General features: G+C 40.2%; 4 protein-coding genes across 7 annotated transcripts; 2 read left to right on the forward strand and 2 right to left on the reverse strand.

Moving 5' to 3' along the window:
- Positions 1–1,839: 1,839 nt before the first annotated feature.
- CUTC (cutC copper transporter) lies at positions 1,840–26,789 on the reverse strand. Of its 4 annotated transcripts, XM_041744147.1 has the most exons (10): positions 26,579–26,789; positions 23,048–23,119; positions 20,268–20,327; positions 16,011–16,220; positions 15,264–15,299; positions 12,565–12,698; positions 4,882–4,909; positions 3,181–3,286; positions 2,289–2,343; positions 1,840–2,132 (listed from the first exon to the last, which is right to left on the reverse strand). In XM_041744147.1, exons 1-10 carry the CDS (start codon positions 26,637–26,639, stop codon positions 2,115–2,117), a joined length of 780 nt encoding a protein of 259 aa, XP_041600081.1. In that variant the 5' UTR covers positions 26,640–26,789; the 3' UTR covers positions 1,840–2,114. The 4 variants fall into 4 exon arrangements, with proteins under 4 accessions (XP_041600081.1, XP_041600080.1, XP_041600082.1 ...); XM_041744146.1 differs by having other exon boundaries at positions 1,840–2,343; XM_041744148.1 differs by lacking the exon at positions 23,048–23,119 and having other exon boundaries at positions 1,840–2,343.
- A 64-nt stretch (positions 26,790–26,853) lies between these two features.
- On the forward strand, positions 26,854–41,528 carry LOC121484660 (cytochrome c oxidase assembly protein COX15 homolog). The gene is made up of 9 exons (XM_041744144.1): positions 26,854–27,031; positions 28,208–28,398; positions 30,051–30,173; positions 30,681–30,867; positions 33,035–33,202; positions 35,393–35,474; positions 37,286–37,440; positions 39,080–39,193; positions 40,410–41,528. The coding sequence occupies exons 1-9, from the start codon at positions 26,942–26,944 to the stop codon at positions 40,539–40,541; spliced, it is 1,242 nt and encodes a 413-aa protein (XP_041600078.1). The 5' UTR covers positions 26,854–26,941; the 3' UTR covers positions 40,542–41,528.
- Positions 41,529–47,281: 5,753 nt separating this feature from the next.
- On the reverse strand, positions 47,282–88,935 carry ENTPD7 (ectonucleoside triphosphate diphosphohydrolase 7). Its single transcript, XM_041745494.1, has 13 exons — positions 88,788–88,935; positions 88,437–88,539; positions 87,153–87,335; positions 73,064–73,269; positions 72,662–72,812; positions 68,408–68,511; positions 66,268–66,324; positions 63,564–63,697; positions 60,995–61,161; positions 58,591–58,915; positions 54,579–54,664; positions 52,844–53,005; positions 47,282–51,266 (listed from the first exon to the last, which is right to left on the reverse strand). Exons 2-13 carry the CDS (start codon positions 88,442–88,444, stop codon positions 51,035–51,037), a joined length of 1,815 nt encoding a protein of 604 aa, XP_041601428.1. The 5' UTR covers positions 88,445–88,539; positions 88,788–88,935; the 3' UTR covers positions 47,282–51,034.
- A 21,662-nt stretch (positions 88,936–110,597) lies between these two features.
- On the forward strand, positions 110,598–120,269 carry SLC25A28 (solute carrier family 25 member 28). Its single transcript, XM_041745189.1, has 4 exons — positions 110,598–110,990; positions 116,656–116,884; positions 118,002–118,058; positions 119,419–120,269. The coding sequence occupies exons 1-4, from the start codon at positions 110,700–110,702 to the stop codon at positions 119,934–119,936; spliced, it is 1,095 nt and encodes a 364-aa protein (XP_041601123.1). The 5' UTR covers positions 110,598–110,699; the 3' UTR covers positions 119,937–120,269.
- The last annotated feature ends 23,910 nt before the right edge of the window (positions 120,270–144,179 follow it).

A 144,179-nucleotide genomic window follows, 5' to 3' on the forward strand; every position in this document is an offset into this window, starting at 1 on the left:
TCAGCGCTTTAGAGCCTGCTTCTCCCTGTGCCTGTGTCTCTGCCTCTCTCTGTGTCTCTCATGCACAAGTGAATGAAATCTTTAAAAAAAAAAAAAAGAGATGATAACATGGCCTGCTGTTGTCTTTGGAAGATCATATAGTGAAGTCTAAGCATGGGGGAGGGTGGGCCAAAACACTAAATATGATTATATGTGTGTGTATGTGATACTTGCATATCTATATCTATATTTAAAGTCAGTAACTTTTTGAAATATTTATTTCTTTACTAATAGTCTGAACAAGTAAGAAAAGAAACAACTGAGGTTATTGTTGGTTTTTAAATAGTTTGCCTCTCATTTTTCATAAATTATTCAGCAAATATTCTACACTGAAATTATACCTGAAAAAGTTGGGAAATAATCTAAAATTTAAAGATGAGGTAAGGGACTCATTTATTTTTATTTTACTTTATTTATTTATTTAATTTTTTTTAAGGGATTCATTTAAATAAAGGCAAAGTTCTTGCTACACACATTCATTAGTACCCAAATCTGTGCACACTATTCACAGAAGCTACACTAACTAGCTTTCTGACCAAGGGCAAGCTCTTTATATTATATTTCAGTTGCTCTCTTAAAATAGAAACAACAGTTCTAATACAAGCTATTAATATAAAATGAGGTTATAAATATGAAAGTGTCAGATAAAGCTAATGATAAATTTTACCATTTGGGAACTGCTCATAGGAAAATAATCTTTTATCCCTAGAATCCATTCTCTCTATGTGTGGCCTCAGTTGAGAGAATCAGCCATTTTTGCTAACATCTATAATCTCCCCAATTTTTACTATAGGTCTTCATAAATTTGTTAGATGAACCTTATGGCTAAGTCATTTCTCTATATGGGAACAGAGGTAGAAGTAACCTGGTAAACATTGGATCACTTCTGCTTTTTTAAGTCTGGAAACTTTTATATCCTGCTTCCCACTTGTGGAAATTTTTATGTTGTACTTAGTATCATGCCCATCTAATGAGTATAATAAAAAGAAAAAATGAAAGAAAAAAATAATCTTCCTTTTTATATTTGACTACAGACTGGGATTCAACAATGTCCACAATAGCCAAAATATGCAGAGCCTAGATGTCCATTGACAGATGATGGATAAAGATGTGGGATATATATATATCACTCAGCCATCAAAAAGTATGAAATCTTGCCATTTGCAATGACGTAGATAGAACTAGAGGATATTATGCTAAATGAAATAAGTCAGTCAGAGAAAGACAAATATCATATAATTTCACTCATATGCGGAATTTAAGAAACAAAACAGATGAACATATAGGAAGAGAAGGAAAAATTAAATAAGACAAGAACAGAGAAGAAGACAAACCATAAGAGACTCTTAACTATAGGTGGGTGCCTGGGTGGCTCAGTCGGTTAAGTGTCTGCCTTCAGCTCAGGTCATGATCCCAGGGTCCTAGAATCAAGCCCTACATTGGGCTCCCTGCTCAGCATGAACCCTGCTTCTCTCTCTCCCTCTGCTTACCGCTCCCCCTGCTTGTGCTTGCTCTCTCTCTCTCTGTTAAATAAATAAATAAATAAATAAATAAATAAATAAATAAATAATCAATCTTTAAAAAAAATAGAGACTCTTAACTATAGGAAACAAACAGGATTGCCAGAGGAGAGGTGGGTGGAGGGATGGGGAAACTGAGTAATGGATATTAAGGAGGGTACTTGATGGAATGAGTACTGGGTGTTATATGCAACTGATGAACCACTATATTCTACTTCTGAAACTAATAATACACTACATGTTAATTAAATTTAATTTAAATTAAAAAAAGACTCTACCATAACAGAATGGAAATTTTTATTTTATAAATAGAAAAGCAAAATACTGTTATTAAATTGATGCTGAAGTCACACCTGAATTCATACCTTACAGTTCAGTTTTCCCAGTTCATCAATTAATTCTGCAAAACAGACTAAACCTCTGTCTGTCAAATAAGCATAGACCACATTAAACCATGATAACAGAGATGGCTGGCAAGATTAAGCAAAGGAAGTGATTGTAGCTTTGTTCGACTTCTTTGTCTTCTTGGAAACATTCTCCATGGCCATGTGAGACTTAAAGACTGTGACTGTCCTGGCCAGAGAAGAAGGTTAAAGCTATATCAGAGAGAATTACAGACTACTCTTCTACCTTCATCTTGTGATATCCATGTTTCTTAGAGAGGTCTGGCTAAACCAGAATATTCTTTGCAATAGCATTCAAAGTCCTTACTTGTGCCACATCTGTTACCTTTAGAGAATATTCTGAGCTAGAAAGAGAGGCTCCCATGGCAACAGAGGAATTTCTGCAACAGAAATAATAAAAAATCAGATAGTTAGTTTTATATTAGCCCTCCTCCTCGCACTTCATTTTATATGCTATTTAATGGTTCAAGAATACAGGTAGGTCAAGGATCCTGGATTCCCATATTTAATAATTTTTATTAATTACTTGAAGTATCTAGTAGTCAAATATACCTGACAATATACTTGATTTTATATCTAGAAATGCAGCTCTAAGGCTCCTCTTTTACATGTCATTTTTCCCAATTCTAAATAGAAATAATAAACTACTAACTAAAAAAAATAAAAAATAAAAAAAAATAAACTACTAACTATTAAATTATAGGAGTCTTCTAAAGTATAATAAAAAAACTCAATGGTTTAAATTTCTTAATGGTGGTATAATTTCAAAATAACTAAAAATGAGAGCAAAGACGAGAGAAGACGAAGTATTAAAGGTGGGAGTGGATAATAATGACTAGACTCTTCCATTCTTATACCACAGTTATTAACTCAGGTAAAGGAAATCACAGTTGAATGGGCATACATACACATCTGACTCATTTGAAGTTTACCTACTGAGATATAGTTTATTATTAACTGGTCTAAGTTCAGCAATAACTTAAAAATATAAAGGTTCACCTAAGTTCAGAAAAGCCTGCTATGTGAGGCAAGATAAAACCATTTTGCAGTTGAAAACATTCAAAACAAAAAAAAAAAATTCAAAACTGACTGCAATACTTACATATTAATCACAACATACCATTCACTAATCACACCATCACGACTAAAGTTTTCCTTTATCAGGATATAAAGATTAACCTGTCCCTTCTTGTATGAATCAAAGAATACATTTTTACCGAAACTTCATTCCTGAATCTCTAGCTGACCGAGCAGAACAGTGAAATTCTGTAGCACCCGAACCCTCAAGGATCCTTTGTAGATTTCTGTCTGTTATGCCACCCCCTGTAGGAAGAATAAGTAATACATTAAGTAGAAGAGAATTCTGTAGAAAATTTAATGAAAATAGTGACTGCTTGCTCTACCTGAAATTCCCATATCAAAATTTTTCATTGCTCAAGAGTTACTCTCTCCCTACTAAGCTAGAATGAGATTAGAAAGAAATGACAGAAGACATAGGCTACAGACTCTGGAGAACAACTAATAAGGTCATAGAACCTGTATGATGGAATCTTACACATCCATTGGTTTGAATAGCAATCCCATATGATACTGACTTTAAAAAGATTGTTCTAGGGCAAGGAAAAATGACTGAGTGCTCTCTCTGCTCCCCCTCAATTTAAGCAAAATCAAAAAGTAAGGATATGTTTGAGGATGAAGCTACAAAGCACAGCCTCAGAGATGTGTCAGAATGACACAAGTTCTCTCTTTAACCCAGGATTCAAAGAACACACTGACCTCACTGGAAATGAAGTTACACAGTTTATTCATTACAGTATCAACTTCCTGTTTTTCACAGAAGAATCTGATTCTACTCTAGTAAATGCACAAGTACTTTGTAATGACTCATTTGTTTCGCTGAACAATCTTTTAGTTAAATATTTGTATATAAATTATATTTTGAACTGATACCAGATTAAAAATAAAAAATTACTCTTTATAGCCTTCTTTCTTAATATATAGGATGTAGTCAATAAAGATTTTTGAATTACTGATAAAATACATACTTGGTATTTCAAACTATTCAAGTTGAAGTAATTTTACATATACTCTTTTGGACTCACTAACTTGTTTTCTTTTCTCAGTGATATCACTGAGCCCTAAGAAGCTGAAAAAACACTCTTTTTTTAGACATGTGTAAAGATAAAACGTCATGAAGCTTTTCACTTTAAAATACCTAAGGGTAAAAAAAGATAACAAATGCGGCAAAATGTTAAATCTAGGGAATGAATATATGAGTATTCATTATGCTATTTTCTACTTTTTTATATGTTTGAGAAAATTAATATGAAAAAATTAAGATATTTGTCCCTGATTCTAGATTCTCTTATTAATTCTTTAAAAATTGTTCATCTCTAATGAGCCAGAATGTACCTAATTGATCTTTTGATTATCATCAGGAGCATATGCTCCAATTGTTCTAGCTATAAGACAGAATTTGGTGACCAGAGATTTTCAAGAACCAAGAGAGTATTATATTTCTCCACAGATATTGCCTAAACATTTGCATGCACCTGTTAGCAATGAGGACATTTGGCCCTAACTCAGTACAGCAGCATCAAATTTGGTGTGCCTCACCAGAGATGAACATCCATATTCACAATATTCTATACTATGGGAGAGCAAACAGAAAGAAACCTCAATCCCAATCAATTTACTTCTTTATTAATTCTCTGAGCTAATTCCTGCTTGAATGTTCTCTGTATCTGAAGTTTTAAATTCCAGCACAGATCTCCCAATCTTAAACTTTTAATCAAATTATGTATTTTTCTCTCTGAATACCATGTATTAATATTTTCTCTCATGTTGTCCTGCCTTTTTTGTTCTTCCTCTACTACACTTCAGTGTTATACTAACAAATGGATAGATAATTTAAATACCTGGCATTACCACAATCCTCCCTTTTGCCTGGAAAAAGAAAAAAAAACAAATTTTAATATCGTTCTCTCAAATGGGATAATAAGGCAGTGAGAACAGAAGCATGAGTGAAAGTATATTAAATTTTAAAAACTACTACTAGTCTCTAACTTTCAATAGTCATCTCTATTTCTTTGGGATCTTGGGTAAAGAAGATGTCTAGCATAGTAACTCTATTCAGAAAGGTTATTTTATTGTACTGCTTTGAAGACTTGTGCTGTGATGAACACAAAGAATAGGGGACTACAGTATAAATACTGAATAATCACATCACCTTAATAAAAGCCATTATTGAAAAATAACACTAATTTTGAATTCTTGATATGCAGTGGAATGGAAATAGTTGAATTTAAATAAGATTCCAGCAGAAAAGAAAGAGCACAACATAATAGTATATTACTGGGAAGAAAACAACCTACTCAAATCTTGTATACTCCACTAAATTCCCTAGCTTATTTTATAAGTTAAACAAAACTACAAGTCCACTTAGCTGGATTTTAAGTAATAAAATTAGACTATATGAATTAATTTCTGTAAATTCTGGATGATAGGTATTGAAACTTCCTTACTTGTATTCACATTTTCATTACATTTCCTAAGTAAGTTTTGGGGATATACTGAGTATCACTGAAAGTCAATTATTGCCCAAACGCAAATTTAGTGGAACTACTGGTAGCAGGTAGGTAGCAATGACAGAATAAAAATTACATATTATGCACTAGCATTTTTCACAGAGCCAGAACAACCAATCCTAAAATGTCTATGGAACCACAAAAGACCCCAAACAGCCAAAGCAATTCTGAAAAAGAAAAACAAAACTGGAGGCATCACAAATCCAGATTTCAAGCTCTATTATAAAGCTGTAGTCATCAACACAGTATGGTACTGGCACAAAAACACATAGATCAGTGAAACAGAATAGGAAACCCAGAAATGGACCCAAAACTCTATGGTCAACTAATATGCAACATAGGAAATTATATCCAGTGGAAAAAAGACAGTCTCTTCAAGAAATGATGTTGGGAAAACTGTTCAGCAACATGAAGAATGAAACTGAACCACTTTCTTACACCACACACAAAAATAAACTCAAAATGGATGAAAGACCTAAATATAAGACAGGAAACCATCAAAATCCTAGAGAACACAGGCAGAAGCCTCTTTGATGTTAGCTGTAGCAACTTCTTACTAGACTCATCACTGGAGGCAAAGTAAACAAAAGCAAAAATGAACTACTGGGACTTCATCAAGATAAAAAGCTTTTGCACAGCGAAGGAAACAATCAACAGAACTAAAAGGCAGCCTATGGAATGGGAGAAGATATTTGCAAATGACATTATCTGATGAAGGATTAGTATCCAAAATCTACTTGGCAATAACTTAGCAAACTCAACATCCAAAAACCAAACAACCCAGTTAAGAAACAGGCAGAGAAGACATGATTAGACACTTTTCCAAAGAAAACATCCAGATGGCTAACAGACACATGAAACGATGCTCAGCATTATTCATCATCAGGGAAATACAAATCAACACCATGATGAGATACCACCTCATACTTGTCAGAATGACTAAAATTAACAACACAAGAAACAACAGGTGCTGGCAAGGATGCATAGAAAGGGGAACCTTGCACTATTGGTTGTAATGTGAACTGGTGCAGCCACTCTGGAGAACAGTTTGGAGATCCCTCAAAAGTTAAAAATAGAACTACCCAACAATCCAGCAACTGCACTACTATTTACATAAAGGATACAAAAATACAGATTTGAAGGGGTACATGCACCTCAATGTTTGTAGCAGCATTATTAGCAATAGGTAAACTATGGAGAGAGCCCAAATGGCCATCAATGGTGAATGGATAAAGAAGAAGATGTGGTTTATATATACAATGGAATGTTACTCAGCCATCAAAAAAAAAAAAAAAAAAAGAAAGAAAAAGAAAAAAAGAAATCTTGACATTTGCAATAACATGGATGGAGCTAGAGTATATTATGCTAAGTGAAATAGTCAGAGAAAGACAAAACCATATGATCTCACTCAGATGTGTAATTTAAGAAAGGATGCAGAGGAGCATATGTGAAAGGGTAAAAGAAAAAAAGAAGAGAGGGGAAACAAGCCATAAGAGACTCTTGGAGTTCTCAATAGAGAACAAACTAACAGTTGATAGAGGGAGGTGGGTGAGGAATGGGCTAGATGAGTGATGGGCATTAAGGAGGGCACTTGTGATGAGCACTGGGTGTTTTATGTAAGCAATGAATCACTTTGGACTTCTACTCCAGAAACCAATATTGCACTGTATGTTCACTATCTAAACTTAAAATTTTTAATTTAAATTTTAAAAATTACATATGTATGTATGTAATGTATTATATATGTATTATATATATATATAATGTATTAATGTATATATGTATTATAAGCTTATGTCAAGCTTATAATTTTTGGAATAAAATGATTTAAGTTGTATGGAGTTAGAATTTTTTCTATTTTTTTTTTGGACCAGCCAATTTTGCCACTCAAAATAATTTCAAGTCATTTGCCTCAACTGTGCAGCTCTCAAGGTTGGATACCTAACCTTTCTTCTATTGGGTGTTAGTGAACTATGAAAAAATTCAATAAAGAACCGCATATAGCTTAGTTTATTTTTCCATAGAAAAAAAAGAAACAATTGACTAATATATTCAATAAATACAATTAATGTTGAGAATACTTTGTTCTATATCATGTCCAGTTAGGACAAATAAAACAAAAAAAATGGCTTAGTGTAGGGAGGGTAAAATGGGGAAAAGAGAAAAAGAGGTAGCATGTTCAATGTAAGCAGAGGTGCAGAAAAGGAAAGGAAACAGAGGATAAGAGAGGACAGAAGAGAATAGAAACCAAAAGAATGGAGTAAAGTAAAAATTAGTTAACACCAGGAATAACAGTGCAAAGAAGGAAAGAGAAGCAGAAACTCTCCAAAGCAGTGACAGCATAAGGACAATAAAGAAGGAAGATAATAAAAGTAAGGAAGATGATAGAGATGGTTGTGAGTAGAGGGAAAAACAGCTTTCTCCTTACTTTTAAGACAAGTTACAAATACTTTAATGGGTTCTAAGTAACTAGCAGTGTAAAGTTAACATGAGCAGTCATGATGATTGTTGAAGCTCTTTATGTAATAGCAACAAACTCTAAAACAGCTCCAATAAGCTAGATATATTATAAAAGCTGTCCTGTGAAAAGCATTCCAAATTTTTTTAGTTAAAAAATGATATGCTGATGCAAAAAGGGAAATAGAGACTGATAAATCAGTTGCATATTACAATATCATAAGGTGTAAAAAAACAAAAACAAAAACAAAAAAACCTCTTTTGCAGATCTGAGTCAACAAAAACCTGTACTCTATAATGAGGACCTTAGAACACCCAGACTAGTATTTAAGTAAAAGGGACTCAGTTAAATAATCAAAAGTGACCTCAAAGTCCAACTTCTTCTGGCACATCTGTCACTGAAAAAACACACACTTTTTCATGACAGCTGAATTATATGTCATTTTGGAAAGATAGCTCCAAAGTTACCAAAAAAGGTTAGTTTCTTTTTCCAGAGAAAAAAAATCTGTTGACTACCATTTTGTAGATTTTTCAGATAATTTCCTTCTGATCAATTTTTAAAACTCCAATCAAACTGATCTATCATGAAAGTGTTTATCAATGTCACTTTACTCACCCATCCATTCATCCAACAAATATTTATTAAGTGCCTACCATGTTATCAATATTTTCTGTATTGCAGTTGAAAGGACCCAGAATATGCCACTGTGGCATAAAAATTATTTTGAGCTGAAAGCAGTTGAGTTCCTGAAATTCCTTATCTGCCCTAAAAGCAGAGCCTCCCACGAAAATTCAAAAAAGAACTCAATTGTCAAAAATCCTCTCTCTGGGAATAACTCATTAGCACCACATCCAAATAGACATTGTCACAAAACTATTTTATCTTCAATTTATTCTCATTAGGATCCATTTATTTATTTTTCAAAAAATATCTTTCCCCCACTCCACAAATGCTCTGTCTCCTTCCTCTTTTAAATTCCTAAGCACCCTTCTCCTCCTTCCTCTTCATTTATTAAAATGATAGTTTACGTAAGATTAATCCTACAAATCCTAAGCACCTCTTTGAGTCACATTTCTTTGTGAACTCTAATACATATTCATATGATTAAAATCTGTTTTTCCTCTCACTAACCTGTGTTTTGTCAGTTTAATTCACAGGCCCTCAAACATAAAACCTAAGAAAGCAGAGAAATATTCTTTCCTCTCTGACATGATAAATGAGAATATTACTACTGCAATGGAGCTTACATGTTTATGGAAGATAGACAGCAGATAGGTAATATTTATATAATAAAATTTCAGGTAGCAATTATGTATAATGAAAAAACAATAAAGCAGGCTGCTGCCTGAGTGTCTCAGTCAGGTAAGTGTCTGCCTTTGGCTCAGGTCATGATCTCAGGTTCCTGGGATGGAGCCCCGTGCCAGGCTCCTTGCTCAGCAGGGAGTCTGTTGCTCCCTCTCCCTTTGCTTGCTTCCCCTGCTCATTCTTTCATTCTATTTCTCTCAAATAAATAAATTAAATCCTTTAAAAAAAATCAATAAAGTAAGGTAGTGAAATAGAGTAAAAGGGGAAATGGGCTATCTCATAGAATTTAATAGTTGTTCAGAGCATTAAGTGGAACAAGGCCACTTAGTATTCTCAAATATGCTAAAGTAAAGCAATCATAATACAAAATATTATATCTAGAAAGCTGAAATGATTTTAGGAGAAAAAAAAGTCACATTTAACTGTTTCTTCCAAGTGAGAGCTTTCCAAAATATGGACAAATTAAACTAACTCTACAACTTTTGGGAGGAAGCTGGTTTCCATAAAAGATTATTGAGAACTATATGCTTACCTAAAGCCATCAAAGTGATTTAACAATATAAAGCATTTATAAAGCATTTACTAAGTATCAAATTTTGTGCTATTATCTGAAATAATCCATAACTACTCTAGGAGGTAGGCACTATAAATATATTAAGTTGGTAGATGAAGAAACTGAAGTTTAGAATGGTTAGGTAATTTGCCGAGTTACTGTCAATAAATGGCAAAGCCAGGATTTAAACACAGACCTTTCTAATTCCAAAACCTATGCTTTATCCAGTGTATTACACTGCTAGGTAATTACTTCAAAAAATAAAGTTAGCATGATCTCACATGTGGAATCTAAAAAAGTCAAATACATAGAAACAGAGAATAAAACACTGGTGGTATCAAGGGTGAGAAGGTGGGGTATATGGGTAGATATTAGTCAAAGGATACAAAGTTGCAATTATGCAAGATGAATAAAACTACAGATCTAAAATACAACATGACTATACTGCACTGAACACTGAAAATTTGCTAAGAGAATAATATTTCAGATGCTCTCATCTTCCCCCCGCCAACATTTCCCAAACAGTGACTAGATGAGGAGATGGATATATTAATTAGCCTCACTGTAACCATCTCACTATGTATGTTAATGTCAAAATACCATGTACACCCTAAATACAATTTTTATTTTATAAAAAAGAAGTAAAGTTAATGTATGAGAATATTTAACCTAGTGCTTCCTGCCAACCAATGATTAAACAAACTACAGATCACATAAGCAATACAGTGATTATGAAATCTAAGACATGACTATGGCAATTATATCTACCTTATTCTCTCCTCCATAGTGACTAACAATTTTAAAATGAAAACCTGATTCATCAACTCTTCTATTTTAAAACCCTTCAGACTTCCCCACTGCCCCAAGGATAAAATACAAACTCTTCAACAATTTTCAAGGCTTTGGACAGCATTTTTCTCTTTACATTCAGCATTCTGGTTTCTTCAATATCTTGGCAAGTTATGATTACTTTTGTTTCCAGGCCTTTTTGTATACTATTTTTTCTGCATGAAGCATTCACCTACTTAATTATCACTCAAATGAGTAAGACACTGCAGTGCGTGTGATGTCTCTTCTTCTGGGGAGCTAACTAGAACCCCGTGCTTACATCTAGGGTTAGTTCCTCTCAAATGTGCCCCTTTAGTACCTAACTTTTTTTTTTAATTAAGTAAACTCTATCCCCCAATGTGGGACTTGAACTCACAACCCAGGGATCAAGAGTCATATGCTCTACCATCTGAGCCAGCCAGGTGCCACTTAGTATCTTCCTTTTATTATAGCACTCTGTTAGAAATGCCTGTTCTATTAAAAGTGCCAATTGTGCACCAAACTGGAAGAGCAGTGACTACACACACACACACACACACACACACACACACACACACTGTGGTCACTACCATAGTACAAATGCCCTGCAGTTAGTATATACTTAATAAATATTTGTAAAATCAGTAAGTTCTAGACTAGAAAACTCACATCAATCCTTAGATGAAATTTCTGAAAATTATTTTCACTGCTATAGGAAAGTGAACATAATCAGATTTCAACACAGGAACACTAAAAAACATCAGTAATAGCAGTAGTAGTAATAATAGAAACTAACTTGTAATAAGATCTATTATACATCACACATGATGCTAAGGCTCTTACATATCTTATCAATTATCAGAACCCTATAGAGAAAGTTTAAACTTATCTCAATTGCACATATAAGGAAATAGAAGCTTAGTCATCTATTCAACACTACCCAGCAAATAAGTGTCTGAGTCTTAAAGCAGAATTCTCTTGTCTTAAGGTCCACACTCACTAATTTAGAATGGCTCTGGACTGGTGTCAGAAAAAGTCAAACCACAAAGTCATTTTTTGACTGATCTACAAATGATGCTAACTCATCATGGAAATTCATACAAGAGAAAATCATAGGAATGCCTGGGTGTCTGCCTTTGGCTCAGGGCATGATTTCGGAGTCCCGGGATTGAGTCCCACATTGGGCTTCCTGCATGGAGCCTGTTTCTCCCTCTCCCTATGTATCTGCCTCTCTCATGAATAAATAAATAAAATCTTTTAAAAAAAGAGAGAGAAAAAAATATATTTTCTCCTATCTTGATAGATAGGGAGATATGAAGAAAAATATAATTTTGTTTTAGAATTCACTTCCAACTGATAATTATTTCAAATTTTATATGGGATCCCCTGACTATACACAGGCTGACAGTGAGATGACATGGCTTAAAACCATGAAATACTGATGGCTGAGAAAAGGTAAAATTTGCTATGGTTATCCAAGTTAGAGTAAATCCTTAAGCAATGTCTATAATTTGACCTCAAGAGCCTTAACTACTAAAAACACTCATGGGAAAGAGAGGCACCTGGGTGGTGCAGTAGGTTAAACATTTGGCTCAGGTTCTGTCTCGGTCTTGAGATCAAGCTTATGTTGGGCTCTGGGCTGAGTGCAGAGTCTGCTTAAGACTCTCTCTCCCTCTCCCCCCTCCCCTGCTCTCTCTCTAAAATAAATAAATAAATCTTTAAAAAACTAGAAACATTCATGTGAAAGAAATATATATACATATTACAACCTGCTTTTCTGTAGAGAGTAAACATTAAATCAGTAATATTTAGTTTCATAACCTAGCTGAACAACAGAGTATCAGGAGCAACCACAACAGAGTTAGGAAGAAAGGAAAGAAATTATGTATACCTGATCTATGAGTCGCTTTATTAAAGGCAGCCCTTCTAGTGCTGAACTGTCACAGCCACTGGTCAATACTCGTTCAAATCCCAAGGTTAAGAGGGTCTCTAGAGCTGCCATTGGATCATGAACCATGTCAAAGGCTGAAATGAATAAAATGTATTTGAATTTTGAACAGATATTCTCTAAAACAGTGCTTTCCAAAATGTAGTATACACACAGTGGTGTGCTGGACCTAGCTCATACTGGCAAGCCAAAGCCAACTGTTAAATATTCAGGAGTTTTGCAAGCATCATTGTTAATCCATTGACAGCTTGAAATCAGTCAAGGTGGGAGAAGTTAAACCACAGAAATCAACAAATACTATATATCAGAGCTCTTTTAGTCCAAGAACAAGTTTACTAGCATACCACAGTGACATGCATAAACATTTTAGATGGTACTCATTTGAATAGATTTACTTAAACACAGATTAGAAGTGAAACATTTCTATTTTTCATGATTTATAAAAATTTCTCTTTAAAATAAGCTCTCTTAAAAAAATAAACTCACTTAAGGTTTTATTTAAAGAAAATTATTAAATAAATTTACACAGGTAACACTCCAATATGGTAAACTGTAAATATGATAGGCCAAGTAACTCGATTTTGGAAAACTCTGCTCTAAAGTTTCAGACAAACTAGACAAACTGGACTTCAGACAAACAGTATAGTCACCAGTTCTAAAAACAACCTAGGGGCAACTGGGTGGCTCAGTGGTTAAGTGTCAGCCTTTGGCTCAGGTCATGATCCTGGGGTCCTGGGATTGAGTCCCGCATTGGACTCCCTGTGGGGAGCCTGCTTCTCCCTCTACCTGTGTCTTTGTGTCTCTCTCTGTGTCTCTCATGAATGAATTAATGAATAAATAAATGAAATTAAATCTTTAAAAATGGCCTTGACTCACATTATTATTGACTAATACTTTCTGCTATTCCATTTACTTCAAATACTTAAGGCTCATAGTATAAGGACAGTTGTTTACAACAGACTATCTAAACTTACAGTTCCATTCTATTTTCCAAGAGACTTTTCTCCCCCTTAGAGAGGAAAGTGGCAGTAGGAACCTCAAAAGACTACTTCTGCTTTGGTTCTCAGCACTGCTACATCATTTGGAAGTTCTAATCTATGGTGGATTAGGCACTTGACCCCTTTACTTTACCCTTTAGTGTATGCAGACAGCTAAATGTACCACGGAGGCTTTTCCTTTTTTGTAACAGTGCCTCACCAGTGATTAAATTATCATACTATCTCATTAAATACACGAGTGAAAAAAATATGGAACCCACAACAATGCAAAATTTGGAAAATATGAAAATATTTTTGTTAAATATATTGAAGGAAAAGAAATTTGAATGATTTTCTTAGTTTAAGAACAGAGAAAAATACATTCTATATGACATGTTTACTTTTTAAATTATTTAGCATGCCAAAGTTTAAACTATATATTTTTTAGATAAATGTTTACTAATTTAAATCACTTTTCATATTAAAAAAAATTTTTGGCCAGTCTCAAGGTGCTGAATTTTAAACACTCTAACATCCTTTAGTTATTACTAGTTTATGAGAAGCATTGCTAATCAGTGAGCCAAGAAAACAGTTTTCTGGTGGTATTCGTCTCAAAAAGAAACAAGAATAACAAATGTTTTATCTCTAATTTCTATAAATAGATGCAAATACTGGTGCCCGCTCTTATCCTAATCTTTGAATGCTTATTCAAAAGGACACATTCAACAATCTCTCAAGCATATATCATCAGTAAAAAAAAAAACAAAAAAGACTTAAGACTTCTTTCTTTTCATGTATTAACAGAGTGCCCTCTTCAGGCAAAATTGACACTTGTTCCTACATTTTACTAAGATTTGACAAAAGTGTACAGAAATTATAACTACCTAATTTATAGATAAGAGGTATTGTTTACATAAAGTTATCAGATACTTTTTAGAAATCATTCTGATGTAGACAAACTATCAATAACGTAGTTTTGTGTATGACAGTGGATATTTCTTCATTTACTATCCACCGTCTATTCCTTCTTTCCTCCTTCCCAATAGCAACCAATTCTTATGTAGATATCCACCTCCATCTCTGCTCATGAATTTTATATTCATCTGGGAATGCTGGTCGCACCACTAGCTCCTAAATGGTCTTGTCTGGCTTAAGCCAGGCAGTACGTTTCATTTCACTGGTCACAGTGGTATATTCTTTTGGGGATTACCCAGGATCTAAGGTAATCTAATAAAAATGAATTATCAGCGGGTGCTTGACTGGTTCTGCTGGAAAGCATGTGACTCTTGATCTTGGAGGTGTGAGTTCAAACCCCACATTGGGTGTAGAGATTACTTAAAAATAATCTTTGAAAAAAGTGAATCTCAGAATTCTTGCTTGGAATGCTGTGATAAGTATATACACATGTAGGCAATTCCTATTCTCTCACTCTTAGATATAATAGTATTATATCCCACTACCACCACCAGTACTTTTAACTACTTTTCACAACTAAGCTTCAAATTGTGCTTCTCCAAATTTATAACAGTCCTGAGGTCAATGTAAAGAAACCAACTGGTATCACTGTAACACTCTAGTATTGTGATCCATAAAAAGGTTATGGCATTTGGTGAAATAAGAAAACTGACACCATTCAATAGAACTTTTAAAATGGAAATGACTCACCTCGGTGGAAAGTGACTGGTAGAGGACGGCATATAGCTATAAAAAGAAAGCCAAATAATATAAATGAAGAGATCATCACTGACTACTACACATAGATTTTTCCATGTTAGAAGAGCCTTTTTCATACTTTTCTCTCCTAAGAAGTAAGGACAATGAACTAAAATAATAAAATGGTAGCCTTCCAATTTCAGAATTCCTATGTACCCAGTAATCTCTGACTTTCATACCAAAAAAAAGATCATTCACTCCTTAGCTAGACCAAACAAAAATTATGCTATCTGGTTACTATAAAGGCAGCATTACATCTATTACTTTTACCCCTCCAAGAATCTTCAAGAAAATACTTTGGCCTACTAATAGAAGTAGTATGTGTCTGCCATCTCCAGATCTCCCCATCCTCACCAACTGCAATAGCTTTTGAAGTTTTTGGTGTAGTGATTAAAGGAATCAAGGTAAACTTCCCTTAAAACCTTCCAGGAACAGTAGCTGAACTTGATCTATATCAACTTAGAAGTCAGTAGGACTAGAATACATATGCCCTCTGCCCCAAATATCTAGATAACTACAGCTTAAAATAGGTTAGCAGAAGTGCCTGCAAGATGTTACTGAAAAGCCAGTTTTCAGAAAAATTTGCGTTTTTCTTTTTTTAAAATTTGGGGTGACACACAATATTATGTTAGTTTCAACATCAGGAGTATTAAGTGCAATAATCGCAGAGGCTTTTTGGTCTCAGGTACAAATTCTTACCCACAAGGGACATGCACAGCTCTTTGTCAATGTTCCCATCTTCAGTCAATGCTCCAAATACCAAACCATCAGCACCATAAAGCTTGGCAAGACGAATGTCAGCCTTCATCACCTCAACTTCGCGATCTGAATATAAAAAGTCACCTCCACGTGGCCGAATCATCACAAAAACTGGGATCTGAACACACTGCTTCACTACTTGAAGGACACCTAAAAGAATAGAGAACAGACTAATTGAAATTCAAATGTGGACTAACAGCTCAAGGAAGTTAATAAAATTTATTGGCCTTTTACATTTGCTCTTGTATATTATGCCTACAAGAAAAGGAAGCAATGACTGAGGAAACCAGAGAAAGGTGGATCTGAAGGAATGACAACATTAATTAAAAAAAAAAGTGCATGTAATAGAAATTAAGTAATAGAATCAAGGGTAAAAAAGAGCAATTTAGAAAACAAAAGGATTTTACTGCATTTTTAAAAGCACTTGTCAGTTGACTAAAGTAAAATCCTTTTACTGGATATGACATTTGAAAGTGTAATAACTAACAGGCTCAATATTCTGCCAGTGTATTCCGTAAGATCCGATTTTTCCTCTGATTGATTATAGTTCTAGTTAGAAACTACTATAGAGATGTTTACATAAGTCTAAAGTTTATGACTCTTTAATGAACAAAGAAATTTATCAAAACCTGTTTTTGAAAGTTATGTAAAAGAGAGCAAAGTTATATTTATTTGTGATTTTATGTAGAGATCTGGGAATAAAAATACCTAAATGACACAATTCATTGCTAGCTCAGAAACTCTCAATAGTACAGATCTTCCATGATTTACACTGTGGTTACATCTCAATAAACCCATCTTAAGCTGAAAAAATCCTAAGCCAAAATGCCTTTAATATACCCAACCTATTGAACATTACAGCTTAGCCTGGCCTCCATAAACACGCACAGAACACTTACATTAGCCTATAGTTGGGCAAAATCACCCAAAGGGAATCCTATATTATAATATGGTGTTGAGGGACACCTGGGTGGCTCAGCGGTTGAGCTTCTGCCTTTCGCTCAGGGCGTGATCACGGAGTTCCTGGATCGAGTCCCACATCGGGCTTTCTGGATGGAGCCTGTTTCTCCCTCCGCCTATGTCTCTGCCTCTCTCTCTCTCTCTCTCTCATGAATAATAAAATATTTTTTTAAAAAATACAGTGTTGAATATCCCAAATAATTTATTGAATACAATACTTAAAGTGAAAAACAGAATGGCTATATGGGTACAGAATGTTTGCAAGTGTTTATTCTTGTGATCACATGGCTGACTGGGAGCTGTGGCTGCCCAATATCACAAGAGTACCATACTACAAGTGGCTTAGCCTAGGAAAAGATCAGAAGTCAAAATTCAAAGTACAACTTCTACTGATGCATATTACTTTTGAACCATCTTAAACTCAAAAAATCATAAGCCAAATAATTATATATCAGTAACTATGTATAAGTTCTGTAACAAGCACAATGGATTTACTTCTTTTTCCCTGCTAAAAGAACTCAAATTTTGCATAGGATTGCAATATGCCCAATAGCAAGCAATGAATCATGATTGCTGTTGCAAAAAAAAGACTGCAATCAAATTTAGATATGTTCTAGAAATTTCACAGAATGGCCAGGGAATGCCCTCCTTTAATGAGAAGATTCCAAAGCACTATTGCATATATAAACCTTTTATACTACATACTGCTATTATCAACCTCAGAGTAACATAAAAGAGTCAAAAATTCACACAGGGACTTCTGCTTTTGACAGGGATTTGATTTACCCTCTCACCTACAATAACCAAAAACCACATATGAATATATAAAATACATGAAATGATGGTTTATAAGACATTGCGTGTCAAGTAACAAAGAACTGTGATGCCTGAAAGATGGGAAACAAATGAAATAAGCTCTATAATTGACCCAAATTACTACCTTGAGGGTTTTCTAGGTTGCAGCATAGAAAGGGGGAACCCAGGTGAAGGCCAGAGAATTCTGAGTTGAAGAGACAAAGCTGAGAGTCCAAGGGAGACCAAGTGACTAGAGTTCCCAGAAAAGAGCACCAGGAAGGAGAGGAAGAGAACTTTGGAGATTTGCAGAGAATCTCCATCCAATATTCAGCTCAGTACTGATTGCACATATGCAAGGAAACCATGCAAGACCAGGGAAAAATCCATTGAAAAGAATTAGAAAGAAATAATGCCTGTCATTCACACATGTCAGGCCAAAAATAATGCCTATTCCAAAAAGGAAGATAGGAAAAGTTGAAGATTTATGGGTAGAGTACACAGAAGGGTATTGCTTCAATAGTGGAAAATAATTAACTCTAGACTGACCACTATTCCAGGACCGCTTAACAAATTTTAAAGGCAAGACCCAAAAGGAACAAACTTTCCAAATAACCCAACCGTTCGAAAATATTTATAGTGATACAAACGTATTCAGGACCCAACAAAGCAAAATTCATGTCTGGCAACCAGTAAAATTATCAGGCAGGAAAATAAGATGCATAATGAGGTGATTAATCAATCAAATGAAACCAACCTAGACCTGATATAGATATTAAAATTAACAGCCAAGTTATTAAAATGCCTATTATAACTTTATTTAAAATCTTCAAGAATTCAGAAACTATGAGATATAACAGACTCAAATTAAACTTCTAAAGATCAAAATGACAATGTTCGAGATGAAAAATATACTAGGCAGGTTTAATAGATTAGACATTGTACAGAAAAGATTAATACATTTGGAAACAAATCAATAGGATCCATGCAAAATGAAACAGAGAAAAAGGTGATTAAAATAAAAAGGGGATGCCTAGATGGCTCAGTCAGTTAAACATCCAACTCTTGATCTCAGCTCAAGTGTTCATCTCACCATGCTGAGTTTAAGCCTTGCATTGGGCTCCACGCTGGGTGTGGAACCCACTTAAAAAGGGGAGGAGCAGTGAATTGTAGGACAACTTCAAGCAGTCTAAAACAAGTATAACTGAAGTCTCTGAAGGAGGGAGTGTAATACGTTGAATGCTGAAAATTTTCCAAATGTGATGAAAACTATACATCTATAAAACTATACAGGTCTAAGAAACATGAAGAAAATCATAATCAGGTATTTGGTTTTCACATCATTCAAAGCCAGGAATAAAGAAAAAACTTTTAAAGCAACCACAGAAAAAAGACATTACATAGAAAAAAACAAACAAACAAACAAAAAACCCCAAAGGTATGGATGATACCAGATTTCATTTGAGAAATAACACCAACAAGAAGACAATGAAGAAAACACCTTTAAAGTACTGAAAGAAGAAAAAAATTGTCAAACTACAATTCCAAACCCAGCAAAAAATAGCTTTCATAAATAGGGGAAGATGTTTTGAGACATACAAAAGCTGAAAGAATTCATCCCCAGCATACTTGCACTACAAAAAAAAAAAAAGTTAAAAGAATTACTTCAGACCAGAAGGAAAATGAAATCTGATGGAAATACAGATCCACACAAAGAAATGAAGAACACCAGAAATACTTACTACACATAGGTAAATACATGACTGTTTTCTTATTATTCTAATCTATTATCTATTCTTATCTTATTATTCTTAATCTATTATTAAGAAATAACAGATTCTGTTAAGATTTATTTAAGAGAGTACAAGTGGCGGGGGGGGGGGCAGAGGAAGAGGGAAAGAGTATTAAGCAGACTCCCCACTGAGTGCAGAGCCCTATGTGGGGCTCAATCTCAAGACCCTGAGATCATGACTTGAGTTGAAATCAACCAACTGAGGCACCCAGGAGCCCCTAATTGACTTTTTAAACAAAAATAATAATGTAGTGTGGAGTGTATGTATTTTTAACATATACTGAAGTAAAATGTATGACAACAGCACAAAGACCAGGATGGGAGAAATGAAGACAATATGCTGAGGGTGCTGGGACGAAAATATAAAAGAAAAAATCCTGTTAATATTACTGCAGTAATATTAATATTAATCCAGTTAATATTACTGCAGAGCAACTGAACCAACATTAACTATCTATGTCTCAACTTTTTGATGTATAAGGATCTCATCTTTGATAGACAGGTTTGTTTGTAACCATAAGCACTTCTAACTGATTCAATATCCACAGAATAGTTAACATATTAGTAACATTAGTAAAAGATCTCAGTGAAACATATTTTCCATTGTCTCTAGGCTCTATAAACTCCTATTAGAAAATAGGAAAAACACTTACCCATGCTGGGTGTGGTTCCTCCTTCCAATAAACCAGAACATAATTCAATCCGACCAGCACCTATGATAAAAAAAAAAAAAAAAGCATTTCTCAACAAATAAACGTTTAAAAATTAAAAATTTTAAGAAGCATTAATCAAAAATGATTGTCCAAAATACTTATGAAACAGTAAACTTAACATTTTTTCCCAAATAGAGCAGAATCTTACAAACTGAGAGAAAATCAAATTATAAAACTAGAGTAAAACTCTATTTTTAATCCCAACTATATTCTGCAACCCACACTGTGTTACTGATAGTCAAGAGTTAATTCAAGTTAAGCTAGGTCTCTTGAAATTTTGTATTACAGAGTTGCCTCCCCACAAAGAAGGATGTGATTCAGAATAAGTATGGTCTGGATTGACCATATAGTGTAACACTGACCCTTCACAGATAATAATCTTTTCCAAGAAACTTTGTATAACAGTGTTGCCTTTCCATGTATAAGGAAGGATATGACTCAGAATAAGTATGGTCTGGATTGACCATAGTGGAAAGCTGACCCTTCATGGATAATAACAATCTTTTCCAAGAGTCTTCCTTTTTCTAAGCTTTATAAAATTACAAGGTAATTTAAGTCAATAAATTTTGAAATTTATTATTTCAAGAATAAGAGAATGTTGAAAGCAGATTAACTATCAGATTACAGGGTCCTGTCAAGAGTCTCAGGATCCAGCCTTAAGAGGCTTGTACCAGCCAAACATGGGATACTTTGAGCTTTAATAACTATAGTGTAATAAACCATATCAAATATGTCTAAATCCAGGTTCATAATGATAAAATGATTCACTGAGGGATAGAGAATAAATTCATTATCCAAAATCAGCAAACAGAGGAAAAGGAGGAAATATTTATCCTGCCTTTCTTATAGTAACTGAACCTCAATAGAACCAAACAGTTGATGAAGGAAAGTTCTTTTAGAAGAAGCACACTGCTAATAAGTGAAAAGTAAATGTTAGTCCTAGTATAGCACAATTTTTCAAACCCCACTAAAATATGCACTGCTAAAATTATTAGGTGAAAAGATGAAAGAAGACCTTATAAAGGATGGATCAGGCTGACAATGTCTTAATCCACTGCAGGCCAAAGGCCACAGGTTTGTTTGTTTTTTGTTATGGCCTATAAATCAAAAAAATTTATTTTTAAAAAATAAAAATCTTCATTGATATATAATTCACATACCATACAACTCATCCATTTAAAGTGTACAAGTCAAAAGACTTGTACCCCAAAAAGAAACCTCATACCATTTAGCAATCACCTTCCCTTCTCCCATGACCCTCAACCCTAGGCAACCACTAATCTACTTCCTGTCTCTAAAATTTGCCTAATGTGGACATTTCATACAGTTGGAATCATACAGCATGTGGTATTTTGTGACTGTTTTTTTCTACTTAGAATAAATTTCAGGATTCATCTATGTTGTAGCATGTATTAGCACTTCACTCTTTTTATTGCCAAATTAAGAATGGCTTTTACATTTTTAGAGGATTATTTTAAAAACACAAATATTCCACAAAGAACAAATGCTACCAGGAAAGCTGAAAATATATACTATGTTGCTCTTTTTTTAAAAAAGATTTATTTATTTATTTAGAGAAAGTGAGTACAGAAGTGAGCAGGGGGAGGGGCAAAAGGAGGAAAGGGGAAGAATCTCAAGCAGACTCCCTGATGACTCTGAGATTATGACCTGACCTGAAATCAAGAGTTGGACACTTAACCAACTGAGCCACCCAGATGCCCCTATACTATGTTGCTCTTTAGAAAAAGTGTCCTGATTCCCTGATATAGATGAAAACTTGGCCACGTGCTTAAACTAGGAGATGCTGAGTGATGGGGATTCATTATACTATTTTCTCTACTTTGTATATATTTGAAATTCTCTAAAATAAAAAGTTTTAAAAAATATCTGATCCTGAGATGATGGGAATTTCTATACTTCCCATTAAAGCAGGTTCAAAATGCAAAACAAATCTTGAGGTAAAAATAATGTTTAAAAAAAAAAAAGATAATGGGAGCATGTGGGTGGCTCAGTCGGTTAAGCATCTACTTTCATCTCAAATCATGATCTCAGAGTTCTGGGATGGAGCCCTGTGTCTGGCTCCTCAGCAGGGAGCCTGCTTCTCCCTCTCCCTCTGCTTCTCCACCCACTTGTGCTCTCCCTCTCAAACAAATAAAATCTTTAAAAAAAAGATAAAAGTCCTGATGATGAAAATGGCAGCAAAATTGTTAAATCATCTTTAAACCAAGTTTGAAAAAAATGAACTCTTTGCTAAGCTCGATTTAAAAAAAATGAAGTTGGTGGGGAAGCACTACTATTGTGGACACTTGACTCAAAATGTGATCTGGAGGAATAAGATTAGAAGATGATAAAGATGGTAACTTGCCAGTATGTTTTCCAGTTGGTTGGCTGCTTTCAAAAAGATCACTAGGATCCCTAGAGATCACAAGGGCTCCCAAGATCAGTTCATGGGATTCCTTTCAGACTCCTTTTTTTTTTTTTTTTAGAGGGAGAGAGAGGGTTGGGGGAGGGGTATGAGGAGAGAAGGAGAGAGAGAGAATCCCAAGCAGGCTCCACACACAGCACAGAGCCCCCACCTGGGGCTTGATCATACAACCCTGAGATCATGACCTGAGCTGAAATCAAGAGTTGGATGCTTAACTGACTGAGCCACCCAGGGTGCCCCCATTTTCAGACTCTTAAAAGGACTGCCAACTGTCATTCATTCTCTTTTGTCTTACCTCCTCTTTCTGCATTTACAGCTGACTCTACTGAATCAACACACACTTCCATGAGAAATCCATTTGCCGTTCCTAAAATACATGGAGAACAATGCAATTTCATGATGGTACTATCCATCCAAACCAATCTACCACCACTATTTTACATTTTGCTGCCCAAATCCAATGTCCAATAATAGGCAAGTAGGTAAGTACACTAGAGACTATGAATGCAGTAAAATACCATACTGATGGGGATCCCTAGGTGGCGCAGCGGTTTGGCGCCTGCCTTTGGCCCAGGGCGCGATCCTGGAGACCCGGGATCGAATCCCACATCAGGCTCCCGGTGCATGGAGCCTGCTTCTCCCTCCGCCTGTGTCTCTGCCTCTCTCTCTCTCTCTGTGACTATCATAAATAAAAAAAAAAAAAAAAAAAATTAAAAAAAAATACCATACTGATTATTAAATTGATGTCTCTGAACTGTGAAATAAGTACACAGACACATGTATAAGAAATTATACTGAGGAAAATATATGCTGAATGCCAAATTAATCTTCCTAAAACACAGTCTTCATCATCACATTCTAAGTCAGATTTTTTTCAATGTTTTCAGAATATGGTTACATGTCTTTATAAAGATCATATGTTTAAGAACAAGGATGGACTTCAAATCTTTGCCCCACCACTTATTTGTGTGATCCTAGACAAGTTACTTAGCCTACGTTTTCTATAAAACAGAGTAGGCTTTAGCACCTACTCGGAATTATTTAGTCCTCACTACACTTCAGACTAAGTAACTCATGTAAAGTGGAGAGTACCTACAGTGTATACAAAGTTATTACTGATATATTATTTTCTCTATATACCTCCAGTTTCCCCTCAGTTCCCATCGCTGCTCTTGCTTATGCCATCTCCTCAACCCACAACGTCCTGCCAGCTCCATCTTTTTTTTTTTAATTTTTAATTTTTATTTATTTATGATAGTCACAGAGAGAGAGAGAGGCAGAGACATAGGTAGAGGGAGAAGCAGGCTCCATGCACCGGGAGCCCGACGTGGGATTCGATCCTGGGTCTCCAGGATCGTGCCCTGGGCCAAAGGCAGGCGCTAAAAGCCACCCAGGGATCCCCAGCTCCATCTCTGAATGGTAAAATTTTCCAAGGCTCACAATCATATTTCCATATCTCCTCTCTCCCAAAGTAGGAATCTCCTTCTTTTGAATTCATGTAACTTTTCATAAATTATATGTTCTTCTTTAAAACATTAGTTTTAGTATTTTTTTGTTTTTAGTTTTTTTTTTTTTTTTTTTTAAGATTCTGTTTATTCATGAAAGACAGAGAAAGAGGCAGAGACACAACACAGGCAGAGGGAGAAGCAGGCTCCCCACAGGGAGCCTGATGCAGGACTTAATCCTGGCATTCCAAGATCAGCCCTGAGCCAAAGGCAGATGTTCAATGTTCAACCATTCAACCGCTGAGCCACCCAGATGTCCCTAATTGTTTCTTTTTAAAACACTAATTACTTTCTATTTCTTCTTATTATGTATGTAAATAATGTCTATTCACTTTTATTTGACCTAAAGTTCCTAAGTAAGGTCTCTTTCTATGAGAAATCTTTATCATCACCCATAGCAAGCACAGTGTCTACCTTGGTACAGAATAGTCATACAAAGATTTACTAAAGGCTGAGTAATTACAAATTCACAAATTTCATTCATGTATTGACTCTAAAAGTATGATGAAAATAAAGTTTTGAGCTTTTCTGTAAATTAAGCACATAAGTGCTTTTTTTTTTTTTTTTACAATTAAGAATATTAAATGTATACTTCATGCAATAATACCTGAAAGAATTACCACATACTGATAATAGTTAACTACTAGGTGATAGGATCTGGAATTACTTTTACCTTCCTCTTTTCTTTCTTTCTTTCGTTTTTTTCTTTTTCTTTCTTTCTTTCTTTCTTTCTTTCTTTCTTTCTTTCTCTCTCTCTCTCTCTCTCTCTCTCTTTTTTTTTTTTTTTAAGAAGGCTCTACTTAAACCCCAGCGTGGAACCCAGAGTGGAGCCCAAGGTATAAGGGCACTGAGATCAAGGGTCCCGTGCTTCATGGACTGAGCCACCCAGGGACGCCTCCCCTTTTTACTTTTCTAAGTTGCTTTTCTCTATCCAATATTGCTTTTATCATTTTTAAAAAGGCTATTTTTGATTTGAAAAACAAACACCTATCATTTGCTTACATCAAATTACAACTGTCTCACTTATTTAAAAGAAGATTTTCAGTCTCAAACTGTGAAGAGTTAAGGGCCACTCTATGTTCGTAGCCAGCAGCACTCTATTCATTCCGAGTTTCTGCAGAGCCGCCCACACCAGCTGCCACGTCAATCCAACTGGACAGTGCTGCAGAGGTACCCTTTGCCTCACGGGAGAATGGACCAGCAGAGGGTGGCGGTGCACACACAGAGCACGCAAGGCTATCACAGAAGGCAGAGCAAGACAGTTGTCGGGGAAGCCAGGTTATCTGTAGGAATCAGACATTTGTTCGGAGCAGTTCTCAGTGTGGTAGTTCCGTTAGCTCCCGGGGCCTTTAAGACCTTTCCAGGGTCTGTGCAGTGAAAAGTATTTTCATAATAATACTAAGGCTTCGTTTGCCTTGTTCACTCTCCTTCTCTCACGAGTGGAGTGGAATTTTCAAGAGGCTACCTGACATAGCAGATCGAATGCAGAAGCAGGTATGACAATTCTATTAATCCAGATCTTAAAGGGATTTGCAAAAATATAAAACGCTGGCATTCTATTTGTTTAGGAAGATAGTTATTTTTCACACACACACACACACACACACGTTAGTTGTGTTAATATGTTTCTAGTTAATAAATATTTTTAAATTTCGGTTTTAACTTCGAATACGGTCAACACCAATAGACGTAGCCGATATAAACAAACGGTAGCTGAGGTTCTCGATAGGAAAGGGGAGGGGGCCCTGAGACCAAAAAGCTTGAGAACCACTGGCCTGGAGGACTCAAGAGTTCTCGGGGCGGTGGCGGGGCGGGGGGGGGGGTGGGTGTAGCACCCGCCACGCCGTCCCACCTGGCACAGCAGCAAGCCCTTGGGACTTGGGGCAGCTGTGCAGCTTGGGGACAGCCCTCACCCCCGGCGCAGCAGCTACAGGTTCCCAAGCGGTCGCCGGGGGACGGCACAGTGCTCAGCGCTCGGCATCTAACTGCTCCAGAGACGCCACGGGGCGGGGACTGGCGGCCTCGCGTGGCGGTGCGGACGTAAGGCCGGGAGAAGTGAACCAACTTGAACACCGTCGCACACTAGACGCGGTGGCGCCGGGATTCGAACGCACACACCGGGTCACTCTCGCTACAAGCTCCTTCTCAGGCCCTCAGCTTCCACACGCTTAGTCAGGACGACAGAACGCGCCCGCGCGCGGGGGGCGGGGCGTGAGGAGGTGGGCGAAGCACTCCGCCACCACACCGCTGGCCAGAACCCCCGCAGGCCCGCCCCCGACCGCCAAGTCGGCCGACCGCCCCCTCCCCGCCCCCTTCCGCACCGGCCTTCCCGGACGGTATACGCGCCCGTTTCCGCTCCGAGGGGGCCCCCTGCCTCTTCATGCTCCACGCGTTCCTTCCTCGCGCGTCTCCGGTTTCTACGAGGATGCCGGGTTCCCGCGCGCGCGAGCAAAGAAGCGCGGCCTCACGGCTGCGCGCTCCCCTGCGCGTCCCCGACACCCGGACCCAGCAGCCCCCGCGGAAGCGGAGTCGCTGGCGCAGGCGCAGTCACTACTTGCCCTTGCCCTCTGAGAAGGAGGGGCTCGGGCGGCATAACCCGGAAGTGCTTCTCCGTTCGGTGGTGGAGGAGGGAGGCCGCCGAGAGCGGGGCGGTGGAGGTGGCTTTTTTCTGCACTGTCTTCAGGATGCAGCGGTTGCTCTTTCCGCCCCTGAAAGCCTTCATGGGGAGCCCGTGTCTCCGGCTCCTGGTTCCTAGGGCGGCGCCTAGGGCACAGGTACTGCACCGCAGTGGACTTAGTCGCGGAATCGGACATGGGGCGAAAGAGTCAGGAGAAAAATAATAGATAACCCCACATCACATTGCAGTAGTTCCTTAGAATTCACGACGGATTTCTTTGTGCCCAGAGCCTCTGAGGTAGGATCCAAACCTGCCATATACTGGCTGTGTGATGCTAGCCAAGTTAAGAAACCTTTCTGTGCCTTAGTCTTCATCTGTAAAATGGGAATAGCAATACCTACTTCAGAAGTTGTGTTAGGATTAAATCTCATATACAGCAAGCGTCTGGCACATAATAAAAGTTCAGTCATTTTTACCTACCTATTTGATTTTTGCTAAAAGCCCGCAGGTAGTCGGGTAAGGAACCATAACCTGATTCTACAGAGAAGGAAACTGAGGCTTGAGTTGTTTAAAGTTAGGAAACAAAGCACGAATCTTTAGACTCGGGGACAGAGCCAGAAGAGAACTTGTATTCGCTCAACAATTAATTACTGAGTGGTTATTGTGTGTTAGGAACTGGGAAGGAAAAAGATAAGTACCAAAAGGCTCCTGCCCTGGAGGAAGGCACAGTTAATTCATTTGTCAAATCTCTATTAAGGTGTTGTTATGTAAGGGAACTGTGTTAGAAACGAAAGTGGCCAGAGAGAAAGCCAGACTGACCAGACACTGCTGTCCATAGCTTTGTGAGGGATGGAGACAAATGAACCTGAAGTACGTTGTGATGTGTGAAGGGCTGACATGGGGAAGGTACAGTGTGCTGTGGGAGTGACCTGTTGCAGACCCGGGAGAGTCTAGAAATATTTCCCAGAGGAGGTGACATCTAAACAGATCTATAGTAGAAATTCTCAATCAGGGGCAAGGAGCATCCCAGTCAGAGAGAAAGAAAATAATCCATATCTAGGTGTAGAGTTAAGTCTGGGGGAAGTATGCAGAGACTAGAAGGTTCATGTAGCTTGGGGATGGATTGGAGTGAGGCCAAACTAGAGATAGGAAAACCAGTTGTGGGGTGGATGAAGTAATCCAGATGGGAGATGATGGTCTACTAGGGCAGAAGCAGTGGAGATGTGGCCATACGGGGGACTCCACTCTAGGCAGAGTGGGATTGTATGTGAGAGCAGTGGACTGAGGCCTTTCCATGCGTCTCCAGTTATAATTTGTCTGTCTTGATCCTTAGTGTGGTTGCAGCTGTGGGATCAGGCGCCCCTTGAGGCCAGGGCAATACAGCACCATCTCTGAAGTAGCTTTGCAGTCTGGAAGGGGTACAGTGTCCCTTCCCTCAAAAGCTGCTGAGCGGGTGGTGGGCCGATGGCTCCTGGTCTGCAGTGGAACAGTGGCTGGAGCAGTTATTCTTGGTGGAGTGACTAGGTGAGTAATTCATCCGTAGCGAATCAGTGCTTCAGGTCATCAGTAGAAGCACAGGATGACCAGGGGGGAAGGGACCTTAGGAATTATCTAGTCTAGCTCCCTCATTTTATATAAGTAGAAATTGAGGCTTAAAGAAGGACACGTCTGGTGGCTTGCCTGCCATACAAAAGTTTAAAGTTTTATTATTGGGAGCCCTTTATAAAGCCTTTTTTAGGTCCTGTTTGCTATGCGTGATTTTCCCTCTACAAATAGTTAGCAAGTTTGTCTCAAAAATGTTTGTACAGTTTGTTTGTTTGAATTAAATCCACACAAGTATATCACAATTGACTTGTATGCCTCTTAGATCTCTTTAAATCTGTAAAGAAACTTTATAGATTTAGATTTTTCTCCCTCCCTCCCCCATTTTTTGTAGTTTTTTTTTTTTTTTTTCCTAATTAGGAAACCCAACTGATTTGTCCTGTGGAGTTTACCAGTCTGGATTTTGCTAACTGCATACTTGTGGTGGTGTCTAACATGTCCCATTATCCCCGGTATTTCCTGTAAACTGGTTGTCGCTTAATCAGACTCAGGTTGGTAACAGGGGGCCAAATACTTCACAGGTGATTACAACATTCATAAATATCTGGTGTCCATTAGAGATGCCAGTAGCCATTGGTGATCATTGCTTAGGTCCATGATTTCATTAGAGTTGCAAAACCATATTTTATTAGTTCAAGGCTAAAGAGAAACTGGCCCTCGTCAACAATTTAATTATCCTAAGATATAGTTTGTAGAAGAAAGGCAGGATAAATACTTGAATCTTTCTCTTTCTTTACCAACTTTGAAAATCATAAATTGGTTCCCAAACGTCCTCCAAAGGTGATCAGTAGGGAGTTTGGGTTTTTAAGTATTATGAACAGGTTTAACTGTATGTGATGTTTCAGTCCATTGCACTGATGATTTGCTCAGATTGTTCTATCTTCAGTCAATGGGAGCCTCTTCAAACTGGCTCCAGGGTCATTTTGATAGGATCCTAGTAACCTTTAATTCTTTACTTGTTGGATAAAATGTTCCAGGTTCATTTTATACATTTCCTGCCTCTGAGGTACCATTAGCCGTTGATTGTAGGAACCCTCACTCCTTTTGGCGAAAATACTGTCTGGTGTTAATACAGTATCTGTTCCTCAAATTCCCCCCATATTCCTTGTGCTCTTATTTCAAAATACCATATGTTATATAGGCTGCTGTGGGAAACTGCAACAAATGTAAGTTTTATTAGCTTAACTTTGCTGAAGAATCTAAACTATTTTATATCTGTAACAAATTTCTTTTCCTTGTGTAAATAATGTTGCTTATTCATTTAGGGCACGTTTCTTTGCTGTAAGGGTAGATTTTACCTGTTGAGGAATGCTAGTGAAAGAAAGAAGCAAAGAGTTCAATGAAAGGATCTAGAGAACAATAAAGAAATTTGTACGTGATGGCAGCTGTTTCTGGAGAAATTTTAAGCAGTAAGAAGAAAGCAAGGTGTCAGAAAAGGATACCATGAAATGATGTGTTTACCTTTAGAGGGGTTGAGTTCACATCCATTTGTTTCTATAAACATTTATGAAAGATCCAGCACTGTGTGTATGCGTGTGTGCACACGCACACACACACATCTTTCCTATCTTAAGGTTGACAGAGTCTGGCCTCTCAATGGTAGACTGGCATTTAATAAAGGAGATGAAGCCACCTACAAGTCAAGAGGAATGGGAAACAGAATTCCAAAAATATCAACAATTTCCGGAATTTAAAATGTAAGTATGGGGTGCCTGGGTGGCTTAGTCAGTGAAGTGTCTGCCTTCAGCTCAGGTCATGATCCTGCCTAGAGCCCCGGGATTGAGCCCCATATTGGGCTCCCTGCTCTTCAGGGGAATCTGCTGCTCCCTCTCCCTCTGCCTTCCCCCTCACACCCCCACTGATGTTTCTCTCTTACTCTCTCAAATAAATAAAATCTTAAAAAAAAAAAAAAGTAAGTATAATAGAAAAATCAGGTAAACATCCTACTAGGCCCTTCCAATCTTTTGCTTATTTAAACATTTCAGAATGATTAGATTCCAGTATTTCTTGATGCTTGCTTCACTTATGTTTAGTGAGCTCCGTACTCTAAACCTCCAATTCCAAAGTGATCCTGATGTCATTGATGAGGAAGAAGGCAGATCTTTCATTTCAAGCTTCAAGAACTGAGAATGCTTCTATATTCTGTCTGGAAATAAAAATCAGTTGAATGTTTCCTTTGTTTTTTGACTTCCTTTTTCACCCAGCTTAAATCATGATATGACATTGGCTGAATTCAAGTTCATCTGGTACATGGAGTACTCACACCGAATGTGGGGTCGCCTCGTGGGTCTCGCATATATCCTGCCTGCTGTCTACTTTTGGAGAAAGGGCTGGCTCAGTCGTGGCATGAAAGGACGTGTTCTTGCCCTTTGTGGGTTAGTCTGCTTCCAGGTAAGAAATTCAAGTTTGGGAAACCAGAGATGCTTTCAAGAGCTTCCTAGTTGGGATTGTTTTTAAGGAAGGAATCTGGGTCTGTATAACAAAATGGGAAAGAGGGTGAATTTTAGTGTTACAGGCCTGGCCCAACCCTCCCACTTAGTAGGGCAAGTTGACTACCTTATAGACAGTATGCTTTCCTTACCTTTCAATAGGGATAATAATAGGCCTACTGGTTAGGTTGTGTGACTATTAGATGAGATAGATCATGCATATAAAGTACTTTAGTGCCTGGAATTAGTAAGTCCTCAGTAAATATATATATATTTTTTTAATTTTTTTTTTCATTTATTCATGATAGACATAGAGAGAGAGAAAGGCAGAGACACAGGCAGAGGGAGAAGCAGGCTCCATGCCGGGAGCCTGACGCGGGACTCGATCCCAGGACTCCAGGATCGATCGTGCCCTGGGCCAAAGGCAGGCGCTAAACCGCCGAGCCACCCAGGGATCCCCAGTAAATATATTTTTGTGTCACAAGAGTTTCTTTGCTCTCGTGGCTCTCTTCCTGGGTTCTTGTTTCCTCCCCTTTTCTGACTTGTCTGCTAGATGAGGAATGGGATCCCTGTTCTAGAATGGTTAAGGAAGCAAATTTGAGGAGTCTCAAATTGAAGGGTTCGTGTGAGACTGAGAGTCAAGAAAAGGAATACGAGAGAAGGTACATGCGAGTATTTGGGTCATGATTATAGGCTCTCAGAGAGAGTCTTAGACTATCAAAGAAACGTCAGAATTTGATCAGGAAGATGCTAATTGGTTAATTAAACTCAGAAGTAGTAAGAATAAGAACCAATTAGAAGGAATTAAAGGGGGAAATGGAAGAGACAAAAGAGAGGTAATAGAAACATTAATAAATAATAATAACTAGGGGAGGGTTGGTGAAACAAAGTGAAAGTTTATTTTGGAATGGAAAAAAAAAACCCACTACAGACAGACTCCCAGGGAAGTAGCAACTTGAAGATGGCAAATAGGATTATGGAAAGAAGAAAGTGGGGCTGGTAAATCACGCTATATACTCCTTTGTCTTCCAGTATCCTTTGCAGATTAAATCAAGATAATTAGAACATCGGGGTAATCACTAAAGGGGCAAGACATGCCCCAAAATATTTTCTGAGGAGATGTATGTAGAAGAGGTGGGACGTGCTTCTGTTGACTTGGGAGGGTGGGGTTGAAAGAGCTGTATCTTACCTGATAGAAGTATAACTGACAGTTGTTTGGTTAATTAAAAAAATTAAAGCAAGGAATCAGAATAATACATACCTTGAACTTTTAAGCTTAAACTTGTACTTTTATTACTTCTTTTTTTTTTTTTTTTTTTTTTTTTAATGAAGAGCTAAGGCCTGTTCTTTGAGTTCTCTGATTGGAGTTTAACTTCAGATCTCTTGCATCCCTATAAACATTTCATTTCATTTTCCTTAAAGAGGGTAGAAACTTAGACATTTGCAAAGCAATCTGCCAGCAAAGCCTTAAAAATTTTTATGATTCCCCTCCACTGAAATCTTTTATAATTGTCTATTTGTACTAACTTGAGCAGTTATCGTTATCAAAGTGCTTCTAAAACATTCAATCTAGTTGTTTGTTTGTTTGTTTGTTTTTTGAGATTTTATTTATTTACTTGATAGAAAGAGCACAAGCAGGGAGAGCAGCAGAGGGAGAAGGAGAAGTAGACTCCCCACTCAGCAGGGATTCCCAATGTGGGGCTTGATCCCAGGACCCTGGGATCACAACCTAAGCTGAAGGCAGATTCTTACCCAGCTGAGCCGCCCAGCACCCCTCAATTTAGTTTTCATAGAAAAAACTTCCCTTTTATTATTAATTTCACTGGCTTACATAAGGTTAAATTATATCAAGTATTTTTAAGTTTCTGTGTACTTTTCTACGTTTGGCATATACTTCAATAAAATGGTAATCTAAGCAGTGGTTAAGCATTTATTGTGCTATCTGTGAAAATGTGGGTAGGGTGTGACTCCTGGGATACTGGGGATATGGGAAAGTATGGAAAAGGAGAGGGCAGGCAGGGGGTACTCCTGATGTACTCTTGATAACTGACAACTCACTTTCTCACATAGTGAAGTTGAATGGACAGATGCAGCCCTTTTTTTTTTGCCTCTTCTGTTTTTGCTCCCAGGGTCTGTTGGGATGGTATATGGTGAAAAGTGGATTAGAAGAAAAACCAGACTCCCATGACATCCCCCGGGTCAGTCAGTACCGCCTTGCCGCCCACCTGGGGTCAGCCCTTGTTCTCTATTGTGCCAGCTTGTGGACTGCGCTCTCACTGCTGCTCCCTCAGCACAAGGTAAAAGTTAGTCTGTATTGTTAGTGTATCTGCACAGATGCTGACAGGGTCAGAGAACAGAAATTTTGCTTCTAATGGGAAGTTATAAATCAAAATGCACGTATTCCCTTAGTAACATCTACCAATTTACCAGAAATTAGATATAGCTGAAGATGACAAACATTGACCTTTGAGACTCTGGAAAGCTTTGGAACTGCAAAGTAAAATGTGCCATTATTCTTTTGAGCTGGAGCAACTCATTCAAAGGCAAATTAGTACGGGAGCCAAATATTCTGTCAGTATTGCCTTTTGGGAAAAGTGAAAACACAAATTGTAGAAAAGGTGGGAAGGGGTGTAACAAGAAAGAGCTATCCCAGCTACTTCTGACCCTCAGGGGGATGGTGGCTGGCCAGGTGAGGAAGACCAGAATGAGAGCTGTTTCTGGACCTTTGATGGTATAAAAGAGCCATGGGGGTTGTTTGTTCTTTAGATGGGGACCTACCATTCATCAGGTCTGACAGGTCTGATCTTGTGATCGTAATGATCTTGCCTAAAAGTATTTTCCTGCATGTCAATTAAAGGAAAATAATGATTTTCCTAAAGATGAGTGTTATTTTAGGTTTGGAAGTCATGGTTGATCTGGATAACCTGTTGATGGAAAGAAGTTTGAGATGACAGTAGGACTTTTAAGTAGAATTATCCAGTAGGTACTTGGAACCAATAAGGAAAAGCATTGTGGACTTGGTAGTCATCTCCACAGGGAAGCCAGATGGGGTTGAAACATTGGTATAGTAGATCATCTACATCAGAATAATTTTTGTTCTCTTCACAAAGCCAAACTTCTCAAATGAATTGGCTACATGTTTAACTGTACTTGCTGAAAACCCACTCTTTCTTTTTATTCTTGTCATCTGGCACCCCTGTCCACCTGCATATCAATGCATTCACCCACATACCTACACATATAGCCACACACTCCTAAGCACTCTGTTGGAAATGGTACTCTGAAAGGTACCATTTCCTGTTTTCCTCCTTTTATTTATTTATATCCCATTAATTACAGGAAGGATTTGAGATGATAGTCAAACATATAGTACTATGCTGTCCAACACAATATCTACATGTGGCTATTTAAATTTTAATTAGGTTTAAATAAAATTAAGTTTGCCTTTAAAAAGTGATTATTAAAGTTTAAATAAAAGTAACTTTTTATTTTATTTAAATTTCGTGTGCTGTGGCCTCATTTTAGGTCCCCATTAGCCACACATTGACCAGTGCAGATAATAGAACATTTACATCATTACAGACAGTTCTGTTGGACAGCACTAGTAAACTGGTATCTTAGTAATGATGCCTCACTCTTCATATACTATAGACCATTTAAGGGCAGCACTCTGACTTAACTCCTTTGTATCCTTATGGTAATCTGCTTATAAAATTCTTAGTACATGTTTGTTGATTCACTGATTAGTATCAGAAATTGCTATAGTAAAAACCAAATTTTGATTTTACCAAAACTATAAATGCAAGAGTCTCTACTTTAGGGATTTTTTTTTTAAAGATTTACTTATTTGAGAGAGAGCGAGAGAGAGAGTGAGCAAGTGGTGCAGGCACACACACAGTGGGGAGGGGCAGAGGGAGAGAGTGAGTCTCAAGCAGCCTCCCTGCTCATGCTGGATCTCATGATCCTGAGATCAGGACCTGGGCTGAAACCAAGAGTTGGATGCTTAATAGACCACCCCCCCCCCCAGGCACCCCCTAGTTTAGGGATTTTACACAGTTTTGGTTCTGACTATATTTGCCAAACACGAAATATCACAAACAACTGAAAATCTAGTCCTATATCTTAAACCACATCATTTCAACCATGGTGAAGCATTTTTCCCTTGAACAATGCAAATCATTATTGAACAGATATGTATTGAGTAGTTACGTACAAAGCACTGGGCTAGGATTACTTCACCATGAAAGGCAGATGGCAGTTCCTCCCTTCACAAAACTTGTGGGATAGCAGGGAAGACAAATAGTACATGTATAAATGTAGTACAATATGATGCATGTTAGAACAGAATATCTGCTGGGAGTGTTTAACCTATTTAGGAGTCAGAAAAGATCGGACCTGAGATTGTCACTGGCTTTGGCCTTTGAGATCTTGGCTGCCTCCCTTAGTTTCTACAGTACAGAAAACCTGAATGGTTTTCTTTTCTTTAGTTGCCTGAAACTCGTCAGCTCCTGTGGTTGAGACGATGCGCTCATGGAACAGCAGGCCTGGTGTTTCTTACTGCTCTCTCAGGTAGGACTCTTCTCATCCAGCATGCTCTATTTTTGTCCCACCCTCGTGGGGGGTGGGGGGTTTAGGGGTGGGGAGGGGCCTCTTGCTGAATGCTTTGTCCTTTTCACACCTGCCTCTCATACTCCCTATCTTCACCCTCTGTTTTCTAGTCCTTCCTCACTTCCAAAAACCCTGCTTTCCAGTCAGTTGAACAAAAACATTGAGGATTTATCTGGATCCAGACTGCCTAGGTCGAATCCTGGCTTTACCATCTAAGAACTCTCTGACCTTGGGCAAGCTATATAACCTCTCTGGGCCTCAATGACTTCATTTGTAAAAGTATGGTAAAAGTATGAGTGATACATGTGAAGTGCTTAGAATGGTACCTGGCATGTAGCAAAGGCTAGATGCCAGTGTTAGCTGTTACTATTCTGTAACCATTGCCTGTTTGCTACTATTCTGTAACCATTATTGTTACTGTTATTACATTATATCAAAGTGGATCAGAGAAAAATCCTTTTCTCAAAGATGGTCTAAGACTAGTTCATTGGGGCAAAGAGACTTTTTCATTCTTTAAACCACACCTCTACCCTATCACTGTCCAGTACATTAATCCTAGCCTCATGTGACTATTAAACTTAAATTAATTAAAACTAAGTAAAATTTGGGATCCCTGGGTGGTGCAGCGGTTTAGCGCCTGCCTTTGGCCCAGGGCGCGATCCTGGAGACCCAGGATCGAATCCCACGTCGGGCTCCCGGTGCATGGAGCCTGCTTCTCCCTCTGCCTGTGTCTCTGCCTCTCTCTCTCTCTGTGTGTGTGACTATCATAAATAAATTTTTAAAAAATTAAAAAAAAAATAAAACTAAGTAAAATTTAAAATTTCATTCCTTAGTCACACTAGCCACAAGTGCTCAATAGACACATGTTACTAGCAGCTATCGCATTGGCTGTCAGATACAGCCATCACAAATTTCCACAGAATATTTCCATCACAAATATCTGTTGAGTGGCACTGCTCTAAAGAAAACCATCAAACCAGTGATTCACATCCCCTCTTTTTTGGTGGAAGAACATGAATTTTGACTTTATAAATGCTATTTATAAAAACAAGGAATGTGATCTAAATATCTCTGAGTCATCTTTGATCATAAATAATGAATTAGTCATCCATTAATTCATGGATACTTTATGTGTTTATCCAGGATTTAGTTTATACATTTTTTCACTTTTGTGTTCACTCAACAAACATTTTTTTGAGCACTTGGGGAAGACAGATAATAAACAATGAAAACATATGGCAGATGGTGTTCAGTACTGTGAAAAAATAAAGCAGGATAAGGAGATAGAGGTGAGTTTGAGGAAGTGCTGTCTTAACATAGGATCATTGGGGAGATCTCTTTGATAAGGTGACTTTGAGTGGAGACCTGAGGAAATGAAGGAGTAAATTATGCAGATATCTGGGGGAAGAGCATTTCCAGGATAGATCGAGTTCATTGTGGGATAGGGAGGGTATCAAAGTCACTTAAGGCAGTGTTTCCATCCAATATGCCTTGTTCTAGAGCTTCTAGTTCACTCCTTTACGAGAGACGTGCCAGGATCTTGGGGTGGGAGAAGGTGAGGATGCAGTTGTGTTGTTTTTTTTTTTTTTAAGTTCCCATGGTGATGATGATGTATATTCTCTGTTTGAGAACTCCTTCTGTAGACTATTACATTTGTCTAACTCTGACTATTCCATTTGTCTAACTCTGGGATATTAGACTTTTTCTATGTCAGAACTAGTATTTGATCTCTTTATTTCACTTTAATAAATGCCATTTACCTTGGAATATAGGGGCTTTTGTGGCAGGGCTGGATGCTGGACTTGTTTACAACTCTTTCCCGAAGATGGGAGAATCTTGGATCCCAGAGGATCTTTTTACCTTCTCCCCCATCCTGAGGAATGTTTTTGAGAATCCCACCATGGTGCAGTTTGATCACCGGATTCTGGTAAGTCTGGCTGGTGGTTACTGGTTGCTGAGCCCAGGGAGCCTCTCACAGGCTTTGGGGTGTCTGAAGCACTGATGGCAGTACTAGAGAGGGTAGAGTAGAGTGGGCATTAGATTTCCTTTTCTTTTTAAAAGAAATTTAGCACCAGTTCTCTGATGTGATGTTTTGTCCTAATTACCCACACCCGTTCCAGCCATATTCTGGCTTTCAGGAACTGCCATCTTCTTGAAGTTCAAATATGCCTTCAATCGTGTAGCAAAGGATAACTTCCTTGTGTCCTACACACACATAAGAGAGTCATTTTAGTGGAAATGAGGCTGAGTAGAGAGGAGGGCAAAGACAGTGGTTGCTGAAGCAAAACCCCAGGCAGCTAAGAGCATCATAAATATTTATTATCTTCTCTAAGCTGATATTTATTAAGGGCCTGCTGTGGGTCATGTTAAGATTGGCCTGGTAGCCTGGGCATGATAAGTTGGATCAGGGAAAGACTGGCAGCAAGGGGGCAGCAGGAAGCAAAGGTGTTGTTGTAGTAATGCAGGTGATAGTGAGAGGGCTCTAGGCTGCATAGGCGAGTGAGACTTGAAGAGAATGGTGGACCACAGAGATACTCTAAGTAGTAGAAGATCGGCTGTAGGAATGAAGGTGAGGATCCCAAAGTTTGTTCTGTGGCATGTTTAAAACACACCCAAGAGGGACGCCTGGGTGGCTTAGTGGTTAAGCGTCTGCCTTTGGTTCAGTGTGTGATCCCGGAGTCCGGGATAGAGTCCCACATCAGGCTCCCTGCATGGAGCCTGCTTCTCCCTCTGCCTGTGTCTCTGCCTCTCATTCTCTCTCTCTCTCTCTCTCTCTCTCTCTCTCTCTCTCTCTCCCTCTCATGAATAAATAAATAAATAAATCTAAGAAAACACACACACACACACACACACACACACACACACACACACACCCAGGAATGGGACTTTTGCAATGAGTATTGTGCTGGAGATGGAGGATGCCATCAGATTGAAGTGTGTTGGGTGTGAGATGGACCAAAGAGAGAGGTCCAGAGGACTCAGATCCCCAAAGGTAGCACTGGGGCTTGGTCCAGTTACCTTAAAAGCTGAGGAAGTGCTGTCGTACATAGCACTGATTCTCCTTGAGATCATGGAAGCAGGGAGGAGATCCTGTTGCCAGTGGGGAGAAATGAAAATGAGACTTTAGGTTGTTTTTAGCACTAGCGGCCAGCACCACTACATCCTCTACTCACAGCCCAGGAAAATAACCCTCATGTGCTGGGCTTAGCCCTGCTTTTAAAATATAGGATTAGAGAGGAGATAAAATTAGGCCTTAGGATGCAAAGAGTGATTTTAAAAAGTAAGGGTAGGCACCCATGTGAGGAGAGAGTGAGAGTGTGTGGAGTGATAGGTGCAGAAGCTGCAGGTCAAGCCTTGGAGAACATGAGTGTTTAAGTGGGAAGCAGAAGATTGTGGAGGAGATTGAGGAGTAATCATAGGAAGAGCCACAGATGGTTCTCTGTGCCTGGGACAAGAAACCTTAGTGGTTACTCACTGGTTCTGGAGGAGAGATGTGAAGATGAGCAGAAACCAGGAGGGTGAAACATTTCTTCCTGGCACTTGATGAAATGCCTTCCTCCCTGCAGGGAATCACTTCAGTTACAGCCGTGACAGCACTCTACTTCTTCTCCCGGAGAATTCCCCTTCCTCGAAGGACCAGGGTGGCAGCAGCCACTCTGCTAGCTTTGGCATATACACAGGTATAAACCCCTTCTTTTTGGTCTGAGGGTGTCTCCAAAACTAAGTTTAAAAAAGAAAGGTGACAGGCTAGGGGAAAATATTTTCAATATTTATAATATTGATTATCTCTTTATATAAATAAATTTTATTATTTGATTTATTTAAGATTTTCTCTTAGTATGAATTAATAATCAGAAAATAAAATGAGGCTATCAATATACACAGTTCTCACCAGAGGAACAATGAAAGGAAAAGGTCTTTAACCTCACTTATTATCAAAGAGAAGCAGATTAAAATAGTGCATGTCATTTTGTGCCTGTCAGATTGGGGGGAGAATTTTTTTTAGAAGATAAGCAGGTATTGGCATGGGCATAGGAAAATGGTGAGAGCATGAGTTGGTATAGTTTTTTCAGAGGGCAGTTTGGCAATAGCTTTTAAAATGTTAAATGTAGGGGCACCTGGGTGGCTCAGTTGGTTAAGCATCTGCCTTCACTCAGGTCATGATCCCTGGGTCCTGGGATGGAGCCCCAGGTCGGGCTCCCTGCTTAGCAGGGAGTTTGCTTCTCCTTCTCCCTCTGCCTGCCACTCCCCCTGCTTGTGTTCTTTCTGTCAGATAAATAAATAAAATCTAAATAAAATAAAATGTTAAGTATATAATCCTTTGGTTCAGCAAGTTAACTTCTTAGTGCCTGCCCTAGAAGTAGTTTAATGTACAAGGAGCTGTGTACAAAGTAATCTGTGGCAGAATTGCCGTGATAGTAAAACAAGAAAACTGGAAACAACCTAAATAAACAACTATGGTACACCCATACTGTGTAATACTGTGTAGCAGTTTGAAATAATAAGATCTCAAGACATAAATGAAATGGAAAAAAAGCAAGTGACAGAACAATCCCATTTTTAAAAAATACAAACATATGATCTGCTAACATACATACAAAAGTACAAGTGTATAGAAACTGGTAACTATCTTTGGGGAGGGGAGCTGGGCTAGGAGGAAGGAGAATTAAGGAAAATTTCAGGTTTATCTATTTTGTTTGAATTTCCTCTGTTGTGAGTATGTTTACTTGTGGGAATTTTAAAATAATACTTTTTAGGGTTTTGCTAGGACTGCGTGGAGGTTATGTGTCTGATTGTTCGTGCTCAGTCATTTATGTTTAGAATTTGTGGTTCCTACCTTTTCTTTTTTCTTTTTTTCCTTTTTTTTTTTAACTGCATTCTTTTCCTTTCTAACAGGTGGGCTTAGGTATTAGCACTTTGCTGATGTACGTTCCGACTCCTTTGGCTGCCACTCACCAGTCGGGCTCCCTGGCTCTGCTCAGTGTTGCCCTTTGGCTCATGAATGAACTCCGAAGAGTCCCAAAATAATTCTCAGAAGATCAGCTTCCTAGGACCCAAAGTGCTCATCAGAGAGCACAAGAACTTGAAGTTTTCTAATAGGATGACTTTGGCATACCATGGGGTTTCCAAATTGGTCAAGTTATTTAAAATTCTTTGTTTTTGACAAAGTCGCTGGATCAAGAGTGTCATTAAGTATGTTTAAAGAGTCCTTTTCTAAATATTTATAAATTTAGTTTTCTTTTTGAAAATCATGTTTAATGTAGAGAAAGAAACGTCTGCTTTTGCTTAGTAGGCTGTCTCAGATTTCTTTTTTTTTTTTTTTAATATTTATGTATTTATTCATGAGAGACATGCAGAGAGAGAGAGAGAGGCAGAGACATAGGCAGAGGGAGAAGCAGGCTCCCTCACAGAGGGCCCGATGCAGGGCTCGATCCCAGATCCCGGGATCACAACCTGAGCCAAAGGCAGGTGCCTAACCACTGAGAAACCCAGGTGTCCCTGTCTCAGATTTCTTAATGTTGGCAAGCTCTTGATACTCTACATTCATGATCTCTTGTCTCCTTGACCTCCTGAGTCCTGAATTATGCCTAAGTAGAAATTCTTTATGATCTCAACTCCACTTCCATCAGGTGAAGATTCAAAGGGAAGGACTAGCACACCCTGAGGCAGCCAGAGAGCTTTCAGTGAAAAATAGTGTCTTCTGGTATCAATTTTCAAAATGAGGAAAGGGTAGAGTTTGACAAGCTTAATGTCTATATGTAGCACAATGTCTTATAAGTACTTAGAAAAGGAGATAATCACTGGTAACCCACTTGGATTCATCAGGCACTGACCTAGTTCTTCTTTTGATTGTGCTGTTCATCACTAGGTCAGATGAATGGAAGGGAATCAGTTCCTGAAAGGGTTTCCTAAAAGCCTCCTGGATAATTAAAGTATGGCCTTGATGGTATATGTAGTGCATGGACATCTATTCAGATACATTAAAAAAAAAATTTGTTTAATGAATTGTTGTAATTTTGGTCTCTGTGGATATTTCACAAGGCTCTTATTCAACTTAATTTTTTAAATTGGTGATTTGGATGAAGGCATCACAAAGATCAGATTTGAGGATAGAACAACCCAACATTTCTAATATAATATAGATGATAGTCACAACTCAGTGGTTCCAGAGTGGCACCATCAAGATGAAATTAAACATATTTTAAATATAACATCCTTGGGCAGCCTGGGTGGCTCAGCAGTTTAGCGCCGCCTTCATCCCAGGCCCTGATCCTGGAGTCCCGGGATTGGGTCCTGCATTGGGCTTCCTGCATGGAGCCTGCTTCTCCCTCTGCCTCTCCCTCTTTCTCTCTGTGTCTCTCATGAATAAATAAATAAAATCTTTTTTTTTTTTTTTAATAAATAAAATCTTAAAAAAATATATAACATCCTCATTTTAATTAAATAGGTTGTATAAATTTGAGGTGGAGAAAGCTGGCATCATTACCATTTCATATTTAAAAAGACAGGGATTTCAGTTGGCCACAGGCTCAACACACACCAACAGTGTGATGACACTGATAAAAAAATTAGTGGTGTTTCAGATTTCATCAATAGAAGTGTCACAGCCACACTCAGAATACTTCAGTGTAAGTGCTGTGTTTCACCATGGGTACCACATTTAAGGAGGATATTGAGCACTAAGTACATATCCAGAGGAAGGGATATCAGGATGGGGGGGAGTCCTCACCCCACACCCCACAGGGAGTACTTGAAGGAACTAGGGAGAACATTTGGAGAGAGCAAGATTGCTGCCCTTCAGAAGTTGAAGCCCTCTCATGCAGAAGGAATGAGCTTATGCTGCAGAGTTGGGAGCAATGGGTAAAAAGAAATGCAGAAAGCTAGTATTTAGTTTTGTAGAAGGCAAGAGTTGGAGCAAAACAAATGCCTACTAGAGAATGGCTGGTGAAGACAGTGGCAAAATGGAGAGCAGGGGCCCCAGCTAAGGGCTTACACCATTGCTGAGCTCTGGCCTGTTGCTCAGATTGGATTTATGTAGGTCCAGAGTTGTCAGATTGGATTTATTAAAGAAACAAAACATCTAGATTTTTATGTGAAAGCTCTCAAAGGTTGGCAGATTTCAGGTTTTTTAGAACATGATGCAGGCTGAACACATCTGGAAGCCATAAATGGCCTAAGGTTCGCCCATTTACAATCTGAGTTAGATGATCTTGTTCCTTTTCAACTCCAATATTCTGTGAGTTTCATTGTGACCTACAGTTACTTTGCTCAAGTGGTTCTTAGCAAAACAAAAGAAATAGTTTGTCTTTGATTAAAAAAAAAAAAAAAATCCTGACCCTGGGGCTTATGCTATTGTTATTAATAGTTTCTAACTTTTTTCACCTTAGAATTTTAAAAAATCTTAAGCCCCAAGGTTCACCCAAGACCAATTAAATCATGATCTCTGGAAGCAGTAGTGGTAATATTTTAAGTACCCTATATCATTTCAGTGTGCAGACAATTGGGCACCACTGGCCTAGGACCTGACAGCCTAGTCACCTTAGAAAGTTTTGACCAGCTTATTCCCATCCCCTCTGAATTTCTAGCCAACCCCATCTCATTTAATCTGAACTTATGTGTTCACCGTAATCACCTCTTCTAGATAGAATTCTTTAAAGAAAGTAAACTGGTCACTGGGGTAGGTTCCTATTGATCATCTCATGATCCCTAAACTGAGGTGGTCTTGGTTAATAATTGAGCCAGCAGAGGGCAGTCTGACCCAACCCCAAAAGCCATTATGCTTGTGCCTTACAGTTCCCTCCAACAAAGTAGCAAAGAATAAGTTCAAGTTCCAGATGTTTTATTTCATTTTTCTTTTATTACAGATGAATTCAAGTTTGGAAAAACAGATTCTGGTTGCATTTAGCTATGTAACCCTTGTGCCTCCCTATGAGTTCTTGGTGAATGGAGGTTATCTGAATTATTTTTATGTTTGCATTATTCCCAGCTTCAGACATATACCAAATATTGCATGAATGAATGGAAAATTGACAATTACAGACGAGTCCCAGACACTTCCTTCAAAATAAGTCATCATACCTAGAAAATCAAGTGAATTCCCTTAATATTTTTAAAATATCTAAATATTAATATTCCCTTAATATTCCTTAATATTTTTAAAAGCCTGTCCATAATTCTGTCAGTTGTTTTTAGATCAAAGGAAATTAAAACACCTGGCTTTGTTATCAATCCAGAATTTTTTGTCTTTAATTTACATTAACAGATGTCCATGGTAGAAGAGGTAATGATTAGCTACTGCCTAAAGTGATGATTATGACATTAGGATAACCAGTTGATTTGTAGCACTTTCCAGTTCTGGAATGATTGGTGGGTTATGTATCGGCAGGTGTAACACATATACCCATGTCCCTGCCTAGGGGACAATGTATCTCTCTCTAATATGCATTACACTTTTTTTCAACACTGATTTAAAAGTTTTTTTTTTTTTTAATTTTTATTTATTTATGATAGTCACAGAGAGAGAGAGAGAGAGAGGCAGAGACACAGGCAGAGGGAGAAGCAGGCTCCATGCACCGGGAGCCCGACGTGGGATTCGATCCTGGGTCTCCAGGATCGCGCCCTGGGCCAAAGGCAGGCGCCAAACCGCTGCGCCACCCAGGGATCCCTGATTTAACAGTATTTAACAATTTAAGAACTGTTGAGTGAAATGAAATAGTTTAATTTTAAAAAACATACAGTCTTAGCATTTCCCAAAAGTGATGCAATATAGGTAACCTTTGGTTTTTTAAAGCAAGAAGGGAGTGTCTGGCTGTGGGTCTTAATAGAAAGATGCCATTCAACACTGTGGAGTTCATTGTTAAAGACAGAAGTAATGGAGGAGACAAGGCATACACTTCAGGGCTTCAACAAAAGGGGAACTGTGGAATGAGAATTTCAAATACAACATAGTGACAGCATTACCAAAAATAAAGGTATTTGTCTTGGATCCTTGCTCACAGAGAGAGTCGTGAAGCTCATCAGGTGTAGAGCCTTCCCCAGTAGCAGTCTGAAAAGGCCAGACTTGGGCAAGTCCTCTGCAGAAGGGGCTCCTGAGGAGAGCACCAGGTCTACCTTAATACCGGAGAAGCAGCGTGGGAGGCTGCCAGTGGGGCTGTGAGTGGCAGCACTGCTTAAAAAGGAAAGGCTCAGAAGCAGACGTGTCCTCAGGCTCGCCTGCAGTCATACATGCGTGGCTATAAACATCCTGTGATTCAGAAATTTGTTTGAACTTTGGTTTTTATAGAAATGGCAGGCCATGATTGAATACACTTTAAAAGTAAAAAGCCCTTACAGTATGAGTAATGACTCAATTTTACAAATAAAAGGATTTTCATAATGCTCAGACTTCCAGAGAAAACGGTCAACAGATGTTGACCTCCTCTGTCCCTCTAATGATGGTACTAACAAACTGGAAATAATGAATTAGAGTAAAAGGGAAATATGTAATAATACAAGGGAAGTCTATTAGTACATAATAAAAGAGTCCTTTTTTTTTAACAAGTATTTTTTGTTCACACCAACCAAATCCTTTCAAGTTTGATGGAGTGTATGACCCTAGTGGCAGGACTCTGAAACTAAGCATGACCTAAAAGGCTGCCATGGGAGAATCTGAAGTATCTCTTGCTACTTCTACTTTAATTTTTTATCTCAAATGAAGTTCCATCACATAACAGCACACAGGGCAATTAGATACTAGTTCTGAATTAGTATGAAAAGTTTAAAGACAGCAAAAACAAACAGCATTTTATTCTGTAAGGGAGTGTCTGAGAACTGCCCGAGAATTATGGCCAAGTTCATTAATGAGGTAGATCTAATAGGTATTTATACCTTAAATAATTTCAATTATAACTATCAAATGAATTGCTTAGATGCTGCAGTTAAGAAAATCGTACAAAACAAATTGTTTAAAAGAAACATCTAGAATTTAAAAGTATTAAAAGAAATATAGAAGGTAGAATAGATGTACTAACAACTTGGTGCTATTTCTGACAAAGTATTTCTTTTATAGTTTATTCCTAAATGTGAGCAAAGCAATCACAAATGAGTATCAGAAGCAGTTACAAAAATTGGGCATGGTTACTTGTAGTCAGTTCTATTATAAAGAATAGATTCTATTGAAATACATAATCTTGCAGGAAGATTCTGTCAATGAGATTTTGTTGCAGCTGTCAAAGGTATGTATTTATAGTTTAGAGAACAGAGGAAATGGAATCCTAGAGGCCACTCACTGTGACTTTGCACATATTAATTACCACTGCTCTCAGCCTCGATTTCATCATCCATGAAACCAAGGAGGTTAACAGAAGACAGACCTCTAACATCCCAGCTGTAAAAATCTCTTCTGAAATTTATGTATTAATGATTGCTATTGGAAACTCCATTCCCATCAACCTTAATGTCAGGGACAATGAATAAAGTAGGAGATGACCACCGGCTCTCCTTTGGGCAACCTGGTCTTTTGAACCAAAGACCAAAATCCTCTTCCTGAATCTATCACTTTCCTATTGTTCTCTCACCATTAGTTCTTCAGGCCAATGGTTCTCCCTTTGGAACTAGGTCAGAGCATCTTATCCAGCCACCTTGTTTTGCAAATGAGAAATGCACCAGAGAGGGCAAGTGACCTGCCTGGAGTACCAGAGCTAGTCAATGACATAGCCAGGACGAGAATCCAAGTCTGCTGTTTGTGACACCAGTGTTCTTTCCCCTATATCATACCACCCACTTGTCTCACTCCTGACAGAAAGCAAAACAAAAGCATGGGAAAAGGATTAGAAAGAGCCATCTATTTAGATAATACCAGTGAGAAGTTATTTTATTTCAAAAATGTAAATATGGATGTGAAGGCATCATGCTCCCTGATTTCAAACTATATTACAAAGCTATAGTAATCAACAGTATGGTATTGGCATAAAAACAGACACACAGATCAATAGAACAGAAGAGAGCCCAGAAATAAACCCTTGCATATATGATTGACTCAATTTACAACAAAGGAGGCAGGAATACACAATGGGGAAAGGACGGTCTCTTCAATAAATGGTGTTGGAAAAATTGAACAGCCACATGGAAAAGAATGAAACTGGACCATTATCTTATACCATACACAAAAATTAACTCAAAATGGATTAAAGACTTGAATATAAGACCAGAAACCATAAAGCTCCTAGAAGAGAACATATGCAATAAGCTTCTTGACATCACTCTTGGCTGTATTTTTTTAGATCTGACTCCAAAGGCAATGGCAATAAAAACCAAAATAAACAATGAAACTATATCAAACTAAAAAGCTTCTGCATAGCAAAGGAATCCATTAACAAAAAGGCAACATACTGAATGGGAAAATATATTGCAAATCATAAATCTGGTAAGGGGTTAACATCCAAATTATAAAAAGAACTCCTACAACTCAATAACAAAACACAAGCAATCTGATTTTAAAGTGAGCAGAGGACCTCAACAGACATTTTTCCAAAGAAGACATACAGATGGCCAACAGGCACATGAAAAGATGCTGAGCATCAGGAATCACCAGAGAAATACAACTCAAAACCATGAGATATATCGTCTTGCATTTGTCAGGATGGCTATTATCAAAAAGAAGTGTTGATGAGGATATAGAGAAAAGGGAACTATTGTGCACTATTGGGAATGTAAATTGGTGTAGCCATAATGGAAAACAGTATGAAGGTTCCTCAAAAAACTAAAAATGGAACTACCATGTAAGTATTTAGCTGAAGAAAATGAAAGCATTAATTTAAAAAGATATATGCCATGTTCACTGCAGCATTCACAATAGCCAAAATAAGAAAACAACCAAAGTGTCCACTGATGGATGAATGGATAAAGATGTACACCCCTCACAAACACACATAGAGAAATACTACTCAGCCATAAAAAAAGAATGAAATCTTGCCATTTGTGGTGTGGACGGACCCTGTGGGTATTATGCTAAATGAACTAGAGAAAGACAACCATATGGTTTCATTTATATGTGGAATCTAAAACAAAAGGAAAAAAAACTCATAGATGCAGAGAACAAATAGGTGGTTGCCAGAATGGGGGTAGCAGGGTGGTTGAGCAAGACAGAAGAAGGGTCAAGAGGTATAAACTCCAGTCATAAATAAGTCATGTCATGGGATGTAATGTTCAGCATGGTGACTAGAGTCAATAACACCACACTGCATGTTACATAACTTTATATGGTGACGGGGAAACTAGACTCACTGTGGTGATCATTTTGCAGTGTACACAAATATCAAGTCATTGTGTTGTACACCTGAAACTAATATGATATTATATGTCAACTATACCTCAACAATGACAACAAATATGCATGTGATACTAAATGGTAATATCTGAAAAGATTAGCTGAGCAAGTGCATGACAGACTCAATAACCACATTTTAATAATCATTGCCCAATGCCTATGAAGTTAAAGCTGTCAGGCTGAGGGGAGGGAGGAGAGGTGGAATACTTTGGATAACATGAAAGATTAAGATAAGGTTGTTGGAAAGTGACTAAATTCCCTAAAGCAACGAAAATCAATCCAAGGAGTTAAGGTACAGAAACAAAGATGGTATAATTTGGCCTAGAGTTAACTGCAACTTAAGTCAATGTAATGCCATAATGGGGATATACATATTTTCATTATGTTCTGGTAACAAGAATTCAGAGAAAAGTGATGAGTTGTGCCATCGTAAGACTAATAAAGCATTATCCCCTATCAGCCACTGACTCTGATTTTGACATTTGCAGCTTGTCTCACTAAGGATAAGAAGTACTAAAACCACTCAGATTTATTATTCATAGAAGACTAGTTGGTAAGACTCAGAGGAACTTCTGGGATGTGACTTTAATGAAACTGTAATTATCTTCACAGGAAAACCACTGAAAATGCAGAAATACAAACACAGATCTTAAGAAATCTTTAAAGACTAAGGGCTAAAAGACAAGATGGATCAATTCTATTCACAGGATGATCATGAGAAAGCAATACATATAAGTAATTGGCCTTCAAAGAATAAGTGGCTTCTGTTTCCACCTAATGAGATTTCATTTAAAATGATTAATTGCGAACAATGAAAGAGGCACAGGAACCAATACCAATAGCAAATACTCAGTTTTTCTGAGGGGTATGATAAAAACATGTCCTTCTTATGTTTATACCATAGAACTCTGAAAAGTCATACTCGTGGTAACAAAGACAAGCCTAGGTCCTATAATACGAAAATAATAAATAGGATATAATACACTAAACAAAAAGTTAAAAGCTAATTAAAATAAATTAAGAATAATACATTTACATTGAAAAAAAGGATAAGCGTATGATATCCTGGGTTTCTCAATTATAAAAACACAAAAAGTAATATTCATCTGAAAAAGGCTGTCATAATGATTAAATAATATACATAAAATTCTGAAGAGTGTATGGCACACAATAAATGCTTAATAGATGGCAGCTACTATTTTTAGAACCAGGAGGAAGAATAACTTCATTAATAAAGAGTTTTCAAACTGGACTCCTCACCACCTCCCTGCTGCAACTTCATTTCCAGCACACAAATGTCATCACTATTAGCTAATTAGGTAGCTTTTGACCAGATCACTGAGAAGATCTCATGAGAAAACCAAGATGAGGGAAAAAGAGTACCTGGGGAGGCACTGGCTAGCAAAACATGTTCTGACATTATTTCTAAGCAGCACTCAAGGTGAGGGCTCACTCATAGGGACCCAAAGAGAAGAAGTCAAAATCAAGGCAATTTAGAAGTCTTAAAGATGAAAGGAAACTGCTGTGACACAAAGCCCTAATGAAAGTAAAAATAGTTCCAAAGAAAACTATAAGACTCTTTGTTAGATCCATTTTTATCTGTTTTGAAAACAATTTAGACCCATCATCTTTTCACCTACCAACTAAGAGAGAGTTTTCATCTCAGTTTATTTCCAGGAGGATCTTGATTTATTTTTGTTTTATGAAGCATTTAATTTCTTTCTGCTCACACTATGTTATTTATGGTTTAAGAATTCTACTTTTCTCCCCCATTAAAGTCAGGGATCATTTACTGTATTCATCTAACCCTAAAAATAAAGTGACAAAAAAGAAAAGAAAGCTACTTCAAATCTGGAAGCAATTATTGGGAAGGACATCGGAGGCTACATGTAGGACAGGATAAAGTGAAAAAGATCCCATGGGGGAAGGTGCAATTTAAAGGCTACATGTAGAGGAGGAACAAAGCTCCTGCAAGGTAGTGGATGAAAATGTAATCATATGGCTTTTCTTCTCTCCTCATTAATGGGAATGCTGTCTGTGATGGAGCAATCTCTTAATAAAAGTTCTGAAATTTGCCAGGTGGCTTGTTAGCAGATTTATCTATTCCTAAATTTAGAATTTGCTTCTTTTCAGACATTCCATGGGTCAAATTGAGAAAATTTCTATTTCTCAGAAAAAGTAAGAGCTTGGATTTTATTGCCTTTGCCCACTCTCCTGATGCTGTTCTTTCCTTCTTTTAAAAACAATCCGAATACACCCCTTTCTGAACTATATATTGATCTTAGTGAAATAAATGAACTCCTTTTGAATTTTGCTGTAAAGAGGCTCATTGAAATAGGCCTACAGACAGTAACTTTTTTTTTTTTTTCAGACAGTAACTTAAAACCAGACAAATCCAGATCTCCAATCTCATCAGTTTCTCCACCCACAAGTACATTTAAGGCTCAAAAAGAAAAATTAATGCCCAAACAGCCAGTGAAGCATAGACACAGAAACATTTTCTATCCTGGGCATACCAGGTATCACATAAGATACCATTAGTCTTTGACCATTCATTTAGAAGGGTTTCTAACCTTTTAAAATCACATACTAATTAATTAACATCAGCAACACATCAGGGATCTTGGGCCACACACTCATAATGGCTTGTCAAGTAAGCAAAGAAACTATGTTATTTTGGTTGCCTGGAAGTTCCTATATGTTCCACTGAAATGCAAATATCTTGGATTCCCTACTAAAGGGTGTGGATCTCCATGTAAATGATTATCTCTGTTACAGAGAAAGAAGGGGCTGCTGCACTTGCTGGAATGTCTTCAGCTTTGTATCAGATGCTCCAAGTTTGGTTATAACCAAGCTTCCAGTTTACCCAATGCCAAATTTCATGCTTTAGCAAGGGGAGAAAAGTCTAGATGCCAGGAACACACTAGACCTCTCAGATAAAGGAGTAGAAGCATGCTTCAACTGGACTAAGGTTGGTCCTCTTTGTTAGCACCAAACTCTCATTATTTAGTTCTTCACAGACTAAATTACAGCTTCTCTCAGAGAAGAGGACCTGGATATTGAAAAGGAATTAAAGTAGATATTAAGGTAGAAATTCCAAGGCCAAATATCCTAAGGTCAGGCAAAGCAGCATCTGAGGCCAGTACAAGAAAATGGTGGAATTCAATGGGCAGCAACTGCGGGGTACAGGAGCTTCCCAAGTCCTTGTCTGGCCTCAAGGCCCCACCTGTACCCCAATCATGGGTACCACCTCCTCGATCCATAGCAAGTCTAACGGAGCTGAGGTTCGAGTTTGTCGGTGGTGAATTCGGCGTAGCCGCAGAAGATACAGTATGATGGCCAGTAGCACCACCAGGATACAGGCGAAGAAGAGATAGTGGTTGTAGACAAAGGAGAGACGGAACCAGCTACCATGGGCCTGCCGGACACCTTCTTGCCGTAGATCCCTAGGGAAGAGTTTGAAGGTATAAAGTAATGTTAATTTCAAAGAGAAATAGGCTGATTTAAAAGGCCAGTGGGGGCAGCCCAGGTGGCTCAGCAGTTTAGCGCCTGTCTTCAGCCCAGGGTGTGATCCTGGAGACCCGGGATCAAGTCCCATGTCAGGCTCCCTGCATGGAGCTTCATGGAGCCTGCTCCTCCCTCTGCCTATGTCTGTACCTTTCTCTCTCACTCTATATCTCTCAATAATAAATGAATAAAATTAAAAACAAAAAGGCCAGTGCTGTTATACCATTCATTCTATTCATGCAAATGTACTAGGATACCATCTTCACAGGGCAAGCAAAGCTAAAGAATGTCTCCAGCCCTAGGACTGCTATGTGATTCATCCTGTATTTTCTTTGCCAGGGCCTACAGAGGGAGCATCACAGGCCTACATTCTCCAGAATCTGGGGACAAAATCAGAAGGCAAAAAAATGAATAGTAAGATAAGGCTGATCATCTATAACCTTAGTCTTAACAGTGACCCCATACCTTTCTGTAAATACATACATACAATTTGTAAATACAGTACTAACAAGAATAGAGTGATCTCTAAATCCAAACAAGAAATCAGACTGTATCTGAATCTTTTAAAAAATTGACTGTGCTTCCTAAGGATTTAGGATATATGGAGAGAAAGCTGTCACCTGATCAACAGGATTGTAATCTGGAAAAAAATGAGATCTGTAAGCCAAAGAGCAGTAGACTGCCTGCTCAGAACAGAAGCTGCTCTTTGCTCCAGATACCAGATTCATCTTTGTTTTGTTTGACCTGCAGTATTTTCTTAAAATGTGAATCTCCAAATTGAAAGACTGCCTATAAAATATGGATTTCTGGCTTGTCCTGACAAATGAGAACTGGCAGATGCTGGAACAGCATTTCTACACAGTAGTCAGCTTCATCTGGAGCGCATACTCTGTAGCTCCCCACTTCTTTCACTTCTATCAGCTGCCTGTCTTCTGAGTTTATGGAAACAGGCAGCAAAGATTAAAAATTCGTTTTAGTTTATCTGAAATAATCCAGGGTAGAAAGAACCTAAAAATTATTCCAACTATCTTATGGTCCATAGAGCAAGACATCAGGCTATCACAGCTTGATGACGATACCCCCCTAAGTGCATTTCATGTGCTTTGTTCTAATTCTGCCCCCCAAAAAGCCTTCTAAATCAATTATATGATCTCTAGAATGACTATAACACAGCCTATCCCATTTCTCTAGTCAGATGCTTTCTACAGTAACCTAAGAATGACATTTTAGTTTATCACTCAGTATCTTAGAACTGGTTAAGTAAAGACTGATTTATTATGGGTGAACAAATAAAACTGAATTCCTGAAATTGCAAAGCTAAAGAACAGACTCCTGATTAAATTCTCAAGCCTTCTTTCTGTTTTAACATGCCTGGGTAGAAATAATATTTCATGAGGTAGTAATAAAGGGACTTAGTTTGGATGCTTTGTTGACGGAGAGAGGTCACTTAAGAAACCTATTCTGAGACACCAACCTACATCCTCTGATCTCAAGATGCCAGTTCAGTCCACTTTACCTGAGTGGTAAGAATCGTGTTTTATACAGAATGGCTCCCAGTGTCCACTGAACCTCTCGGTCATATACCAGCTGGGCTGTCTGCAGGTGTGGGTAGTCATAGGGAAAGTGGAATCCTTCATGCAGGACTTGGTACATCCAAGCCGATTTAAAACACTGATATCTGTGTGATAAAATAATATTTTTTTAAAGAAGAAGAAGGAAAAAAAGAGAATTCTAATGCTAATTTTTTCTATTTTTTTTGATATACCAACGTAATAAATGCAGTTTATGACTTAAATTTACATAGTACTTCAACATATTAATACCCTGTGAACCGCAAAAAAAAACCCACATAAATTTACAGTAGTATTATTGGTCACCAAGATGGAGAGGGAAAGGAAACTTTACAATTGTGAGAATGCACAAATGTTCTCATTAAGGCAGTATTGACCCAGATGACCATTAGGATCTATCTCCTCAGTTGCCTCATAATTCTGGAATGTCCTTCATGAAACGTGTCAGCACACAAAATTTGCTAAATTCTCACACGTTCTTCACTTTCTGATTCATCTGGTGAACTGGGAGTAGGAAGATGGTCATAGACAATGTGCCCTCCCTCCCTTGTCTATTATATTCCCACTGGAGGTCAACATTTCTCTTTACACTTCACCTTCCTCCCCTCTAGGTGGAGCCAAACCTGAGCCTACTTTATCTTGATGTTTACCACAAAAGTGAAGAACACCTTCATGCAGTAATGATATTGTGACCGTGTTTTCTTTTTCTTTTTTTTTAAGAGGGCAGGGGTAGAGGCAGATGGAAAGGAAGAGAATCTCAAGCAGGGTCCATGCCCAGCGCAGAGCCCGATGTGGGGCTCAATCTCACAACCCTGAGATCATGACCTGAGCCAAAATCAAGAGCTGCTTAACCAACTAAGCCACCAGGTGCCCCCTTTTTCTTTACTTGAGTCCTTATCTTCTAGGACCCTGCTGAGATACCTACAAGTGTATGTACATGATGTCTGGGATTTGCTTCAAAATAACCCAGCTGCAGTAGGAGGGGAATAGAAGGGTGGGAAAATCAATGCAACAAGATTGGGCAGAAATTGATAACCATTGGTAGAGAAGCAGAGTAACAGGTACACGGGAGCTCACGATACTGTTTTATTTTTATGTTTAAAATATTTTACAAATGGGGATCCCTGGGTGGCTCAGCAGTTTAGCACCTGCCTTCGGCCCCGGGTGTGATCCTGGAGTCCTGGGATCAAGTCCCACATCAGGCTCCCTGCATGGAGCCTGCTTCTCCCTCTGCCTGTGTCTCTGCCTCTCTCTTTCTGTGTGTCTCTCATGAATAAATAAATAAAATCATTTAAAAAAAAATAAAATATTTTACAAATGTTTACAAAAATGGGAGGACTAATGAACCAAACTGGCAAAATATTGGCATCTGCTGAAGCTTGGGTGAGGTTTGTGTTACTTTTCTTTCTACTTTTTTGCATGTTCTATATTTTAATTAAGAAAGCCCACCACTTTTGATTTCAAGCCACTCATATCTTTTGGTAACTCTGGTTTTCCTTGGCTTTGTTAAACTAGGCTTGCTATTTTGGCCCCTATTGCTCAGAAAGCCAAAATCTAAAATAATCAAATTCTCTTTCAATATAAGATCCCACCTGTACTCTTACTTGCGCTCTCTCCCTCATTATAATCTGCCATCTACGTTTTCAGGCCACATCCAGGGGAGAAAAGGAAGTCACTTACTTGAGTCGATGCTCATCTGCATGTGATGAAAAGAGGCCATTCTTGAATCTCTGAGTTAGTACTGGCCAAGCCATGCCACAGTAATCCTGGAACAATTGCACAGAAATGGTGCAACACAAAATGAAAGCCAAACTCTGTAACTTCCCTACTATCACAGCTGCTCCCTGTCTAAAGTTAACTTGTGGGGCTACTAGTTGACAAAGGAAAATGGGAGCGCCATATTCATTCACTGGACACTCTGCAACCAAGTGCCAAAATCCAGGCTGCTAAGGGTCTCCTTTTTATTCCCATCAACTCAAGTCCAATACAAAGCCAGCCTAGTATGGCTCCTGAGCCTCTTTGGCTTCAGACGGAGATAAGGTTAGAACCAGGAATAGCAACACCAAAGCCAAAGGGAGCCTCATTCTGCTCTATGTAAGACTAACATGAGCAGGTAACGCAGATGGTACAGAGTGGTCAAACTTCTACTACTGGCTAGTCTCCATATTGTCGTTCTCCCTAGAGGAATCATTCCTTTTGGTTTGATCAGTAAACTAGCATTTCCTGAATGTCTGCTTTGTGCCAGGTACCACTCTAGGTGCCAGGGAGATCTAGCAGTGAACAAAACAGACCAAACTTTCTGCCCTCATGAAGCTCACATTCTCGTGGTGAGACAGACAATAACCAGATACATATACATGCACGTGTACATACATGTACATACATAAATACATACATATACACATACATAGAGTGTGTTAGATGACATAAATGCTCACAGGAAAATTGAATTAGGGGAGGGAAACAGGTAAATTGGGAAGGACTGCAGTTTTGGATTTGGTTGCTAATGAAGGTATAACTGGAAAAGTAACAGTTGAGTCAAAGTAAAAAAAAAAAGAGAGAGAACAAAATTATCTTTTACTTGGGAAAGAGAACATATTAAGCCACTAGAAACTTGGGGGAAGCAATAACTTGAGCCCATTGATGTTCAAGGGAATAGAATGAGAAGAAGCTTTAAAATGAGAGAAAGATGTAGGCTGTGGACAGTTAGGGAGACCTAGATGCTGGAATATGAGTGTATTCCTGGATGCTGGAGAAGAAAGAACAAATATAAACCAGGTTTTCCTCAATCTTTCTTTTTCTTTCTTTTCTTTTTCCCGTTTTTTTTTTCTAGATTTTATTTATTTACTTGAGAGAGAGAGAGAGAGAGTACAAATGGGGCTGGGGGAAGGTCAGAGGGTGAGAGACAAGCAGACCTCTTGATAAGCAGGGAGCCTGTTGCAGGGCTCAATCCCAGGATCCTAGCCCCTGAGCCGAAAGCAGATGCTTAAGTGCAGATGCTTAACCGAGCTACCCAGGCACCCCCCTCAGTATTTCTTAGGGACTGCCTTTAGGGAACAGAATAGTACACATAATACAGATACATTCTTTTTTTAAGATTTATTTATTTATTTCAGAGAGAGAGTGAACACACAAGTAGGAGGGATGGAGGGAGAGGGAAAGAGAATCTCATGACTCGTGCTGAGCACAGATTCCCACTCAGGGCTGAGATCAGGACGTGAGCCAAAACCAAGAGTTGGACACTTAACTATGCTACCCAAGCACCCCATAGATATAAAATTGCAAGTCTTCTATCCAGAGAACCCTAGAGAACTGCAACAAAGCATAAAGAATTTAAAATTTTAAGAAAGGACAGATTCTTCCCATAAGTTTCTCTGCTAAAAGAAGAGATCAGAAAGATAGGCAAAAAAAAAAAAAAAAGAAAAGAAAGAAAGATAGGTAAAACTTCAGACATGCATCTATATTAAAGAAGGAGATGGGGTGCCTGGGTGGCTGTCACTGAGCATCCCACTCCTGGTTTCGGCTCAGGTCATAATCTCTAGTGGTGGGATCCTGCCCCAAGTTGGGCACCCTGCTCAATGTGGAGTCTGCTTGATATTCTCTCCCTCTTCCTCCCCCTATACACCTCCCCCAACTCATGTGCAAATGTGCACTCTTCCTCAAATAAATAAAATCTTTTAAAAAAATAATAAAAGAGCTATACGCTCCTTTCTCTCTGCCTTGAATTAGGGGAGGGAAACAGGTAAATTGGGAAGGACTGCAGTTTTGGATTTGGTTGCTAATGAAGGTATAACTGGAAAAGTAACAGTTGAGTCAAAGTAAAAAAAAAAAGAGAGAGAACAAAATTATCTTTTACTTGGGAAAGAGAACATATTAAGCCACTAGAAACTTGGGGGAAGCAATAACTTGAGCCCATTGATGTTCAAGGGAATAGAATGAGAAGAAGCTTTAAAATGAGAGAAAGATGTAGGCTGTGGACAGTTAGGGAGACCTAGATGCTGGAATATGAGTGTATTCCTGGATGCTGGAGAAGAAAGAACAAATATAACCAGGTTCCTCAATCTTTTTCTTTCTTTTCTTTTTCCCGTTTTTTTTTTCTAGATTTTATTTATTTACTTGAGAGAGAGAGAGAGAGAGTACAAATGGGGCTGGGGGAAGGTCAGAGGGTGAGAGACAAGCAGACCTCTTGATAAGCAGGGAGCCTGTTGCAGGGCTCAATCCCAGGATCCTAGCCCCTGAGCCGAAAGCAGATGCTTAAGTGCAGATGCTTAACCGAGCTACCCAGGCACCCCCCTCAGTATTTCTTAGGGACTGCCTTTAGGGAACAGAATAGTACACATAATACAGATACATTCTTTTTTTAAGATTTATTTATTTATTTCAGAGAGAGAGTGAACACACAAGTAGGAGGGATGGAGGGAGAGGGAAAGAGAATCTCATGACTCGTGCTGAGCACAGATTCCCACTCAGGGCTGAGATCAGGACGTGAGCCAAAACCAAGAGTTGGACACTTAACTATGCTACCCAAGCACCCCATAGATATAAAATTGCAAGTCTTCTATCCAGAGAACCCTAGAGAACTGCAACAAAGCATAAAGAATTTAAAATTTTAAGAAAGGACAGATTCTTCCCATAAGTTTCTCTGCTAAAAGAAGAGATCAGAAAGATAGGCAAAAAAAAAAAAAAGAAAAGAAAGAAAGATAGGTAAAACTTCAGACATGCATCTATATTAAAGAAGGAGATGGGGTGCCTGGGTGGCTGTCACTGAGCATCCCACTCCTGGTTTCGGCTCAGGTCATAATCTCTAGTGGTGGGATCCTGCCCCAAGTTGGGCACCCTGCTCAATGTGGAGTCTGCTTGATATTCTCTCCCTCTTCCTCCCCCTATACACCTCCCCCAACTCATGTGCAAATGTGCACTCTTCCTCAAATAAATAAAATCTTTTAAAAAAATAATAAAAGAGCTATACGCTCCCTTTCTCTCTGCCCCTCCCTCTGCTTACCTGCTCTCTCTCTCTCTCTCTCTAAAACAAATAAATAAATCTTTTTTTTTTTTTAAAGGAGGAGGTATAGAAAGCTAGCTAAACTTTACTTGTTCAGGTAACTAATGATTTAAGCCCATAAGCTATTAATGTTGTATATATGCTCTAAATGAATTTTTATCTCTTCTGTATTTTGGTCTTAATACTTCCATTCACATTGCTTTTCCCAACATCTTTCTAATACTCCAAGTGACCCTATACACCATTCTGGCCTCCTAATAACCCAAACCAAGAAAATGAAAGTACACTTGCCCACCTGTGAGACATCATCTCCAAAAGCACAATACAATTGAGAATACTCAGTAAGGGGAAAAATATCTAGGGATGACACTCTTGGCCACAAACATTAAACATGATTATGGGAAAACTAGAGGAAAAACCATTAGCTAACACAACAATTTTGGACTTGAGTGATAATTTGGGTGATCAGGACGTGCATGGAAACCTAAGCTTAATGAATTTAAAGACAGTATGGCACAGCAGTTTCCTTAACTTCTGAGTCCACTTTTTCATCTATAAAATGAGGGCTCATGGGGCCTCTGTGAAGAATCCAGTGAGATCAGGCATGCAAAGCTCTTTGCACAGCATCTGGCACAAAGACATCCAATAAATGGCTGCTGGCATGAGGTATCTTTATTATAAACAATTTACCTGAGCAGCTTTGGCAAATGTTGGCCCATGATATCGGCCACCGATGCGTAACACATCCTCTGTACAGTAAAAAAATTCAGAGAAACCGTAGAACTCGCTGTTGTTGAAGTCAATTGGCGACTGGTAGATGCCATTCAGCGAAGCCTGGCTGGTATTGGAGCGAGCTAGTAGGGGGCTAAGCATTGCCCCGCAAGATGCCCAGTCTCCTTTTCCTCGCACATGTAGCACCTGGCTGTTCCTCTCTACCACATCTGTGAGGCCCACAGGCAGGCAGGGATCCAGAAATGGATTGTCCGGACTCAGACCCGTCTTTTGGCCCAGCAACCTGTCACAATGACAAAAACAAACAAAACACATCACTAATGTATTCAACCTCTTCTAAGAAACACCTAGCTTAAGAAGCTGACCCAAGAATGCACTTCACAGATACCTTGTTTTACATGGCATCCCTAGAAACAAGACTGGAGTTTTATCATGTAGTCATAACGCATCAACATTTACCTTAAGCAAATCCAGTTTAGTTGAAAGAAAGAAGAAAAGGGGGGGGGGGGAGATATGGCAATGATCAACTTTTGTTCAACCTTTTAGTCCACGTGTATATCGCCCAATGTAGAGTGAAACTGGAAATGTTAATCTGCTGTCTCCATCTAGTCTTCATTCCCACTGGCCTCTTTAAAGTACCAAGATATCACCACACTGAGTACAGTTCTAATGTTTAACAAAACACCTGGGAGGAGGTAAAGAGGGAAGGCCCAGGGGAAGCTCCTGAAGAGGGGACCATGTCAGTGGTTCAGTGACAACTTCTGGCAACAGGAGGGAAGACATGCCTGCCCCTTCCTGGGGATGGGAGGGACAGCGCAGATTTTCATCCCCACTGTGGCCACCACATGGTTCTGGCTGTTTCAAGTCAGCACGTGCCCAGCAACAATATTCCCATTCCTAAAGAGATGAAATACAGACCTGGCCAAGAATAGACATTAAGTGAAGACCACAAATGTTGCCAACCACAGGTTATTATTCACCAGTTCCTAAAGACACATACGTTGAAGAGGACTTCCTGGGATGAAGTCCCCATGAGGGTAAAAACTGAAGGGTGGAGTAGAAATGTGGCAACACCACAAAATGCTTTGAAATGACTGGAACCTATTTTAAGGATGTGATATCAACTATTTAAAAAAGAACACCTCAGAAAATATTAAGATGAAAGAACCAGGGGCACCTGGATGGCTCAGTTGGTTGAGCATCCGACTGTTGATTTCAGCTCAGGTCATGATCTCAGGGTCATAGAATCAAGCCCTGCAACAGGCTCTGCACTGAGCATGGAGCCTGCTTGAGATTCTCTCTCTCCCTCTACTCCTACCCAACCCCTGCTCACTCTCTCTTAAAAAAAAAAAAAGGAAGAAGAAGAAGAGGAAGAAAGGAAAGGAAGAAGAAGAGAGAGGGAAGGAAGGAGAGAGAGGGAAGGAAGAGGAAGAGGAAGAAGAGGAAGAAGGAAGGAGGAAGAAGGAGGGAGAAGGAAGAAGAAGGAAGAAGAAGGAAGAAGAAGGAAGAGGAGGAGGAGGAGGAGGAGGAACCATTACATTTTGACATCCCAGAAAGCACAGGTTTCTCTAGATTAGCAGCTATATGAGATGAAGAATAAGTCTTCTGAATTAGGAATTTGGGTACATGGCAAGAAAATACCAATACATGAGAGGATGATGATGCAGTCTGGCAAGTTCTGAGGCAGAAAATGGCAGACAAAGAGAAAAGGGTAGCAGAACAACAAAGGAAGGAAATGGGAAAAGAAGCACAGCAGCTAACAAAATTGATGTGAAACTCTCATAACTGTTCTTCAGATGCTGCAGTGCCCACAGCCTGAACAACAGGAGTACAGATGTAAGAGTATTTTCCCAATGCAAACACACTGATTTTAACGCATTCATTAATCATCTGGGATAACAAGATTCTCCCAAAATACTGTGAACTTTTCGTAGTTGAGACTCATAAAAACTCCCTTAGCAGCGAGGAGCTTGCTTCTCCCTCCCCCTCTGCTGCCACTCCCCCTGCTTGTGCTCTCTCTATCAAATAAATTAAAAACAAAAACCAAAACAAAACAAAAACTTAAAAAAACAAAAAAGAATTTAATCTTACTTACCCTATGATACCATTTCTGAAACAGGACACTATAAGAGGTCCCAACAAGCTGCTGTACTTTTTAGAGTCTGAACTGCAAAGACGAGAATGTACCCTCATGTAGATCAAGTGGACCTACCAGCAGAGGGTCTCTAAGCAACACTATTGCATTGACAGGGGTGGTTAGGAAGGAGGAAGAAGCAAGGACCTATCTATCTTAGTAGGATATGAGTATCTGCATCCCAACAACATCTGTTTCAGAGGCATGGATGTCCAGGCCAAAAAGTACCTATTTTTGGTAAGAGTTTCATTCAGCACAAGGTCTTCATAGCGCTGCCGGGCAAAGTTGCCCCCAAAACCCAGGAAGGTCGTGACATAAACCCTATACACATGTTCAGTATGTTGCACATCACAGCCCAGGTTGAATTCAGCCAGCAGGATCTTTGCTTCTTCTTCCTATAATACAATGTAAAGAGAAAAAAGGGAATTTTAGTTTTGGCTGATTGACATAAAGCTATGACATCACTACTACACCAGTCTCTGTGCACTGGAGCTACTCTTGAAGGTATCTTATAACGTTCTAATTTTCATAGCATTATTTCAACAAAGACACAAAATAACAAGCCTACATCAAACAGTACAGAGACTAAATACCAAATTAAGGACTACAACACTATATATAGTTCTAAAAGGCAGAATCGTTATAACAGATGATGTCATTTTCTTGCATATACTTCCCTGATTTTCCAATTTTCCAAAATGAGAATGTACTATTTTTATCATCAGAAAAAAAAATATTTTATTTATTCATGAAAGACACAGAGAGAGAGGCAGAGACATAGACACAATCAGGGAGAAGCAGGGTCTTTGCAGGGAGCCCTACATGGGACCCAATCCCTGGACCCCAGAATCACGAACTGAGCCAAAGGGAGACATTCAACCGCTGAGCCACTCAGGCATCCTGATTACTTATATTTTGTAAAGTGCTATTGTGTTATGTCTCATTGTTCTTTTTCTTCTCTATCAAGCACTAAGATCCATCTTTAAGACCATTATATAGCTATGAATACATCTAATTTGTTGCTTGCAAGTATACTTTCTATACCAGCATTGCTTTCTAAACCTGCACAAACACAAAAGTCATTTGTTTAAGACTTTAAGGATCAGTACCACTTACTGGAACCATGACTTCAGTTTACTTGCTAACAACATACTAACAAATATAGACTAAAATGTCTTACAACTTAGTTCCCCAAATTTCCAACCTTGCACAGACACCTGCTGATTGTCAAAATCACATTTCCAACAATCTTGCTGGGTATTTAGACACATGTGTTCCTCAGATATTTCAAATTCAACATACTCAAAACTGAGCCCACTGGTTGCAGGACTTGGGCTAGAGACCAGAAAATCACTCTCACCCAAACCACCTCGACCATACTGATTTGCTTACCATCAATCCATACTTTACCATGAGGTCTCTCTCAGTAACTGGGCTCCTTACCCTACCAAGTACCCAGGGAGGAACCTCAGTATCACTGGCCATCCCTCTCCACCCCACCCACAGCACTATACTACATGGCTTTTTTTATTTCAAAATATCCCTGAAATCTGTCCCCTCCATTCCGTTTCCACTTATATTTCCTCATTTAGCCCTTATTACTTCTTACCTAATGTTCCCTGACCTACATTTCTTTCTCCTACTGACACCAAAATTATTTTCCTAAAAAATCATTTAGATCACAGCCACATAATACAGAGCTGGGAAGGACCTTCAGAGTTTAATTATTTCACAGATGAAACTGAGGCCCATCTGTATGCACTATTCAAAAACTTTTGTTGATTCTCCTCCATCTATAGATATAAAAGTGAAATTCCCTAGCATGACACCCAAGACTCCTCACCATCTAACTTCATCTTATCTTCCTAGACTTAGCTACACAACACTGGAAAATCCTACACTACAACAGGCTATTCACCATTCCCTGGACATTTTGGGCTCTTTGCTGTTTCTTTTGTGTCCTTGTGCATACCATTCCCTCCACACAGGTGGTCTTCTCCACCCCATTATGCAAAAGCCTGCTATCATCCAAGACCCAGGTAACAAGCCAGCATGATTCCCATTCATGGAGCAGGGCTGGGACATTACTGACATCTGGTAGAGGCCAGGGATGAAGCTATTTTGCATGGGACAGCCCTCTACAACAAAATTGATCTAGCCCAAGATGTCAATACTGCCAATGATGAGAAACCCTGGTTTAGATCAAATGATAGCACTGTCATCGTCTGCTTGTTATCACATGCGGTCTTCATTGATAGATTATAACCTTTGAGGGGCAGTAGGTCTTATTCTTTGCACATAATAGGTATTTAAAAACTGTCTGCATTTCTCTTTCCTATGATAAAACTTCAAGATACATTCCTTACATTCTAGTCAGGTAAGGAATATTAGAACCACAAGAATGAATGGAATCATAAGTCAGGGAAAGGAAACAACATCTTGGATTTATATGTATTATCATGTTTAATCTTCAGGCAGCCCTAGGAGATAGGGAGTATAATTATAATTGCTAGAATATATTAAACATCCATCACATGCCAGGAAGTTTGTTAAGTGCTTTACATACATGGTATCATTTCAACCTCCCAACTGTATGAAATAGATACTATTATTATTCTCTTTTTATATATGAGGAAATTAAGGCTCAGAAAGGTAACCTACCCAAGATAATATTAGCCAGCAAGTAGATGAACAAATATTTGGGACCCAGGCAAGCCAGTCTAAGTTCAAAGACAGTGCCCTTCCTTCCCAAATACTGGCATTTCTAGCAACCGAATTTCCCTAAAAGGTAAAATACCTGCTTTGGAGGAAGGACCGAGGTTGAGGTAGGAACTTCATAAGCAATTTGAAGAGATGCTCCTCCCATATCCAGTATCCCTACTGTTCTTCTGCGCCCTGTTGCCAGTTCCTGGGGAGCCTCGGCATCTGATTCTGAAATAGATAAGGGAACAGAAAGGATCTACTAATTAAAAAACAAAATTAAATCAAAAAGGAAAAAAAAAAACTCAAACAGAAATCCCTTAAAAAATGAAGAGCAAACGGAAATAAATTAATCTAACTATATCAACTATATATTATAGAGAATTCTTTCAAGTAACTTAAAAACACAGCATTTTTACTCTATCCCTTATAGAATGTATCTTAATGACAATAAGAGCAAATAGATATCTTAAACTGCATTGTAGTAGTCTTATTGAAAATACTTTTATTGGTATTATTATTTTAAGCCATTAAGCATATATTAGGAAACAAAGCAAATGTTTATATTAATATCTTTAGAAATATAAGAAATAGTGAAAAGGATTATAAGGGAAAGGAGGGGAACTGAGTGGGAAAAGGGAGACAAATCATGAGACTCCTAACTCTGGGAAACGAACAAAGGGTTGTGGAAGGGGAGATGGGCGGGGGGTTGGGGTAGCTGGGTGACAGGCACTGAGGAGGGTACTTGCTGGGATAAGCGCTGGGTGTTATACTATATGTTGGCAAATAAAACTTCAATATAAACAAATTTTAAAAAAAGAAATAGCATAAAAGAAAAAATCTGTAAGGAAAACATCAAAGATATTAAGCAATCTTATAATTTTAAATACGAACTGGAACTATCACTATGAAATATGATTTATTTTTCTCTTTCTAAAAATACATATTTTCTAGCTCTATTCACTGAAAGGGCCTAGAGGCAAGGATAATCCAGGAACAATGAGCACCCCTGGCATCCAGAGTCTCTAAATGCCATTTTCCAGTAAAAGAAGTCAGGGCTCCTTAAAAAATGGCTGATGCTAAGTCTAAGGTAGAATACATACAAGATGAACATGGAATACTTTAGTGTGCCAAAAAGCAAGGGAAATATAAAAGATTATTGGGATGTTAAAATGTATAGGAGTCAACCTAAGGGTGCTCCTACTGGCCACTGATGGTATAATTTGAGCACTAAAAAGAACAGTGATATAATGGTCCTGTATAAAAATCCAAGCTGTTAAATGCAGAAGAGCTGAAGGAATTTGAAAAATCACCATCTTGCAACCTCTAATGAAAATGGATCTAAGAAAATATCACAACTGGCTACTATAACCATTAACTGAAAAGTGGCTGGGGAATTTTTATAATAGATTAGATCAGGCTAACAATACCTGAATCCTGAATACCTGACCAGTCTTAACATGACTAAAAGTGGGACAACCAGACATTATAAAACTCTTGATGTAATGTAGTAAGAAACGCTTAGCACCAATCTTTATTTATGATTTACTCTTGTCAAAAGAATTGAATCTGTGTCTAATCAAATTTCTATATCTAATCTCCAATTTATAAGACATAAGGAGGAATGAGAAGCATGTTGAAGACCTCACAAAAGTGCAGTCAACCAAATCAAGAATGTGTCAAAATTATTCTATCAAGTGACCTAGTTTTTTATTTTTTAATGAACAATTTGAGGAAAAGAGGTGGGAGGGGGTAAGTTAATTGTTTTAGATTAAGAAACTGATCAGTCAAACATAACTTGTGATCCTCATTCAGATTCTAATTTTAACAAGACAACTGCAAATAAATATTCTTGAGATATAAGGTAAGTCTTTACCTGGGTAGATGGATATTACATGATATTAGAAATTGTTAACTTTAAGTTTAAAAATGCCATTGCAGGGCAATCCAGGTGGCTCAGCAGTTTAGCACTGCCTTGGGCCCAGGGCATGATCCTGGAGACCTGGGATCGAGTTCCATGTCAGGCTCCCTGCATGGAGCCTGCTTCTCCCTCTGCCTATGTCTCTGCCTCTCTCTCTCTCTCTCTCTCTCTCTCTCTCTCATGAATAAATAAATAAAATCTTAAAAAAAAATAAAAATAGAAAAATAAAAATGCCATTGCAGATATATCATTGGTTTTGAAACTCCTCATTGGTGAGAAACTCCTTCATGAAGTACATGAAGATAAAATGATATGTTGGATTTTCTTTTAAAAATCCAGTAAGAGGGGTGGTTCAGTTGGTTAAGCATCTGACTCTTGGTTTCAGCTCAGGTCATGATCTCATGGGTCCTGAGATCATGGGGTTGGGGTCCATGCTTAGCAGGAAGTCTACTTGAGATTCTCTCCCTCTGCCCCTCTCCCCACTTTCACTCTCTAGCTCTCACTCTCTCTCTCTCTAAAAATGAATAAATAAATCTTTTTAAAAAATCCAACAGGAAAAAAACCTGTGTTGTATGGAATGTGGGGCCACAAAACTAGCCAACCACTAATCAGTGTTGAGTCTGGGTAATGGGTTCATGAAGATTCATTTTATTCTGTACTTCTGTAAACGTTTGCAACTTTCCATATTAAGAAGCTAAAAAGAAATAAAAGAAGGCAAATTAGGACTAGAAAATGAAATATCTTAATAGAGTTTTTTAAAATGAAAGAAGAAAGAATGACTCAAACAACTCAAACAACTCAAATGTAGTACTTAGGTTCTACTGTTGGGTTACAACATAAACCTTCAGTGCTTAGAACTGTCGTAAAATGCATTACTTACCATCCTCATGGTCGAATCTTCCCAAAACAAAGTTGATTCCAATCCATGCGTAAACTCCTAAGTAATAAACATAAAAGTCCTCATTTAATTCTCTATTGCTAAATCATGTCTACACCTCTTTCCAGGGCCACTCTTTTCCTCCTTTTCTTAGAAAAAGGTGATGAGAGCATTTAATTCCACACACTCAATGTATGAATTGAAAGTATCTTATGATGCTTTTCCCTTTAAAATGATTTGCATTGTCTAAATTTCCTACAAGTGATTAGGGATTAATGTGTAAAAACACATGGTAAAAAATATGAATCTTGAAGTTCTGGTTCTGGGCAAGATAGAATAAGCACACTCCATCCTGTCTGTCCACTGAAAAGAAGTGTAAACTTTGAATGGGCCATATGGAGCAAATCTGTGAAATGTCTGAAAGGAAATAATAACGGGCATACTGAGACAGAGATCAGAAGTTAAAGGACCACCAAACCAGTAGTGAGTTTCCCATTTTCCCCCTAGATTTTGCCTAGCCTAGACTCAAAAGCAGCTTGAAACACAAAAGGACATACAGGTGTAGAGAGAAAGAACTTCAAGACCTTGCTTTCTGGTCCAAGGAACATTAAAAGGGGCTCTAAAGGCTCAGAAAGAATGGAGGAAAATCCCTTAGGTTATTTCCCCTTTATTTTGTTCTCTGCCACCCCAGGCAATCCTTCAGGGGTAGAGGTAGAAGTTGGACAAGGTACCTAAAACTCTGAAGGGCTCACAGCCAACCTACACATAAACGGATCTCACTCTAAACAATATACCAAAGGTTCTAAGAACTGAACTACTGGCTAGACAACCCATTTGTATGGGCTATGCCCAGTTCTAGATTGGTCACTGGGTAACACACAAATGGAGCAAATCCAAATAGCAGTGCCAAGACTTTGAAAACTGAAGCCTATAATAGAATCTTTATAGCCAACAGAAGGCAAGTCAGAACTTGAGGCATGAACCTAACCAGGTCAACTCCCTGCTAAAACAATCAATCAATATTCTCCTTATTTTTGAAAAAAGACCCAGAGTCTCATAATGTAACATTCAAAATGTCCAGGATACAATATAAAATTACTTAGCATAAAAAGAACTAGGAAAATCTCAACTCATAAGGGAAAGGACCAGATGTCAGAATTATCAGAGATATTAAAGCAGCTATATAATCAAGAAATAAGAGCAGTCTTAGCATGAATTAAAAGATAGGCAGTCTCAGCAAAGAAAGAGAATATAAAAAAGAACCAAATGTAAATTTTAGGACTGAAAAATGCAATACTGAAATTGAAAAGGGTAAATCCTTTCCCTTATGTGAACTGCAACTAGAATACACAGGTTTTTCTTTTTCAAGAAATGGAAACATAATTTGTCATACAGGCCACATTTGGGCCACAGGAGAACACATTCAACTCCACCCCCAAACTTCAAACCCAATAGTAGTACAAGCTTTTAGGTAAGCATCAGTCCTGCACAGTAAATGCAACAAACGGAGAGGCTGTAACAAAAGAAAAGTAAGTAATGATCATCCTGATCATCCCCTAAAACTAGTTTCCCCCTTATCTAATAATTTGCTTTACATTTGAATTTGGCAAACTCAGTAGAACTCAGAGAAATATGTATGTTTTCAAAACTCCAATTAGCTAACCAAATATCCATTTGGAATAATCACTAAATACTAATACATTCTTATAAACATAGTACTTAGCACAAAATTACAAACAAATATATACATGACTTTTAGAAGCAGCATTCTTTTTTCCATTTTTTTAAATTTAAATTCAATTAACATAGAGAGTATTATTGGTTTCAGAGGTAGAGTTTAGTGATCCATCAGTCTTATGTAACACCCAGTGCTCATAACATCACGTGCTCTCCTTAATGTCCATCACCCAGTTACCCCATCCCCCTACCTCCTTCCCTCTAGAAGCAGCATTCTAAAACAGATACCATTGCAGAATATGTAAATAATCAAAACAAAACAAAACGAAAAAACTATACAGCAGAATGAAGAAAATTATTGGAAGAAAAACAAAAATCAAATATAGAAAGTAATCCTAACCCCCACCAGAGAGACTATGCCACAGTTGGCTGGAGCTGAAAGAGTACATCCCTCAAGGCCCAGTACCTTCCTGCTTCCCAGAGATCACTTCTGCCTGAGATTGGGAAAAGAGGAAGTCAAACTCCAGCGGTAAATCTCTCACTAGATCAGCCAAGATGGCCAACTGCTTTCTGCAAGAAAAAACAAAAACCATAAAAGTTAATCATTAAACACTCTTCTCACAATTAGCTTCAACTTGACCTTCTACTCAGACTTGTTACCTACTCACTGCTCACATAGCCCATCCACCAAGTTGAGTCCTGCTTCTTTTGGTAGCTCTTTTGATTTCAAAGGTTTAAATTGCATTCAAGGTACATCCTCCTACATAAAAGGTAATATGGTACTAGTAATAATTTTCCTTTATATAATTTTACCATTCAAATAGTGCTAAAGGATGAGACTATGGTTCTGTGCCTCTCACAGGCTGAATATGTTTAAGTGGCAGGAAGCATGGTTTCATAATTACATGATCCCTAGCTGCTGTGAACAGAAGCTGTTCGACTGAGGAACACAATCTCATCCTCAGCTCTTACTCAACACAGAAACAAGGCCTCACGTTACCACATGACGAGCACTGTTAGGTACACAAGTTTTTAATAATCCTTTACACAAGTCAACAATGAACATTTTGAGGGCTGGGGTTTTTTTCTTTATAAAAATATTTCTTGAAAAACCCAGATCAGGATCAAAATCTAAAGGTTGTAACAATTTGGGACAAAGTTTGAGTCTTAGTATCCAGGGTTGTTTTCTCCTCTAAAGTTTTGTGTTACAGTGCTGTTAAAGAAAAGCAAAGTCACAAAGCTAGAAGTAATAATATGAATTTAGAGAAAATGGTTAAAAATAAGAGCAATTATCTTGGATTTTTAAAATTATTCATTACAAAAATATTACATTGGCTCACATAGTGGTTGGCACAACTTAGTAGAGAATGTTAACACTTAAACGTGAAGAATATATTTAAAGTAATAGTTTCCCAATATACTATCAAATATGGTTTCCAAAAAAGATCACTGTTACATGTTTTAAATTCTTACAGTAAGAATTTTACATGTGGAATGAGAGGGACTGTTTTGCCCTCCCTATGGGTATGTTTCAAGAAGAGGACTTGCTGGTATTGGTGATGATACAGGAGAATAGGTGTCAACATACACTGCTGCTTGGAATATAAATTACTCGTATGACTTTCTAAGATCAACCCAGGACTATGTATCCAAATTTTTAATGTCTTTAACCTTTGACCAGCTATTACACTTTTAGAAATTTATTTCAAGGAAATTGTCAGATAAGAATACAAAAAGAAGAGAACACTGCAGCATTATTTATAACAATGAAAAAGTGAAAATAACCTAAATGCATATCATTAGGTATTGGTTAAATAATCTGTGGTGTACCCATACCATGGGATACTAGACAGATGTTAAAAGACATGAGGTCGATTTATATCCATACATATTGACGTGAAAAGATGTCTGATATATTTTGAGTTCTAAAAGGTTCTAAACAACACACATATGATCCCAATTCATATTAAATAATAAAAAAATTATTCATGTATGCACAGAATAGAACTTTTGTTCTCTAAAATTCAATTATTGTTTATTTAAAAAAAACTTTAAAAAAAAACTTCAGTGGCAAAATGTTGGTAATTGTTGAAGCTGAGTGGTAAGAAAATAAGGTTTCATTATGCTGTTCTATTTTTTTTTTGAGGTTTGAAATTTCCCCATAACAAAAGTTTTTCTTTTCTTTTCTTTTTTTTCTTTTAAAGATTTTATTTATTCATTCATGAGAGATACAGAGAGAGGCAGAGACATAGGCAGAGGGAAAAGCAGGCCCCTGGCAGGGAGCCCAATGTGGAACTTGATCCCAGAACTCTGGGATCACACCCTGAGCCAAAGGCAGACACTCAACCACTAAGCCACCCAGGCATCCCGAAAGTTTTTCTTTTCTCTTAAATATCAGCTTTACTATCTTTGTAATTTTTAAGGATAGTTCCATTATAAAATGAAAATGGGGTAAAACAAATTGCTAGTTCAGGCTTTGGAAAAGAAAGAAAACCTAGTGCTAACATATTTCAAAATATAGTCCAGGTGATTTGAACCCATTCTGAATATTGCTCACAAATGCTAATAAATTAGTAAAGCATTAATTTTACAAAACAGGTTCTTACAGTGGTGGTTACATTTATGTCAACAACTACGGCTGCCTCAAGAGGTAGCAATGATTTCATAGATCCAGGCATTATTAGAGGAGATTATCAGAAGACAAGTTAAAAGGCAAGCTCTTGGGCAGCCCCGGTGGCACAGCGGTTTAGCGCCGCCTGCAGCCCGGGGTGTGATCCTGGAGACCTGGGATCAAGGCCCACGTCGGGCTCCCTGCATGGAGCCTGCTTCTCCCTCTGCCTGTGTTTCTGCCTTTCTCTCTCTGTCTCTCATGAATAAATAAATAAAATCTTAAAAAAAAAAAAAGTGGGGGGGGATCCCTGGGTGGCACAGCGGTTTAGCACCTGCCTTTGGCCCAGGGCGCGATCCTGGAGACCCGGGATTGAATCCCACGTCGGGCTCCCGGTGCATGGAGTCTGCTTCTCCCTCTGCCTGTGTCTCTGCCTCTCTCTCTCTCTGTGTGTGACTATCATAAATAAATAAAAATTTAAAAAAAGAAACTTTAAAAAAAAAAAAGCAAGATCTTCACCAATCCTTAAGATAAATAAATATTAATATTCAGAGCTTCCATGCAGACAGTGAACATCTTAGACAAATGGAATAGAGCTACATAGTGGGTTTTGTCTGGATGGAAACTTTTTTGACAGAGTCAGTGCTGAATGGCATCAGGAGACGAGACAATCCTCTTTTGCTCCAGACCCACAAAATGTGGCCAAACCATCACCTTCCTTGTTAGCTCTGCCTTTTTGACTTCTGAATCAGCTTTTTCTCTGGCCATCCTCCTCCTTCCTTGGTGTTCACTGCAGATCACTCACAGACCTGAGTGTCACCCATATCTTGCCAGGATTTCTAAATTTTGAACTATGTGAATATTACTTATGTCAAAACCAAAAATCCTAAATTGCATGCATAGTATGGTTACAACTTTGTAGAACTACATATAGATGTACAGAGAGAAGGGAATGTGATGAAATGAAACATTTTGATGGGGTAGTAGGAATACAAGTTTCTGTTTTTGTTTTTTTTTACTTTTAATATTTCCTTTAATGCAGCTATAATATTTTAAAATTTGTTTTTAAAAATAAAAACAAAACAAAAATTTTTAAAGGCCAAGATTTATGGAAAAATAAGGAGCTAAAAGGTCTCTCATTTCCACAAATGGCTATACAAAATAATCTCCTTCTCAACAGTAAACCAGATAGTAAACCAGCAACCTCATATCTAAACAGCAGGAAAGAAGTCCACTGAAAGAACTGTGGGCCAATGTTATGTTATCTGGCACATCTAGCATAAGCAGCATGAACCCCTACATGCATGGCTGAGGTTTTTATTGTTGCTGGCCAAGAATACAAAATAAAACTTTCTGGAAAAGGGAACTGTTATTCACCAAGAAAAAATATTTAAGCTAATAAAAAATACCTGATGCTTATGGGATTTGAACATTGCAGATGGATGATTTCTAAGGTTAAGGGAGTTTACTCCCACCCCATGACCATAATAAATGTGGAAGGGTCAGGGAGGTATTGAAGGGGTCTGACCTAAGTATAGCCACTACCCCTTTCTCCTCCTCCTCTTCTTCCAGAGAAGCAAGAGGGATCAGGTGGCAACATACTGGATTACACTACCAAGGTCTGGTGGAAAAGATTTGACTGGCTGGGGTTGAAAAAACTGGTCTAGAGCAATGGAGACTGAGCTTTGCAAGCAGCACCAACTATCACCAGGGAGCCAGGCAGTCAGAGCCCTTCCTATTAGCATCCAGGTACCTAGTCAGGTGAACCTCCTACGACCCTTCTGTAACTATGCTCCCCATCTAGTGATCCAAAATTATCAACATTGCCATTGCTTCTCCATCAAAACTGAGGATCATTACAGCCACTCATACAGATATTAATCCTAGAGAAGCAACTGACATGAAGCTTTGAACAAAGGATTATGAAGTAATTACATGCAGGGGTGGCTCTGCTCTATTTTGAGCAAGAAGTCTTTTAGTGTATCTGCCTACTCTGTGTGGTATACCCACATCCCATCTTCAGACCAGGGAGCTACAGAGAACAATGCATAGAATCAGGCTTGCAACTCTTGTGCCACCCATTTTCCTGTGTTTTTAGACCCTGCATCTCACCTCTCAGGGAGAAGCCTCATGCCTGCTGTGCATAGGATGTAAAGGGGTGTCTCCTTGTGCTTCTTCACAGGCACATGAGCAGCAGCAAAGCTCAGCAGAGGACGAAGGTAATCACTGGCATGTTCTGGGGTGTCTGACATTGCAGAGATTCCTTAAGTAAGGAAAAGTACTTTAAAAAACAGATCACACTGACTCAGAAGTCTGATACTCCATAAAGTTCTGCTTAAGGTCCTAAACAGTTATTTATGAGAATGGGAGCAGCAATGAATGAGATATCCTTCCTGTGATCCAGAATCCCAAGGAAAAAAGAGTAGCTTTCTTTCTCCCTCTTTTCTTCTCTCCTCTCTCATGCCTGTAATCAGATAAAAAGAGACTGCCAACAAAATATATTCTGATTAGTACCTGGCTTGATTTTTTTAACCACTGGTTGGCTGTTGCGGTCTCTCATCTGTTTGATGTCCAGCAAATCATGGGGGTTGCCATTATGTCTTGGCCAGAAATAAACAAAAATCCGGGAGCCACTGCTGCCACAGTCCACAACAAGTCCATAATTCAGAGTTGGGTCTTCAGTGTCAGTTGCTTCAAGCTCCCCTACTCGAGCCAAATACCTAAGTCAGACAGAAAGAGAAACTGGTATCAAGTATCTGGGTCCACAAAAGATACTACTGCTTTATTTCATTTGTTCATGAGTCTTCATTAATTGGCTACATGTGCCAGCCACATGGAACCACACATTTTAAGGAATGAAACAACACTGACCATAGTTACTGATGTATATACATATAAAGCAACAACTGATTTGCTTGCCTGGAGGCCACTGAAATCAGAAAACTAAAAGATTACTCCAGGTTTGGGGGCAGTTCTGAAACTGGCTGGAGTACCAAATCTCTTACCAACTTTAAAGAGCTTCTAGGCCTGAGTAAATAACTGGTTTTTGTTGTTATAAGCTGCTAAGATACAAGGCAGTTTGTTATGCACAAGAGTCAACTAAATGAATCCTAATGATTTCTCTTCTATCTATCCTTTCTGTATATAAACAACGAATACTCTGGAATGATTATCAGTTATATGTATTTCTAGATGGTAAAAATTTATGGGGCTTTTTGCTTTGTACTTTTTATTGCTAGACTTGCATTAATAAAAAAATGTATTTCATAAATGCAATAATTATGCTTCTCTATAATCTTTTAAACTATTTTGTGGTCATAAAAAGAATGTTTATAAAATATGTATAAATAATAACAGTAAGGGACGCCTGGGTGGCTCAGCAGTTAAGCGCCTGCCTTAGGCTCAGGGCCTAATCCTGAGTCCCATATTGGGCTCCCCAAGGGGGAGCCTGTTCCCTCTCTGCTTGTGTCTCTGCCTCTTTCTCTGTGTCTCTTATGAATAAATAAAATAAAAATAATTTATTTTAAAAAATAAATTCAATTAGCCAACCTATAATACATAGATGTAGTGTTCAATAGTTTATCAGTTGCTTTTAATACCCAGTGCTCTGTTACATCTCCTGCCCTCCTTAATGCCCACCAGGCAATTATTCCATCCCCCCCCATGACTGTTCCTCATCTGTAAAATAAGAATCTTGAGTCTCTACCCTCAGAGAGACAACAGAAGCTAGGTAATTAGCACAGTGCTGTGCTGCCACTGCTCTTACTGTTATGTGATCATTACTGGGAGAGCAAATAGTAGGAGACTCTATGGATTAGAAAAGAAAGCTAAGAGTTGTTAAAATGCTCCTGAGCCATGAGGCTTTATAAACATTGAAGTTCACTCAGAACCTGAGGGTGTGAAAAGTATAAACATTGCTGACTCCTCTTCAGTATATGCTGAAGTGAGCACATGCTGACTCCTCTTCAAAGGCTTCATTCACTTGAAGAGGAGCTCAAGCTTTTAGCTTATTACTTAGAAAAAGAGCTCTTTCTCAGTGCTAAGAATACATAAATAAAATGTCTGCATGACAGACAGATTAAAATGTTGTCCTGTAAACTGTTTTAAATTTAAGTATTACTGTAAGTTGAACTAATACTTGAATAAATGTTCTGAAAGGAATGCTGTGAATTTTTTCAAGTATCACAGCTAAACTCCCTTCCTTATATCAGCCCTAGTCACCCAACACTGTATTTAGAGCTAATCCCTAGATCCCCTAGACCATTACACAGAACTCTTCAGTAACAGGTTTTGTGAAGCCTGAAGCTAATGCCATTAGGGAAAGGGGTGGTGGTGGATTTCTTTAACCATTGAATCTTTCTTTTTTGAAGAAAGATTCAATGTTACAAATATGAAAGGGGCCCACAAATGTTTGGGGCCTTGAAGTGCAGGTATCATTAGCTCTGCAGGAAATCTACCTCTGATCAGACAATAAGCCACATGTCCTACCCCTCAGGACAATCTAGCCCATGTTTACTGGTGATTTCACATTGGTATGTGACCATAAAGTTCCCTACTTTACACAGAAAAAAGCAAACTTGATGAATAGAGGAGCTGTAAAAACAGTATGGAAATATAAAAAAGAAGAGCTAAGTACCTTTCCTATTCCACAATGCTAAGTGAGAGAAGAACATATATTTGAACTCCAATCGAATGCTGTAAATTATTACATAGAATAGAGTCACGTAGAACTTTTTTCTGGATCCAACATGAGAGTGAGTTATGGGAAATGAAGCAGGTGGTAAAAATCTGTTACACTCTAGTAAGTTCACAGTCCCGAAGACTCTGTTCCACCACATACTAACCCATTCTAATCAAATGACTGGGCTGAACTGTCTTATAATCCACAAGTCAACTCATATAAAAGCTCACTGCTACCACATGAAAGGTAGGAAGACATCTGGGTTCAAGTTACAGAACTCCTGCAAATACTGACCTCATAGGATGCCATACATAAAAAGTAGGCAAGAAAAACCATCTCTTGCCCAAAATGACTTCATTTCTCATCATAGCAATCTTTCTACTTCACATCTTTCTCTGCTTTCCCTCTCTAAAGACCTTCCCCTCTACTTTTCTCACTAGATTCCAGATCCCATTCCCTCCTGCTTAATGAATAACTTTTCTCCAGTATATTAGTTCTCAAACTTTTGGGTTTCAGTATCCCTTTACATTCTTAAAAATTATTGATTCCAAAAGAGCTTTTGTATATGAGGGTTACATCTATTTATATTTACAATGTTAGAAAACAAAAATTGTTATTTATTAATTTAGATATAACAATAAACCCATTACACACTGCCTATGTCTCTGCTTCTCTATGTCTCTCATGAATAAATAAAATTTAAAAAAAGAAGAAAGGAAGGAATATTTTAACAGCCCATTTAGATCACTGTGCATATTCTTCTTTCATACTACTCTAAAACTCAACAAGTGAACTTTTTTAAAGGTTAGTTGCAATGTGAAATCTAAAATCCAGGCACCTTGGTGGCTCAGTGGGTTAAATGTCTGCCTTTGGCTGGGGTCATGATCTCAGTCAGGTTCCTGGGATAAAGTTCCACTGCTGAGCAGGGAGCCTGCTTCTCCCTCTCCCTCTGCCCTGTGTTTGTGTTTTCTCTCATGTTTTTTCAAATAAATAAATAAAATCTTTAAAAAAAAAATCCTATCTAAAAGAGTATCCTTTCATACTCTGTATCGTTAACCATCAGTCTATTTTGCACTTTGAATGGCTTTTATCCCTGCATAATTTTGTAACATCCTATACTGGAAAATACTGGTTTACTGAGATTTGCAAATCTTCCTAACAGGAACACATTTCATTTCATTCTACAATATTTAAAAAAAGACCCACCCACACATTCATAGTATCACTACCAATATTATCAAAAAAGTCTTTTAAGTATTGAGAAGCTAGCAAACTCATAGTGGAAGATACAAATTTTCCAAGCTGCTATTTTCAGTTGAAACTTCACATTTTATCATTGACAATAAACACTGACAGTTGTCTTCCTTAGAGTAACAGGCTTTTACTTCATTCATATTCAAGAATATATCTACAAAATACCCAAGTCTGAAAACTATAGTTTTTCTGGCATTCTTTTTTTTTTTTTTAAAGATTTTATTTTTTTATTCATGAGAGATACACACACACACAGAGAAAGAGAGAGAGAGAAAGAGAGGCAGAGACACAAGCAGAGGGAGAAGCAGGCTCCATGCAGAGAGCCCAAGGTGGGACTTGATCCCAGGTCTCCAGGATCATGCCCTGGGCGCAGGCGCTAAACCGCTGAGCCACCCAGGAATCCCATCTGGCAGTCATTCTTTCAAGTAAAAACAATATTCCATGATAAAAGCAGCTCATAAACCCAAACAACTGCCTAAGGGCTTTTGCTCAAGACAACTTCAGGGTGCAACAGAAGTGCATATTTCCAATTTTGTCACACAGAATATGAAAACAATATTCTTAAATGGAACTGGAATTCTTTTTCACATTACAACTATGTGACAGTGATGACTACAACTACTAATAGTATAATTTGGTGCCTCCATCTTGACTTGTGCTAAGGTACCTACAGTTTTACCTACCCATTGCTTTGCATCACTAGTATAAATGCCAATTCAGTGTAAAGGGCAAAGAAACATCACAATAGCCAAGAAGTAGAAGCAACTTAAATATCCACAGGAAGATGAATAAACAAAATGTGGTGTATACATAAAATGGAATATCATTCAGTCTTAAAAGAGAAGAAAACTTTGTTATTTGCTACAGCATGGGTGAACCTTGATATCATGCTAAATAAGCCAGTCACAAAAAGACAAGTACTACCTGGTTCCACTTATATGAGAGATATAAAGCTGCCATATTCATCAAAACAGAAAATAGGACAGTGGTTACAGGGGTTGGCTTGGAGAGAAAAAAAGGGGGAGTGTTGTGCAATGGTTATAGAGTTCAGATTTGGAAGATGAAAACGTTCTGGAGGTTGGTCGAATAACAATGTGAATATAGTTAACGCTACTGAATTGTATACTTAAAAGTGGTTGAGATGGCAAATTTTATGTATTTATACATATATATATATATATGTATATACATATATATATATATTCTTAGCAATTAAAAAAGGAGTGATTAACATCTTAGTAGTATTATGAAAACAGTTTTGGCCTCATCTTGACTCTATAGACCCCATGAAAGGGCCTCAGGAACTCCTAAGTGTCAGTAAACACTTGAACAACTGCTGCTCTAATGTGACCTTCTTTTTTTCTGGAACATCCGTCTGCTTCTCTACCTATTCCTCCCCCTTCCCTTCTTTGACATGGCTTCCAGTCCTTAAGAACCCTCCACTCGGGATCCCTGGGTGGCGCAGTGGTTTAGCGCCTGCCTTTGGCCCAGGGCGCGATCCTGGAGACCCGGGATCGAATCCCACATCGGGCTCCCGGTGCATGGAGCCTGCTTCTCCCTCTGCCTGTGTCTCTGCCTCTCTCTCTCTCACTGTGTGCCTATCATAAATAAATAAAAATTAAAAAAAAAAAAAAAAGAACCCTCCACTCAACAATACTGACTCTTGTGATATTCACAATGATTTTTTTAAGATTTTACTTATTCATTCAAGAGAGACAGACACAAAGAGAGAGGCAGAGACAAAGGCAGAGGGAGAAGCAGACTCCTCCCAGGGAGCCCAATGTGGGACTTGATCCTGGACCCCGAGATCATGCCCTGAGCCAAAGACAGATGCTCAACTGCTGAGTCATTCAGGTGTCCCTATATTCACAATGATTTTAGAAAGGCCTCTTCCTTCTGTTTTAAAATGTGGAGTGCCATTATTCCCTTTAAGCAGTTTGTTTATATTCCAGTATAAGCCCCTAAGATTTCCTGCATATTTGTTTGTTCCACTTCTGCACTTAAGACTATCATTTCTCAAGCACAAACACCTTATCTGCTATCTTCTAACGTCACAGTGTTCCTCATATTTCTCTGATATGTATCAACCAATAATGACTGGTTTGGTCCTAAAGCTCATAATATAGAGCTGTGCATTTGTTAACTCCTCTATGTGTTTGTTAGCTATCTAGCTATACATACTCAAAACTAATTGATCTCCTTCTCAGAAAGCTCCAATGGAGCTTTTCAAAAAGTATCCTGTCATCCTCCCAGGCTCCTGTCAAGATAAGCAACTCTAATTTGGGTGCAACTCAACTTTGCTTTCTCTTCTCTCAGAGGCCAACATGTGTGCATTGACAATAAAATGTCAACTGACCTTTGAACACAAGGGAGAAAACTAGCACCAGACAGCATTTATGTTACACTTCCCACTTGAGCCTTTGCTCAATGGTTGCAGAAGTCTCTGTTTTTCTCATCATGTATACAAATGAGTAAATGAAGAACAATTTTTCCCTTTGGGAAATAATAGTATCACCTCTTTCTGAAACTTTGACCTCTTATGATCTAATCAAGCTTCTTACACTTTGCAAACATCTGAAGGTCTTCCTCTGTCTAAATTTCTGACATGAGTGGATCAATGGTCCTCTCTTGGATGTTTTCATTTGTGATCTGCAGTCCTGGCCTTAGCTATCATGATCAATTACTTGCATTGCTGGACTCTTCTGCTTTGCTGACATTATGCTACATTAATCCCTAAAGAGAACCTAAAATCCAAGAGAAAAGTTCCAAAGGCTTTGGTATCCCTTACATCCATTTTCCCAGGAGAGATCTGATTCACTATCACACATATTTAACCTCCTACATACATACACAGTTTCTAATTGAGAAACCTGATTTCCCTCTAATCACTGCTGGGTCAATGAAAAGAAAGTTACTCACATATACATCACCCAAGGTAAAAGTGGAAGACAGCAGCTTTCACTGCCATTATTCTGAAAATATTAACAGCATTAGGGCAGTAACTGACCAAACCATTACCGAGCTTACAAAATCAACACTAATTATACCACTTCTACAGTTCAAACAGAACTCAGCCACACGTCAAAAGTCCATTAAAGTGGCTCCCAACAGTATGGAACGACTAGCTTTTTGCTGAATGTCATCATACTCTCAACTCCATTCAAGGCTCAGAACCAAATATAATGACATTATAGGAAAGGTAGCTGTGTATGACTGATGATGGTAATACATGCCCAGGAAAGCATCTTGAAGGTTATTGCTTAACTCCTAACAAGATTAATCAAAGCAGTCAGGAACATTTATAATTTAAAGGTCTGCTTATAAATACTATAAATAGCACTAAAGGATAAGTAACTGAATAAATGAATAAATGTCAATAAATGCAAGAAAATACTTTCAATTTCACCAGGAAAAAAAATCTCTGAATTGTTCTATTATACACAAAAAGCTGTAATTTCATCTGCATATCTTAAAGTTTATCATTTTATCCTAACCAAAAGTACTGTCTCTTTTCCACTTGCTTTAAACAGAACTGAAACTCCTAAGGAAGCCCAGTACTGAGCCCACTGCTGATGCAAAACTTTTCATTCACACTTGTACCCAGATGGTAAACAAACATGAAGGCACCACCTTTCTTTTGGCAGAGGGAAGGAGAGGGATTTTTTTTTAAGATTTTATTTATTTATTTATTTGAGACAGAGAGTGTGTGAGAAAGCGAGCATTAGCAGGGGAGAGGGGGAGAGAGAGAGAGGGAGAAGTAGACTCCCCACTGAGCAGGTAACCCCACGTGGGCTCAATTCCAGGATCCTGGGATCATGACCTGATCCCAGCTGCTTAACCAACCAAGCCAATCCAAGGCACCCCAAGAGAGAATCTTAAGCAGGCTCCACACCCATTGCAGAGCCTGATACAGGGCTCAATCTCACAACCCTGAGATCATGACCTGAGCCAAAATCAAGAATCAGATGCTTAAATGACTGAGCCACCCCGGTGCCCCGGCACTACCTTTCAGTAGCTACCAAAAAAATTCTTCAGAACTTTCCTCTTTAATGAAGACCATAGTGAGGCTACAAAAAGGTAATCCTAAACATTAAGGTTAAGAAGAAATGGACTGAATATATAGAGCATTTAAATAAGAACCGTCTACCATTTGTCTTACACTATATATGTGTGCTCAAAGTGCCCCTATATTAAAAATTATAGGGACGCCTGGGTGGCTTAGTGGTTGAGCAATCTGCCTTCAGTTCAGGGCATGATCCCAGGTCCTGGGATCGAGTCTTGCATTGGGCTCCTTGCATGGAGTCTGCTTCTCCTCCCTCTGCCTATGTCTCTGCCTCTCTCTGTGTCTCTCATGAATAAATAAATAAATAAAATCTTTAAAAAAAATTAATAAATTTTAACAATTTACCTAGCATCCAGGGCTAAAACTTTCCAACAGAACTTTCTGTTATAATTGAAATATTTCCCATCTATCCAATGGCATGTGGCCAGTGGGCTGCTGAAATGTGACCAGTGCAAGTAAGGAACTGAATTTATTTTATTTTAATTAATTTAAATTTAAATAGCCATTGTGACAAGTGGCTACCCTGTTAGATACCACAATGTAGACAATAGTATTTGTTGCAATAAGTGAATAGATGATGAATAAATACATGTAAAATATGTATTAAGTCTGATTAAATTATTGGAGCATTACTTATGTGGCACATGCCAGAAAAATAGTTGGTTAAAACACACATCTAAGAAAAATTCTTAAAAATAGCTTTGCTGGGATCCCTGGGTGGCGCAGCGGTTTGGCGCCTGCCTTTGGCCCAGGGCGCGATCCTGGAGACCCGGGATCGAATCCCACATCGGGCTTCCGGTGCATGGAGCCTGCTTCTCCCTCTGCCTGTGTCTCTGCCTCTCTCTCTCTCTGTATGACTATCATAAATAAATAATAATAAAAAAAATTAAAAAAAAAAATAGCTTTGCTATGCATGTAGGGGTAGAGTGTATCTGGGAAACCTCTGTACTTCTGCTCAATTTAGCTACTCTAAAAAATTAAGTCTAAAAAAAAAAAGGGACACCTGGGTGGCTCAGTGGTTGAGCGTCTGCCTTTGGCTCAGGTCCTGATCCCGGGGTCCTGCGGGTCTCGCATCCAGATCCTCGCAGGGAGCCTGCTTCTCCCTCTTCCTGTGTCTCTGCCTCTCTCTCTGTGTCTCTCATGAATAAATAAATACATTCTTAAAGAAAAAAATTAAGTCTATTAAAAACAGCTTTGGATTCTATCCTTACTGATACCCCATCACTCTCTAAATCTATTTCTTAAATTCTATTTCTGATGCAAACCTCCTGCTTTCTCCTTCCTAAAGTAAGGTAAGTACATGTTCATAACAAACAAACAAATACAACAACTCTTCAGTTTTGAAACTACTACCACCATGCAGGCTTCTAAAATCCTGCATCATGTCACCTCAGAAGAGATATGCTAAGTTCCACTAATGGCTGAAAAAATTCAAATATTTTTTCCAATATATGGTATTTATATGATATAATTTCATCATGCAAACTAGAACAATTTAAGTTGGAATAATATGACTATATTATATGTATATAATACAAAAAATCACAACCATTAGCATTTGTCCTTTTTATAAGCTATTTAACTAAAGTGTTTCCATCAATTCCTAATTATTTGCTTAATCATCTTATCATCAACTAGTGCTCACCAGTGTTTAAGCAATAGCAGCAGCCAGGAAAAAAAATTCTGGAAGGAAAAATTCAAATGCAGATAATACTGACCATTATCTTCAGTGGTTAGCTACAGAGCAGAAAATGGAATTAGAGAACAGAAAAATCAAGATTATTTCAAATAATAAGACTAATAACCTCCATGTCACTCTAGGCAGTTCTAGATACTTTTCTCTTTTAATTCAAATGACAAAACTACAAGGCGGGCATTTGTACCTCTACTTTATACGTAAAGAAAATGAGATTCCAGAATAAAAGACCTGCCCAAGATCACCCAACTATTAAATGATGGGCTGTCTAGCTCTAAAATCAATCATTTTACCCCTATACCATAATACCTCCTCCCCAAATAAGTATAACTGAACCTTAGAGCAATGTTCTCAACTTAGGCTGCATATTAGAATCATCTTTAGAAGAGGTTCAATTATTTGCATTTTTTTTAAAGGTCTCCAAATGATTCAGATACACAAAAGTTGAAAACCAGTATTTTAAGGTCATCATTAATAAACTTATTAGACTTGCAATAAAATTTTTAACAAAATGTGTAGAGCTATTTAATACTACAGAAATGGCCTGTGGAAATTTTGAGTGATTAAGTTCACTTTTAACAAATTTCCTCTCTCCCGCCTCACTGTCAAGATGCCAGCATATTATTTATTGACTATTATCATCGGTGTGCCCACATTAATGACCAGCATAGGCTTCTTACTACCATCATCTAATTTGCTGTTTATCTGCTGTGTTCTAATGGAAAACCAAGCTAATTAATAGTGTATAACATAAAAGCAAATAGGTTCTATGCAAAAGCCTATCTTATCAGTAAAGTACATGAGCTTTTAGTTCATGAACTTAGTGATGTCAACCTTAGTTACTCATGGACCTCTTCTGATTAATTTCTGACTCTTAACTTTGTTCCTGATTGTTGACTATGTACAGTTCTGGATTCTACATAGTTATATATAAGTTTTTATCTCATTGGGAAAGAATTCTTCCTTCATATCTGCCTTACTAACTAGATTATAAACTCCATGAGTTCAGGAGCCACGTTTTATTCATCTTTGTACTTTAGAATCTACAACAGTGTCAAGCACACAGCAAGTTCTCAATGAAAGTTTGCTTCTGAAATGACTCACAGGGGCTGCCATTAGTGAAATGTAATGATATAGTAATTTGTGGCAATATGCACACAACCTTTCATTAAAGAATAGGAGCTCTAGGCTATATAGCTGCTGATGGCTGGACCAGAGCATCACAAGTTGTCAAGACTTTGGTAAGGTAACCACACAGCCACAGTGTGCCACTTAGCTCTGCAGCCAACTTGTTGCAATTAATCTAACTTAAGTATTTATCTGATCTGACCACTTGGGGTATAGCAGTAGACAAGAACTATCAGATCACTCTACCTCTCACATATCCTTCAAATGCATTTACTTCTCTCCATTGTCCTCTCCATTGTCATTGCTTCCACCCAAATTCAGGCGACCATCATATCTCTATTGGAGTATTCCAATCCATCTCCCTCCTTTCATGTTTATTCCCCTCCAATTCATTCTCTACAATGCCAACAAAGTGAGCTTTCTTGGGGATCCCTGGGTGGCGCAGCGGTTTGGCGCCTGCCTTTGGCCCAGGGCGCGATCCTGGAGACCCGGGATCGAATCCCACATCGGGCTCCCGGTGCATGGAGCCTGCTTCTCCCTCTGCCTGTGTCTCTGCCTCTCTCTCTCTCTCTCTCTCTGTGACTACCATAAATAAATAAAAATAAAAAAACAAAACAAAACAAAACAAAAAACAAAGTGAGCTTTCTTTAAAAAGCAATTCCAATCATAATCATTCTTCAAAGCCTTTCCTCTGCCCTTAAGATAATACCTACCCCCACCCCCTCAAATGACTTAATGGGCTCAGCCTGACTTACCTTTCCAGCCACACAGCTCACCACTTACTCCCTAACAGTCTTTACTCTAGCCATATTAACCTACATAGAATTTCATAATTAGATCATGCTGTCTTCCAGTGGAAAATTGTGCTCAGGTGTGTCAAGAAAATCTCAATAAGCATTCAAAAACCTTCAAATTATGGACTTAATTCCCTGAAGCTAACAGGCTGCTTATTTATGGCCAATTGTTGACAACTATATTCATCTAAACAAATGTTCCTTCGAAAGAAAGAAAGAAAGAAAGAAAGAAAGAAAGAAGAAAGAAAGAAAGAAAGAAAGAAAGAAAGAAAGAAGAGAGAAGAGAGAGAAGAAGAAAGAAAGAAAGAGAGAGAGAGAGAGAAAGAAAGAAAGAAAGAAAGAAAGAAAGAAAGAAAGAAAGAAAGAAAGAAAAAATAGATACAAATGAATAGTGGTGCTGCAGGAGAGGAAAGGTTGGAAATACAAACTTCTTGAGAAAAGGTATCAAATTTTCCATGTCCTGGTGCTCAATAATATGCAGCACATAGTGGTTGCTCAATAAATGCTTGCTGAATGAATGAACGAATAATCAAAGTGAAGTGGAAATGAGAAAATCTGGGGCAGAACAACCCAGAAATATAAGGGAAGTGGTCATGTGTCCCAATTGTGACCAGAAAAGACTGAAGAAAAGGGCTACTGGAGATTTCCAGGAAGGACCCTCTTCATTCTTACACAAGAGCATAAAAGGCCTCTTTCTCTCCTGCAGGAGATTAATGTGGATGCAGGTAGCCCTAGTTGCTACTGGCTGCTATACTGCAACCTCTCAGTAAGGTGACACTGTACAAAACAGAGACAGAGATTCTCATCCTGATAGCCAATGTTGAACTTAATGGTCCCTTTACACCTGGACTTCTGGTTATGTGAGCCAGTAACTTTATTATTTAAGTCACTTTGACCATCACTTGCAGCCCAAAGCCTCCTGATACTGTCTAAAGAAGCAACAAGGAGAAAGTCACTATATGACATCATTTTATTCTGTAGCCTAATCAGAAATTAACCTCAAAAAACAATAGCAAAATGAATCACTCTAATAAAAGAATACAGATCGTCTATGCAACTAGTAAGGCATTAAAACTACATTAAATAAATCAGATATATTTTCTGTAAAAAAAAAAAAGGTATTCAACTCTCACTGGATGGAATTAATAGTAGATTAGACTTTATAGAAGAAATTACTAATGCACTGGAAGGCACAGCAATATAAAATATCCAGAAAGAAACACAGAAAGAAAAAAAAAGACTGGAAAAAAATGAATAAGTTGTGAGAAAACTTTATGTGAGTTTAATATATATGTGACTGGAGACACTGAAGAAGTGAAAGAAGATAAAAATATTTGAAGAAATAATGGTAAAAAATTTTCTGAATTTGATTAAAAAGTATAAATCCATAGATTCAAGAATCAACAAATCACAAGCAAAAGACTCATGAAGAAACCATACCAAGGCACATTATAATCAAATTGCTTAAAACCAGTGTAAAGTGAAAGGCAGCCAGAGGAAAGACACATGCTATATAGAGAAGATTTAAAAATTACAGCAGACTTCGCCTCAGCAAAAATGCAATTCAGAAGACAGTGAAGCATCATTTCTAGAGTACTAGAAGAAAAAAAAAATCAACCTAGAGCTCCATACCCAATGAATTATTTTCAAAGGAAAGCAAAATGACGTTTTTGGTCATTAAAGTTGAAAGAATTCACCAACCACAAACTCACACTACCAGAAATGTTAAAGGAAGTCCTTTAGGCAAAATGAACATTATACCAATTGGAAATCTGAACTATAGTACAAAGGAATGAAAAGGCCCAGAAATGGTAAATATACCAAACTTTCTTTTTTTTTAAATCTCTTTGAAAGACAATTAAATGTTTAAAGCAAAAATAACAACTATATATGGTGGAGTTTATATATAAGTAGAAGGAAAACATATAATAACAATAGTCCAAAGGCCCAGGGAAAGAGGTAAAAAGGCACACAGGAAGAGGAATTATATTACTTAAAGGTAGACTATGATCAGTTAAAGATGTATACTATAAACCTTAAACCCTAAAGCAACCACTAAAAAAAGAAAGAGAAAAAATTTTAAAACCCAGAGTTATATCTACTAAGCCAACAAAAGAGATGAAATGGAATATTAAAAATGTACTCAATTCAGGATCCCTGGGTGGCGCAGCGGTTTGGCGCCTGCCTTTGGCCCAGGGCACGATCCTGGAGACCCGGGATCGAATCCCATGTCAGACTCCCGGTGCATGGAGCCTGCTTCTGTCTCTGCCTCTCTCTCTCTCTCTCTGTGTGACTATCATAAATAAATAAAAGTTTAAAAAAAAAAAATGTACTCAATTCAAAGGAAGGGAGAAAAAGAGGAAAAGCAAACAATGAACAGATGTGACAAGCAAAAAACAAATAACAAGACAGATTTAAAACCAAGCATAATCAATAATCACATGAAATGTAAATGGCCTGAACACTTCAAATTAAAGGCAGACATCATCAGACTGGATAAAAAGCAGTTAATTATAAAAGGACTGGATAGATATAAAAAATAAAGACATAAAGGCTAAAATTATAAGGATAAGAAAACATCTATAATGATAACACTAATCAAAAGAAAGCTGAAGAAAATATATTAATATCAGACTAGATTTCAGAGCAAAGAATGAAGGATAAAAAGTGTCATTTAATAATGATAAAAGGGTTAATTCATCAAGAATACATAACAATGCTAAACATTTATGCATCCAATAAATCAGCCTACCAAACAAGAATATAAAAAGATGGCTTTCATGGTTAAAATGCACCAACAGCATTCCTAAATCAAAAGTGAACATTGCCAAAATAGGGCTTAAGATCTTTATGTAATAAGTGGCTTGCAATTTTACTAATAAAAGTGCAGTATTCCTTAAAAGGGTCAAAGGTAGTAGTGTGTTAAATGTCAAAATATTTATGACTTAAATGCCAAGTCTGATCAAAGTGATCTAAAGCTTACTCACCTTTCATATTGCCTATCTCGTGGTAATGAAGCACCCCAATGTCGAAAGTCCATTATTAACATAAGTAATAGGAGACAGGATACGAAGAAGAGTCCTAGGAATGCCACCCGCTGTCGGGGAAATGGGCTTACTGTTGGCACAGAGAAGTACCAGGAGGCTGGGCAGAGGTAGGAAAAACTGATCCTGAAATGAGACAAACATTATTAGTAAGAAAAATCTCTACAGATTAGTAGAAAAATCTCCTAATAAAGGCAAACATTTATGTCACCAGAAGTCTACAAATGTTATTTTAGTCCCAAATTTTAGAAAAGAACCTATATGGTTCATGAAAATAAATCAGAAAAGCCTTATCTGCTCTTTTCCCAATGTCTGCACTTTGGAGTGTAACTCAAAGAATTAATCTCAGTTTACGAAAAGATCACCAGTCTCCCTAGTCAACCTCATATCATTGAAGAATCAGAGCAACTACAACATTCCCACCAGGAATGATGTCAAAAAACTGGATAGTGAGAGTATTTATTCAACTAATTAAAAAAATATATTTTAGTAGGTACTATATGCACCTGGTAAGAAAAAAAAAAGTTTAAAAGGACATATAGTAGACAATGAGTCTTTTGCCTTAACCCATCATTTCCCATTCAAAGGCAACCACTGGTACCCAGTTTCTACATATTTACCCAGGGATATTCTGTTGACACAAACATACATGTATACCATATATGACAACATACATGTGCTTATGTCCATTCCTCTGGTTTTATACAGTACCTACTGTTTTGCATCTCTCCCCACTTACTCTATTTGACAACTGTTCATTTGGTACCTGTAGAGTCACATTAATCTTTTCTGAAAGTTTCAGACCATCACAATGTATAGATACACATATTCAACTATGAAGTTCACTTTCCATATTAATTCAAAAGCACCTCAGCCTATTTTCAAAGTTCATTTAAAAAAAAAAATCTTTGTTCAACCTCCTCGAAAAGCAGGTAGCTTCACTCAAATGGAAATCTGAAAAGAACATTACATTTTAGCACTTTTCCAATCTGAGCAGGCACTCACTCCACCACCCTGGGGTTATGAGCCAGAAACTATAGTTCTGTCTGCCTTCCGGGCGGGGGTGGGGGGGGGATGTCACTTAGATTGTCTTTGCATCCATTCGACAAAGCTGCAAAGTCCAGAAGCAGCACCAGGGCAAACCTCACTTGTCAAAACCTCCCGGGGCTCCTCCACCTACCTCACCCCCAACTGAGCCCCTAGCTGAGGAGAAAATGTGCAGCTTACCTAGCCATGGGATCCCTTCAGTGGTCTCAGTGCCTGTCACCTCCTTTTCTTTTTGCCCTGAGAAACTGGTCTCCTGGTCTCAGGCATCTCCTAAGTCTGCAGCCTGTTAAGAGTTCGTGGGGTTTCAGGCTTCCCTCCAGCAGTGCCCCCAGGAGACCTGCGAGGGAAGGCCAGGGCGCCCACCCACTCCAGAAGTGAGCGCTCTCGCTCCCAGGGCCCGGCTGACGCTGAGCCAGCTCGGCGGGAGCCGGGCGTCCTCGAGGCACTGGCGCTCCCAGGTGGCGGGGTGGGGGTTCCCACTTCCCCTCCCCGCCTTTCCCAGTCCCGCGGCCCTCCTGCGCTCGCACTCACAGGTCCAGCGGCCCGCAGGCTCCCTCCGCAACGTTCTGGGCGTCCAGAGCGGTTCCCCGCCGCCTCTAGCCTAGCCGGAAAAAGGCCCGGGCGGGCGGCGGCGCCACGTCCCCAAGGAAACCACAGGGAGCCAATGACTGACAGGAGGCCCGCAGAGAGGGGCCCGCCCTCCGCCCCGCCCGGGCCGCCGGCGAACTAGCGCCGTCGGCCTCACGTCCGTTCTCCAGAGTGGCCAATCCCCAACAGCGCTCGGCCTCTAATGCCCGCCCCGGGACCGCGAACGCGTCCAATCCGGAAGGGCGTCGTGCTGTAGCTCCGCCCTCACGGGCCGGCAGGGGCGCTCAGGTGAGCGGAGCCAGAGAGCCTGCGCCCGCTGCCCGGATGGCGGCGCGGCCTCTCCGCGGGTGTCTCCGCCGGCTGCTGAGCTACTCTGCCGCTTCCAGGACTAAGCCCCGGTGGGTGGGTCTTGGAGTGGCCGCGGAGAAGTGCGTCTCTTGCCCACGACCTGTCGGAGGAGGTACTGTGTCCAGCAGCCCTGATTGCCAGAGTCAAACCTTCCCTGGAGCCTCCCAGACTTATTACGCCCCGGCTTCCTTGTCCTGTTAGAGAAACATAAATGGGGGACGGTATGTTTATGCCGAAGCGCTTATATCTGTCTATCCGTTCAGCATTCGTTGATTGACTTGCCTACGGTGTGCCGACCTGAGCCGCTGTGTCCCTGCCCTCCCGGACCTTACAGTAATACATACAAAGGTAATGTTTCCGTAATGATTTTCTTCGTTGCTTACACCAGCCGTTTCTCTCATTTCCAGGAGGGAGCCATTTGGACAGGATAAAGTCCAGATCCTTACGAACGTGGCGTATACGTGGCGGTCCAGGACCCGCCCTTGCAGCATCTTCTGCTGCTCCTGATCTCCCTTGCTAGGCTTCAACAGCGCACGTCTGTGTTTTCTGTACTCTTAGGCTTTGTTCATCCCGCCTCCTCTACCCTTCCATCTGCCTTGAATATCCTTCCTGGCCTCTTAACCAGGCCAACTCATTCATACTCATTCCTTATCACTTAGCTTAAAGGTCAGCTCCCCTAAAAACCTTACATGATGGGATCCCTGGGTGGCTCGGCGGCGGGCGCGATCCTGGAGTCCCGCGTCGGGCTCCCGGCATGGAGCCTGCTTCTTCCCTCTGCTTGTGTCTCTGTCTCTCTATCATGAATAAATAAATAAATAAATAAATATTAAAAAAACAAAAACCTTATTTGACCTACAACCCCGTCATGTGTGCCTATTCTTTCACTTACCATATTGAATTACAATTTATGTGTTTGTCTGTCCCAGTCGACAGGAGGGCAGGGACTATCTGCCTCCACTGTCTGGCACATACAGTGCAGCTACTATATGGTAAATAAGTGAATGAATGTGGAAATAAATGAAGAACACCCAAATGAGATCAAAAGAGGCTCTCTGTTACACCTGCTACAGTCAACCACTGTAGTCAACCACTTACATCTGGCAGAGACCTAAAGACTGTCAGGGGAGTGGGAAAGCTTAACTTTGGTGGGGGAAACAAAGGGGGTGAGGCTTCGTGCTCTGATTTGAGAGTATTACCATAGGGAAGCTGGCAGCGGGCTTACTAGGAGCAGAGCATCTTATGTGATTGTTTGTCGGGAGCATATTTGGCTTTCTCTGGTTGGTCCTGAGTTAGAAGGCGGGGAAGCTGATAGTGACCAGTAGTGAGAGCTCTGGGCTGATTGCTGTAGAGGTTAGGGGCCACATAACCTAATGTGCTAATCATCATGACATTATCCAGTTTACATGTTCAGGCTCTCCCGACTATTGTTTTTTTTTCCCCTCCATTCTCCTCCCAACCTGATGGGCTTCCTAACTTGCCTTTCTTCTTTGATTCTCCGTGCTCTTTTGTTCTTTGTCCTTCAATCCCTACTCTGCTTCAGGTGTTATATTTTATTTGGGCCCTCCAAAATCACACTGGGTAGGATAATTCCATAAAGTTAGGATTAACTACAAAATTATACAAATAACAGGTATTTTTATTCCAGAGCCCAGTTCAGGTAGTCATGGGAAAAACTCAACAGATGTTTTGGAATACATATATTTTTGAATTCTTGAGGTTGCCTGCCAACTGTGCAGTTCTGTCTAACCTATGTATATTTCAGACTCCTGTGGTCCACTAAATGGATGTTTTTGAGTGGAAATAGAATTCCTATTTATGTTTTAAAGAGTCCTTAATTCATATGATTTATGAACTATATTAACTTAGAGCTTGAAGGTGCACTGAGACATCTTCTAGTTTAATTTTCATAACTACTTTTATAAAACAGAAAAGAAACCCCTTTTAGTCCCAACACCTCATTGTACTTTCTTGGTCTGCTGCATTTGGATGATACTTCCTTCAATAAGTCCATACACATTCAGGAATTTGTAAAGCATGATTTTTTACAAAAGTCTGCAGTGCTTATCTGATTAACAGCTCACAGGGCTGAGTTCTGAGGTTTCCAGTCAGGAGGCCAAAAAAAAGTAGGTTGAGATCATTTCCTCATCTCATCTGCTGTAACTCTCAACATGTTGAAACAAATTACAGAAATCCGGATTTCAAAACTGGTCTTTAACTGCTTTTCAAAGCCTTATCTACAGTTACATTTACAATTTTCTCAAGAAGTCCTTGACTCTACCCAGCTCTGAGCAAGATCGGCCATACCAGCCTTACACTCAGTATCAGTTGTCTGTATCCCTTTATTTCTCCTCAGTTCTCCATCATTCCATATTCCATCCTGCCTTAACCTCTAAAGGTGTTGAAGTACTGTGGTCTTCACTCTCCAAGTTTACTCATCTCTCTTTGTGTGCCTTGTAGGCACCTCCTTGTCCATGAAAACTCATTGTCTTGCCACTCTCACTTTATCCACCAAAACCTCCTCCATTCATATTCCCAACCTTGATCAACTGCCCTGTGATTCACCCAAGCAGAAATTTACAAGTCATTTTAGAATCTCTTCTACTTCCTTTCTGCTGTAGGGGAGCAAAATTTGCCACCCCAAAATGGGTCTCTTTTGCATGTTGATTATTTTAGGCTGATTATTCTTAACAAACAGAAGACTTGGAAAGAACCTTTCAAAATCCCCTCCTAAGTGCCTACAAGAATTTGGATAGAGGACCTGCTCCAGGAAGGGAGCAGTATACAAAAAAACTACAGGAGGAGTACAAAAAAACTACAGTATAATATGAACTAGGTATGGCAGACAGGGAGGAACTTAGGAAAATCTGTTTATTAAAGTTCCTCTCTGATTCCCATTTTTTTCTGTTTGGCTCAGCAAACATTTGTTTACCAACATTTACTTTTTTTCATCTTCCTGTGAATTGTCCTCCTTCCCTTTAAAGTCCCAGCTCAGAATGGGATATAAGCCTCAACCTGTAGGCCTTACAGTCACATGGGACTCCCATATGTATGTAATTACATTTGATTTTCTCCTATTAATCTGTCTCATGTCAATTTAATTCTTAGATCAGCCAAATCTTGAGAGGCATAGAAAATATTTTCCCGGGGCAGCCCAGGTGGCTCAGCGGTTTAGCGCCACCTTCGGCCCATGGCCTGATCCTGGAGACCCGGGATCGAGTCTCATGTCAGGCTCCCTGCATGGAGCCTGCTTCTCCCTCTGCCTATGTCCCTGCCTCTCTCTCTCTCTGTGTGTCTCTTATGAATAAATAAATAAAAATTAAAAAAAAATTTCCTCCCCAACACCTGTTTCATCCAGTTAGTGACTAGTTCTTAATTCAAGTTTCTAAAATCCTTTCTGAAATCTTCTGACGAAGCCTTCCAGCTGGTGACCCTACCTCCTCCATACTCATGCCCCTTTTTAGTGCCATTCCATTCTGATATAGTGAAATATAATCATGCTAATTCCTGTTTTAACATCCTTGTGGTTCCCCCGCCACACACAATGGGATATACTCCAGATTCCTTTGTTTGGTATGGCAGACTGCCGACTGCCTACCCAAAAAGCCAACAATCTCTCTCCCACCTCATTAACAGAATCCCAATTTAATTCTTGTAACCACACTGCTATGCTTGGCTATATGCTTAAAGAGTACTAGGCTCCCACCCCAGCCTTGGAGTAAACTGTGATTGGTTTAAGTCAATCATGATGTCCCACTCCCTAACTAAATATTGAGCCTGGGCATATGATGCAACTCTAGCCAATTATACTGAAGGGAAGCTCGCTGTTGGGAGGAACAGGAGGAAGAGGGGAAACATTTCTGGGAAAGATCTTCTCCAACTTAAAAAGAGTATAAAAAGTTTACATAATGAGAGAAGAAGCCCCTTCTCTTCCTCCAGAAGTAATCTTAAGGATATGCTTAAGTATAAGCAACCTGAAGCTGCTGTAGCCATCTTACAACCATAGGGTGGGGGAATCAGGGTGTAGGTTTGGGGTGAAGCCTGGGAATAACAGAATTGAAATACAGAAAAATCCTGGGTCCTTAATAACATCATTGCTAACTTAACCAACCCAGGAACAGCCCTACCTATGGACTTATTATTTGAAATACCAAATTCATTTTTTCTCTCATTTTTTAGTCAGTTGAATCAGGTAGTTCTGTCACCTGTACTCTCCTAACTGATACATGTGGCTTCCAGTGCCTGATATAATCTAGCCCCCAACATCCTCTGAGCTCCCCAACAGGTATTCTCACCCACAACCCTGACATATTTACAGTTCTCAAAATTAGGCCCTGATCTTACCTCTGAGCCTTTGTACTTGCTATTACTTCCGTATACGTGATTTTCTTTCACTTTACCAAATGAACTCCTGCTTGTCCTTCAAAACTCATCTCACATGTCACCTGTGAGCTCCCCTCATCTGGCTAGGTGCTTTTCCTGTGCTCTTGTAGCACTTTGGTCATGTATGCTTCTATTAAGGCAAGAATAAGTGAAAAGCTGACAGCTTTGTGATGGACCTGGTACCAGTCAGCCTGGTAGGAAGACAGAGTCGCTAGGTTTTGGACCTTAATGGGTATGTTTGGTCAGGGAAAGTAAGATCCCTGAGCTTAGCCTACGTGGAAGAGAAGAAGATGAAGAAGATTCTGAGTGCTCTGCATAATAAAATACAGGATTTTGAGCATTCCTTCTAAAGACTAGGTTTGGGAAGCCCTGGTAAGACAAAAAGAAAAAGACATGAAGGAAAAGAGGAACCTTGCTGGTAGATGAGACTAAAGAGAACCACCCATGGGAGAGTTCCTGCATTATTTTTCTACAGTTGCTTCACAAGTTGCACCAAAACTTGGCAGCTTAAAACAAGAATAAGCATTATTACCTCTCAGTTTCCATAGGTCAGGAATTTGAGCTGCTCTGCTCAGGGTCTCTCATTAGGTCACAGTAAAGATGTTGGCTGGGGTCATTTGACATCTTTCTTACCTGGAGCTAAAGGATATACTTCTAAAATGGCATGCTTACATGCCTAGCAAGTGGGTACTGGCTGTCGGTGGGAGGCCAAAGTTCCTTTTCACATCATGGACTCTCCAGGGATGCTTGAGTGTCTTCATGGTATGGCAACTGCCTTCTCCCAGAGCCAGCTGAGAACAAGCACCAGGTGAAAACTATCCCTTTTATTACCCAGCCTCAGAAGTCACATATGTTCACTTCTGCCACATATTATTTGTTAAAAGCCAGTCACTAACTCCTAGCCCATTTTCAAGGGAAGGGCAATTGGGCTCCACCTTTTGAAGGGAGAAGTATCAATTCGCAGATATATTTTTAAATCATGGTCAGGAAAATTTCAGGTAATAGTATTGACTTCTAGAGTTCAGTTTTGAGTTCTGTGCTATGTTATAGTCCTCTCCATAACCCAATACCTTCAGTAAAAGTCTGAAAACACTATAGCCATGTGTGGGAGTACTTTGAGGAATTAATAGCGACTTTAACAGGTGGGATGATTGAAAATTTGACAAAGGCAGAAAATCAGTGGGTTGGGTCTTTCAGAGAAGTGGAAGGCTACTCTTCAGAGATACCAGCAGGAGAGGTGGGGTTCAGTGTAGCAACCTCTAAAATGCCCACAATACTTGGGTTGTAGGCATGGGAGAAGGCTATTGATCCCCAACTCTTGGTATCCATTCCAATTTGGATGATGGCACCTTCCCCATGTGTAGCCATGTGCATTTGAGGATTCTGACTCCACCACTGGCTCTAGGAGTGGGGCATGCAAAATTGGGCCATCCCTTAGCCACAGCTGTTTTTTCAGGGGTGGGCATATAGCCCAAATCCAGACAAAGACTTGTTTGCTGGGACAAGTAAAAAAAAAAAAAAAAAAGTATTGGCTTTCTTTAGAGAATGTTTGAGAGAGCAATTCTCTCTATGCTCCCCCTTCTCCTCTCCCTTGATTCTTGATGACATGGTTGACTGAGTCAAACCAAATCTGAATTCCATTCTGTCTCTGGACATCCACTTATGTGAGCTAATAATAAGTATCTTTTACTGTTTAAGTCAATATGAAATGAGTATTATTCTTTCATTTGTTGTATATTGAATACTTTTTATAACTAAAATGTAGGGGGAAACTATTAGATACCATTTTTCAACTATCAGGTTGGCAAAGACTAAAATGTTTGATAATATACTAAGTTAGTAAAGGGGTAAAAAACCTTCATTCTTCCAGATGCTTAGGCCCCACATCTTGGAGTTATCCTTAATCTGTCTCTTGCTCCTATTGGCACTACCTTAAAAAGGTGCCCAGAATCTACCCATCTCTCACTAACCTCATTGCTACCACTCTGGTCCAAACTACTACCATTTCTTCCTGAATTATTGCATTAGCCTGCTACCTGGTCTTTCTGCTTCTACTCTTGCCCACACAGTCTGTTCTGCATTCACACTGCATTCAGTGTGATCCTTCCAAGTGTAAGCCAGGTCATCTCACTCCTCCAAACTCTCCAGTATCTTCTCATCTCAGAATGAAAGCCCTAGTCTTCACAACACAGTACAATACACACTCCTCTTAACGCTCTAACCTCATTTCTCAGTTATTCCCTTTGCTCACTTTAGCCACATGGGCCTCCTTATTGTTTCTAGAACATGATAGGCCCCTTTTTCCTTTAAGTTTTTTGTAATTTCTATTCCCTTCTCCAGAGTTTTTGTACATCTGTTCTCCCAACCCAATGCCTTGCTCCCTTCAGTCCTTATTGATATATCTACTTCTCAGTGAGACCCACCCCAACTGTTCTATTTAAAATAACTACCCTTCCAATCCATACTTCCTAAGTCACCATTTTACATACAGTATGTTTTACTTATTGGTTTATTGTCTGTCTCCCTGCAACTAGAATATAGTCTCCATCAGAGCAGGAATTTGGCTCTAAAAATGAATAAGGAAGCGCTTTATTACTGATACAAGAAGATCTCAAAGAAATATCGTTAAATAAATGACAGCTAAGAAAAAAAAAACCTCATATCACATATAAAAACTAACTTGAAATAGATCATAGTCTTAAATATAAGGGCAAAGATTGCAAAGCTTATAAAAGAAAAAATAGAAAATTTTAATGACGTTAGGTTTAATGAAGATTTCTTAGATTCAACAGCAAAAGCAAGATCCACAAAAATAACCTTAAAAAATTGATCTTCATTAAAATTAACATCTGCTCTTCAAGAGACACTGCTAAGAGAATAAAAAGATGAGCCACACACTAGGAAAGAAAATATTTGGAAATTATATATTTAATAAAGGAGTTATATCCAGAATATAAAAAGAATCCTCGGGGTAGCCCCGGTGGCGCAGCGGTTTAGCACCGCCTGCAGCCCAGGGCGTGATCCTGGAGACCCTGGATCAGGTCCCACATCAGGCTCTCTGTATGATGCCTGCTTCTCCCTCTGCCTGTGTCTCTGCCTCTGTCTCTATGAATAAATAAATAAAATCTTTAAAAAAAAAAAAAAGAATCCTCAAAACTGAATAATAAGAAAATAAACAACCCGGTAGACTGTGGGCCACCAGGGTTCAGTAAAGGATCTCAAGATGGCTGGATAAAAATTTGCTCTAAAAGCCACTGACTGGGTAGCTTTTGGGGAGATCATACCCTGAAACCAGAAGGCCATTGCTAACTCCCTGAAATCCTAAAAGGATATCCCATATCTGTGCTCTAGTCTAGCAAAGCACAAGGACAGCTTCTCATAATGTGGCCCCTACTCTTCCCCAGAATCTACCTGTTATCAGATGGGCTGACTACCAAGCCAATATGGCAAAAACCGGCTTGGTAGATGGCTTTGAGAAGTTTAATGCCCTGAAGTTTCTTGTGCCAGAGGATAAATGTACTGTTCAGGTGGATGCTGAAGAAAAAAAAAAGATGTGAAAAGTTGTGCTGAGTTTTTGCCTCTCTCAAAGGCCAGGATTGAGGAATATGAAAAAGCTGGAGAAGGGGGATCCCTGGGTGGCTCAGCAGTTTAGCGCCTGCCTTTGGCCCAGGGTGTGATCCTGGAGTCCCGGGATCAAGTCCCGCATCGGGCTCCTTGCGTGGAGCCTGCTTCTCCCTCTGCCTGTGTCTCTGCCTCTCTCTCTGTGTCTCTCATGAATAAATAAATAAAATCTTAAAAAAAAAAAGAAAAAGAAGCTGGAGAAGATGAAGAACATAATTCCATTTGATCAGATGACCACTGAGGACCTGAATGAAGTCTTCCCAGAAACCAAATTAGGTAAGAAGAAGTATCCCTATTGGCCTCACTACCCAATCAAAAATTTATAAACTTGAGTTGGGGAGAAAGCTTTGGCCCTCATATTATAAATTCTGGACATTAAAAATAATTACATGGTAAAAAAAAAAAAACCCAGTTATAAATGGAAGATTTAGACACTTAACCAAAAAAAGATATACAGATGGCAAATAAGCACACATGAGATGTTCAACATCATTAGTCATGAGGAACACGCAGATTATAATTACAAGGAGATGCTACTACATGACTATAATTAAGAAGACAGTAATTTGCCAAGAATGTGGTACCGTGTGCTACAATGACATGAGGACCCTTAGCAGCTCTCCAGAGAGGCCTACCAGGAGTGGAATTGAGACCTCCTGCCAACAGGCAATATCAACTTGACAGTTGTGTGAGTGAGTCATTGTGGAAGTGGATTCTCCAGCCGCAGTCAAGCCTTCATGTAACTGCAGCCCCTGCTGACATCTTGACTGCCACTTCATGAGACATACCAAGCCCTAACTACTCATCTAAACCACTCTCAAATTCCTCATCTGCAGAAAGTGATAATAAATGTTTATTGCTGTTTTAAGCCACTATGTTTTATAGTAATTTGTCACAGAGCAGTAGAGAACTAATATACAACCACATGGGATTAAAGAAATAATATATACATTGGCTGGCACATAGCAAGCCCTTCATAAAAGTTGGCTATTATCATTGTTGTTCTGTAATGTATACAATGTATACATTTTTTTTCCCACTAGCAATCACAAATTTCTTGCAAAGGAGGACTTTTTTTATTCCTTTTTTTTTTTTTCTTTCTGCACTCTCTGCCTCTCCTCCCTCATCCTTCTTAGCCCCTCAGCACTGTGCTGGGTACACATAGAGCAGAAGGCCAGTAAATGACTCAAAGGGAGGGAATGAAATCCAAAAGTGAAACAGTTTTACCTTGATCACTATAAGGATAATTTCCCACTACCTAAAATATTTGATTATCTTTTTTGGTGCAGTTAATGTAAATGCCTGGGCTTTTATATGTTAATTTGTAATGACTAAGCTGTAAAAGCAAGGAAGACTAAGGGGTGAAGAGGAAAAATTTGGTTAATTAAAAGGAGACAATGAATAAACAAGCATCAGATAAGGCAGAAAACCAGGAAAGAGAGTCAGCACTGTGCCTGTAATAAAAAAAGAGTAAAACATGGAATTGGATTCAGAGGACACCCAGGAAAATCACACTAATACATCAGGGCTTCAAGGTTCATGGGTTGGAGATCCACATCTGTTGCCATCATTTGTTGTTTGTTGGTCATGGTGTTGTTTTTGTTGTTGATAATGTTTGTTGCCTCCATAACTTGGCTAGTTACTTTGAGAATATATGCCATATTTATAACAGATTCAGTACCACAGATCATTAAAAATACACTATATCTACTTAGATAACCCAAGCCTCATTCCCTGCTGATAGCTTATCTTCTTTCTATGTCATGGACAATAGACCATTACATTCTTTGGTAATATTCGAGAGAAGTTTTGCAACTCTAGCCATTTTACATAAGGAATTAAAGATATTTAAGTCTACTCTTTATGGTAAGAAGTTCATACAATAATTGAGGACACACATGACATGCACCTGAAATAAGGATAGTATTGTTAGGAGAAAAGCAGGCTTCTTTATGAGATAACCTACGTCTGGTGCTCTAGTCTAGCAAAGCACAACTAGTCATGGTCATCTTGGTTTCTTGGTTATCAGTTAGGAGACTTTGCCAGCAATTTCTGTGACAGCTGGAAGGACAAAAAGGAAAAAGAGGTAATAATAATAATTATAATGACAGTAATAATGATCAACCTTTGTCAAAATCTAACTATATGGCTGATATTAAAGTGACAAATTTATTCTTTTTCTTTTTTTTGAAGATTTATTTATCCATGATAGAGAGAGAGAGAGAGAGCGAGGCAGAGACACAGGCAGAGGGAGAAGCAGAGCCCAACGCAAGACTTGATCCCGGGTCCGCAGGATCAGGCCCCTGGCCAAAGGCAGGCGCCAAACCGCTGAGCCACCCAGGGATCCCCTTTATTCTCTTTCTGATGGAATCCTGAAACAATCCAATAAGGTACATATTATTACCACTTTACAGATGAGGTAACTGAAGCTTAGATCAAGTCATGGAACTTCAGCTACCTTGTACTACCCTCCTCCTTCTCATTTTCTGACAGTTGTGACCAAGGTAAAGTCAAGATGAGTCAGAGATAAGGGTCTTGTTTCTAACTTTAAAAAAAAAATTTTTAACTATATTTTGGTGTTTTATTACCTTGATCTAGAAAGGCAGCAGACGTGGATAAGTTTTCAGATCAGTGTTTGAAGCTTGATTTCATCACTTACTAATTATGTAGCCTTGAAGAAGTTACATTTAAGCTCATTTTCTTATCCATAAAATACAAGTAATGATTTAAATTCCAGGGTTGTTGCCTTCAATCTTTCTTCACAGCCGAAGTGACCTTTTCAAAATGCAAAATTGACCATGTTATCTTCCTTCAACTTAAAATTCCACAATGGGATCCCATTCTTCTAAGATATAAGTTGATCCCCTTAATATGACTTCAGAGACTCTCATGGTATGGCCCCTACTCTCTCCCAGGCTTATCTCAAAACTATGCTTCTCCTAGCTCTGAATCACTGGCGTGATCCTCTCATTACAGGACTTTTGCAATATGGTATTCTCCTTGTCTAAAGGTTTTGCCTCCCTATGCTTTATACCACCCCCTTCTGACTTAGCTTAATTAACTGTTCATATCTTTAAGATCTTATTTCAAATGTGAGCGTTTAATAAACTCTTACAAAGTAGTGACACAGGCTTTTTCCATGAGGAAAAAGAGGGCCTGTCTCCTCCAAGAGTGCTTTCCAGAATAAATACCAAGATCGGGAAAGGGATGAGTTTTGCTAGCACCCTGTTGTGTGGTGTCCCTGGTTACAACTGCCAGGGTTAGGACTTGCATTAAAGGGAGCCAGTGAAAGAACTGAAACTTATTGGATGAGTCATTGCCACCACACAAGGGGAGAGAGACATAGCGCTCAGGCCCAAGATCTATGAATGTCTCTTATTCAAATAAATGTTACCAAGTTCTTACAGAGTTTGAAGTACAATGCTGTTTCAAAAATATAAAGGTGCAGGGGGGGAAGGAAAATAAAAAGATGCTCCCTGCTCTGATGGGGTTTACCATCTACTGGTCTAGACTGGTAATATGCAAAATTACAACTAAGCTGTACAAAGTACAGGACCTGAGGCATGTGATGGGGGAACTGAACAGTCTGGGGCATCAGGGAAATAATGATCGAATTGGAATATGAAAACAGTATAAGATTCTGATGAATAATTACCTACATAAAAAGTAAGGGGTGCCCGGGCAGCTCAGTCAGTTAAGCATCTAACTCCATCTGAACTCAGGTCTTGATCTTGGGGTCATGAGTTTGGGCCCCAAGTTGGGCTCCTTGCTGGGTGTGGAGCCTACTTTAAAAAAAAAAAAAAAAAAAAGTAAAATTTGGGCAGCCCAGGTAGCTCAGAGGTTTAGCGCCACCTTCAGCCCAGGAGATCCTGGAGACCTGGGATCGAGTCCCACATCAGGCTCCCTGCATGGAGCCTGCTTCTCCCTCTGCCTGTGTCTCTGCCTCTTTCTCTGTCTCTCATGAATAAATAAATAAGATCTTTTTTAAAAAAGGTAAAATATAAATAAATAAAAATAAAATTTTACTGGACTGTACCTCTTAATAGATGGATGGGGCTTTTAGAACATTTTAGATTACGTCATGGATCATTAGATGACTATTATCTTTTGGTAGAGTGAGATGGAGTCCATTGCCAATTCTTGTCCTATTTTTTGTTATTATAGGTAGGTAGCAAAAAACTTTTTACAGAAATAAGTGAATGCAAAACAAAATAAAAACAAATTAGTGGAGTTTTGCCAAATCTTTGTCACAATTTTTCCATCTCCTTAAGTTTTGGTAAAGGATTAGAAACCATCTAATTTGCAAAAGGATGTATTGCTCATTTGAGTAAACACTTTTTCAGTCTCTGGCAGTGACATCAAAGTTGAGTGACTATTAATTGTTCTTGTTTCTCTCTCACTTAAAGCCATTCTGGTTTTGGAGCCAAAACCCCATAAAATTGGTTGTGTTTCATAATTTTTCTTGTTGATTTTGAATAAAGAACTATTTTAATTATTTAGGTCACGTTAATAATGTGCCTTAAGGAGACATTACAGATGGGTAGAAATTGATGTAGTAAAAATATTACATACAAGTTTGTAATTTAAAGATTTAAACAGTAAGTTTAAAATTATATATTTGACAGAATTAAAAGAACATGTCACCATCTAAGAAGGAGATATTCTAATTAAAATAAATGGTTTCCTATAGTTCAGGGCATTATATCTTAAATTATTTTTAGGGTACATTTTGTCTTACCAGGTACATAAAGAGATGCTTTTCAGGGTCAGTTTTAGGGGTGCCTGGGCGGCTCATTCAGTTAAGCATCTGATTCTTGATTTCAGCTCAGGTCATGATCTCAGGGTTATGATTTCAGGGTCATGAAATCAAGCCCGTCATCTGCCTGAGATCCTCTCTCTCGCTCTCTCTGCTCCTCCCCCCACTTGTGCTATCTCTCTCTCCCTCAAATAAATAAAATCTTTTTTAAAAATGCAGTTTTATCTACTTTATGAAAATAAACAGCAAAAAGAGGAGGAGGTATTATATGACTGATAGGTACAGAGCTTATAAGGTGGTGTAAAAATAATTGTTGGGGGCATTATTTTCAGAATAAATAATGTTCCTGTCAAAATAATGAGAGATAGAAATGCATAAATGAGGAGGAAAATGAGTGGCAGTAAGGAGATTGGTGATAAGAGTGAATATGGATTTACCAAATCAAACCATATTTTTTTCCTGTGTCTGTTTCAACTCAATTTGAGTATGAATTGAACCAAAACTTCCTACTAGACAAAAACCAGTGAAGCAAAGTAATTTTTCTGGATTTTTGCCTGTGAGCCAGAGATGAGATTATATTTGTTTCTTAGATCATAGTTAGTAATTTACCTTGTTTTGGCTTTTTGTCTTTCACAAACAAGATCCTTTAGGAGAAACTTAAAGAGACAAGAATGGTGTGATTGCAGTAACTACCCCCCAAAATAGATGTGCAAAGACTTAACAGTTTATTGCTTAACGGATGATGAAACTGGAGTTCCAGAAGAAGATACTCTTCAACGTATCTCTATTAGACCCTCTAGTGTAAGAACAGCTTTATTGGTATGTAATTTATATACAATAAAATTCACCCTGAAATTCAATGGGTTTTAGTCTATTCACAGGGTTGTGCAACCATCACAGTATAAATTGAAAACATTTTCATCAACCAAAAAGAAATTTTGTATCCATTAACAATCACTTACCAGATCCTTCACTTTTGTCCAAGGTAGATTTTCTTCATGTTGATGTGAGGCAACCTAGGAATTGTGTAATGACTGGTGTAGAGCTGCTGTTTGGAGTTACAGAGGCACAAATAGTTGAGAGGATAATAAGGTCCTAGTTTATTCAGCTAATCTGTGAGGAGCTAGCCAATCCTGCCTTTTCTTTTTAATTGAGGTGAAAGTCATGTAACATAAAATTAACCATCTTAAAGTGAACAATCCAGTGACATTTAGTGTATTCACAATGTTGTGCAACCAACACCTTTCCCTTGTTCCAAACCATTCCATCACCCCAAAAGGTGATATACTTTGTACCATTAAGCACCTTCTCCTATCTCATCACTGCCCCTCCCCCACTACCACCAGCCCTGCACCACCAATCTGTGTTCTGTCTCTGTAGAGCGACCTATTCTGGATATTTCATATAAGTGGCTTTTTTCACTTAACATATTTTTGAGGTTCATTCACATTATAATATATATCACTACTTTAATCCTTTTTTAAAAAGATTTTTAAAATTTCTTTATTCATAGAGACACACACAGAAAGAGAGAGAGAGAGAGAGAGGGAGAGGCAGAGACACAGGCAGAGGGAGAAGCGGGCTCCATGCAGGGAGCCCGACGTGGGACTCGAGCCCGGGTCTCCAGGACCAGGCCCTGGGCTGAAGGCTGTGCTAAACTGCTGAGCCACCCGGGCTGCCCTACTTCAATCCTTTTTATAGCCGAATTATATTCATCTTGTGTATGTACACAACTTGTTCATCCATGCTTCTGTTGATGGACACCTAGAGTGTTTCCACCTTTTGCATTTGTGAAAAGTGCTGCTATAAACAAGCATATGCTTGTTTGTACTTGAAGTACTTGTTGAAGTACTTCTTTTCAGTATACCTAGGAGTGGAATTGTTGGGTCATATGGTAACTCTATGTCTAACTTTTTGAGGAACTGATAAACTATTTTCCACAGTGCCTGAAACATTTTACAGTTCCAACAGCAATGTGTGAGGATTCCGATTTCTCCACATCTTTGTCAACACATATTTTCTGTGTTTTGGATTCTAGCCATCCCAGTGGGTGTGAAATGGTATAGGTATAGCCAGTAATTTGTTGACAAAAGAAAATGAATGTTTTTAGTACAAGCCTGAATAAATATTTAAGAAAAAAACAAAGTGTGAATGTACTTTTGACATATTTCCTTTTACTTGAAGATTTGATGTTGATCTGTGAAAATTAAACAGTACTTTCCCTCCACTTCTACAGATTATGCAAAATATAAAATTGAGACCAAAGTTGAGGCATGAGTAAATGAAGAGCATCAGTCTGCTTTCTTGTTTCTGACCAGGGAGGGAGCATTGCACTTTGTAGCACATTACTTCCCAGCATACATGTTTATAAATCTTGAATATCCTTGTCCTAAGATAAATAGATAAGGCACAGACCTTGCCATGAATGTGTCAGCTGAATTCAATAACGCACTGCTATCTTTAACATTTAATTATGCTCTTTTCGTTTTATTCTAAAGGCACTCCCCCTCAGAAACAATGTATTCTTTGATAATAGAAGTTGGAATAGGTGATATGGTTAAATTAAAACCCATTACTCCACTGCACAATATATATGTATGCCAAATATCCCACAAGGACCGAAATACCCATTTCTAAAGTCATGTTTTGCCCTAATCGAAATATATGTAAATCAGAGAAAGACATGAACTTTACAGTTGTGCCTTGATGGAAGGGGGCCTTGCCAGCACCAGGACCATTCGGCTACTTGGTGGTTTGTATGTGCCAGGGCAACAAGCTGTAACAAGGTTAAGAATAGGGGACACCTGGGTGGCTCAGCAGCTGAGCATCTGCTTTGGCTCCGGGTGTGATCCTGCAGTCCTAGGATTGAGTCCCACATTGGGCTCCCTGCATAGAGGCTGCTTCTCCCTCTGCCTACGTCTCTGTGTCTCTCATGAATAAATAAATAAAATCTTAAAAGAAAAAAAAAGATGGATACATGAGGTTACCCTTCTTTCCTCAGGTGGGAGGAGAAACAGGAGGAAATAAAGGAGAGATGCCTCCATTACTTTCTCAGATGAATTTTAGCAAACATGCAGATGTCAAGGAGTTACAAATTGATCCCCTTGGAACTGTTCTCACGCACCTGTTGGAACATCTTCCTATATATGTGCTCCAGTTTATTCTGCTCAAACACATGATGCCTTCTCATCCCTTTTGTCCTTACTGTCCTCACCCCATCTGACTTTCCACAGCTCTGAGTCTATTCTTCATAATTTAGGAACCCATTTCTTTTTAAGTGACTGTAAAGAAAGTCTTATTTTCACATGTGGCTGCTGGAATCAACCTCATTCTGTATAACACTCATTCCTCATATGGTCACATGGGATAGGGGTTTAGGGAAAGGCGGTAATGGTAATGTAAGCTGGAAGGAACAGTGGGACTTGTTTTGGACCTTCAAGAATGAGAATTTTGATAAGAACAAAGGGTGAAATGCATTCTAGGGTTCTAGGATGTTTTCACATCCTGAACATGATGCTGTAACAAAGATTCAGGCTAACAGCAACTACTTAAACAGGATCTCTCATGTACAAAAACAGTAGTCCAAAGGTACTACTAAGAAACCTAACGCAGCAGGTTTCTTCTACCCTTTGTTCTGCTACCTCAGATATGGGCCTTGTCTCATGGCCAAAAATTACTGATGTCTTCTGGGTCTGTATTCCAAATGATAAGAAGGGAGAACATGGGAAAAAATACTCAGAGAACGTAATCTTTCCTTTTATTTATTTTTATTAAAGATTTTGTTTATTTGAGAGAGAAGAGAGAGAGAGAATACAAGCTGGAAGGAGGGGCAGAGGGACAAGCAGACTCCTCACTCAGTGTGAAGCCTGACTGTGGGCTTGATCCCAGGACCCTGAGATCATGACCTGAGCTAAAGTCAGATGGTTAACCAACTGAGCCACCCAGGTGCCCCCATAAACTTTTCTTTTTAAAGACAGAATCCAGATGTTTCACACCACTTACACTCACGTCCCATTAGCTACAACTTAGTCACATAGCTAATACTAGCTGTGGGGGGAGCTGGGGGAAATATGGACTTCAGCTGGGCTTTTAGTTCCAGGCTAAAACCCAGAGTTTCTATTACTAAAGAAAATGAGCCTCAATAGTGAGACAATGAATAGTCTCATAGGTAGAGGTAGAAAAGAAAAAGACAGATAGAATATGGAAAATGATTGTCCTAGGAATAGAATAAAATTCTGCAATGCCTGACTGAGGAGCTGCAGGTATGGGAGATATTGAGAGTTTATAAAGCATGTATCTCCGAGAAACTTGTTTCTTTGTTTGCTAATTTTGTTTTTTAGGGAAGTTTAAGTGCAGGTGAGATTGTAGTGTAGCATAGATGTGTTGAGTGGTATATTATATAATCAGGGCGGGTTTATGTGCTTGCTGAAGTGTGATCCAGGGTCTAACAGCATCAGCATCACCTGGGGATTTGTAAAAAATACAGAATCTCAGGCCCCACCACAGAATTATAATCTGCATTTTAAAAAATTCCGCAGGTGACTAATATCACTAAGTCTGAGCAGCACTAGGCGAGATTTTGCTATGGTATGGAATAATCCTAAACTCTGTTTTAAAAACAAAGATTATTTCTTACTCATGCTGAAAGTCCATCTGGGAAGAAGGTGGCAAGTAGGCGACTTTGCTTCATCATCCTCACCAGGGCCCCAGGCTGATGGGGCCTTTTAAACATCACCAGTCACAGGGCAGGAAAAGTTAAGTGTGTGGCCCTCATGCTTCTCGCACATTTCATAAGTCAAAGCAAGTCCATGGCCACACCTACCTTTAAGGAGATGGGAAGAACAATCCTACCATGTACCTGGAAGGATGAGAATCAAAATACTGATAAAGCCAGAGGTGGTGAGGACATTCAAAGGTTATAACAATATAGATGTGAAGGAATCAGATATTGGGAATGTATATCAATAGGAAGGAAAAGGACAGCACAAACAAAAGAGACATTTCAGAAGATTTCTGAAGGGTAGCTACAGAAGACTCCTAGGTTTAGAGTCTAATTGGGTAGAAAAGAAAAATTTTGGAGGAACTGGTTGGGGTGGGAAGTGGAAAGGCTAAGTTTGGAATGAACATGCCAAGTCAGAAATTAAGGTGGATGTTCACCCTCTATCTTTCCAATCTTGTCCTTTGTCACTTCCCCTTTCTCTCACCATGCCCCAGCCACACTGACTTTCTGTTCCTTCATTCACCAACCTTATTCTCACCTTAGGGTTGTTGTACCTACTGTATCTTCTGGAACGCATAAGTTCATTTAACTTTGAGTTAAAGGAGTTCTTTGAGTTCATCATAACCTCCTGCCTGTCACTTAGGGTCATCTCAGAAAGGCTTTCCCTAGTCCAATAAATGTAGCCACCTAGTCACACTTTATCACACCTCCCTATTTTAGTTACCAGAATAGTACCTAGAGCTAATTGATATTTTTGTCTATCCCCCTCCCCTCATTAAAAAGTAAGCTCTACGAGACCTCCAGACTGTGTCCTGTGTCACCAGCCTCAAGTACAATACAAGGCACAGAACTGGTACTCAATAAATATTTACTGAATGTTCACATGGAAAGTTCAGTTAAGTATGCAATGAACCCCAACACCAAGGAACCCAGTTAAGAAATGGGACGAAAACATGAATAGACACATTTCCAAAAAAGACATCCAAATGGTCAACAAAAGATGGTCAACATCACTCATCATCAGGGAAATACAAATCAACACCATGATGAGATACTACCTTACACCTGCCAGGATGGCTAAAATTAACACAAGAAACAACAGGTGTTGGTGAGGATGCAGAGAAAGGGGAACCCTCTTGCACTCTTGATGGGAGTGCAAACTGGTGCAGTCACTCTGGAAAACAATATGGAAGTTCCTCAAAAAGTTAAAAATGGAACGACCCTACGATTCAGCAATTGCACTACTAGGTATTTACCCAAAGGATAAAGAAACAGATTCTAAGGGACACATGCACCTTGATGTTTATAGCAGCATGATTAACAATAGCCAAACTATAAAGAGAGCTCAAATATTCATCAACTAATGAATGGTTAAAAAGGACATAGTTTGGGGCACCTGGGTGGCTCAGTGGTTGACGTCTGCCTTTGGCCCAGGTTATGGTCCTGGGATCGAGTCCCACATCAAGCTCCCTCTGCCTTTGTGTCTCTCATGAATAATTAAAATCTTAAAAAAAAAAAGACACTTTACATATACAATGGAATATTACTTGGCCATGAAAAAGAACGAAATCTTGCCATTTGCAATGACATAAGTGGAGCTAAAGTGTATTATGCTAAGTGAAATCAAGCCAGAGAAAGACAAATACCATATGATCTCGCTCCTATGTGGAATTTAAGAAAATAGATGGACATATTGGAAGGGGAAAAAGAAAAATAGGAGAGGAAAGCAAGGCATAAGAGACTCAACAATAGAGAACAAACAGGATTGATGGAGGGAGGCGTGTGGGCTAGACAGGTGATAGGTATTTACAAGGACACTTGATGTGATAAGCACTTGATGTGATAAGCACTTGATGTGATAAGCACCATTCTAAGTGATGAATCACTGAATTCTACTCCAGAAACCAATATTGCACTGTATGTTTAAATTTAAGAAAACAAAAAGGTATTCGAGGAGGGAAATACAAGTCCAGTGGGGAAAACAGAGTTGGAATGGTAAGGTTCTTTAAGGTATTAAAGATGAACAAGAAGCATTAAACCTTTAGGAATGTTTTCCCTCAGTGGGTAGAGAAGGGCAGGAGACCGAGAAATCTAAAACGTAGAATACAGTGGTTCCTAGCGAGGAAAAAAAAAAAAAAGAATTCAGTGAGGGATGGGTCAGTGGGGGCAAGAAGAAATAAGAAAAAGACGATTGCATTCGGAAAGGTCATTTGTGACCACTGAATAAAGGGGTAAAAATGTAGGGGTTAAGGAGAAAAAGGGCATAACAGGTACAGCTCATTACTGGAGTAGTTCGGCAGTAGAGGAGATGAGTGCCCTAGCAGGACTGAGTGGTCTTCTGTCGGGGAGACCTATTCAGGGATGCGAGCTACAGAAGAGGGAAGATGTAGAAGGATTCTTAACCTCAAGGACGGACCCCCACATGCACGGGGAGTGGGAAGTGGTCGGGAAAGGATTTGTAGTTTCGTTATTTTCCCCAAGGTCAAGAAGTACTGGTGAGGAGGAAGCGAATAGGTGAGAAAACCAGTTAAAAACAAAACCCTCGGAGGCCCAGAGAAAGGCTGAGGTTTAAAGAGGAAAAAAAGTAAAGCCTCTTCCTCATTTAGAGCAAGGAAAGCTCTGTGAACGGAACAGATGTACATCTGTAAAGGAGATGGGCGAGTTCGCAACTGCATCCTCATCTGGAGAGCCAGGTGACCGGCAGCGCTGCCGGGAAGGGAGGCGGAGGCAGGCGGACCGGACGGGGCCGGCTGGCAGCTCCCGCGTTCCTCAGCCGAGCGGGCGCCCGCGTGTGGCTCCCCCGCCTCGTCCCGGCGCCGGAGGCGGAGGCGGTGCTCGCGGCTGGGCACCGCCGGCGTCGCGCCTTAACCAGCGAGTGCCCCTCCCCTCTCAAACTCCGGCGAGCCGCCCGGACGCACTGCGGGCTTCTCGCCAGCGGCAGCCACCACGCGGCAGGGGTGACGGTCAGCGCGCCAGCAGGGGAAAGCCGGAGGGCCGAGCTTCTCCGCAGTCGCCACCCTCGCCGCGCTGCTTGGGCAGCTGCTTCCGGGCCGGCCTCTCCACCTGTCGCCTCCGAATCCCGCCGCCCGGTTTCGACATCTCCGTCCGGCCTCCAGCCCTCGGCCTGGCGCGGGGCCCGGCGCCAGCGGGCTTTCCCGGGCGACTTCGGGCGCAAGCCCGGGGCGGCGCGCGCGGGGCCCTCGGGAGGCGGCTCGCGCGCGGCCCGGGGGGAGGAGGGGACAGAACGCCGGATCCAGCCGCCGGCTACGGGCCTCCGCCCGCGTGTCGCAACAGTTTCCCGGACAGGCCCGCGGGCCGCGCCAGGGGATACCCGACCCAAGCGGGCCCCACCTCACGCCAGCCCGAGATCCCGCGGGAACAGAACTCGGGCCGGGGCCGGCGCTCGAACGCAGGTCCTAACGGCTGACTGCAGCGGTTTGACCTTGAGGGCCTGGCACCGCCCCACCCCCTCCACGAGAGGAGCCGGCGTGCAGCACCCACAGGCTCCCCGGCAGCCAGTCTGGGCCCCAAATCCGGTCTCTCTCGCCCCTGGGCTCTTCGCTCTCTCCCCGTAGCCAATCGGATCCCGACGTGGTGAGGACCAATGGTCGCGGTCAAAATATCAAGAGTGGTTGAGCCTATCAAAGTTCAGCCCTAAAGTTTCTCCCGCCCTCCAGAAAAGTCGGTGGGCGGGTCGTTCTTAGATGTTGGCCAATCAATGGCCAATAAACAAGAAGCTTCCAAGATCAAAGGGGAAGGGGTGGGACCTAAGCCGCGGCAACGCAGCAGGGCGGAGGAGTGACAGGCAACTTCTCCAATACCACAGACCTATTTTTCCTTCGTAAGCAAGGGGGCGGGGCTAACTTGGCGGCTGCACCAATGGCTGGCTGAGGGGCGTGTCCGCGGGCCAAGCGGGAGCCGGAGGCCCCGGGCTCTCTGGGCCGCGCCTGAGGCGGACACCACGGGGCCGGGGGGCGGTGGCGGCAGCGGCAGCGGCGGCGAGGGTGGGCGCCGCAGCTGGCCCGGGTGGATGGAGTTGGAGGGGCGGGGTGCTGGCGGTGTGGCGGGGGGGCCGGCGGCTGGGCCGGGGCGGAGCCCCGGGGAGTCGGCGCTGCTGGACGGGTGGCTGCAGCGGGGCGTGGGCCGGGGGGCCGGCGGCGGGGAGGCCGGGGCCTGCAGGCCCCCAGTACGGCAGGATCCGGACTCCGGCCCGGACTACGAGGCGCTGCCGGCTGGAGCCACTGTCACCACGCACATGGTGGCGGGCGCCGTGGCAGGGATCCTGGAGCACTGCGTGATGTATCCCATCGACTGCGTCAAGGTGAGACCTGGACCGGCTCCGAATCCGACCTGGGGCTGACCCGACCCCTGGGTCCTGTCCGGAGCCAGGATCCCGGCCGGCAGCCGGAGCCGACATGGGTTTCTTCCTGGCTCCTGCCATCACCACACGAATCGACCGATACTTCATGCAAGCAAGGTCCCGGCTGGGAATTGAGCCCAGCCAGGAACCAGGACCCATTTCTAACCGTCAGTGAGCTCTGAATCGGGACTGTGGAAAGAAAATCTGTCAGCCAAAGCCCTGGATCCTAGCTGGGACTAAACAGGAATAGGGTGGGATGGGATGGAACAGGTAAGTGCTACTAATTTGATTAAGGTGAAGCCAACTGGAGTGAATCAGACCCTGCATAGGATCTTAACGGCTTGAGATGTTCTCTGGGCGAGTGCTTTTACCAGCTTCTTACTGTGTCTTCCCTTAAAAGTGATGGGGCAGGTACCGAAATCTGAAATCTCTCTCCTAACCTGTGAGTGACTAGGAATCATTGTTCAGTCAGAATTCATAGTTCCAAGCTGGAAACAATTTGGGAAAGACCACGTTCAGGAAAAGGTTTCGGTTTCTCTGCAGCAAGCATGATACTCCACCTATTTCCTGAACATAAAAACTAAGCTGGGATTAGGATTTCGTATGTGCAGGGAGCACATCAGCCCCCCAAACAAGAGACAGACCTGACAGTGTTATTTCTTTAGCCACCTAAAGTTGACAAAAAGGGAAAAGCTGCCTAGAAGGGAAGCATGATGATATTGAAGAGTAGATGTACGAGTGAAGAAAATGAAACAGGGTCAACATGAAGGTTGGATTCCTGTGAAAGTAAAAACTAATTGCAACCCCAAACAAGCAGACTGATTAGTGGGTAAAGAAGTCAGGTGCCTCTGAAGAAAGCTAGGTGAAGACGGAACGGATTGTTCTTTATAGTTCTCATTCTTGTGCTCTAGCAAAGGTTCCAACCCCTAAAAGCGAGGACTAGGTTGAATGAAAAGTAAATTCAAGGGGACTGTTGAAATAAATGAATTGACAGAGACTGATGCTTCCTTTACATGTTAGGAGTAATAGTATCCTCGCAGCTCCTTGACATGTGTTTTCTTCTCAAATTAGGAAAATGTTACAGGTTCAAAAGGAGAGAGTATTGAGTTGGGAAATACAACTCAATACTGCTTCTCCGTGGTTCTGGCACTCTCACATGTTTTCATTAGTGTGGAAAAGGAAACGAGGAAAGTGCTCATTAAGCTTTGTGAATGACATTGAGTTGATAGCTTTCTAGCACAGTGCAAAGCAACTCCTACCAACCGCCACACCTATTGAAACTGGTAAATGCACTTGGTTAAAATAGATGTTAGAATTTTACATACCCTTGTCAATTGAGAGAAATAGAAATAAGCAGTAAAATCTGTGTGAGAGAAGTAAGGCAATGGTTAATGCTCTAGCAGTATTAAAATGTAAAGTGGATAAGTACAAATAAAAAAGAAAGATTCAGACATTTATGTAATAAAGTCTAGGTTGAATGACTGTGAGTTGTTAATGGTATATATCCAAAAATGAAAATGACCTAACTGCAAATTAAACTAACTTCACGATACTTAGACCGTGAGTAGAGAGCAGAGTCTCGGGTGCTATGTTTAAATGAAAACTAGATCAAGGAAAGCAATGAAAATTATTTAATGGCTTGCAAAATACAATGTAATAATGTGACCAGCTTAGAGATATTACTTACTGTAACTTGTCAACTTAAGTGTTGTCCTATTACCTTGGGAGGCAATCTCCTTATTCCATATCTTTACATAATGTTATGCTGCTGCAAAATATTTTATAGATCTCTCTGTTAGAAATGGCTCTAGAATATTTTGGTGCATGTTCTTGTAGAGGGCAAATCTTTGCCCTGTGACAAAATAGTTTCTTTTCTTTTTTCTTTCTTTTTTTTTTTTTTTTAGTAACAGACCATTCGGAATAAAAAAAATGACAGATAAGGTAGAAGATCAAAATGGGTAATACTGATTGGAGTCTAAGAGAAGGTAGGACCAGGAAGCAGGGGGACTGACTTATTCTTGAGGCTGACAAACCCATTGAGGGAACACTTCTGAAAGAGGAGTTCCAGAAATATTTTGCATAATCACAGCATTGCTGGAATAAGTTACTTCTAGCCTGCCAAGGTAACTGTTTTCAAGAACAGTTCTTATTCATTTACATAAACTTTGAAATGTTTGTTTTAAAAAAATTAGTCATACAACATTACAGTCATGGCTCAAAGCCCTATATTAAATAATTATTTGATCTGGAGGGAAAAAATGCTCAAGAGTCTTCAAAGATACAGAAGCTCATTTTAGAAGAATCATTTTCATTTGCCATTAATGCTAGGATTTAAGTGACTAGAGGGAACAACTAGGTGAGACCAGTAGGATTTAGTGTCAGTAGCTTGTTGGACATTGTTATGCAGACAGGAAAAGTAAAACTCAAATCTCATCCTTCTGTAAGGACTTACCAGTTCACTTGTCCCAGGGCTTCCCAGTTCCTCTTTTACCATAAATGATGGTGGAGAAGAAGAGCAGCCCAACGGTCCCTAAGACTAGAGGCAGGTATCTGTGTTGGAGCCTCAACAGTAACCACGGTGTTTGCAAATGAAAGTTGACATTGCCTCTTGGCATGCAAGCTTGTGCACCCCAGCCACTTATCAGGGTCAAGTTGATTTAAAATATCCTTGGGAGGAACCTAGCATAATCTCTCTAGGCCATAGTTACTCAGCCAACTATTTACATGGTCATAATAGGGAGGTTTGGGAGCCCAAATATATTCCAGTTTTCCTTTTCTCATTCTCAGAGGCAAATACCAGACTTTATCTATAGGGATAGGCTCGACAACCAAAGTAGTTAGAACTCTTCTCAAAATCATCTAAGTACCCACCTGTCACCAAGGTGCTATTTTTTGGCTCCATAATGGTGACATAAATAATCTACTTACATAATAAAGAGAGAAAGGGCAAAGGGAAATAAATCTTTTCCAAACTCCAGAGGTAAATGGTTATCTATACACATTCACCAATGAAAGGTTAGGAAATGGAAACATTGGCCTATTTTACTTTCTTGTATCTAATAATAATAATTATTATTCAATAAATGGTAATTGTTCTTACTGCCAAGCACTAACTGATGTGCCTTGACATATATTTATTCATTTAATCCTTGAGAAGCGATTTCATGAAGTATATACCATTTTCATTATTTTACAGATAAAGAAAAGGAAGCAAGTGGCACAGTCATTATTTGAACCCAGTCTGACTCTTAGCCTTCCATACAGCCTCCCAGAAATAGATTTCCAGAGCCAAGCAAAGCACAGCCTTTTACGATAGTGCTCATTCCTAAACATGACCTTCAGATTAATAGCTGAACATAAAAATCATTATAGCCACAGAGAAACTATAAAGTAAAAACAAAAAATTAAAAATTAAACTTGATTTACTAGTGGTAAAGATCCAGTTAGTTGCCCACGCACATCTGTGAAATGATGTAAACAAGACACAATGCTGCCATGATCTATAAATTCTAAGATATAAACAAATATTTCCAAGACTCTTGTTTGAATACAATAAAAGCCTTATATTTCTAGTGCTTCATAAATTACCAATGGCTTTTACATGCCCTCTTTGAATCCCTGCAACAGCCCCATGAGCCATTCTTAATCTCATGTTTTAGATGACAGCACTGAAACTCAGGTTTCAAAACTACACATCTAGCAAAGCAGGGGCTCATACTCAGGCTTTCTGAGTCAAATATGGCTTGCCATTTACCAAGCCACTTATCTCCCTATTCATTCATTTGGCTTTTCTTCAAAGCCATATTCATTTTTATATTTGGCATAGCTTATGCCTGGGTCCTTTCCATAAGGGTAGAGGTAGAACTGTGAGTTAGATTTAGAGGTGTGTATAAAACGTTCAAAGTAACTTTCAGTCCAGGTTTCTCTTGGCAGTGAAAGGTTCCAGGTCTCTGAGGCCAGGCCTTTGAAGCCTGGTTGCCTAAATAATGCCACTTACTTCAGCAAAGCAATGCAACTTCTGAACATTCTCCTTATATGAGATTAGTTTCGAACAAACCTATGGAAACAAATAATTGTAAAGCTACCAGGCCCAGTTTATCTTTACCAGCAGCCATAGCCAGCAAAGACCTGTAGTGACTGAATAATGGATTCTATACTCCTGGGTGATATGAAAGATTCGTAAGCATATCCTTTATCAGAAATTTATGGGGTGGTTTTTTTTTTTTTTTTTTGAGAAGTAGAACGAATGTGTCAAACTGTAATAAGTGATACAGTATTTCTGACTGAACTTACAGTAATTAAGCTTTTAAGCTTCCAGTTCTTTGTTGGTAGTGAGCAGGAGAAAATAACTTTAGAGGAATGTGTATGGCTTGCAGCTAACTAGGACCTGTTAATCTGGTTAGTTTTTTTCCTCTTGTGCTCTTGAGAAGAGGCAATAGTCTTAGATTCCAGATGGCCAAAAGGAAAGTTTAAGCTTTTAAATTCAAACTGAATCAGTAATTGGAATGAAGTAGGAATTTAAACTATACTTGGGCATTAGTTGCCCCTACCGACTAATAGCCTACTTTTTACTTTGTGAACTGGTGCAGACAGCTAAGATTCATTTGTTCTTTAATTCATTCAACAAACAAATCTTAAGTGCTTACTCTATTCCAGCCACTAGACATTGATTTTATATTGTTAGTCTCCATACTGCTTTAATCTTAAGATGGATCAAACAGACAGGATTTTCGTTAGGAGACCCACCCGTCTTCTGAGGGTCCATGATTTGGGGAATGTTTCGAAAAGATTAATTTTCCAAATTTCAATCCAACTTTGTCCAGGAACATCATACAAAGTGTCCACCATGTATTCTGTACCAGTCATTGAATTCTCTGGAAATTCCAAGGTTTATGTTTCATGAAGACTAATATTAATGATGCCAATTTGAGGGTTCATTCAGTTTATATTAGAAATATGAAAATTCCTTCAGTTTTAGAGTCTAGGTTGCTTTCCATCCTTCATGGTTTCAAGGTAAATGCTCTTTCCCAGGAAATTAGAGCAGCATTGATTACAAATGCTATCTCTGCCAAGAGTTTAACCTACAGGCCCAGCTGCCAATGCCAAATAATCTGGGAAACTCAGATAATCATCAAGGATATAACAAAGGATGAGCTGTTATCTCATTAGTGTAGTGTGTGGTCAGGAAGCAGGCCTAGGATCAATCTTCAGAAATAATGCATAAAGTATGTTGTAGACAGTAAATAGTTGACTGTAGAATCCATTTGCAAAGAACTCTTGGCCTGAGTTTATTACGGTACAAATGCAACTTCTGAAACACAGGCTTGATATTTGTTGCTGGGGCTATGAATCATTTCGGAGTTCAAGGATCCTTCCCAAGCAGTGATATTCTCAGAATATCCTATTCACAAGAACAGTGTTCCCCTGATAGATGACTAGCAAAAGAAAGGTCCAAGCTGTGGAAAGACTAGACACAGATTTGGAAGCAAGTAAAATTGGATACCAGGGAGCACTCCTGCACGTTGGCCCGATTCCACATAGAAGTACCCACAGCCTTAGTGTTGAAGTTGGGAAGTTGAATGAGAAGTTGGCATTGCTGACGCTGCACTTCTTTCTGTAATTCCAGACCCGGATGCAAAGCCTACAGCCTGACCCAGCTGCCCGCTATCGAAACGTGTTGGAGGCACTCTGGAGGATTATACGAACGGAGGGCCTGTGGAGGCCTATGCGGGGGCTGAACGTCACAGCAACAGGCGCAGGGCCTGCCCATGCCCTCTATTTTGCCTGCTATGAAAAGTTAAAAAAGACATTGAGTGATGTAATCCATCCTGGGGGCAATAGCCATATTGCCAACGGTATTGAGCCTTCCTGTGCTGGTTCCCCCACTTTCTCAACTCTCTGGGCTTTGCTGCTGTCAATGCTTTCCAGTCTCAGCATGGTTTGGAGCTGAAGCTCTGGGCTGGGGTAGGCCAGATTATAGGGGAGGGACTTCCAAACCTGATGTTCTCAGACAACGGGCTACTTCAACCCACCCCTTTCTTGGGGGCACCTCAACAAAGTGTTACAGTATCTTTCCTTACCTACCAGCTCGACTCTTTTCATCTCCCTGCATCAACTACTAATGCCCTGGTAATGTGGAGACACACAAAACTACCCCCCCCCCCAGTTGTGTATTTCTTGATAGTTGGGTGGTGTCCTGTCCCTCAGGGCAGAATAAGAGGTGACCCAGCTGCCCAAGGAAGACATTAATGGAACCCCAGATCTTTGCCTCATTTTTCAGGATCCTAACTGACCAGAGGCAGTTTGTGTTGTTGAGGATATGACCAAGCCTCAACAAGTGAATTGCAGTGGGGCCAAGGGACTTCCGTAGAGAAACCAGAGGGTTGGAGGTTATGTGGAAGTAAAGGAAGGGACAGCAGCCTGGTACTTGAGGATTGAAACCCAAATTGAGAGTGGAGAGGAATGGTGAGGGATATGGCCTTTCAGGACCTGAAGGAAAGGCCTAGATAGACAGATGTTAGAGTTTGGGGAAGGACTGTGCAGCATAGGTGCAGCAGGATGGAAGATGAGATGCTGTGATGCAAATCTGACTACATGCCCCTCATGTTCTCCCTCCACCGGAGGCAGCTGGTGCTGGCATCCCTTGGCCACAGTGGGTCTGCTTCCTGTCTGGGGTGTAAACTTCATTTATACTCAGAACTGTATAAAATCTGGCTGTATAAAACTTGGCTATTTCTGGCCTCCCTATTATACATATGGAATGTAGACTGGTGATCTTACTAAGTTAGTGGGTACATATATCTTCATTTCTCAGAACGGGGGTATAGGAGCAGTAGGTTCCCATCTTTGGAACTGGCTCTTAGATTCCCTCTCCCTCCTGTGGCTTAGCCCTGCCCCGCTTCTCCCTGGGGCCTCAGTGAATGGCTTGACCTCTCCTGGCCTTACATGTGGCAGTTGTTTTCTCCTTTGCAGGTGCAGCCGGGTGTGTAGCAACATTACTGCATGATGCAGCCATGAATCCAGCAGAAGGTAATGATTCTGCTGCCTTCCCTTCTGTGGGCAGCTGCATCTGCATCTCTGGGCTTTTCCTTGATTTCTGGTTTGCTGAAGAAAGCCAGAGAGCACTGGGTTGGTTTTGGTGGGTACCGTGTCTTACCAGTAGAGTGCGCTCCCTCTATGTTGTCAGTACTGAGGAGGAGCCCCTTAGGAAGCAAATTCAGGGAGACTTAATATGTCTTTGGGGCTTCTCTGAAAAAAGGTGTGGCTCTACCTCGCCTATTCCTGGGCCTTCTTGGAAGTCCTCTCTGTAGTAGATTTAATCTCATCTGAAAATTTAACAGATTATTTCACTTTTCTTCAAAGAAGTGAAGATGGATTTTAACATTTAAAAATCCTGCCTTTCTTGTTGGAATAAAGATGGTTGAAATAGGAGTGAAAGGATAAATTGTAGAGCTCAGTTCCTGCATGGCTGCTTGGATCTTGGCTTTTCAGGTAGAAAATGAGGTACCCAAGCAAATATGGAGGGAGAGCATGGTTGCCATGTTCTTCAAGTTGCAGTTCTTTACCTATCTAGGCAAGGCCATGATGTGGAAAGGGCCAGACCTAAGCTGAAGATCCAGGACTCGAATCACAGTATCTACTTGAGGAAGTAGATGTTTAGAAACTAAAGCCACAGTCTTCTTGGTTAAGAATTTTGTTTTCGTTGTGGTAGCTCTTCTCCTGTAGGAGGATTAATCATCTTCATGTTGTGAGCGTTTGGTGCTCTGTATACCTGAGGATTGAGATTATTAGGGCTATCTGTTCATCATTATGTTCACTGCCCCTGAATCATTTCTTGTCTTGGGTTTTGTGAAAGGGTAAGATTATAATAAGAGGTAGGTACTTTTTTCAAGTAAACTCTCTGGAGTCTCTAAATCCTACATATATTCTGTGTGTTCATTGGTTGGTTTGTTTTTTTTAAAGCTTTTATTTGAGAGAAAGAGAGCAAGAGTGAGCACAAGCAGGGGGAGGGGCAAAGGGAAAGGGAGAAGCGGACTTCCCACCAAGCAGGGAGGCCTATGTGGGGCTCTGATCCCAGGACCCTGAGATCATAACCTGAGCCCAAGGCAGACTCCCAGCCAACTGAGCCACCCAGGCATCCCTCACTGGTTGGTTTTAAAGAAATCCTACTAGAAGTGAGTCTATTATTTTTTGGCCCCTTATCAACCTTCTATCCCCTCTCAAAAAAGGGAAATGTTAACGTATTAGACTGATAGTTCACTCGTATTTTTTTTTTTCTCTCTCCATTCCAATGGCTGACTCGCTGACTTGGGACTCTGAATCTGGATAATCTTGCTCGCCGGTTGATTGCTGCCATCATTTCCTTTCTTCTTGTTGATGGTACCATCAGTGGTCAAGCAGAGGATGCAGATGTACAACTCACCATACCACCGGGTGACAGACTGTGTACGGGCAGTGTGGCAAAATGAAGGGGCCGGCGCCTTTTATCGTAGTTACACCACGCAGCTAACCATGAATGTTCCCTTCCAAGCCATTCACTTCATGACCTATGAATTCCTGCAAGAGCACTTTAACCCCCAGAGACGGTACAACCCCAGCTCCCACGTTCTCTCTGGAGCCTGTGCGGGAGCTGTAGCTGCCGCTGCCACAACCCCACTGGACGTTTGCAAAACACTGCTCAACACCCAGGAATCCCTGGCTTTGAACTCAAACATCACAGGACATATCACAGGCATGGCTAGTGCCTTCAGGACGGTATATCAAGTAGGTGGGGTGACCGCCTACTTCCGAGGGGTACAGGCCAGAGTGATTTACCAGATCCCCTCCACGGCCATCGCATGGTCTGTGTATGAATTCTTCAAATACCTAATCACCAAACGGCAAGAAGAGTGGAGAGCAGGCAAGTGAAGTGAAGTAGCAGAGAATGCGGCCAGGGGCTCAACACTGCTGCGGCCTGCCTGCTCCAGCCATGTGCTCTGTCTCCTGGCATGCTCCAGCCTTGAGTGGAGTTGGAAGGAAGGTAGAGGGTTCTCCCCAGGCTGTTGGTGTCTTGGCTAACACCAGTTCCTGCCAACCTCTGTTGTCGCCATCTTTCCTTCCAGGCCCTAAGCAAGTGCAGCAAAGCACAGCACAGCACCTTTGATAACCTCTCCATCCTGGGCCTGAAGACCTGCTCTAGACTGTTATAGAGGAATAAGCAGCTCATTCCTGTGGTTCCTAATAAAAAGCCTTTACATTAAATGGTTTCATTGGGTTTGTTTTGCCAAAGGGGAGATGGAATGCTGTCAACCATTCTTGACTTTAAGCTTAAGTCGAGGGGCCCAAAGGGAAGGTTTATCAAGTGTGTCCATTGTTTGGGTTTTTGCTGATTTTCACAGTGGCGTAAAACTTTGGAGCTCTATTCCCTTTATCTTAGTAATAGGCTCCAAGGAATCTCCCTGATGGCAGGAGCAATGACCTCTGACAGATCCTAGCTACGCAGGCATTCTTGATCCCCACTGTTGCCTTTTCCATGGGACCATGGAGTGGCACCGAAGAAGTAGATCTCTGCTCTCTCAGCAATGCCTGCCAAAGGAAAACTTCCCACGTGGCACTTTGTTTCCTAATGTAGTTGCAGAACAAGAGTTATTCAGTGAAGCTGCAAGACCTAAAGGTGACGTGGTAAATAAAGATATCTTTCATTTGGCCATACGGCTTTTACAAAGTACTTTACCATACGCAACTTCATTAGGTTCTCACAAAATCTGAAGTAGGCATCATCTCTGTTTTACAGGTAAAGAGAGCTCAGAGAGGGTGCCCCTTGCTCAAGTCCTCACAGCAAGTACAGAACTGAAACCCCCACCCAGATCTTTTGCTCCCAGAAGTGAATCTAATTGTGTCTTCCTGCAGATCAGAAATGAGCAGAGGGCACATACTCCAACCTGCCTCCTGAAGAAGTTCCCTCCTGACAACTACTTAAACTCTGTCGGGAGACTAGCAGGGATGGGGCTTTCACTATACTTTGTGGGTTAGTCTGTTCCTTTGTTTAGATATCACCAGTTACTAACAAGTTATTTAGTACACAGAGTAGAAATCTACCTCCAAGAACAACCATTATCATCCTTATTATGTCATCTGTCATTCATTCATTCACTCAGTAACTGCTGAGTGCCTCTGTGTCAGACACTGGTGTTGGGATTATGATGATAAACCATCCCAGTCCTCAAGGAGCTTATTGTCTGGAGAGGAAGGCCAGTGTAAACAGGCACCTACAAGATAAAATGACAAAAACATGCATAATTATACCCAGCCTGGCCTTGGGTGACTGGGGGTGGCTTCTGGAGGAAGTGACATCTGAAGTGACACCTGCAAGGCAAATTAGGTGAAGAGAGGAGGGGAAATGTTCTAGGCAAAGACCTAGAAGAGAGAGAGGTAAGAGAATAAGAAGTGTTCAGGGTTCGGTGTGCAAGGGACCTGGTAGGGCTCACAATCTGGGCAAGGCATACAGCAAAGCAGGGGCTGAGTCTTAAAAGCACTGCTAAGGAGTTTAGAGTTTATCCTGAAGGCAATACAGAGGCATTACAGGGTTTTAAGCAGAGGTGTGGTGTGATCAGATTTACAACTTAAACAGCTCATTTAGGCTCTCTGAGAAAGGATTAAAGGAGCAAGACTGGACTGGCAGGCAGACCTGTTGAGAGGCTGTCCTGGTCATGCAGGCAAGGCTGCATGGTGGTCTGGACCAGGACTGTGGCAAGGGAGACAAAGTGCCAGACTGGCGCTGTTAGGGTTGTAGGAGCAATAGAAATCCGTTACAGAATACATCCCGTCCCTCTTCCACCTGACAGCCCTTCAAGTATCTGTGGAGAATTGGGTCTGAATACACTTGAAAAAAAACCGTCAAGGAAACAGCAGGGTCTCTTGTTCTAAGCCTTATTTAAGTAAGCTATGCTGCCCCTCCGGTTTAGTGATGGAAAAGAGAGATGTTAATAGCTAAATGGTAGCCCCTGGAGTATGAATCGCCTAGGGAGTGGAAAGAGCATAATGAAATCATTGCAGAGGCCATTTCACAGGGTTTGCTGGTAAAAATGTAAGGGAGTCTCTGCCTCCCAGCACAGACGAGGCGTGAGAACAAAGGGATGCCTCTCCAGACCTCGTCTCTGCAGTCTGCTGGACAAAGCCACTGTCTGGCATGGTATCCAGACCACAGTAGACACTGTGGCAATGGGCTATTTTTCAAGACTAGGATATGGGGTAACTTCTGAAAGAATGATAGTCACTAAAGATTCTCTCAGCTCTAACGTCCTTCGCAAACAATGAGAAAAGAATGCAAAAGTTACCTTCCAACCTCCAATTGTGCCTTAGCTGCTAGAGGACAGCTGATTTGAAATTCAGACAGGGCCTTAGGTTTCTGCAGGTCTCTTTGTCCAATCACTAGAGCAGATAGAGACAGAGTAGTGGGATAGGGTTGAACAATCTCGGTTCCTGAATACCTGGGCTGGGAACCAAGCTTCACTTCCATCCCCAGGAGAACTGTGGGCGTTTGGGAGCATTCCCAGGTCCAGGGCCTCTCTGGGAAGCCCTTGAGAGGGCTTGAGGATCCAGCCCTTGAGGAGGCACCATGAGGATCCAGGACCAAGCCACTATCAAGTGGTCAATTCCAGAATAGTGCTAAGCCTTGCAAGAAATCATGCCAAAGCATGTCTCCATGCCAAAGCAAGAAAAGTCACAGTTTAGCCAGAGAAAACTTTTCTTAATGGTAGAGACAAGACTAACATGAATACAACAATCTTGTAATAACACTAAGAAAGAATACAGCCATGTAGTGGGTTGTACAGCACCGACAAGAAGATTTAGAGACAGGAAAGATAAGTGTAGGTCAGAGTTAATGGGAAAGAGGTTACTTTGATGAAGAGAGTTTTTATTTTTTATTTTTTTTTTGAAGAGAGTTTTTAAAAATTTTTTTGTAAAAGCCAATAAAAGTCAGAACATGCTGATTTTACAAAACTTATAAAAATAGATAAAAAGAGAATACCACCCAATCTGGGTGGGCCTCATTCAATCAGTTGAAAGGTCTTAAGAGCAGAACTGAAGTTTGCCTGAAGAAGAATGTCAGAGAATATGACATTTTGATGTACACATCATCCAGTAATTGTTATTTATTTATTTTTAAGATTTTATTTATTTATTTGACAGAGAGGATAGCACAAGCAGGGGGAGTGGTAGGTAGAGGGAAAGGGAGAAGCAGGCTTCAGGGGGGTGGGGTGGTTCGATCCCAGGATCCCCGATCATGACCCGAGCCGAAGGCAGACACTTACCCAACTAAGTCAGCCAGGCGTCCCATCCAGGATTTTTCTATGCATTTTGTTAATATTCAAAATTCAGGTCAAACTGTAACCAGCTTCTTTCACATAATAGTATATGATGCCCATCTTTTGACATTATTAAGTCTTTACCACTTCAGCATAAATAGCTACACAACATTCCATTAAGTGAATGTACAATAGCTCTTTCTGTCAGCCACTTGTTGCAGCCTTGTAATAATTTATTATCAAGAACATTGCTGTGGGTAGGTGGAATCTGAATGACAAAAAGGAGAGCAGGTTGGTGTGCAGAGGGCTCTGAGTGGGGCGTCAGTTTGGCGCCACCTCTCGGCAGACACTGAGGAAATCCTGGCTGGGGATCTGGGGTGGGAGGGGAGGAGGCAGGCCAGGGTAAGGGCTCTTGGAAGTCATCTTGCTCAGCATCTCTCCTGAAGCCTCACTTCACTCTGCAGCTTCCCTGAGAGGGGGTTCCCCACCCCCATTTCTGTGTCCAGGAGCTCCCCGCTGCTCGAGGCCATCCATGACATGTTGCTAAGTTCACTGCTGTTAGAAAGTTCATTCTTCACAGTCTCCTGCTTCCATTCTAGGATCATGTCCCTGCCCAGCTTCAAATACCTGACCATGGCCAACAGGGATTTAAAGAATTTGCCTCCTGCCTATCTGTGTAACACAAGCGTACCGCACAAACATGAGGCATTCAAAACAAACATGCATTTTCTTGAGAATCTAAAATATTCCTCCTATTGCCTCCCCTCATTGATTTAGGAGGCTTGGTAAACAATAGTCTGTCTAAACTATCAGAAACCTCACACAATTGATGTTCAGACTGGATGTGCAGTATTTTGTGACTTCCTGCCACCTGAGACTGGTAAGTGGAGAAGTCCTGTGGGTGCTGCACACAATATTCTATGCATCATCAGAGCTCTACACACACCATCTTTACCCCCCACCCCCACCCCTGCAACCCACATTCACACACTAAAAACAAAGGAGAATACTATTTTCTGTTGAGGCACCTAGGTCACCCCATAGTTCCCACCTACGATCTCCTGCCTGCTGGAGCAGCACGGAATCAGACTACTTCTTCTTTTCTCTCCCAATCCTTTAGAAATATGAAAAAAAAACTGTTGTGGCCCTCAGGTAGGGTCAGATTATGGAGAGCCAGCAAGCCAGACAGAGGTATTTAGACTGGACTTCAGTGGCTAAGGAGGAGCTCTTGTGGTTCTTAAGCAGGGAGGAGATGACCAAAGTCATGTCTGAGGAAACATGCCCAGACACAGGACAACCTGGATGGGGAGCAAGCTAGAGAAAGGAACTCCAGCCCAGGGGCTGTCATCACCTAGGAAACAGAAACCTGGGAAAGGCAGTTACAAGAAGACGAAAGGGACTTGATGGCATCATGTGGGAATGTACCTGTAGGTTGTCTTGCACTCATCTGGCTGTGTCTCGTCTCCCTAGACTGGGGGATCTGTAGAATCGTGCCTCTTTGGTACCATCCCCTGCACCGTGCTTGATAACCACCTGCTGACAGTAGAATGAGTATATCGTGGTGGTCAGACACTGAGGTTTGCCTGGGGAAATGGTGCTGAGGTTAGGAATGAGCCATTTCACTCCACAAACATGGACTGAACAGGCAGGGGCCCCGGGGTAGATGCTGGGCCTATGTGATGGTCATTTTTTGGTGACTATGTGGCAACGCTAGAGTCTTCAGTTTTTTGGTCAAGTACTAATCTCAGCGTTGCTGTGATGGTATTTGTGGATATCACCAGTTTATTTTAAGTAAGGAAGATTATCCTAGATAATCTGGATGGGCCTCATTCAATCAGTTGAAAGGTCTTAAGAGCAGAACTGAAGTTTGCCTGAAGAAGAAATTCCACCTGTGAGCTGCAGCTTCAGCTTGTGCCCAAGAGAATGTGTATGTGTAGAAATACATATGTACACACGTATGTATATGTATGTGTGTGTATGTAACATTGGCACCAAATTATTATCTGATCCATAGTTTGTATGCAAATTTCACCAACTGGTCCAACACTGTCCTTCTTCATAGCTATTCCCCCACTCCGATCCAGCGTCCAATCCAGATTCACACATTGCACTTACTACATATTCATATCTCTTTAAGTCTTCTTTAATATAGATCAGGTCCTCAGCTTTTTATTAATTTCATGAACTAGGTTTTTAAAAAATTTTGATCGCAGGTTACTTCTTCTATTGAATGGACTTCAATTTGGTTTGCATGATGGTTCCTCATAATTAGATTCAGTTTTGGCAGATGCGCCATAGAAATGATACTGAGTCCTTCTCAGGGCATCATATCAGGAGGCACATGAGGTCAGTTTATCTCTTTATTGGTATCATTAACTGACTCATTGTTTATGGTTGTGTTCACCAGGTTAGCCCATGATGGAATTACTAATTTTCCCTTTGTAGCTAATAAGTAATTTGTAGAGGGGTGTTTTCAGTTTATGTAAATAGCATCTACTGATGATTCTTGTCTATGTCAATTATTACTAATGGTTGTACAATGATGATATTCTAACTTCATTATTCCTTCTACATTTATTTGTTGATATTCTCCTATGAGAGAATTCTCCCTTCTTATTTATTATTTATATTAGTACGAGTTCATAGATTCTTTTTTTTAAATTTTCCATTTTAATTCTGGTTTAGTTAACATACAATGTTATATTAGTTTCAGGTGTAAAATATAGTGATTCAATAATTCTATATACTACTCAGTGATCATTGCAATAAGTGTACTCTTAATCCTCTCCACCCACTTCACTCAGTGCCCCCATCTCCCCTCTGGTAGCCATCAGACTCTACTATAGTTGAGTATGTTTCTTGGTTTGTGTGTGTGTCTCTCTCTTTTCTTTTCCCTTGTTTTGTTTCTTAAATTCCACATATGAGTGCAATCATATGGTATTTGTCTTTCTCTGATTTATCTTGCTTAGCATTATACTCTTTAGCTTCACCTATGTTGTTGAAAATGGCAAAATTTCATTCTTTTTATGGCTAAATAATATTCCATGGTGTGTATGTGTGTATCACATCTTCTTTATCTTCATCTATTGATGGACGCTTGGGCTACTTCCAAAACTTGGCTATTGTAAATAATGCTGCAGTAAACATAGGGATGCACGTATCCCTTTGAATTACTCTTATTGTATTTTTGGGGGATAAATACCCAGTAGTGTGATTACTGAATCATAGGGCAGTTCTATTTTTAACTTTTTGATGAAACTCCATAATGTTTTCTATAGTGGCTGCATCAGTTTGCATTCCCACAAACAGTGCACAACTGTTCCTTTTTCTCCTCACGAACACTTGTTATTTCTTGTGTTGTTGATTCTAGCTATTCTGACAGCTGTGAGGTGGTAGCTCATTGTAGTTTTGATTTGCATTTCCCTGATGATGAGCGATGTTGAGCATCTTTTCATGTGTCTGTTGACCTGCATGTCTTCTTTGGAGAATGTCTGTGTGTTCTGCCCATTTTCAAATTGGATTATTTATTTTTTGGGTGTTGAGTTGTATACATTCTTTATATATTCTGGGTATTATGAGTTGATAGATTCTTATTTTACCCTATGAATGTTCTGTGGGAATGCTACTATTATTATTCAATGTTCAAATTGCCCCAGATTTGACCAGTGGGAACCTCTTCTGACTCCTTTGTCCTTTTGATATATTGCCACTATCTTTTTAGCACCTTTTTGATTTCTGGAACAACATGATAGTTTAGGTTCATCTTGTTTTTCCTTTTCTGAGCCCTGGAACCAGCCATTTTTCCATAGAGTCCTGGTTTTTTAGTGGACGAAGGTATTTAGAAACCAAGATCTAGATGCCAGGTGTGATCAGTGCTACTGGGTGTCCACTTCTATGTCTTTTTAGCAGACAGAACAAAGAAATATAAGTATAAATATCTATATCTATATAAATAACTTACTTCTATATCTGTACATACACACAACCATGAACTCACATAGATACCTCCCATTTTAATTCAATACTGTAAGTTTGATTTTAGTCTTCCTTCTCTTTATATTTGTAACTCTCTTCTCCAACAGCAAGAACTGGCTCCCATTATCTTCAGTATATTTATTCATTTGCTCAGTTCTGCAGCACACACACACACACAAAAACATTTTAAGATTGTTACCCATGCCACTATAGGAAAAACTCCTTCAACTAGAATTCAATATTCATTAGTTTTTGTTTGTTTGTTTACTCTCCCTTCAGTAAGGTAATGTTATTTATTTGAAATATAGTTAGGTTCATTCACCTATTTGTGTTCCATTTTTAGGTTGTTTTGAGGAGATTTGTTTCCTCTTCTCATCCTTGTTAATTTCTTTTTTAAGACCAGAAGTGTTCTTTATCCCAGGGCCTATAGGTTTATGGATGGGCTTCATGGGGTCCATAAACCCCCTGGAGCTTTATGCAAACTATTGGATATATGTGCACCTTTTCTGGGGAGAGAATCCATAGCTTTCAAAATATTCTCAAAGTGGTCCTTAACCCAAAAAGTTTAGAGGAACAGAGAGGAGAGCAGGAATCCAGGGTCCCTCTTTAGAAGCCTCTTACCAGTGCGGGAGGAAGTTCCACCAGCTTGTAAGACTCTACAGAGAAGAAAGTTTCCTACTTATCCTATATCTGTACCAAGTGTCAAGTGCACACACAAATGCCAAGTGAACAGAAATCAAAGAGGGTAAGAGAAACTTGAGAGCAAATCTGCACATGGAACTTAGGACTGCTTTTTCCCAGGGAGGTATAGACCAAACCAGAGTATGGAGAGGTAGGTGCAGGAAAGGGGAACCCAGCCTGGGCATCTGTCTATAGATATACACAGAAAACCAAACTAGGAGAAAAATCTGAGTTTGCTGAAGAGACACTGACCGAGGCTCTAACAGACCCCTTGCATGGGTTTCTTTTGGTTTCAAGGTCCCTGTCAAATTAGAAAACAAAAGCAATTATGCTTGAGTAAGACAGTTGTGAGTCATGCAGGGTTAACCATTTGCAGGCACCAGCTTAAAGCTTTCCCTGGGTACGGTGGGAGGTAGGGACCCACCTTGACATCTGATATAAGATGCTTCATGGAAAGGTGGCACTGCTCCTCAAGGAACTTCTGCTGCTAAGAGGCCTAAAATGTAGACAATGAGGTGAGAGTCTCACAGTTAAGGATAACCTCCTCAGATGTTGTCTCCATGCCCCATTAGGTGCCAGCCAGGAATTAAAAAGTAACCAAAGACCTAGTCTGTGCCACATGGCTCAAAGCATGCTAAAAAGTCATGGGTAGGCAAAAGCAAAATCATAGAACATAAACTGAGCCCATACAAAATGAGGGATCTGTGAGGTAGGTAAACCAGAGGAAGTCTCCTTAAGGAAGGAGCTGGTATAGCCTGTGAAAGGTTGAGCCTGAGAAAAGATGAGAGTAAAGACAAGACTACCCAGCAGTGACAGCTCAAGGGATAAGCAGAAGTATGGGGAAGAGACAGCTGATCCCTACAGCAGAGAAGAGGGTTTGCATCAAAGACCAACCCAGAGGGTGTTGAGGTCATATGCCCATAAAAGACATTATTTTTTGGGACTTCTGGGTGCCTCAGCAGTTGAGTGTCTGCCTTTGGCTCAGGTCGTGATCCCTGGGTCCCGGGATCGAGTCCCACATCAGGCTCCTTGCGAGGAGTCTGCTTCTCCCTCTCCCTATGTCTCTGCCTTCTTTCTGTGTCTCTTATGAATAAATAAATAAAATCTAAAAAAAAAAAAGACATTGTTCTTTAAGAGAAACAATGAGATGATTATGATGTTTGAGGAAGAGACTGTGTCGGGCTGAATTGAGGAGTTGCAAATACAGGGAAGATGGCGGGGGATTACTAAAATCACCTAGATGGGAAGTATTTCCCTGGGCTGAACATGTGGCAGTATAACCACAGATAATAAAAATGAAAATAAGAATTTACATTTTATATGGCTCTGTGGTCTAAGGTCACATTTGCATATGTAGAATTCTGATGAGCAACAAAGAGAATTATTTACAATGCTTTATTGTCTATTATGTGCTGGTCATTGAGTTAACTGCTTGGGTGAACCTCACAACCACCCTGTGAGGAGAGCCATGTACTTTTTTTAAAAAAATATTTTATTTATTTATGAGAGAGAGAGAGGCAGAGACAAAGGCAGAGGGAGAAGCAGGCTCCATGCAGGGATCCTGATGTGGGACTCGATCCTGGGCCTCCAGGATCACAACCTGGGCCAAAGGCAGGCCCTAAACCTCTGGGCCACCCAGGAATCCCCGCCATGTACTTTCATCACACGTTGTACATTTGCTCAAGTGTGACTCTCATAAGAACCCTGTGTGTTAGGTGTGGCAGCAATTAGTACCTCATTTTACAGAAGAAAAAACAAATGCCAGAAAAGATTAAGGCACTCGCTCACAGTCACACAGCCAAGGGCTGTCAGCCAGCTGTTTGGACTCTTATTTTGGGGATCCTTATACCTTACTTTCTCCCTAGTTTCAGGTACATGGTGTTAACAGAGCCCTCCAGTGTAAAACATCACTTTGGCCTAGATCTGCGGCCCACTTCAACTACACACACCAAATTCCTGGCATTGATTCACCAAAGGTCAGTAATGCGGCTCATTCAAGGGTCACTCAGCTGAGTCTGGCCTGCCTGGACAAAGAACCCAAGGAATGGGGCAAGGGGAGGGCAAGGAGGGAGAGCAAGGGGATCAGCCCTCCAGGTCACCTCCCCACCTTTTAGAAGACATAAACACTCTCCAGTTCCCCCAATCCTGACTCAGAGAAACGGGGGAAGACACATTCAATCTGCATTATATCAGGTTGCACAAGACAGAGAGAGGGTAAGTTTTCAAGGTCGCTATTATTTCCTCATGCCAGGATTGGGTCTTAGGGAAGCAAACAAAATGCTGGCAGTTGCTTGTTAATTAGAGCAAGCAAGGAGGAAATCCCCAGGGAGACACTTTGCTAAGGCCTTGTTCTGCAGATGCTCCTGCCAGCCACTCAGAATCCACTCCCAGTCCCCACCTGCCTCCTGACATCAACCAATTGTAGCCATGCAAACACCCAATTCTTCCATTTGAGTGGTTCTTCCCTCTTCCCTTCAAATCCTCTTTTCCAGGACCATGAACTGCTTGTTTCAATTTTTCTAAGCCACACAATTACATGGGTAATTATGAACCAAAATGGTTCTTACTGGGCTCACCTTTGGAACATGTCAACTTAGGGTATGTTTTATATCTGGCCAAATTCTGAGATTTCTGCTTTATCTTCTGCCTGGTTCACCTCATTCTAAGACTGCTTTCCATAATCACAGAGGTGACTACAACATGGCACCAAGGTGGGGTGGGTATTAGGCCCACCTATGGCTCTAGAAAGGGCAGAGAGGAAACCCCATGTGCAGAAGCTGGAAGATAGCCAGTAGCAGGGGGGAAGCAAATGGGCTGCTTTTTAGCTCCAGGCAAAGATCAGGCACTGTATCATTTCTTACCAAGTTAATGGCTTGACATGTTTTCCATCTGAGAACAAGACAGTAAAACAGGCCCGGGAGCCAGGAGTTAGATTGGAGGATTTAACTCCCTTGCCTGCCTTTTTTTTTTTTTTTAAGATTTTATTTATTTATTCATAAGAGACACACACAGAGAGAGGCAGAGACACACGCAGAGGGAGAAGCAGGCTCCACGCAAGGAGCCCGACGTGGGACTCGATCACGGGTCTCCAGGATCACACCCTGGGCCGAAGGTGGCGCTAAACCACATGCTCCACTGGGGCTGCGCCCCTTGCCTGTCTTATAGGTGTTCCAAGACAATGGCAACGTCCCTCCTGGTGGCACTGCATATCCCCTGCTAATAGCAGCAAAGGAGTGTGACATTCTTCATGCAGCATTTTCTTATGCTAAAGCTTTCATTCCACAAAATGTATTGAGCACTTACTATATGGCAGGCATCTGGAATGTGGGCATTGTCAATGAGCAATTTATAATTTTACAATTATTATGTACTAGGCCCTGTTCATTCTCACAACACCCCTGTGAATTGGCTATAAACATGCCTCCACTGGGAAGCCTGGGTGGCTCAGCGGTTTGGCGCCTACCTTCGGCCCAGAGCCTGATCCTGGAGACCCAGAATCGAGTCCTACATCGGGCTCCCTGCATGGAGCCTGCTTTTCCCTCTGCCTGTGCCTCTGCCTCTCTCTCTCTCTCTCTCTCTCTCTCTCTCCCTCTCTGTGTGTGTCTCTCATGAATAAATAAATAAAATCTTAAAAAAAAAAAAACCAAACATGCCTCCACTTCACAGATGACCAAAGCAAGGCTCAGAAAGGTAAGCAACATGCTTGAATTCACACAGTAAGTACGTGACAGAACCAGGATTCCAACCCATGATTTCAAAGGCTATGTGACTCACCACCACCCCACAGGACCCCTGAGAAGTGAGAGGCACTCCTGTCCACAGAAGCCATGTCCCAGTGGGGAGACCAACAGATAAACAAATCATGAAATGTAAGATGCTCGTGGTTCTAACAGAGGCACGTAGAAAGTATTTTCTTTTTCTGGGATGGCACTCACAAGTAGGACTCTGGGACCGGTGGAAATGTCAAATTTAATTGTTGTATTTCTGTGACTGCTTACTTCTTTGTTAGTTGTCAGAGAGCCAAGAGACCAGTGAGGAGTGGCCACTTTGGAGGGTCTTTCTGTTCCCATTTGATAGGCCAGGACTATCACATCCGTTGTCACGCTTAAATCCACTCTGCATCACGCTTTTCCAGATGCCACCCAACTCACTGTCTCACTTGAACCTTACAAGAATCCTTTGAGAAAAGCCTCATTAACATCCTGAACCTCATCACCATTTTGAAAACAAAGCAACAGGTGTATAAAAGTTATATGGCAGGGATCCCTGGGTGGCACGGTGGTTTGGCGCCTGCCTTTGGCCCAGGGCGCGATCCTGGAGACCCGGGATCGAATCCCGTATCGGACTCCCAGTGCATGGAGCCTGCTTCTCCCTCTGCCTCTCTCTCTCTCTCTCTCTCTGACTATCATAAATAAATTAATTAAATAAAAGTTATATGGCAAGTCGAGTGACACAGGACATGCCCGCTGGGCTGGCTATATGCCCAGGCCCCTCTTGTTCCCACACCAGCCTCCTGGTCCCACATCTCTCTCTTTTCCTCCCTTGACTCAATCCCTTGTTCTGCAGTCCAGGGACTGCTAGCTCTTTGTAAAAAGGAAAGAAATCCAATACCACCGGAGAGTCATTTACAATCTCTGGACAGGCAGAGTGGCATCCTCGGAGAAGCACAGCACAGCCTCAGTGTCACCACCTCCCTTCTCTCTGCCACATAGCATCCGGGTGTGGTGGGTCACATGCTCATGTCACCCTCCAGACAGCAAGGGTGGCTTAACCTCGCCGGTGTTGCAAGGGACACTTGCCTCTGTCCCTCTTGGCCTTCCTCCCGGAGCCCTGCAGCAGGGCACCCACACTTCTGTCTCAACAGGCTCCATGCTGACTGAAAGAATCCATCTCACCGGTGCATGGATGTCTGCCCTCCCCTGGGCAGCAGGCTGCTCCCAGCACCATGAAGGTGGAGACACTGGCAAAGACCCATTTTCTGGTTCCTTGTATTAGGCAGAGGCCACCGGAGGGTGGGTTTCACATCACTGTCCACCTCTTATAAGTTATATGGTGTGACATCAGGGAAGTTACTTCCTCTGAAAATGGGGATAATAAAATAATAGCTGCTCAGAGTACTTTCATGGAGTAAGAACAAAATCCATCAACAAATACATGAATGCATCTTGGAAACTCTCAAGTATCTATCAACACAGAGAGATATATTAAATGTATATTTTTTCTGTTAAAAATGACTCATTATAGGGGCACCTGGGTGGCTCAGTCAGTTTAAGCATCTGCCTTTGGCTCAAGTCATCATCCCGGGGTCCTGGATCGAGCCGTGTGTCAGGCTCCCTGCTCAGTAGGGAGCCTGCTTCCTCCTCTCCTGTTCCCCCTGCTTGTGCTTTCTCACTCTCTCTGTCAAATAAAGAAGTTTTTAAAAATGACTCATTATAGAAAATATAACGAATATATAAAAAGTACAAAGAGGAAAATAAAAATCACCTATAATTCCACTACTCATAATCATTGTTATCATTTCATATATCCCTTTCCATCTCTTTTCTGAAGCCCATGTATGCAAATATATATTACATATGCTTGTGCCCACTCACCACAAGATTGGACTGCACAGGCTGCACGCCCAGGAATTTTCATCATTAATTTCATTAGAGCAGTAATCTCTGTCTACACTGGAACTTTATCAATATTCTGGCTAAGTAAGAAGTTCTGGAAATTTATTGCAAATAATTCCTCAGTCCTTTAGTTTAATAAATAAACAATTCCCTGCAACATGGTACATTGGGAAAACCATTCCTGATACCAGGAATTAGGAGATCTGAAATCTTCCTGAGTGTGCCAATAAAGAGCAGTAGATTCTCTAGCAAGAAGCCTCTGTATCTCAGTTTCCCTATCAGTGAAACAAAAGTGAAAATCTATGCCCTGAAGTCAGATGAGATCATATAGGGGTAAATGCTCAAAGTAACCCTTACATGGGAGGTCCTATTTTTGTCCTACTCCATACACGTAAGTACAGCTGGAAGCCAGTACACTTGCACTAATCCAGATCCCATTTAACAAGTCCTGACAGGGATGCCTGGGTGGATCAGCGGTTGAGTGCCTGCCTTCAGTCCAGGGCGTGATCCTGGACTCCCAGGACTGAGTCCCACATCGGGCTCCCTGCATGAAGCCTGCTTTTCTCTCTGCCTATGTCTGCCTCTCTCTTCTCTCAGTGTCTCTCATGGATAAATAAAATCTTTAAAAAAAAAAAAAAAAGGCCAGGGTTTAAAAAAAAGAAAACAAGTCCTGACGACCAAGGTAGCAAAGCCTAAGGTGAGAGAGTCTGCTAGTCTCTAAGATGCTAATGTACCATTTCCTTTTCCTCCAGCACTTACCAACAAGTCATTCCCAGCTAAACCAGAGCTAGAGCGTGCCCCAAAGTGGTTGGCTATTACACCAAAAGGTGAGGAATACTGTATACCTCCCAGTCCCTCGAGGAGTCAGAGCCACATCTTCTCTGAGACCACTGGGTCCTGTTTTCTCAAAGTGAACTTTTGGAACGACTACCCTCCTAGGCCTCGGGGCCAGAGTCAAAATCTTTGGAGGAGGGGCTCGAGAATCTGCATTTGTAATAGTGGCCCCATCCCCATCCTGGCAAAGACTATGACAACTCCCCACCACCACCCCACCACCACCATGTTCATATGCACTCATAAAGGTCTGAGAACTGACCTGTCAACATCTCAGTTGGGGAAGACCAAGGATCAAGGTTACAAAGCCATGAATGGCCAAGTCTGTGCCAAAGGGCCAGAACTCAAATTTCCTTCTCAGTCTTTCTCTGCTTCTTTCTTTTTCTGTCTTCCCTCCCTCCTTGCCATCCTCCCTTCCTTATTCTCTCTTTTTATTTGAGAAAGTAAACTTTTCTCGTCACAGTTCAGCACTGGGGTTCCCATTCACTGGGCAATTCTGCTCCACATGGTTATAGAATTCAGACTCCTTGTTTGTATTTAAATAATGTTCTAGGTATTTTTCCTTTTAAAGTCATAATTCTTTTAAAAGTCAATAACAAGGAAAGATGGCCTGACACATAGCAACAAATAGCCATAATTTTTCATCTGCCAGTGGGAGCTAAGATAGGAAAAGAGCGAAAATGGTGGTGTGGAAATAAACAAAAAGTTTCATTCATTTGTCCATGCATGCATGCATGCATTCATTTATTCACCAAACATCACTAAACACCTAGTTAGTACTTGGTACCAGGAATTCAACAGCCTTCGTTCTAAGTCAGCTTGCTACATAGTACTGCTGACTGGAAAATGAAACCAATGACTCAGTGAGCAAGCCCCAGGCCAAAGGGGTTAGGGGCAGCTGCAAAGGGAACAGAACAGGGTCCCAAGCCCAGCTCTGTTCTCTCATGTGACCATGGCTCTTGGCTTCCCTCTTTCTGGAGGGGCAGAGTCTATAGTGCAAGAGTCACAAACGGTGTTTTTATTCTCAGACTGGCCACATGCTTGGCTCAAGAACAGAATCCAGGGTGGGGAAGGAAGGGGACTTCCTCTCTCCCACAGCATCAGTGCCTGGTATGCTGGGAACGCTGGGGAGTCAATAAGTGGCATCCCCGGACAGACCAGCAGGCTTGGCTGACTGTGCAGAGCCAATAACCATCATCTCCCTGGGTTTAATAAGGTTTTGAATGGGTTCCCACACTTAAGTACTCCTTGAGAAACTTAGAAAAGATGGCTGAGTAAAAGTTTTATTGAGCAGGATGTTGAGGAGACTAGGGGTGCCGTTTAGCATGCCCCCACAATCATTTTTGGCATTAACTTGCTCTGCCTTATGTGGTCTCCCAGTTTTCCTTGTCTTATTCCTCCTCTGTCTCTCTTCTAATCTCAGTGACCCTTTAAAATTGTACAGCATCTTGCACAAACCTGTGCAGCTCTGAGCAGGGCTGTAAAACTGGGACTCGCATAAAGCTGGGGTCAAGAGAGGTAGAGCAGAATGATCTCAGCAAACAAAGGTCACTTTATATTCCAACATTAATGTTGAAAACATAAACCATTCTTAAATATGCGCTGGCTGAGTATACGGAGAATAAAACTTCCTTTTGAAGATAAACTTTGTCTTGTAAAATCAGTTCATGATACACTGTTACAAAAGTATGGTCCAGTCAGAAAAGCTCTGTAACGGTAGCTAAAGGAGCCAAAATTATCTGGTGGGATCACAGTGGGGAAAAGTCAAGGTAACAGCAGCCCAGAGGCATGGGGTGACTGAAGCTGAAGAAACTACTCAGAGCTCTGTCTCCTTCCTCAGATAGTCACCTCATAAGCTGACAGCTACCCACCTGCAAGATACAGAAAACAGGAGGGAGAACATAACAGCCTTCAATCTTCAAAGCCACCATTACTGTGGGTCTCTTAAATGCAAAGCTCTGTGCTAAGGAGATTTCTCTCTCTTTCTCTGTACTTTGTCTCCCTTGGTTTCCTCAACAATTATGCAAGGAAGGGATTACTCCCTACTTCACAAATGATGTAGCCATGGTCATCTAGCTAAGGTAGGATTCAAACTCAGACTCTCCCCCCTACACACACACACACACACACACACACACACACACACACACACTTTAAAGCCTATACCTTTTTTTAAAAACCACATTATAGAGGAGATGAATAGAAGTATCTATGCCTGTGATGACATGAGAATTTCTCAAGGCTTCCCCACTTTTATCAATATATGTCGTTGAAAAATCATCTACTGAAAAAAAAAAAGAGAAAGAAAGAAAGAAAGAAAGAAAGAAAGAAAGAAAGAGAAAGAAAGAAAGAAAGAAAGAAAGAAAGAAAGAAAGAAAGAAAGAAAGAAAGAAAGAAAGAAAGAAAGAAAAATTATCTACTGGGCAGCCCGGGTGGCTCAGGGGTTTAGCGCCACCTTCAGCCCAGGGTGTAATCCTGGGGCCCCGGGATCGAGTCCTGCGTCAGGCTCCCTGCGTGGAGCCTGCTTCTCCCTCTGCCTGTGTCTCTGCCTCTCTCTCTCTCTCTCTCTCTCTCTGTGTGTGTGTGTGTGTGTGTGTATTCTCATAAATAAATAAATAAAATCTTTTAAAAAATGAAAAATTATCTACTTTTTTTGAAAAATCATTTAAAAAAAAACCATACAAGTCATACATAATTTCTCATCAAGCCAAACAATTCAGAGCGGAATGAAAAGGATGACTTCTCCTTGACATTCCCTATCATTAAAAGTATAGATGTAACAAAAGCATATTGGGTAAAAAACCATTTTTTTTACGAGAGAAGAAACAAAATCTATAGTCCTCATACTTTAATGAAACAACCAAGAGTAATTCAGAATATTACTTTTCTACAATGGGGGAGGGTGTTGTATGATATACACTCAATGTATTTTGCATCCTACTTTCCTTCAGTTATGTCACAGGCATTCTCATGTCATCTGTCTGGTTTTCTTATTCCTCAGAGTTAATGGCTGAGTGACATGTAACTGAGAGCCACAGTTTGCTTAACCATCCTTCTGTGGCTGAGCATTTAGATTATTTCTAATTATTCGCTATTATCAAGTGTGTTGTGATTAAGATCTCCATGCATTTTTTTTCTTTCTGTAGTTTGGATTATTTCCCCAGGATTCCCAGAAAGTAGAATTACTAGGTCAAAGGGTGTGAACATTCTTAAGGCTCTTGATCCATAGTGCCAAATTGTTTTCCAAAAGGATTGAACCAATTTTCACTATTTGGAAGCTTACTAGTTTCTCTGTGTCAGAAGTTCTGGGGAAAGACTTTGTTTAAGGCTTCTTATTCTGTTTAACTGAAATCACTACACTTTAATTTTGCTGTCTCATACGGCCTCTTTCAAAGTCTGTTGACAATGTTTGACCATCTGATTACTGGGTGGAAGATTTATACTGGTCTCCCTGTCTCCAGGCTCTTCCTGCTTTCAATCTGTTTTGCACACTTCAGCCAGATTCATTCTTTTGGAGGCATCACTTGCCTTGTGTTGCAGCCCCGTCTCAGTAACTTGCAGTGATTCTCTATTTCCTCTGGGATCAAGTCCAAAGTCCTCTACTGCGCTGTGAAGACCCTCCATAATAGGGTACCACCACCCAGCTCTTCCCAACTCAATCTCCTCTCCTACCACCCTCAGCAGAAATCTGCAGCCACTTCACATCTAGTCCCCTAATTATGCTCCATATTCTTTTCCTTTTGCTTATGTTTTTTTTTCCCAACCTGGCATGCTTCCCCCTCCTTTCTATCTTGCCCAAACGCTCCTCTGCTTTCAGGGTACTTGAGTCCCACCCAGTCAGTTGAGAATTCTTCAAGAAAAGCCATGGAAAGTGGGGAAAGACCTAGAATAGGGAATTTAAAAATTAGAAAATTCAGAATCAGGAAGCAGAGGAGGAAAAGTAGTAGGGATACCATCCATGCACTCAGGGGCTAGGAGGATGCAGGGGTCCCCACATTAAAGGCATGATTAGACTGGCAACAGAGATCAGAACAAAGGCAAAATTCATTATGCTATGGATGACATTTAGGCTGTTTCTACTGACCTAAAAAAGGAATCTGTGAGTGAGCAGGATTGTGGACTAGTACTAGTAAAATAATGATGACAATAATAATTATAGTATATTAGTTAGGATTAGTTTCACCCAGGGAAACTAAGACCTGAAAAAGTAATGGTTTAAATATGAGAAAAATTAATTTATGCTTTATGAAAAGAAACCCTCAGGAAGTCCAGAGCTGTAATGGCAGTTCCCTGCTCATCAAGGACCCAAGCTCTTTAGCTCTCTGTAATGCCAGCTACCCTCAGAGTGTGGCCCTCCACCTCATGCTCCAAAATAGCAGTTGGGGCACAAGCTATCATATCTAGAGTCCAGACCAGTAATAGGCAGAAGATGATGAAGAGTATCTCTTCTATTTAGGGAGACTTCCTGAGAATTTTCATACAATTCTTCTGCTCAGAACTCATTGGCCTAGTCACATGGCTGCACCTAGCTATAAAGAAGTCTATAGGCTCAGATGAAAATCAAGGTTATGTCACCAAAAGAAAGAAAATAGATTTGGGGGCACACAGGTAGCAGTCTGTGCTACCATTTACTGAAACACTGTGGTAATCAACTTATATCTATTCTCTATTTTTATTTTTATACCAATTCTATGAGCAAGTTCATGGTAGAAAGGAGAGTAAGACCTGGACTGTGTCTGAGTCCAGAACCTAGGTGGGCTCCTTTTTTTTTCTTTTTAGGTTTAATGGAGACTCCTTTTTTATGATATAAAAAAAAAAATCACAAAATAATTGGTAAATATCTTTTTTTTTTTTTTGGCTTGGCCAAACACACATGCACACACACACACACACACACACACAGACACACACACACAGACACCGTTCACTTTTCAGAGACTGAGTCTTATAATCTCACCATACAGAACTCGCTGGAGCCCCGCCTTTAGTATGTGCTTAGTTATAGTTTTGGCCATATTGCAGGTCTTATTTGTGAAGAATATATAAGACTTCCTCTATAGGTCATAAAACACAAGCAGTTCTCAATAAATAATATTGAAATGGTATTCTAGGGTAGCCCTGGTGGCGCAGCGGTTTAGTGCCGCCTGCAGCCCAGGGCGTGATCCTGGAGACCCTGGATCGAGTCCCACGTCAGGCTTCTCTGTATGATGCCTGCAGCCCAGGGCGTGATCTTGGAGACCCTGGATTGAGTCCCACGTCAGGCTTCTCTGTATGATGCCTGCTTCTCCCTCTGCCTGTGTCTTTGCCTCCCTCTCTCTCTGTTTCTATGAATAAATAAATAAAATCTTTAAAAAAAAAAAAAAGAAATGGTATTCTAAAGGGAAACAATAGCAATATATTTTTGAGAACATTCAAGGTAAAGAGTTTTCACAAGTGAGAGGTTTACTAACAATTGTGAATGCAGATATAAGAGAAATTAAAAAAAAAGAAATAAAATTCTTTCTCCTTTAGTGTACACACGTGTTGTTTTGGATTGCTACTCTAGTTTTCCTGTAGAACACATGAATGGAAAAATCGCCAATTGAGAAGCTGGGCAGGTTTGCTAATTTTGTGATTAATTGGTATCCAAGGTTCTAGGAAGCATGAACATCCTGGTGGAGTTAGGTGAGTATCGCGGCTGTGACTGGGAAGGCAGGGTGAAGGTGGGGCAGGATGGTCAGGGTGGAGGGCATATTTGATTACAAAAGGAAAGTAATTTGGAAAAAGGGTTTTAGACTGATAGGGATTGCAGACAGAGAAGTAAGATAGTCTAGGGCAGAGACTAGCTTAAAAATATATAGTGGGCATGGAAGTGCGGTGGGTGGGACAGCCAATTAGAGTTGAAGTATTTGCAGATAAGGTAGTTTCAGCTTTGTACCACTGGCTACCCTGAATTTCTCCCAAGGCCGAATTATACCCAACAAGCACAGCTAAAGAATGATCAGGCCCAGTAACTGCCAACATCTTGTCACTGTGCCCTGCCTTCTGTGGCTTTGTGTGCCTGGGTTGTCTGCGTGCTGCAGTAAAGGGGGTTTTGCATTCTGGAAGAATGACTAAGCCTGGGTGTTGCCGAGGAGGAAAGCCAGAGAAAACCAGAGGGAAAGGCTAAGTTCCTAGAATTTAAGCAGCCAGAGGTCAAGGACCAGGTCAGTTTTGTTCCATGCTATATCCCCATGCCAACTTCAGTGCCTGGTCCATGGTTCCCACTACCCTTACCCAGTGAGGTTTTGTTGAATGAATGAATGAATGAATGATTGACTATGGTCCCAAGGTCACAAGCTAAGAAGGATCCATAAGCACCCTCCTGCTGGCCCTTTAAGATGAACAGTGGGAATGTCAGGAAACATCCTGTGGGAAGCCTACTTTATCACTCAGGCACTGCCAGTCAAAGCCAGAGCCTGAATATAACAATGTGGGGGGTCTCTGGTTGTAGGGTCTGGGGCCTCAAAAGACAGAGACATCATTGAGATTGGATGAGGAAAGACTTTGTACTTTCTGTGTCTCTTTTTGCCCTCTTCCTACCATCTTGTGACCCCATACGAAGCCTCAGGCATCCTCCTAAATATTGTACATGCATTATCTCATTTAATCTCCTGATATTGTAGGGAGGTTGACGTTTTCCAGGTGACAAAAACTGGAACTTGAAGAGGTTAAGTAACCTGTTTAAGGTATGAGAGCTCTTCCATTGGAAAGCAACAAGCCAACCCCACCATCCCTGACCAAGAAGCCCTCATCTTAATCACTTCACTTCCTGGTCTGCTCCACACTGTTCTTCATGTTCTTCTTGCTCACTTACTCAGTCTGGTTGTAAAACATATTTTGTCCATCTATCTAAAAAACATTTTCAGATATTTTCAGTTATCAATAGGTGTATTGCAAAAACAATGTGAAGAATTCCCATATATCTTCCATTCCTATGCCCCAGGTGTTGGCTTTTACTGCCTGGAGTAAATATTAATTACATTTTCTGACAACATTTTAATATTCCCTTGGACTCAAATGTTCATTCATTTTTATGAGGATTGCAGACACTGTCCAAGGACGATGATAAGAAGCAATATGGCAGCTGGCTGGTGGACAGCAGGCTCCACTGACCATGTGTGAACCCTGAGCCCCTGGGACAGATGTGCCGACTCCCAGCATTCCCCAAAAGGATAAGAGGGTCATCCAGTGACTTGCCTAATGGGGAGGCTTCTGAGGAATGTCCCAGACTCCAGGCTTGAGAGATTCCTCAGCTACAAAAGATATCTAAACAAGGGAAACATTAGTGATGACAGCCCCACAGAATAATTCTGCCTCTTACTCCCTTGCACTGTCAATCCAGGGTGGAAAGATTAATGAGAAACTACTACTCATGAGGACTCAAGTACCAGAGCAAATGAGAAGACTCCGTGATGCTGCCCTCTCTCAACAGACAAGCAAGATGGTTGATTAGAAAAGATAGGGGAGCCTCGGTAGGAATTTCCCTACTAGTAGTCAATCAGGGACCCTCAGTTGGGGAAAAACCTCACAATTATTTTGGAAACAAAATTAGAAGCTGGGAGGTGGAGGGAGGGAGGCAGGAGAAGATATAACAAGTTCTTGCATGAAAACAAGACAATCCAGCTCTGTTTCCTGCCTCATGCTGGTGGTCTTTGGAAGTTGGGGGAGGCAGCTCAGGGGGAAGGAGGATCTGTTAGGTGTGGCCAGAGAAGCCAGGGGGCCAAACTGCAGTTCCAAGGGCGGAACTGACTAGCAACACAGGTAGAGCCATGGTTCGGCCCCCAAGCCAATCTACAGACTTTAAAAAGAAGAGGGGATTTAGCTAATGCTTCTGGGACAATATTTGCATGCAGAGTACAGGGACAGCTGTGGAGAGGGCGGAAGAGGTCCCACCCTCCCCCTCCCCCAGGATCATTCATTGTCCTTGTAAGTCTTCCTGATCCTTTTTTCTCACATGTTCTCTGAACCTTCCTCATGCCCAGTTAGGGATGTGGTGAGGCTCTCAAATCAGATACATCTGGATTGAAGTCCCAGCTCTGCTACTAATCAGCTGAGTGGTTAGTGGCCACCCAACCTCTCCAAGCCTCAATTCCTCAAGTGTAAACCTGATGTGACAGTTGAAGGGGATTATGCATGCAAAGTGCCAGCATGGCTCCCTTCTTTCTGATTTCTCAAGCCACCTTTCCTTCACACCTGCCAGCCCTTGATCTTCAATAACACTGGTGGCCAGTGTGCTACTCTCATTGCTTTTCCAGGTTATAGTGGAAACAGACCAAGGAGCCTGAATCTGCATTTTACTCCAGGTCCTGTCCCTTAACAGCTGGGTGATCCTGGACAAGTCACTTAACCTCTCTGAGCTCCAGCTTCCCCGCTTGCAAAATGGAAATTGTACCCACCTCAAATGAGACAGAGAAGTACTTTATAAGTGTTAAAGCACTTTATGAGAGTCAGCTGCTGTTTTGTTGCCCTTCCCACATCCCCCCACACCAAACCCAACTTGGAGCATGGGACAGAGATTTTGGAAGCTCTGAGCTCAGGTCCTAGCCCTATCATACATTTGGGACCTTTCAGCAAATCATGATTCTCCCAGGGCCTCAGTTTCCTCACACATAAACTAAAGTGTTTGAATGGAAGATCCTTTAGGGTCTCTTCTACAATGAGCTTCCACACATTTGTTGTTGAAGGGGTCAGGAGTTTATTTTCTGACAAGGATACAGTTGGGCTTTGAGGACATCATTGCTTCTGGGCTCAGGTCTGCTTGACTGAATTCTTCTATTCATATGGCTGGGATCAGGCACTTCTGGGTCATGTGTGGCCTGAGGTTGTCTCCAATACTCAGTTTAGGATAATTAGTCTTTTTGACCCTTAGCAGGGGAAATGTCTCCAGTTGGGGGGAAATGAAGTTGTCAAACATGGTCCTTAAGGAGACCGAGATTTATAGGGGATCACATACAAAAGCACAGGAATTAAACAAACAAACAGGGAAAGAGCACTTAAAAGCTCAGGCCAAACAATATATACTGCACGCTATGCTCAGGCAGGTCAACCAGTGGTCCGAGGTCTCTCCAAGCACCACCCAGGCGTAACAGCCTGGACAATTGTTCATCTTCCAAGAAGCCCTTCCCAGAAACCATAGGGTTGCAGGAAGGTAAAGCCAGTGATTTCATCAAGGGGAAGAAACAGCAGTTGTCAGTACAGTCCTTTGGTGACCATTTTGTTTTAAAAACTTGCCTTTATGTAGCCCAAGATTGGGGCCCTGCTATATCTCCCAGCCCTCCTCATGGCACCCTGCCCTCTGACTACCCTGATCACCTGCTCCTCCTTGTGGCCCTCCAACTCAGCTCCCTCCTTGGTCCTCTTTCAGGTAAGGTCTCCATAAAATACAGGATGTCCAGTTACATTTGAATTTCAGGTACACCACACATACTTTTTTTAGGATAAGTATGTCCATGCAGTATTCCAGATATACTAAAAATTATTCATGGTTTAGCAGAAGTTTAAGTGAACATTCTGTATTTTTATTTGCTAAATCTGGCAATGTACTTTCAAGGCATTTGTAGTTGCTTTTATCTCTGTCCAGAACACACCACCCCCCATCTTCCTCCGGCCAGCTCCTTGCTACTCAGGCTCTGCTCAACTGTCCCCTCCTTAGAGAGATACTCTCTGACCCTCCCTCCCAATTTAAAGTAGCAGCTCCACCCCCATAGTGCCTCTCTAGCAAATACTCCTTCCTGTAT

This window comes from Vulpes lagopus, chromosome 2 (genome assembly GCF_018345385.1).
Source record: "Vulpes lagopus strain Blue_001 chromosome 2, ASM1834538v1, whole genome shotgun sequence".
NCBI lineage: Eukaryota > Metazoa > Chordata > Mammalia > Carnivora > Canidae > Vulpes > Vulpes lagopus.

Excerpts from the sequence above, each read along its gene's own strand:
- CUTC (XM_041744146.1), bottom strand. The coding sequence starts at position 26,639 with ATGAAGAGGCAGGGGGCCCCCTCGGAGCGGAAACGGGCGCGTATACCG. Across the intron at positions 20,328-23,047 it reads TGTAAATGCAGAAAGAGGAG|GTGCTGGTCGGATTGAATTA; the intron begins GTAAGACAAAAG and ends TTTTTATCATAG. Across the intron at positions 2,344-3,180 it reads GATTCAGGAATGAAGTTTCG|AAATTCCTCTGTTGCCATGG; the intron begins GTAAAAATGTAT and ends TTTCTGTTGCAG.
- LOC121484660 (XM_041744144.1), top strand. The coding sequence starts at position 26,942 with ATGCAGCGGTTGCTCTTTCCGCCCCTGAAAGCCTTCATGGGGAGCCCG. Across the intron at positions 33,203-35,392 it reads TGCTGCTCCCTCAGCACAAG|TTGCCTGAAACTCGTCAGCT; the intron begins GTAAAAGTTAGT and ends TCTTTTCTTTAG. Across the intron at positions 35,475-37,285 it reads GTTTCTTACTGCTCTCTCAG|GGGCTTTTGTGGCAGGGCTG; the intron begins GTAGGACTCTTC and ends CTTGGAATATAG.
- ENTPD7 (XM_041745494.1), bottom strand. Across the intron at positions 68,512-72,661 it reads ATGAGGCTTCTCCCTGAGAG|AAAGCAGTTGGCCATCTTGG; the intron begins GTGAGATGCAGG and ends TTTTTCTTGCAG. Across the intron at positions 58,916-60,994 it reads GAAACTCTTACCAAAAATAG|GTTGCTGGGCCAAAAGACGG; the intron begins GTACTTTTTGGC and ends TCATTGTGACAG.
- SLC25A28 (XM_041745189.1), top strand. The coding sequence starts at position 110,700 with ATGGAGTTGGAGGGGCGGGGTGCTGGCGGTGTGGCGGGGGGGCCGGCG. Across the intron at positions 116,885-118,001 it reads CAATAGCCATATTGCCAACG|GTGCAGCCGGGTGTGTAGCA; the intron begins GTATTGAGCCTT and ends TCTCCTTTGCAG. Across the intron at positions 118,059-119,418 it reads AGCCATGAATCCAGCAGAAG|TGGTCAAGCAGAGGATGCAG; the intron begins GTAATGATTCTG and ends TGGTACCATCAG.